Source organism: Oncorhynchus keta, chromosome 35 (assembly GCF_023373465.1).
Source record: "Oncorhynchus keta strain PuntledgeMale-10-30-2019 chromosome 35, Oket_V2, whole genome shotgun sequence".
NCBI classification, from domain to species: Eukaryota; Metazoa; Chordata; class Actinopteri; order Salmoniformes; family Salmonidae; genus Oncorhynchus; species Oncorhynchus keta.
This window is the reverse complement of record NC_068455.1, coordinates 47404039-47548217: the sequence shown is the minus strand read 5'-3', so window position 1 is coordinate 47548217 and position 144179 is coordinate 47404039. Positions and strand designations below refer to the sequence as shown.

At 42.1% G+C, this 144179-nt stretch overlaps 5 protein-coding genes and 1 long non-coding RNA gene across 13 annotated transcripts in view; 4 read left to right on the top strand and 2 right to left on the bottom strand.

The window, feature by feature from the left end:
* rbks (ribokinase) overlaps positions 1–704 on the top strand; it is a 76275-nt gene extending 75571 nt beyond the window's left edge. For all 5 annotated transcript variants that reach the window (XM_052497089.1, XM_035752762.2, XM_035752766.2 and 2 more), the window contains one exon: positions 425–704. In XM_052497089.1, the coding sequence (XP_052353049.1) occupies positions 425–598 (174 nt within the window). In that variant the 3' untranslated portion in view covers positions 599–704. The remainder of the gene's footprint in view (positions 1–424) is intronic.
* mrpl33 (mitochondrial ribosomal protein L33) lies at positions 697–3900 on the bottom strand. Its single transcript, XM_035752768.2, has 4 exons — positions 3777–3900; positions 3354–3372; positions 2943–3049; positions 697–2370 (listed from the first exon to the last, which is right to left on the bottom strand). The coding sequence occupies exons 1-4, from the start codon at positions 3796–3798 to the stop codon at positions 2321–2323; spliced, it is 198 nt and encodes a 65-aa protein (XP_035608661.1). The 5' UTR covers positions 3799–3900; the 3' UTR covers positions 697–2320.
* An 8720-nt stretch (positions 3901–12620) lies between these two features.
* Positions 12621–16959, top strand: LOC118369282 (uncharacterized). Its single transcript, XR_004822541.2, has 3 exons — positions 12621–13274; positions 14770–14862; positions 14940–16959. It is a non-coding gene; the product is annotated as an uncharacterized LOC118369282 (long non-coding RNA).
* A 13656-nt stretch (positions 16960–30615) lies between these two features.
* Positions 30616–101404, top strand: si:dkey-16j16.4 (uncharacterized). 2 transcript variants are annotated; one of them, XR_004822373.2, is made up of 6 exons: positions 30616–31353; positions 50007–50088; positions 50272–50780; positions 85340–85393; positions 96027–96115; positions 99031–101404. XR_004822373.2 is itself a non-coding variant. In XM_035752760.2 (5 exons), exons 1-5 carry the CDS (start codon positions 31285–31287, stop codon positions 99154–99156), a joined length of 840 nt encoding a protein of 279 aa, XP_035608653.1. In that variant the 5' UTR covers positions 30622–31284; the 3' UTR covers positions 99157–101404. The 2 variants fall into 2 exon arrangements, 1 of the variants encoding a protein (XP_035608653.1); XM_035752760.2 differs by lacking the exon at positions 96027–96115 and having other exon boundaries at positions 30622–31353.
* A 1843-nt stretch (positions 101405–103247) lies between these two features.
* slc4a1ap (solute carrier family 4 member 1 adaptor protein) lies at positions 103248–116930 on the bottom strand. The gene is made up of 14 exons (XM_035752756.2): positions 116103–116930; positions 115683–115881; positions 112138–112266; positions 111983–112043; positions 111591–111730; positions 110011–110171; positions 109617–109686; positions 109118–109307; positions 108773–108881; positions 108306–108540; positions 107747–107836; positions 107389–107474; positions 106918–106987; positions 103248–105867 (listed from the first exon to the last, which is right to left on the bottom strand). Exons 1-14 carry the CDS (start codon positions 116928–116930, stop codon positions 105818–105820), a joined length of 2418 nt encoding a protein of 805 aa, XP_035608649.1. The 3' UTR covers positions 103248–105817.
* A 148-nt stretch (positions 116931–117078) lies between these two features.
* Positions 117079–131707, top strand: supt7l (SPT7 like, STAGA complex subunit gamma). 3 transcript variants are annotated; one of them, XM_035752759.2, is made up of 5 exons: positions 117079–117214; positions 124080–124559; positions 124860–125184; positions 126328–126565; positions 127918–131707. In XM_035752759.2, the coding sequence occupies exons 2-5, from the start codon at positions 124123–124125 to the stop codon at positions 128196–128198; spliced, it is 1281 nt and encodes a 426-aa protein (XP_035608652.1). In that variant the 5' UTR covers positions 117079–117214; positions 124080–124122; the 3' UTR covers positions 128199–131707. The 3 variants fall into 3 exon arrangements, with proteins under 3 accessions (XP_035608652.1, XP_035608651.1, XP_035608650.1); XM_035752758.2 differs by having other exon boundaries at positions 117118–117253; XM_035752757.2 differs by lacking the exon at positions 117079–117214 and adding an exon at positions 123232–123653.
* The last annotated feature ends 12472 nt before the right edge of the window (positions 131708–144179 follow it).

Here is a 144179-nt window from a genome sequence, read left to right as displayed (position 1 = left end):
TAGAGCGTTGGGCCAGTAACCGAAAGGTTGCTGGATTGAATCCCCAAGCTGACAAGGTAAAAATCTGCCGTTCTGCCCTTGAGCAAGGCAGTTAACCCACTGTTCCCCAGGTGCTGAAGACGTGGATGTCGATTATGGGAGCCCCCCGCACCTCTTTGATTCAGAGGGGTTAGGTTAAATGCGGAAGACACATTTCAGTTGAATGCATTCAGTTGTACAACTAGGTATCCCCCCTTTCCACTTACATTCAATTCTAAATGAAGGAATTAATGAGTTTTCGCAGGAAGGTCATTGTTGTTCACAGAAAGTACTCTGTCCTTTTAAAAAAAAAACTCTTATTAGCCTACATTTCAATGTAATTGTTGACACATTCAGTGCATGTTTGTTTTGCTATGTGGAGTAACGACTGTTTGTCTCTACACAGGGAGCTGGAGACAGTTTCATTGGTGCCCTGGCCTTCTACATGGCTCACTTCCCTACAATGTCCCTGGAAGAGATGGCCAGGAGAGCCAATCAGGTGGCAGGAGTGAGTGTACAGACAATTGGGACACAGGCATCATATCCCTCTAAAAAGGACCTACCCACAGACCTTTTCTAGAGAAGACAGCAACTTGCACGCTAAATGGACACAGTTCAGGCTCACAGTCTAAAACACTGTGCCAAGTACTGTATCAAGTAATTAAACGACTATGTAAATAACTTAATGCAATGATGACCATTGTCCTTTATTAATCTGCCATACCAGTATTGTCATATACATTTTTTTTTAAATATTCCAATGTGTCCAATAATGAGATTTAAATACTTTTAATACATTTTGTTTCATACTAGTGTACCACAAACTCATCATTGAAACAATTTCACTCACTGTTTTTCATAAGCTTTGACAAAATCAACAAATGTCAAACACATTTAAGAGGGAAAATACAACTTGAATCATTTCAATTATTATTCTGACCTACAATGATGATACAAATAATTTACGTCTGAAAAACTAGTGAAAAAGTTAACACCAAACCCAGACTAGTTTGTCTAGACAAAAAAAAGTATTCTGTACTGAATTACCATGTTGTAAAAGCTTATGATCATCCAGCGTGAAACATAAGTGAACAGTTGTCCTTCTTTCATGTTTCCATTATTTCTTAATGGCAGATGATACTCTTGCAGAACAAAGATTATAAATGCAATGTGCCTACATTAGAGAAATAACATACAAGTGGCAAAAACATGAAACAAGCTACTTCTTACTTATTGAGGAATAATTGTCTCAATAGCTAGGTTTCCATCCAATTGGCAAGATATTCATGCAAGTATTCTAAAATCTGCATACGAACAATATGCACATTTTCCCACCAGAGATGTTTCCATCAAATTGACTTGTTGCGGATAAAAGGCTGTGCGTAATGACGTAGTGCACATGAAAATATATTTTGCAGTTAAATTCCCATGTACCAAATAAAAATACAAGTGAAATGTGTTTAAATCACATTTAAGTCTACTGAGGGTTTTGTCACAACAAATGTTGCGTTTATATAGCAAACGTGCCCACTCTGGTCTTTGCATGTGTGCTCTAGCCAACAGCTCGCAGACACTGTGTGGGTCAGCTACCTACAGGACATGATCTGATTGTTATGGATAAGATGGAGATTATTAGTCAAACGGCAGCCGATCATCATGTTAACAGAATAAGACCCTCAATATGTATTGGAAAGGAGCATTAAGCTCATTACTGTGCACTTTTTCCACCCTGTGAAGTTCACAACTTATTTAATCTGTAGCCAATTGCACGCTTTCCCAAGTCGTAGTGGGAGAACCACACAACATATCATGACTCCCAAGTTTACTATGATATGATGGTTATTATATCAATATTTGCGCATAAAGGGGTTTCCACTGCCACTTCTCACAATTTAAATATTGATATAATAACCATCATATCGAAGTAAACTTGGGAGTCATGATATGCTATGTGGTTCGCCCACTACGACATGTATTCTGTCATCGACCTTTGGAAAGTTTACTGACAAATTTGCTGGTTCCATCAGGCCTGTCTTGAAATTTCTATCCGACATGTACTGTACTCACAAAATGCTGGATGGAAACCTGGTTATTGATGTGAATGGCAACAGAACTACTTGAGGTTTTGACACCGCTTGGTTCATCCCAAATGTTTACAATGAGTTGATGTGGCCCATGAATAGTCCAATAGGAACTCCTTAGCTCTTCTCGCGAATGACGGTCGACACATTTTAGACAATGTCAGTGAAATCATCTGATTAGATGTTGGAGATTCAAAAGTCTCGTTCTTTGCCGTTCATGGTTAAATCGACCTGATCTTCTTCTTTTCGTGAAAGAGGACGTGTTTGTTTACTGCAAAGACAGAAATACAATTCTGAAGTGGGTGCACAATGAACAGCTATGTGCAAAGTGTAGGTTTATCAGGTAAGCATTGCGAACCAATTAAAATAATTGAGAGGGTATCATTTTCAAACAGGGGCAAATGACTAGGCCTACATAGTATATGATTTCAATGATCTCAAACACAACATGTTACCTGATATAAGCTGAATATTAAATCACTCATTATAGACAGTAGGACAGCAAAATGCCACTATTGGCTCTTTGTGTACGATGATGTCATTGTCTACATTAAAGCCACACTGGCTGTGTCTGAAATTTTCTGTAAAAAAACACTTGCGTCCCCTGTCCATGTTTCCTTAGGCTAATTCCTCTCAGCTCATTGGAGGAGGAGGTCCGAATGAGGACCAATGAGCTTTGAGAGAAACAAAGATGGCGAAAGCAAGGACTTGGCTGCAAGTAACGTTTACAGACACAGCCCTTGTGAGAGGCCAGTGTCCACTTGGCATCAGTGATAACTCCCTGAGAGCGAGTGTAATAGTTTGCTTCCATACAATGCTAATCAGAGAGGGTTTGTAGTTTACCAAAAGGGTCATTTTTTCGCAGCACCAGTTTATCGCGTAGTCGGTTCCTCTTGGTGTTGAAGCAGTAACCTGTCCCAGCAGCACTCACCATTTGCACTAGGACAGTCCTGTAACAAAGGCAATGGTTACTTTGTGATAACACATGTTATAGGCCACAATAATTATGAAAAAGATATACTACATACTCATTGCTATTCCTTGGGTCACTTTTATCAAAGAGCAGATTGAGGATAATATTACAGCAAACAGTTCAGAGAAAGACATCAAACCTAAATTCCAATTTCTACTGTATGAAGCTTTTACTAGGAAGTAGCTTAGCTGAGGGTATAATAAATGGTACATGGATTAGATATGGTAATAAAGTAGGACGTCTATACACAAATTAGGTGGAGAAGGAAATAATTTACTTACTTTGACTTGGCCTTGGCCACTTGTGTGTGTGTGTGTGTGGAAGAGATCAGATAATGAAATCAGATTGGCAAGATCATAACTCCCTGAGGTAGCTAGCTAGCTTTCGGTTTAACTAACTAGTTAATTAGTAAAACACTTGCCATGGCTAGCTAGCTTAGCTTCTGATTGTGCAAGCTAACGATAGTCAACACGACATCTCCATCTATAAAACATTGTTTCAGAATGGAGCTAACTACTTAATGTAGCTAACGTTAGTTAACAAATGACATGCTGACTTCAATGCTACTAGCCAGTGAATCATAGCTAGCTAGCTAGCTAAAAATCGGCTAACCAAAGACATGCATAGAGCCAGCCAATTCTATATTTCGCCATACAACTTAGTGAAAAACTACAATATACAGCAACGTATTCAATTATACTCACGATTTACAGCGGTGAGGAACATACTTAATAGAGTATTACAACAGCTAGCTAGTTTAGGGTAAGTCACATTGAAATACCAAAGCACAACTTCCGGGTTAATGCCGTTGTCATTCGGGTCATTAACCCTTTCATGCCCCTGAGCTATTTGTTTTTTCTGCCCCTATTAAATAATTGGAGTATCTAATATTAGAAGCATATATATATATATATATATATATATATATATATATATATATATATATATATATTATTATTATTATTATTATTGTTAAATGGAATAGATAAACCAGGTCTACTAGTTGTATTATTATGCGATTAAGAGCCACATATTGTTATCGTATTGCATCTAATTATTTGGCAACCAATTACATTCCAGCCAGCACCCTAAATAGCGCAGGAGCAAGGCTACAGTGATCAAAGAATGGCTCAATATGTACAGAACGTACTCAATGAATGAGTACCGTTTTTGTAACGTATTTTGATCATTTGTTTTAGGTACACTTTTCTCATATAGATAGTCAAGTAGTAAAAATAAAACGTAATAACTTTCCAGTTTCAGCGTAGTGCATGCACATCAATTCAACAGACACCACAACAGATGGGGAAAGATAAGTAAATCAACAAGGAAAACCTCAAAACACAAAAACAAATGAAAAGATTGAACCTAACAACTAGATAGACACCGGTTCAAGAGGCAAGACCGATACCACACCGGCAAGCTGAAAACACATTCTCTAACCATAGCCGTTCAGGAAATGAACAGGGACGTAACATTGTTGGATATAACCTATTGTCGTAAGCAGGCAGACGGGCAGGCAGGCAGGGAGCAGCTGTCAGGAAGTGTGTGGAGGAGAAACCTGCGTCACCAGAGGGATAATTCAGACCACCAGCCTCAGCATCACCACCAGCAGTAGCACCAGCACCTCCACCCACTCAACAATCAACACACTCCAGCAGCCCACAGCCTCTAAGGAGGTTAACTAAGCATCACTCTCCCCTCCCTGGCTGGAGAGATCAGACTACTGCCATGGTGGCCCAGTGACTGACTGGTAGTGATGGCAGACTTATAGACAGAAGAAGCAGGTCAGCTTGCTGCAGTCAAATGCCAACTACATCAGCTCCAGAATGGTCTAACACACACACACACACACACACAATCCACAAACCACATAATTAAATAGAACACTGAGATGTCTGCCCCCAAACGATCTCAGCTATCTCTTTATCAGCTATTTCACATCAGCTTGGCTGACCTAACAACCGTATCCGAGGAAGTGAGACGACTCATACGCACACAGACAGTTACAGACACCCCACACTGTGTGGCTGTCACTCCCCAGCTTGCATCAGCACTTTCCCCCTCTCCTTTACTGTACATACAATAGGGAATGCTACGAAAAGGTGAGCTCCTGGACCCTACAGAATCTCATTGAGTCCTTCCTTACTCAGACCAGCCAAATGCTGAATGCACTTGTCCTTTTTTAGTGTCACCGAGAGGCCTCAGATTAGATTGGAAAGGCCTCTTGCAAACCAATAGAATGTGATGATATAGTGAGTGTGAGGTGGTTTAAGCTTTTATCACTTCTGAACAAAGAGCCTGTCATTTCAAAAGGTCATTTTAGAGAGAGCGCTCCAAAGTGCAGCAATGACGGGCATTTCTACTATTAGATGATCAGAAATAGGTGTTGTAACAGCAGCAGGGGTTAGATGACAGCATAGGAACAACAGGTTGCCGCACAATATACATTACGACCAAAGCCGTGTCTCTCTGCTTAGTCGGTCATTAATTGAATGGGCCGTGATGTCACACACGGCTGTACATCCAGTCGCCATGGTTACACCAATTGAGCGAGCCCTGAGATGTTGAGTCTTATAATCGAATCCTCTGTACGCAACAGGTCAGTGGATTTGAGCTGAGAGGCTTATTTTAGGAGCCCTCTCGGTCTTGTTTTCCAGGAGAAGATACCTAACTGGTTTTATAATCATTTGAAAATAGCACTGGTGGACGAGCAAAGAACATTCAAGACAATTATCACAAATTGCAGTTTGCCATGTTGTTGGCCCATCCAGTTGAATGGACAGGGTGATGGTGGGTGATTCAGAGTGTTTGTTGCTGAATACAATTGTTGTACTTATAGTCTTATCACACAAGCATTTGAATATGTAACCTAGTTATTATAACAGTTATTGCAGAACCAAACATTTATGTACAGTATTAGGCTTTAGTCATAGTCATGCAAGGTCATGTACTGTACAGTTAGTTATAGGTTATATACAATGAACAAATATATAAATGCAACATGTTGGTCCCATGTTAAAGTGTTGGTCCCATGTTTCATGGGCTGAAATAAAAGATCCCAGAAATTTTCCATACGCACAGAAAGCTTATTTCTCTCAAATGTTGTGCACAAATGTATTTACATCCTTGTTAATGAGCATTTCTCCTTTGGCAAGATAATCCAATCACCTGACAGGTGTGGCATATCAAGAAGCTGATTAAAAAGCATGATCATTACACAGGTGTACCTTGTGCTGGGGGACAATAAAAGGCCACTCTTAAATGTGCAGTTTTGTCACACAACACAATGCCACAGATGTCTAAAGTTTTGAGGGAGCTTGCAATTGGCATACTGATTGCAGGAATGTCCACCAGAGCTGTTGCCAGATAATGTAATGTTAATTTCTCTACTGTAAACCGCCTCCAACATCATTTTAGAGAATTTGGCAGTAGGTCCAACCGGCCTCCCGGTTTGCTGATGTCAACGTTGTGAACAGAGTGCCCCCTGGTGGCGGTAGGGTTCTGGTATGGGCAGGTATAATCTACGGACAACGAACACAATTGCATTTTATCAATGGCAATTTTCATGCACAGAAATACCGTGACGAGACCATGAGGCCCATTGTGAGGCCCATTTCTTTTAAGGTATCTGTGACCAACAGATGCATAAATATATTCTCAGTCATGTGAAATCCATAGATTAAGCCCTAATGAATTGATGTCAATAGACTGATTTCCTCATATGACCAGAAACTCAGTAAAATCTTTGAAATTTGTTGCATGTTGCGTTTCCATTTTTGTTTAGTAAATAAGCATGGTCCTGCCACAGGGGGGGGAAGTGGAAGAATGACATTTTGAAAGAAAGCATAAATTGTTGAATAACTAAAGCAAGTGCATCTGTTCCATGTATAACTTTCCATCCCCACTCTATAATTCCTCCATCTCCAATCAGATTCAAGTCCAGATGTTACCCTCAAAACATTCAATCATCAATTGATGTTCCAGTTAACCACCCCACAGATGTGTGGGGTCTTCTTTTAAAATCAAACTCTGTCTTTCTCTTTGAGGTAAGGGGTATGGCCTTGCTTATGTATATAGTGGTCCTAATAAGTGGTTATGGATGCATCCCAAATGGTACCCTATTTCAGATATGGGGGATTCTACAGAAATGTTGAAAATTGCAGTCCCCCCTTGTGCCTTCAGCCACAACCCTACAAATATCACCAGGTGATGGGATTGCACCCCTCTCCAACTTGGTGAATAGTCTGTCTGCCAGCATTTTACAGAAATGTCAGCGAGTAAAGTAAAGTATTTTTTAGAAGTGTCACAACTGAACATATAATATATCAAGAAATATGTAAAGTAAGGTTTTGGGACTAGAAGATATGTTTGCTGGGATGTACAATACATCTGTCCAAATAAAAGATAGCCAGCCATATGGCTATGGGGTGGCAGGTAAGAGCGTTGGGCCAGTAACTGAAAGGTCACTGGTTCGAATATCCAAGCCCCAAGGTGAGAAAAAATGTGTCCATGTGCCAGGCACTTAACCCTAATTGCTCCTGTAATTTTTTTAAACTTTTATTTAACTAGGCAAGTCTGTTCAGAACACGTTCTTATTTACAATGACAGCCTATTTACAATGACAACCCAGGGAACAGTGGGTTAACTGCCTTGTTCAGGGGCAGAACAACAGATGTTTACCTTGTCAGCTCGGGATTCGATCCAGAAACCTTTCGGTTACTGGCCCAACGCTCTAACTACTGGGCTACCTGCCGCCCCAAAATGTGTCCACAATGGACTTTGTTTCCAAGGCACGGATGAGGAAGATGCTCTGGATAATAGTGTCTGCTAAATGATGTAAATGTAAATATGTTAGCTATAGCTAAGTCCAAAATTAGTCAAAATTGTCCAACCCGAAAACAACTGACACCATAGAGGTATTTTCTTTGTATTTTTGTATTTGTGCCATTAAGGCGTCTGTGACAGCATGGGTAGCTCCATTGAGGCTATCTCCATTTGAAAGTTGCATGCACCATGCTTTACCAACTGAGCTACAGAGGACCACCATGTGGATAGTGGACAAGTGCACACTTCAGGAAAAAGTGTAGAGTATTAATTAATATGCATAGCCAGCCGGGGGGCTCCAAGAACCCAAACATAGACCGCGATAATGTGCTCTACTGTACTCTACTGTACAGTGCTCTATTGTACTGTACCGTACTCTACTGTACAGTGCTCTATTGTACTGTGCTATTCTGTACTCTACTGTACTGTGCTCTACTCTACTGTATAATAATTTACTGTACTGTGCTCTACTGTACTCTACTATACTGTGCTCTACTGTACTGTGCTCTACTGTACTCTACTCTACTGTACTGTACCGTACTCTACTCTACTGTGCTCTACTCTACTCTACTGTACTGTGCTCTACTGTACTGTACTGTACTCTACTGTAATGTACTGTACTCTACTGTACTGTACTCTACTCTACTGTGCTCTACTGTACTGTGCTCTACTGTATTGTGCTCTACTGTACTGTACTGTACTCTACAAATTGTAATTGTTTTCCAACCCCCAATTTGCACCACTTCTGAAGAATGAGCCATATAGTGCAATACTTTTGACCAGAGCACAAAAGGCTCTGGTCAAAACTAGTGCACTATATGCGGGCCCAGTAGGGAGCCCAGTAGAGCTCTGGTGAAAGGTAGTGCACTAAATAGGGAATTGGGTGCCATTTAGGACATATCTGTGGTTAAATCAATGGAGAGACGGTGTGTTCTTCTTCCTCCATCTGTTCGGTGTCATCTCTGAGGGCTCTCTGTTCCATGACGCAGAGACCGAGTGGGAGTGGACGGCCTTCTGCTCCCTGAGAGGGCTGAGTGGGCCGTCGCAATCCGCTGCTGCCTACAGCCTACAAGCCAGGGAGGGATAAGGGGAGAGAGAGCGGGGAGGGTGGAGGCGGTGGGTGGCGGGGGGGGACAGAAGAGGGGGAGGGAGAGAAAGACAGAGAGCGATATGAAGTACAGTAGAGAGAGAGAGAGATACAAACTCAGCAGGGAAGAGGGAAAGAGAGAAGGAAGAAAGAGGGGGGTGATTCATGATGAAGGGGGAATTTAGGGTTGAGAGAAAAAGGGGAAGGTACACTATAAGTAGGTGGATGGGACTGAGATAATGAACAAAGGAAAAAAGAGTAGTAGGGCTTTAAAATATTTCTTGCTGAATAACCAAATCTTTCAAGCCCTTGCTGGCCTTTCATGGCCATGCTAGCCTTACAGTCATCTTACATAAACCTAAATGGACTAACAGGGTCTCCAAAGCAACTGGGCAAACCTTTATATTAAACTCAGCCTCCAGCATCCCTCCATCCTCTCTCCCCCTCCATCCCTCTGCACCTTGCTTCAGCGACTATCTTTAGTACCTCGGACCCTCCCCTGACAGTACGAGAGCTATTTTGCTATTTGCTAAATTCAGCGCTGATGTAACGAGTGACACCTTCTGTTTCCATGCGACTGGTCGCCTAGCAACCCGGCTATTATGCCAATGCCAATGTTGTGCAGGAAGTAGCACCCTGAGCCCCCTGCCTCCATTGATCTCGGCAGGCATTAGTCAGCCAGTCAGTGGGGTTCGTCTGCATGGGCTGAGGCGTCCTTCCGCTCAGTGAGGGCTGCACCACTCTTTTCACACTGTACACTGTATCGTATCCTCTCTCTCTCCTTACTTCCTTTGCTCTTTCCCTCTTCCCTCTTGCTTTTTAAAATCGTTATATCTCTACGGTGTATCCCATCTGTCTTTCTCCCTTCTGTCCTTCTCTGTCTCTCTCTGTCTCTCTCTGTCTCTCTCTGTCTCCCTTCTGTCCTTCTCTGTCTCTCTCTGTCTCTCTCTCGTGGAGAGAAAAGTAAAGATGTAAAAGGTTCTTTGGAATGTTTTTCTCTTTCTCATAATATAAAATGGTTTCAGTGGGACCTTATGTCCTATGAATGCCATGTACCCATTTATTGGACTTGTTCTAGGAGTTGAAACATTGTGGAGACATCTTTCAAAATCGTATAATAAGTTGTTAGGAAGAGTGAAAACCTGCATTGCTATCACAAATGCGGAGGGAATTTTAAAAAAGAAACACGTTTTTAGAACTCTTAATCAAAGCTTGAACACATTGACGTTTGCCCAATAACAATACTGAGAAACACAGTATTCAAAGTTATGTTAACGATAACATTTCATTCATTGTCTCATACCTCAAAACATTTATGCAGTTCTATGATTACACTTACATGCCAACATGGTGAACTTGTTTTAAAGGTCCAATGCAGCCGTTCTTATCTCAATATCAAATCCTTTCTGGATAAGAATTAAGTACCTTACTGTGATAGTTTTCCATGAAAAAAGTTGAAAAGAAACAAAAATAGCTTCATAACAAGAGCAATTTCTCAAGCAAGAATTTTGAAAATGAGCTGTTATTGGCAGAGAGGTTTGGAACTCTTCTTCTTATTGGTCTATTAACAAATGTACTGCATGGTGATGTCACCATTGAAAGCCAAACCTCCTTCCAATCAAACAACTCTTACACTAAAAGTACATTATCATAATGTTCACCGTTTCACAGTATTATTCCAACCTCATAGTGTGGAAATATATATAAAACACAAAGAAATCACGTTTTTTGACTGCTCTGGGCCTTTAATGCCGATTGGTGCAATACTTTGCTGCCATCTATTGATTCTGAAAGGAAATTGTCTACCCTCGTCTACCCTCATTTTGTTGAGATCTCTTTCCCAACAATGCGGTAATACTAATAATATAGAAAATAGAATAAAACGTTTCTAAAAACCACACAAGAACTACGATGTGAGTTAGAAACATGAGAATGCAAGTATATACAGGTCAGTGCCAGTACCTTACACATAAAAAGTGACTGGCATGAGGAATATATAAATACTTATGCTAATATAATAATGGTAATATATACATGTAAACAGGAGTAATACTGACCAGTAGCAGAACAAATAGATATATACGAATGGTAATGACAATCAATAATCAATGGACAGCAGCGTAATGGAGTAACACATATAATCAATAATAATTTTAGCAGCGGCGTAGGTTGTCTGAGTGGGTAGAGACATGTGGATGGGCCTAGAGTCAGTGGGGATAGTCTGTTAGAGAGGCAGAGCAGTAGTTGTAAGCAATTTAACAGTCTTACGGACAGGGGATAGAAGCTGTTTAGGAGTCTGTTGTCTGAGCCATGATGCACCGGAACCGCCTGCCAGATGGGAGCATGGAGAACAGTCCATGTCTCAGGTGGCTGGAGTCTTGGGAAATTTTTGGGGCCTTTCTCAATCACCGCCTGGCATGTATTGTCCTGGATAGCTGGGAGCTCGCTCCAAGTGATGTGCTGGGCCATAAGCATCACCTTCTGTAGGGCCTTCTGGTCGAAGGGTGGTGTAGTTGCCGTACCAGACTGTGATACAACCAGACAGGATGCTCTCAATGGTGCAGCTGTAAATGTTCCTGAGGATCTGAGGGGCTATTCCAAATAATTTCAGCCTCCTGAGAGAGAAGAGGCGTTGCCGTGCCTTCTTCATGACTGTTCTTGTGTGAGAGGACCATGTTAAGTCCTCAGTGATGTGGACACCAAGGATCTTGAAGCAATTGCACCCCCCCAAACTGACAGTTCTCTGACCTCCTCCTTGTAGGCTGTCTCATCGCCGTTGGTGATCAGGCCTTATACTATTGTGTCGTCAACAAACTTGATGATGGAGTTGGAGTTGTGGTTATACAGGAGGGTGCTAGGCACACACCCCTGGGGGGCGCCCGTGTTGAGGGTCAGCATGGCAGAGGTGTTGTTGCCCACTCTATCCACCTGAGGTCAGCCCGTCAGAAAGTCCAGGATCCAGTTGCAGAGGGAGGTGTTCAGTCCCAGGGTCCAAGCTTGGTGACGAATTTGGAGGGCACTATGGTGTTGAACGCTGAGCTGTAGTCGATGAACAGCATTCTCACAAAGGTATTCCTCTTGTCCAAGTGGGAAAGGGCAGTGTAGAGTGCGTTAGAGATGGCATCATCTGTAGATCTGTTGGAGTGGTATGCAAATTGGAGTGGGTCTAGGGTGTCTGGGATGATGGAGGTGATGTGTGCCATGACCATTCTTTCAAAGCACTTCATGATTAGAGATGTCAGTGCTACAGGGTGGTAGTCATTGTGGCAGGTAGCCTTTGAGTTCTTTGGAACTGGAATGATGGTGGTCAGTTTGAGACATGTGGAGATTACAGACTGGGACAACGAGAGGTTGAAAATGACCGCGAAGATGCCTGTCAGCTGTTTTTAAACAGGAAGCAGGAGTATAGAGAAATGATCTGATTTGCCAAAGTGGGGACGAGGGGAGGGCCTTGTATGCTTCCTTTGGGTTGAGTAACTGTGGTTTAGGACTTTATTGCCCCTAGTGGTGAAGGAGACGTGTTGATAGAAGTTGGGCTTCGTGTGTCTTAGTGACCCATAATTGAAATCAACGGCAACAAGAAATGCAGCCTTCCGGGTGCATGGTTTCCTTTTACAGTTCATTAAGTGCCATCTTGTTGTTGTTGTTGTCCTGATATGCAGCAGTCACGATAACTAATGAAAACTCTCCCGGGAAGTAAAAGGGTCGACCGTCAGTATTCCAAGACGGGTGAACAATAGGTTTAGATTTCCACTACGCTTGAGTCTACACACCATCTGTTGTTGATGAAGAGACATACCTCTCCTCCTCTGAATTTCCCTAAATCCAATTACCTGTCCATTCAGAGAATGAAGAATCGACCCTTTTACCTCCCGAGAGAGTTCTAATCTGTTATCGTGACTGCTGTATATGAGGACAACAACAACAAGCTGGCACTTAACGAACTGTACAAGGAAACCATGCACCCGGAGGCTGCATTTCTTGTTGCCGTTGATTTCAATGATGTGTCACTAAGACACGTGATGGATAGCCATATCGGGTATCTTGTCCAAAACCATGTTTCAGAAAAAATGATGATCTCAAAATGACAAGAGTCCCGGTCATCCATCTTATTATTGGCCAATAGAATGGAGGAAAGTGGTTCCCTTCGCCTTAGTCTCAACAGGATGCCCGATCTCTTGCCTCTTTTTTGCCGGCGTTTGCTCTTGGGTAGCCCGAAGATTGGATCGGAGGTACCTTAAGAGCCCAGGGCTGAAGAGTCTAAGTCAAAGTTGAAGCTGAAATTGAGGTGAGTAACTGCCGATCTGATGTTTAAACTTTTTTTGTTGATTATAAGAAATAATAGTGGATACATTTTGTGCAAAAAAAGTTTTTAAAAACTGCAAAATAATCCCAAAATAGCCAAGTTGGGTCGGCGCTCTCAAGACGGTAGCCATACAGTACGGTGCCATCTTAATTCACACACGTTTGTGTGTGTGTGTGCATGTACTGTACATGCATGTGTCCGTGTGTCTGTGTGCTGCAACTCCCAGAGGAGACCACTAACCTGTATTCCATCGTACCATCAAAGAGAAGGTCATACTGATCTGGTAAACACACACACATACAAACAGTACAAAGAAATAGTATTGGCCAATCACTCATCAGTTCCTGGGCCATGGGAAGGGATGGTGAAAGCATGCTTATACTTGATTTGTGAAGAATTCTGGGATGTGACTCAAGGTTCCATTCCCAAATGCCACTGGACATGACATGCACCACAACTTTCAAATTCCACTTATATGGAATAAAGTTTAAATACAGTTTAGAAGGTTAGAACAGGATAATGCTGATAATGAGGAAAATGGTGCCTCCTGAACAAAAACAGATACATCAAGTTACAGGTCATGTAGTAGTATATGTTGGAATGTTCTGATTCATAAGAATGTATTTGTGTGTCTAGGCTATAATCAGAATAATCTTTATTTACCAAGTATATTTACGACCACGAATTTGACCTGGTGAAATATTGCACAATAAACATAATATACAGACAGAATATATAGACAAAGATTTTACCCATAATCCATGTACATTTAAACATTTACACAAACACACAATTATATTTGATTCTCATACACAGAGTTGCAATCTTTATTCACAAATATAATAATAAAATATAATAAGGACTTTACTAAAGGGACTTTACTAGAATTACTTTACCGTGGTTGGAAAAGCAGTACTAGTATTTTTGAAGTTAGTTTCCCCTATGATTTCATGAGGTAAGGATGATCATCATCACCTGACCCACATACCCTCAGTCATACATATTATTTCTGTTATTTTGGGGGGAACAGTTAGTAGATCAGCCACGCACACCCTCAGGCCAAGATGAGTTCACTTCCTCTGATGTCAGATACTGTCATTACACACAGTGTCCTAAAAAATGCAAGGTCGAGTTTAGGCCAATATCAATAGGCATTGTGAGACTGGTATAGAGGGCATTTGGGTATCTGTTTGACAAAGTGGGTATCTAGCATTTGGAAGCTTTAAAAAGTGGATATGATATCTGGAAGTGTTAAGATACTTATTTTGGCATCTGATGGAAGGTAAAGTGGATATTTGATATCCTAGGACATTCAGCTTTACAAATACGTATATATTCCATTGTTGTAAGCCTACTCATTTGCTCAGTATTTCACCATGGGAAAATACTTAATCTTGATATGAAATGTAATACTTTTCAAGCCTGATGTTGAGGAGCGTATTCAAAATCTGTATTTGACTATTTTGCTTCCTGTAAGTCCACAGTCTCCACCACACTGCCTTTGGCCGAGTACACTATTGTGTAAACAATCATACTTCTCTGTGGAGAGAGAGCGTGAGAGCGGCATTGCGTAAGTCTGCCTGTTATTGAAATGTGAGTGAGTAAATAGCATCCAGGCTTTCTAAAAGCAGACTCTTTCCAACACAGATGGCCCACGCTTTCCGCCTGTGGGTCAGTGGGCAAGGATGGAGAGAAGTGGACGTGACAGAAATTACACCAAGGCGAGGTCAGGCCGAGTCTTTGTCATCAGCTATTTTAGCACTGTCAAAAAAAACTGATGAGAGCGAAGGAGGAAAGTGTTGACATCATCATTCCGTGTGTTCCTGCCATTTGCCCCGTAATTCTTCAGATTTGACAATGATCTGTGCAACATGCCTTTTGAATAACACTTGCTTGTTCTAAAAGAGATGTTTGTTGTGCTTGTACAGCCATACAGTTTAAGGTTATGTCAAGCATAGGGTACCTCTGGGAACACATTGGTTGAATCAACGATGTTTCCAAGTCATTTCAATGAAATTACGAATGAACATGTATGTACTCACTACCATAAGTCGCTCTGGACAAGAGTGTCTACATTGTGTACAGATAACTTGTTTGACCAGATCATGAACTGTAAAGGCATGATGTCTGCTAAAAATACTCGTTTTACTGTATGAGTAATGCTGTAAATGTATGATGATGACCACTAGATATTTTGAAATACACTACCGGTCAAAAGTTTTAGAACACCTACTCATTCAAGGGTTTTTCCTTATTTTTACAATTTTCTACATTGTAGAATAATAGTGAAGACATCAAAACTATGAAATAACACATTTGGAATCATGTAATAACCAAAGAAGTGTTAAACAAATCAAATTATATTTTATATTTGAGATTCTTCAAATATCCACCCTTTGTCTTGATGACAGCTTTGCACACTCTCAACCAGCTTCATGGAGTAGTTTCCTGGAATGCATTTCAATTAACAGTTTAAGACATTGTCTGCGTTCTACATTTAATACATTCCCCAGTAATATGATTTACAAAAACAAACTCTATACAGTGAACAAAATCATCATAACATTAACATGTATAATGGTTATATATATGATTTTACTGTAGTTGTATAGTTGTGTCAAGATATGGCATTTTACAGCTATTTTCCATCCACGTCAGGTTTATCCATTGATTTTGTAAGCTGATAATGTTGCTACAACATATTCGATATCTACATTACCATTCAATAGACCGCTACCGGGCAGGGGTGAGCAATTCCAGTCCTCTAGGGCCTGATTGGTGTCACAGTTTTGCCCCAGTCACAGCTAACACACCTGACTCCAATAATCACCTAATCATGATATTCAGTTTCGAATGCAACCTGATTAATCAGCTGTGTTTGCTAGGAAAGGAGAAAAAGTTGCCCACCCCTGTAGAGGCTCCTCATTTGTTGACCTCACATATTCTCACCCAAATAAGGGATTTAGTGCCCTCTCATGGCAAGATTTAAAAATACATTTGTAAATGAATAGATCTACTGGCACAGAATATTTCTTACGCTGATTAACCTTGGTGTTTTACCATAAAGACTCAGACTTTTCTGTTTCCATTTACGTGGACCGGCACCCGTGTCCCACTGGGCCATGGCTCCGGCGGACCTGCCGTGGGTACTTTTCATCTTTAATTTACATTGGCTCCTGAGTGGAGCAGCGGTCTAAGGCACTGCATTGCAGTGCTAGAGGCATTGCTACAGACCAGGGTTTGATCCTGGGCTGTATCACAACCGGCTGTGATTGGGAGTCCCAAAGGGCGGCGCATAATTAGCCCAGCGTCGTCCGGGTTACGGGAGGGTTTGGCCTCGTCAAAAAAGAATTTGTTCTTAACTGACTTGCCTAGTTAAATAAAGGTTAAATAAAGTTTTAATAAAAAACATAGCAATGGCTAACTGTGAACTTTAACACCTTCTCACTAGGGCTGGGCGATATATGGCCAAAATGTCACTGTATTTAAAAAATAAAATAAAAACTGACAGTATGAAGGTATTTGGCAGTATTTTATATTGTTTTATAATAAAAGTTCTAAATGTGCTTTATGAGTAGTGCATGACCTTAGGGTGGCAACACATACATTCTAAGTGATTTCAATGGGGCTTTCTCCATTCTGATTGTTTTATACTGTTCAATTCAACTTCAACCCCCCAAAAGTCATAATTTTAATAAATTTCTGCATGAGATCATTTCCACACTGCCACTTAGGGCTGCACAATATGGGCAAGTAATCTGGGCCTTATTTTTAACAAAATTTTGCAATTTGACTTGCGATTTAAAGCAACTGTTGGAATCATGGGAATAGAATGTATATTCTAATTATATAGTTAGAATATAATAGTGGCCACTTTTAATAGTGTTGGTGTCACGTAGAGTAGGCCAGAAGGCTAAACTGGATAACCTAACCTCTATCAAAATAAAAAGATGGCGGAACCGCAAAAGTTCTTCTGTGCAAAGGTGTTTATTTACAAGTGAATTCCGGAACAAAAAAACAACAGTACTGCCATCAACGTCTACCTTATGGGACAGCTTAAAAACAATGCTGCCCCATCCACAGCTCAATCCAAAATAACCTTTCACCATGACTGAAAGAGAGGCTCCTTTTGTAGGGCTAGCCCCTCCCCTCAGAACAATTAACCCTGGTTAATTAATCAATTAAAAATACAAACCTACATTTTCCATGAACTAAACATACTAAAGGATATACATTGCAACACGGTTTTAAACAATATCACAACATAACATTTACAACATTACATCACTACTGACAATATCTTTCAATACGCCCATATGCATTAATGAGCCATTTGGGACAGGCACTATAAAGCCAACCCAATTCCCTGAGCTCGGGTCCTTTTCCAGCATACCCGGAAGCTACAGAGATGGAGAGAGAAACAGAACAAACAAACAATGCGCTCATCCACAACATTGATAAGTATAAAATGCATGCACCAAGACAGAAGTTAATTTGTGTGTCGACCCACATTGTTAACTTATCTTATAATGGCGCAGGGAGGAGTGATGAATATGTGTGTGTTAAAGAACCAAATGCTGCCCGCGGCCAGTGACGGACTTCTACGTCACATTACCTTCCTCCTCTCCTGAAGCGACCATGTACGGGAGCCTTGATAGGTAGTCCGCAGTAACGTTCTCTTTTCCTGCCTTGTGACGGACACAGAACCTGAAGGGCTGGAGCTCCAGATACCACCTGGTCACACGAGAATTCCGGTCCTTCATGGTCTGGATCCAGGTCAGTGCTCTGTGGTCCGTGTACAGGTCAAATTCCCTCCCAAGAAGGTAGTAACGGAGGCTATCCAGGGCCCACTTTATAGCCAGGCACTCCTTTTCGATTGTAGAATACCTGGTTTCCCTGGGCAACAGCTTCCGACTGAGGTACAGCACAGGAAGCTCTTCTCTTGGCTCCCCTTGGGCCAGTACAGCTCCAATTCCTACAGCCGAAGCGTCCACCTGCACGAGAAATCTCTTCTGAAAATCAGGGGTCTGGAGAACAGGGAATGAGCACAGTCGTTTTTTCAGTGTCATGAAGGCTTCCTCACACTCCTCAGTCCACTTCACAGGGTTGCTGGCCCCCTTCGAAGTGAGGTTGGTCAGAGGGACAGCGATGGTCGAAAACTGTGGAATGAATCTCCGGTACCACCCTGCCAGACCTAGGAAGGACTTCACCTGTTTCTTGGTTCTGGGTTGAGGGCTATTCCTGATGGACTCCACTTTCTCCACCTGAGGCCGAACTTCACCCTTACCCAGCTGGTAACCCAGGTACTTTGTCTCCTGTTTCGCCCACTCACACTTCAGGAGGTTAAGCGTGAGGCCTGCTTCATGAATCTTCCCCAGGACTCTGCTAAGATGCTGTATGTGCTCCTCCCAGGAGTGGCTGTAGATCACCACGTCGTCCAAGTAAGCAGCACAGTAATCGTCACAGTCCTGGAGGACCTTGTCCATCAGCCTCTGGAAAGTCGCAGGGGCCCCATGAAGGCCAAACGGCATGACCTTGAACTGGAACAGGCCCATTGGCGTCCGGAATGCAGTGTAGGCCTTGGATTGTTCATCCAGGGGCACCTGCCAGTACCCTTTGCAGAGATCCAATGTGGTGATGTAATGAGCTCTACCTATTCTCTCCAGTAAGTCGTCAATGCGGGGCATGGGATAGGCATCAAACTGGGAGATGGCATTCACCTTACGGAAGTCCATGCAGACGCGCAAAGAGCCATCCTTCTTTGGGACAATGACAATAGGGCTGCTCCATTCACTTGAAGATGGCTCGACAACATCCATCTCTATCATGGTGTGGACCTCTTCCTTGAGGGCTACCACCAGCCTCTCAGGCACACGGTAAGGATGTTGGCGGACAGGGTTCTGGCCAGGTTTCAAACGAATGACGTGTTCTAGGACTTTGGTTCTTCCTGGTCTCTGACTGAAGAGGGCCGGATACTTGCCAAACAGCTGCTTCAGCTCATCTTGCTTGTCTTGTTCCAGGTGAGCCAGTATGACTTCTGCTCGTTCTTTCCATGCCTCTGTGACCCCATCCGACTCATCCTCTTCTACTCTGCGGACCAGAAAGGACTTTCCTTTGGAGAGTTCCTCTCTCTCCTCCCAGGCCTTGAGAAGGTTCACATGGTAGGTTTGCTTCTTCTTACCCTTGTCCGGGTGCAGCACCTCGTAGGTCACTGGGCCCATCTTCCTCCCGATTAGGTACGGTCCTTGCCATTGCGCAAGGAGCTTGCTGGTAGACGAGGGAAGGAGGAGCAGGACTTTCTGTCCTGGCTCAAACTCTCTGTGGCGAGCGTGCTGGTCATAGCCTCTCTTCTGGGCCTTCTGGGCTTGCTGAAGGTTTGCTCTAGCTTCCTCTCGGTACCGTTCCAACCTGTCTCGCATCTGGAGGACATACTGGACAATCCCCTGTCCTGAGGTAGCTACTGGGGAACCTTCCCAGCACTTCTTCAGCAGGTCCAATGGTCCTTGCACTGGCCATCCATAGAGGAGTTCGAATGGCGAGAAACCTGTCGATGCCTGAGGCACCTCCCTGTAAGCAAAAAGCAGAAAGGGTAACCACTTATCCCAGTCTTTACCAGTGTCAGCCACAAACTTCCTCAACATGTTCTTGAGCGTTTGATTGAATCTCTCTACGAGCCCATCCGTTTGGGGATGGTAGGGAGTAGTCCTCAAGCCTTTAATGCCCAGCTGTCGGTGGAGTTGAACCATCAGTCGCGAGGTGAAGTTTGTCCCTTGGTCCGTCAGGATTTCATCTGGGATTCCTACACGAGAGAAGAGCTGAACAAGAGCACTGATTATTTTTGGAGTGGTTATGGAACGGAGTGGGAAGGCTTCTGGGAACCGGGTGGCATAGTCACAGATCACCAATATATACTTGTAACCTGCACTACTCTTCTCCAAGGGTCCAACAATGTCCATTGCAATTCTCTTGAATGGGGTAGAGATAACAGGCAGTGAACATAGAGGAGCCCGTTCAGACCTACGGACAGCACTGGTTTTCTGGCACGTGGGGCATGATTTGCAGTATTTTTGTACATCAGTATACATGGAGGGCCAAAAGAAACGGGAGCCTAGCCTAAGATAGGTCTTATGTTGCCCTAGATGGCCTGCCCATGGAACTGTATGTGCAAGGTTGAGAACAAGTGGTCTACAGGTAGATGGCACCACCAACTTCCTGCTATCTGCCTCTGACCCAAGGTAGAGTATGTGGTTGTCTACTGTGTAAATCCCCCACATGAAGATTGACTGTCCCCAGCTAAGGCCTTGTCAAACAAACATTTCAAGGTTGCGTCAGACTTCTGCAGTGTAGCAAAATTTTGTGGAACATCCCATTGCACCTCTAACCCAGACACATCAGCAACAGGTACAGGGGTTCCCACATACTTCTCAAGACGCCGCTGGCGGCGTGACTTTCTGGGCCCTTTGGTTCCCCTCGCACAGACTATCACACAAGTCAGGCAGAGGTTGTAAACCAGCTTTGGCCTGGGCACGAGTGACAACTGAACATGCCATCTGAACATCAGACTGGCAAACTGACTGCTCATATAGCTGACCCCCACACTTCCCAACAGATCAGAGAGTACAGGCACATCCCTCCCCAAAATCATCTCAAAAGGTAGCTTCTCCATTACCCCAACTTTGAGGAGATATTTCTGACCCTGAATATCAACTGTGAGCTCAGCTGTGGGCTGCTGTGACTGGTCACCATGAACACATTGGATCAGTGTCTGATGACCATAATCAATGTCATTAACAGGTACATTACATTTTCTGATCAATGACAGGGAACTGCCGGTGTCAATCATTGCAGTAAGACTTTTACCATTCACTTTTACAGGTACCAAGCATGACCCTTCCAGAGTCTGTCTATTCTGAACACCATCCCCCTCTCTGGGTACATAACAGTAACCTGAGAGCTTGGATTTACGTAGCGGACACATTGAAGCTTTGTGCCCCTGCTGCCGGCAGTAAAAACAGGTCAGACCCCTCCCATCAGAGCGAACTGCATGATCCCTTACCTCCCTCCCAGACACATAACCCCCAGAGTTACCTCCACCATCTCTGGCGTTTCTGATGTCCCTTGTGTCTCTGAGACTCCTTGGAGCGGGTGCTGCAGGTTGTGGTGGGCCCCCTTTACGTGCATTAAGATACTGCAGGGCAAGCTTGGCCGCCATAAGCCCGTCCTTGGGCTCGTGCTCTCGGACCCAGGTTCGAATGTCGTGTGGTAGAACTTGTAGAAGTTGCTCGAGGATGATGACCTCCCCGATTTCGTCCTGTGTCTTCTCCCCCGGTCGAACCCATCGTCGGTAGAGACCCTTGAGGCGGTGGTACGTCTCTGTCGGCGACTCACCCGATGGCGTTGATGCAGCTCTGAAGCGTTGACGGTAGGTTTCCGGTGAGATGTCAAACTTCACCAGCAGCGCTTCCTTCAAGCCCTTGTAGACATTGGACAGCCCCTCATCCATTGCTGTGTAAGCCTCTAAGGCCTTGCCCGTGAGCAATGGGACAAGCCTGCAGGCCCACTCTACCTCAGGCCACTGCCACGTCTTAGCCATGCGCTCAAACCTCAGCAGGTAGTTTTCAATGTCCTCCCCTGCTTGTATGAGGGCATCTTTGGCTCCTTCCTCAGGAATGCTGGAAGATGGACGTTAACACTGCTGGACTGGTCTCCTGGTGCTGGCCTCATTACTGCTTGGGGTGCCTGCTGTGGAGTTGAAGTCCCGCTGCATCGAGCCTTTGTCGTCCTGGTGTTGGAAGACCCAATCTTGGGCTCACTGACGAGTTCCGCCTGGTGGGGAGCTGTGAGGATAGATTGGCGTAGGCCACTTAACTCCTGCTTGAGGTCTTCGTCCCTCCTCTCAAGGCAGGTGAAAAGTTGCTGAAAAAGGGTTACCATGGTTGGGTGTGGTTCTGGTCCCCCAACTGCTCCTTCAGTCAGCAGCTCACCCAGTTCTGGTTGTCTTTGGCCCCGCGGTCGGGCTCCTAGTTTCTCATACTTGACCTCTTCTTCACCAGACGATTCCATGGTATTCCACCCCGGTTCAACTTCAGGTACCTTTTCTGACAGTTGATGCTGTTGCTGAGAACGCAATCCTGTACGCATTCCTTTACCTCTCTTGTTGGAATTCACTGATTTGCGGTACGCCATCCCACCACTGCCACCATATGACACGTAGAGTAGGCCAGAAGGCTAAACTGGATAACCTAACCTCTATCAAAATAAAAAGATGGCGGAACCGCAAAAGTTCTTCTGTGCAAAGGTGTTTATTTACAAGTGAATTCCGGAACAAAAAAACAACAGTACTGCCATCAACGTCTACCTTATGGGACAGCTTAAAAACAATGCTGCCCCATCCACAGCTCAATCCAAAATAACCTTTCACCATGACTGAAAGAGAGGCTCCTTTTGTAGGGCTAGCCCCTCCCCTCAGAACAATTAAACCTGGTTAATTAATCAATTAAAAATACAAACCTACATTTTCCATGAACTAAACATACTAAAGGATATACATTGCAACACGGTTTTAAACAATATCACAACATAACATTTACAACATTACATCACTACTGACAATATCTTTCAATACGCCCATATGCATTAATGAGCCATTTGGGACAGGCACTATAAAGCCAACCCAATTCCCTGAGCTCGGGTCCTTTTCCAGCATACCCGGAAGCTACAGAGATGGAGAGAGAGAAACAGAACAAACAAACAATGCGCTCATCCACAACATTGATAAGTATAAAATGCATGCACCAAGACAGAAGTTAATTTGTGTGTCGACCCACATTGTTAACTTATCTTATAATGGCGCAGGGAGGAGTGATGAATATGTGTGTGTGTTAAAGAACCAAATGCTGCCCGCGGCCAGTGACGGACTTCTACGTCACAGTTGGCATGACAATTAATGAAAATGTCAGGGAGGAGTTATTGTGACAGGGTAGTAGTGATGGATGGGCATTCTGGCTCTTTTCAGTGAGCCGGCTCGTTCGGCTCAGCTCACGCACTTTTGGCACCCAAACGTCTCTTGAAAAAAATGTGTATTTTTTCAAGTCAAACAGTTTGCGATAGATTGACTATGTTAAAACCGTTCTAATTAAATTATTAAATGAAATTATACTCTACCTTAACCACAATGTACTTAAAAAAAGGCATTGGTTTGTTATGAAAAAGGATGCTATTAAACATTTGCATTTAAAGTAGAACTTTTTAATGTATATTATCACGACTTCCGCCGAAGTCGGCCCCTCTCCTTGATTGGGCGGCGTTCGGCGATTGACGTCACTGGCTTTCTAGCCATTGCCGCTCCATTTTTCATATGTCCATTTGTTTTGTCTTGTTCCATACACACCTGGTTTTCATTCCCTAATCACACTGAATGTATTTAGCCCTCTGTTCCCCTCCATGTCTTTGTGTGAAATTGTTTTATGTTATGTGGGTATTGTCACGCGCCAGACTTTTGTTCATGTTTCCGTGTTTTGGGCACGTTTCTGTACTTGTGTGCTTTCGTTTTTTCGAGTAAAAAGTGTGCCTGTTAATTAACTACACTCTGCTCTCTTGCACCTGACTTCGCCTCCAGTACACACCCGTAACATATATAAACAAAGTGCATGTAAATCTAACCATTCAAACGAATACAATCTGAACAGCATAATAGAATATTGCACCATATCAAAGAAAAATAAATAACAATTTGCAAAACTGCAGCATCCCACAACTTAACTTCTTTAATGTATATAAACAAAGTCCATAGAAATGTAACAATTCAAAACATATACAATCTGAACAACAACATAATAATAGAATATTGCACAATGTCAAAGAAAAATAAATAACCATGTGCAAAACTGCAGCTTCCCACTTAAAACATTAAACCGGTCCCTCTTTTCTCTCTCTTCTTTATTGCCATGTTATAACCAGCAACACACAGCAATGTTGACCATATTTAGCTTTTATGAGAGATTTGCATTCAGAAATGCAAGCTGCCTCACTTGAGGGGCTGATGCAGTTTCTTCTCTCAGTAATTATTTGTCCCATTTTCAACGGATGTGGCCACTATGCACTATGACATTAGTAAGCCGTGGGTAGACAGAGGCCTTGTTCTTCCACCAGCTCAGAGGATCTGCAGATATTTGGTGGAGGGGCTCCTCCAAATAGGTTCGGACCATTATGGCCATTATGGCATCTGATGAGGGATTCCTTCGTGCTGCATCCCCAGTTGCTCTCTCGTCAAACAGCATCCAAACAGCAGACGTTTGTGGCACTACTGCTGGTGCTTCTGCTCCATCTGATCCCTCTTCTTCCTGTTGCCCTGGTGCCTGAGCCAGCTGACTGCTGGGCCTGTCCCTCCCTGCTGCTGAGGTTCAATCACTCTGGCATCACTGAAGGCTAACTTCTTAAACCTTGGGGTCAAGTGCAGCGTTTTCTGATAGCAGGTGATTATATTCCATTCTGTGGAACTTTCTGTCCATTGATGAACATAGGGTGTCCATCAACTCTGTCACATGTCCTGTTGTTTTATTTGCTTCTCTCTGGCGGCTCGCTGCAGACCTTTACACAGGAGTATCATTTTTGAGCCTGTCACATAGCTGAAAAGAGAGAATAGTAACTTATTAGTTCAGGTTCATGTTTTGTCTACTGATACTACATTCTCATCTACTGCTCATATACATATACAGTGGGGCAAAAAAGTATTTAGTCAGGCACCAATTGTGCAAGTTCTCCCACTAAAAAGATGAGAGAGGCCTGTAATTGTCATCATAGGTACACCATAATTTGCAAATAAATTCATAAAAAATCTTACAATGTGATTTTCTGGATTTGTTTTCTTCTCATTTTGTCAGTCATAGTTGAAGTGTACCTATGATGAAAATTACAGGCCTCTCATCTTTTTAAGTGGGAGAACTTGCACAATTGGTGGCTGACTATAATAATAATAATAATAATATATGCCATTTAGCAGACGCTTTTATCCAAAGCGACTTAAATACTTTTTTGCCCCACTGTATAATACTGGATTAAATAATGATGTAGTAATAACTGCTTACTGTACCTTTGTCCACTGATCTCCACAGTGACCTGCTCAAGGGGTTCCAGAGCTCTTCACACCTCCTCCACCACCTCCCATTCCTCTTGGGTCAGAGCATCAACAGGTGCATTGACAATGGCCAGGGTAGAGATGATGGCATCCTTTGACTCAAGAAACCACTTCAACATATAAAATGTTGAATTCCACCTTGTAGTGCAGTCTTGTTTAGGCCTCAGCTCAGGCATCTCCATCTGGCGTTGTGTAGACTAGTTTTTCAGCAACTACTGTGTATTCCACAGCTGCTTTCACTTTGTCCACAGTGGGCTTCATCACCTTCAGAGCATCTCTTATAGTCCGGTTGATTGTGTGGGCAAGAAATAGATGATGGGTCCATTTGAACATTTTCATGGCTTTGGTTATGTTAGCTGCATCGTCGCTAACACAACAGACCACTTTTCCATCTACTTGCCATTCTCTGTCCACTCTCAACAGTTCCTCTGCCAAGTTCTCTGAGGTGTGTCTGTCGCTGAACTCAAAGCAGTCCAGAAGACAGCTAGACATAGACAAATCTTCAATGAAGTGACATGTAACTGACATGTAAGAAGTGGTTATCCTTGATGTCCAGCAGTCAGTGGTAAGACAAACTTCAGTAGCTTTTTGGACTCTTTCCCGCCCCGAAGCCTGTGTGCTCTTGTGGAATAAGTGATTTTGAAAGGGTTTTCCTGCTTGGAATTTTGTACATTGGATTTAAACTATTTCTTAAACCTGTCCTCCACGATCGAAAATGGCTGGAAATCGGTGGCAATCATTTTAGCCAATGCAATATCAATTTGGCCTTGTTTTGCTACAGACATAGACTTTGGCATTAACTGGTCCATAGAAGACGAAGAATATATAGATGCTGTGGGTCGCGGAGTAGGACTACTTGACTGAGTGGATACCTTTCCACGTGTGGAGGTGCTGGCTCCACCACTATCACTAGCAGGCCCGCTAGTTTCTCGAAGCTCCGCTACAGCTAGCTTCACAGTTGGGTGCACAGTTCGCATATGCCGGTGTAGGTTGTGCGTAGAACCGGCTTTATGTGAGATTTTGTTTTGGCAAAGTCTACACTGTGCTCTAACATTGTCCACATTATTAAAATGCATCCAAATGCTACTGTGCTTCCGACTCATTTCCAGCTGTTGTTTTCACAGCTGTCCTTACTCTCTCTCCTCGACTGCTAAGTGTGTGACTGTGAGTGAGTTGGCTCGGCCCTCCCACACGCATCTTTGGTTCGTTGGTTGACACTGCGTGTGTGAATGACAGGCACACCAGGTGAGGCTGTTCGTCTGAGCAGACAGTCAGAACAAATGTTATTGCGCTTGAGCATTTAGGCCTATATTATTTATTTTCTTTTTTTGTTATTTGAATTAGTTAATGCTATTCATTTAAATATTTGTATTATTCGTATCTTTATTTTTGTATATATATTTTTTATAAATAGATACGGCTCTTCTGATATATGCGAGCCGGCACCCAACGTGCCATTAGAATATACAAGGTCTGAGGTCATGTGCCTTTGGCCTAAAGAGCAGGATCCCAGACTTCATCAAATAAATTGGAAATACAGAAATTGTCATCCTTACAAGAAACATGGTATAGAAGAGACAGACCCACTGGTTGCCCTCTAGGTTACAGAGAGCTGGTAGTCCCATCCACCAAGCTACCAGGTGTGAAACAGGTAGGAGACTTGGGAGGTATACTAATTTGATATAGTGCAGACCTAACCCACTATTTTAAATGAGTCAAAACAGGAACATTTTACATCTGTCTAGAAATGAACAAGGAAATTATCTCAACAGAGACAAATGTCCTCATGTGTGCTACATATCCCCCCCCCCCCAATAAAATCCCTATACTATACTTCTATCCTAGAGGGGGAGATCAACCATTTCCAGGCCCAGGGACAGTCTGTGGTGACCTAAATGCCAGAACCGGACAAGAAACTGACACTCTCACTACACATGAGGACAAACACCTATCTGGAGGTGACAGTATTCCCTCCCCCATATGACCCCCTAGACACAACTATGACAAAACAACCAACAAAAATGGGTCACAACTCCTGCAGCTCTGTCGCACGCTGGGTCTGTACATAGTCAATGGTAGGCTTTGAGGAGACTCCTATGGTAGGTACACCTACAGCTCATCCCTTGGCAGTAGTACTGTAGATTACTTGTAGATTATCACTGACCTCAACTCAACCTCTTAGAGCATTCACTGTCAGCCCACTAACACCCTTATCAGGTCACAGCAAAATCACAGTTTACCTGAACAGAGCTATATTTAATCATGAGGCACTGCACAATATTACAATGCTATTGATGGAATGAAAGTAGTGTAGATACCTACCAAAAAACAATTAGGCAACAGCAAATTCAATCCCTTTTAGACAACTTCCGAGACAAAACATTTCACTTTAATAGTGGAGGTGTAGACTTGGCGGTATAAATCCTAAACAGTATATTTGACCTATCAAATAAAAAAATATCAAGCAGACAACCTAAGAAAATGAAAAACAATGACAAATGGTTTGATGAAGAATGCAAAAACCTAAGAAATAAATTGAGAAACCTATCCACCCAAAAACATATAGACCCTGAAAACCTGAGTATATGCCTTCCCTATGGTGAATCACTAAAACAATACAGAAATACACTACGGAAAAAGATGGAACAGCGCACAAGAAATCAGCTCAATGCAATTGGAGAATCCATAGAATCTAACCACTTCTGGTAACATTTGAACACACTGTACATTTCCTCAGTGAAAACGTCAAATGTCAAATTTGCTTTTTGCCAAGTTACAGTATGACAGACTACGTATTCACCCTGCACACCGTAACTGACAAACAAACCAAAACAAAGGCAGTCTTCTAATTCTTTCTTGATTTAAAAAAAGATTTTGCTTCAATTTGGCATGAGGGTCTGCAATACAAATTGATGGAAAGTGCTGTTGGGGGATTGTCAAAAACACATTTCTTTCCACAGGGCCTTGGGGTGAGATATGGATGCAGCTTAAGCCCCACCCTCTCAACATATATATCAACAAATTGTCAAGGGCACTAGAACAGTCTGTGGCACCCGGCCTCACCCTACTAGAATCAAATGTCTACTGTGTTCTGTCCCCAACCAAGGAGGGCCTACAGCAACACCTAGATCTTCTGCACAGATTCTGTCAGACCTGGGCCCTGACAGTAAATCTCAGTAAGACCAACATAATGGTGATCCAAAAATACAAATTCCATCTAGACACCATTGCTCTCAAACACACAAAAAACTATACATACAGAGCATTCAGAAAGTATTCAGACCCCTTGACCCCTCCACATTTTCTACATTACAGCCTTATTCTAAAATGGATTCAATCTACACACAATATCCCATAATGACAAAGTGAAAACAAGTTTTAAGAAATGTTTGCAAATGTATTAAAAATAATAAACAAATACTTTATTTACTTAAGTATTCAGACCCTTTGCTATGAGACTCGAAATTGACCTCAAGTGCATCCTATTTCCATTGATCATCCTTGAGATGTTTCTACAACCATTCAAACCTTTATGGTAGAGTGACCATACGGAAGCCACTCCTCAGTAAAAGGCACATGACAGGCCGCTTGGAGTTGCCAAAGGGCACCCAAAGGACTCTCAGACCATGAGAAACAAGATTCTCTTGTCTGATGAAACACAGATTGAACTCTTCGGCCTGAATGGCAAGCGTCAAATCTGGAGGAAACCTGCCACCATCCCTATGGTGAAGCATGGTGTTGGCAGCATCTTGCTGTGGGGATGTTTTTCAGTGGCAGGGACTGGCAGACTTGTCAGGATCGAGGAAAATATGAACAGAGAAAAGTACAGAGACATCCTTGATGAAAATCTGCTCCAGAGCACTCAGGACCTCAGACTGGGGTGAAGGTTCACCTTCTAACAGGACAAAACCCTCAGCAGACAACCAAAACAACGCAGGAGTGGCTTTGGGACAAGTCTGAATGTCCTTGAGTGGTCCAGCCAGAGCCCGGACTTGAACCCGATCGAACATCTCTGGAGAGATCAGTAAATAGCTGTGCAGCGACGCTCCCCATCCAACCTGACATAGCTTGTGAAGATCTGCAGAGAAGAATGGGAGAAACTCCCTAAATACAAGTGTACCAAGCTTGTAGAGTCAAACCCAAGAAAACTTCAGGTTGTAATTGCTGCCAAAGGTGATTCAACAAAGTACTGAGTAAAGGGTCTGAAAACATATGTAAATGTGATGTATCAGTTGTTTTATTTTAATATGCAAGAGTGTGCAAAGCTGTCATCAAGGCAAAGTGTGGTTATTTGAAGAATCTTAAATATAACATATTTTTGGATTTGTTTAACAATTTTTTGGTCACTACATGATTCCATATTTGTTATTTCATAGTTTTGATGTCTTCACTAGTATTCTACAATGTAGAAAATAGTACAAATAAAGAAAAACTCTTGAATGAGTGTGTCCATACTTTTGACTGGCAATGCATATATTATTATTATTATTATTTTTTAAATCTTCAAACGGAATATGAACCCATCACAGAGCCAGGAAATGTGAAGCATTTATTCTGCAAAGGTTATGAAAATAAAATACATAGGAAAACGATTCCAATGTCTTATTATTTTAGAGTCAAGAAATAAAACACATGGACTTCTCAGTAATGGCAAAAGGCTGCATTATTGTTAGTGTTTCCAGTTGAATTTTTTAAAATGAATAAACTTGTCATCATATCCACGATTTACACATAATACTTACATGCCAGCTTGCAATACAATATTTCAACCACTAGCAGACGTGCATGGTCTAAAGTTTGAGTGAAGCTGACCACATTCTCACATCAAGTTAAATTTGTATAAATGCAAACTTTTGCGTGAAAACTGGAGCAAGAACATTTTGGGGTATATTTTGTACATATGCATGGTTTATAAATGATGCCCCTGAACGGCATCATCCTGATGAGTTCCCAGATCTAAGTAACTCTATGATTCTCAAATAGACGAAAATTGGCAGAAATATATTACATTCTTAATCCTTATAAAGAACGTATATAGACATATACGGTTGATATCGGTCAAAGTAAACAAGATATTGCTTTAAGAAACAGGCAGCCACCCTCTCTCTCCTTGTTGAGAAAAAAAATGACATCACTCGGTGGAGTAGCCAATGAAAAATCCGGATCTATGAACGAGAGAACTGGAATATGTTCTGGTAGGAGAGCATGTAGATTCTCTCTGTGTGTGTGTGTGTGTGTGTGTGTGTGTACACGTGTACACGTACATATTCGGCTGTGTGTGTGTGTGTGTGTGTGTGTGTGCGCGCGCGTGTCTGAACGTGAGCAAGTTGAGGGAAAGTGGACGACATAGCTCGCGCGCTATTCCTACAATTATTTTTTTTACAAAGCCGAGGAGGAGAAAGTCGAAACTATTATGGTTTATTAATTTGGGACCTGGGAAACAAGCTACCAGGATTGGCTACGTCGCTAGCAAACTAAGTGAACGCACAATAACGAAGTTGGTTTTAGTTCAAATTAGTCTTAATCAAGCCTGTCACATAACGGATTTCGACCGCTATTATGTCAAGATATTTACCTGCACAAACTATGGTATTGGGGGCTGGTATTGGGGGCTGGTTATTCTCTTCAACAAAAGTTGAGTTTGTCATCATTGTGTGTGTGTGTGCGTGTGTGAGTGAGTGAGTGAGTGAGTGAGTGACTGTGTGTGTGTGAATGTGTGTTACTGTTTGCTTTAGTAAGTCTGTGCCTTTTAATGTGCAAACTGCTGTACATTTCAAAGTAGTTGTTGCATGGCTTCACACCAGCAACACAAATAGCTAAGTGGAGATAGATAAGCCATATCCGTAAAAGTTCAGGATGTTGAAGACTTTAACCAAGAAGCTAAGAAGACACTCGCTCAACGAGATTCATCCTTTTCAATTTAAGGTAAGCCTCATAGTATTGTCGAATCCCCCCCTCCCCAGTGACATCGTCCACCACTACATAATGTTATAAAGACACATTGTAACATTGTTATATGTTAATTAGTATTGCATTATGCAGAGCATGTAAATCTTGGTAGGGCAAAAAAGTTTTAGCTGCATACCAGCTAAGCCATTACACAATACAACACTAAACAATACATGAATTGCACTATAACAGTGACAAATGGTGCCCACAAACTGTTAGAGCCTACATAAAGCTGTCTCTACAGGAGAGCTTTCTTTTCAACAAATGGTTTTTTTACTGACAATTGAGATGTACAAATAACTAAATATACAGTAACAGAATTCAGAACATGGTTCTTTCTTACGGTATTAACCCTGTACACCGAGTCAGAACCGTAGGATAAATAAAGGGGGCATATAAGCAGACAATTAATATATTCGATGATGACATTTCTCTAAAACAGGCTGTAGGTTGCATGTGCCCCACCATTTCAGAACAGTAGGGTAAACGGGCTAAATTATTAGGGTGATGCACATGGGCTACTAACAGTTTACTACACAACATACACTTAGTAATACTTTCTTAGCTACATTATTCATATCTCCCTGGCATATTACAGAATTTATGGTGCAGCATACAATACATTTTTGGACTCAAACAAGGTTGAATCATGACATCAGTGATCTTCAGCTCGGATCTCTAGAAAGAGCCCAGAGTTCCCGACTTGGAATTCCGAGTTGGATGACCGTTCAAAACATATTTTCCCAGTCGGAACTTGTTTAAAAAAAAGTTCCCTGTTGTCTTGAACTCACTGAAGTCTGAGATGTCCCAGTTACAGGTTTCCAGTTGTTTTGAATGCAGCAGAAGTTGGCCAATATCTTCAACCTTTTCTGGCCCATGGTGTTGCATGTGAATGTTTATCCTTTTAAGCTTTGAAAAGAGACCCTTAAAACCAGACTTGGACCACACGCCCTCTCCACAGAATAGCAGGCAGGGGAAGCAAAATAGGAATTGCTTTGCAACGCTTGCAGTTAGACACTGATTCCTTCCAAACCCCTTATTGTTGAATTTGCAATTTCCAACTTGTTGTGTAATGTCTATATCCCAATGGCCGATGAGCACTGATACATTTTATCTATAATTTCTCTTCATATAACAAGGATTGAAAAGGATTTGCCAGTAGATTATTGACGTGATTCATGACGATGACTGCTTGTCCAGCTTGCTAGCTAATATTTTGAAAGTAAGATGTTGACATGATCAGTCCGATCAAAGCTACGGTAGATATAACGTGATTTGACGTAATTTTATCTGTGGCCAATGATTTTGAGCCTTCTTGGATGGGCACTTCTAATGTAAATATGTCAGCACCCAAGGGGGCTTGAACTTTCAAGCTCTCCCTGTAGATTTTGCAGTGACGCAGTCCCCCATGAGTGACTGAACACTGAGCCAGTCATGGCACAACTAGAGAACATTACCAACCCCTACGCTCTGTATTTTCCTCTGGCTGCCCCCCACCACATAAAGCTCTGAACTAGGCTGAAACACCTGCATTTTGGAGCTGCCTTACTCAATAAAGCAAAATATCGACCATGTTTGTATGCGGCTTTATTAACAATGCAAACTGATATGCAAACTGATATGTGACACGCATTAATTCCAAAATGACATGCAAGAGAGACAAAACTGCCCTGAATGACGGGTCACCACTGATGCAGAGCATTTTTGCTTGGGCCTGTGGCTTTAGGTGAATGACCTGGTTACTTTGAAAGAGACTACTGCAGCCACACACACATACACACTTGAAACAGCGTATCTCAACGCTATCTCAATGATCAACAAGCATGTGGGCTGTACAGTGTTTTTGTAACTAAACAGCCATGCAACCACCCGCAACTGTTGCACTCAAAATAACTCTTACGTGTTTTAACATTGAATGCAGTTCAGTTCTTTATAACATCACATTAGTATTACACAAACCCATTTCAATTTACTTCATCACACACACACGCACACACACGACACACACACACACACACACACACACACACACACACACACACACACACACACACACACACACACACACACACACACACACACACACACACACACACACACACACACACACACACACACACACACACACACATCCTACTTCAATTTATTACACATCTGGTTCTCCTCTGAAAACAGGAATCTGGCTTTTGTGTGTATGGACCATAGCTCAACAGTGTTTCCATCCTAAACTGCCTAGAATACTTTCACACAGCTTGTGTGTGACCTTGCGCATTTCAGGTAAAATAACAACCCAATGTTTATATCCGAGGATATAGCTAGCTAAATTGCCATAAATGTTTAATGCTTTTAATGCTGTCCCCAAATTAATATAATTGGTTCAGAGTTTGTTTTGATATTTCAACCTGCGTGTCCTGATCGTGTCTGGTGTGGGGGTACAAAATCAACATGCATATGCGGACACACGGGCGCGAGCGGTTTGGTCAGCATGATAGGTGGAGCACTGAGGATCCTGCAGCAATATACAGAGCTGCAGCCACCACGGTCTTCAATAAAAACACTGAGTGTTTGTTGGCAGGGGGCGGCATCACCAATTTTAATACATTTCATATAGTGATGGTGATAGATGATTGAAGTCGCTCTCCTTTACACTTGCTTCGCTTCAACCTTTAGTGGCACCCATTTCAATGTTACATGGCACCCATTTTGTGCAACAATGCTAACTTTTCATGTCGGGTATAGAGGCGCTCTATATTGTGACGCAACCAACTCCAAATTGAGCAGCCATTTTGTGCCACCATTGCACATTTTGAATGGCCTGGTGGAGATCTTGGAAAGCTCACCCCAAACTTTATTGATACCATTGTATCAGTAAGCCCTGGCTGCTAGCTCTTCTAATTATTGGAATTATTTCAAGGCACAACCCCTTTCAGACATTTTGGGAAGATATGTGTCACTGACCACGGTGGAGGCTGTGAAAGTGGTCATTCTTGAGAGCGAGGGCTTAGGACACCCAAAGATAATGATCCTCATTGGTGTGGATGGGCCCCGTTCCACTCCGGACTCTAGGAGGTCAGCCTAATGAAGACTATTACAGGGCCAGTTACATGGACGTGATCCCCATGTGAGCGTGCCTGGAACGGAAAGGCCAGTCAGACCCTGGGGTCTAGTTCACGAGAGAAAGAGAGAGATTGTGTCAGTTTTATAGGATTTGGGAGTTGAAGCAGCTGAAGTTTTTGTGTCTGGCATGGGTCTGTTTAGGTAGTTATGTTTGCATGTCTAATCTACATTCTTCTAGAAATCACAAGTATGTCTGTGTGCTATTCACACTGTTATTGCAAGGAACGCTAAAATGAGCTTGCAGACATGATGTTTCACCAACAGTCTGTCATACATGTGTCAGAGAGGATGTAGCGTGGGGCCTGAAGTTCAGGTGGGCAGTGTATTTCCTTGTCTGTGTTATATGCGGGTGGACTAGTCAGCGTGTGTGTCTGTGTGTTCCCAAGATTCCCATCGATCCATCTTAGAAAGCTGCTCAGTGACAGGGATTTATTTCAAGCATACTTGACATACTATTCACGCTTGCGTGAATATCAGTTGACCAGGAACATAGGCACACTGAAACACACACACACACACACACACACACACACACACACACACACACACACACACACACACACACACACACACACACACACACACACACACACACACACACACACACACACACACACACACACACACACACACACACACACACACACACACTGGAGGGGGTGTATTTTAGGTTGCCGCCTTATGTAGTGATTCAATGCACTGAAGTGTGTGTGTGTGTTTGTTTGCCCTCTTATTGACTCCAGATTAAGATCAGGCCATGGCACAACAGCACAGTTTCTGGGGTGATTGGTTTGTTGTAAATGGACATACGCCATTGAATAGCATACATCTCATTAATTCCACCAGTTAAAAAAAACATGCTACTTCCTTTTGATGTGGTAACTTGTTTGAAATCGGATTGGAATTAGGCTAGCTGGTAATAGTTACAGTTGAAGTCGGAAGTTTACATACACTTAGGTTGCAGTCATTAAAACTTGTTTTTCAACATCCATAAATGTATTGTTAACAAACTATAGTTTGGCAAGTCGGTTAGGACATCTACTTTGTGCATGACAATTTTTCCAACAATTGTTTACAGACAGATTATTTCACTTATAATTCACATTCCAGTGGGTCAGAAGTTTACATACAGTAAGTTGACTGTGCCTTTAAACAGCTTGGAAAATTCCAGAAAATTATGTCATGGCTTCAGAAGCTTCTGATAGTCTAATTGACATAATTTGAGTCAATTGGAGGTGTACCTGTGGATGTATTTCAAGGCCTACCTTCAAACTCAGTGCCTCTTTGCTTGACATCATGGGAAAATCAAAATAAATCAGCCAAGACCTCAGAAAACAAATTGTAGACCTCCACAAGTCTGGTTCATCCTTGGGAGCAATTTCCAAACGCCTGAGGGTATCACGTTCATCTGTACAAACAATAGTACGCAAGTATAAACACCATGGGACCACGCAGCCGTCATACCGCTCAGGTTAGAGACGCATTCTGTCTCCTAGAGATGAACGTACTTTGGTACAAAAAGTGCAAATCAATCCCATAACAACTGCAAAGGACCGTGTGAAGATGCTGGAGGAAACAGGTACAAAAGTATCTATATCCACAGTAAAACGAGTCCTATATCAACATAAACTGAAATGCCGCTCAGCAAGGAAAAGCCACTGCTCCAAAACCACCATAAAAAAGCCAGACTACGGTTTGAAACTGCACATGGGGACAAAGATCGTACTTTTTGGAGAAATGTCCTCTGGTCTGATGAAACACAAATAGAACTGTTTGGCCATAATGACCATTGTTATGTTTGTAAGAAAAAGGGGGAGGCTTGCAAGCCGAAGAACACCATCCCAACTGGGACGCACGGGGGTGACAGCATCATGTTGTGGGGGTGCTTTGCTGCAGGAGGGACTGGTGCACTTCACAAAATAGATGGCATCATGAGGCAGGAAAATTAGGTGGACATATTGAAGCAACATCTCAAGACATCAGTCAGGAAGTTAATGCTTGGTCGCAAATGGGTCTTCCAAATGGACAATGACCCCAAGCATACTTCCAAAGTTGTGGCAAAATGGCTTAAGGACAACAAAGTCAAGGTATTGAAGTGGCCATCACAAAGCACTGACCTCAATCCTATAGAAAATGTGTGGGCAGAACTGAAGAAGCGTGTGCGAGCAAGGAGGCCTACAAACCTGACTCAGTTACACCAGCTCTGTCAGGAGGAATGGGCCAAAATTCACCCAACTTATTGTGGGAAGCTTGTGGAAGGCTACCCGAAAGGTTTGACCCAAGTTAAACAATTTAAAGGCAATGCTACCAAATACTAATTGAGTATATGTAAACTTCTGACCCACTGGGAATGTGATGAAATAAATAAAAGCTGAAATAAATCATTCTCTCTACTATTATTCTGATATTTCACATTCTTAAATGTGATGATCCTAACTGACCTAAGACAATTTTTACTCGGATTAAATGTCAGGAATTGTGAAAAACGGAGTTTAAATGTATTTGGCTAAGGTGTATGTAAACTTCAGACTTCAACTCTATCTTCTGGTTCCGTAAACAAGCAGCCAAGTCTTTAGCCAATTGGGAACATTCGAAAGATGGAGGGTTGTACATTGTAAACAACAGAGGGGAAATGATGTCATTAGCAAGATTAGGCTAGCATTTGCTTGCTCAACATTTGGGAAACACTCCCAAAAATAACGAGGCAGAGCAAGGGCAGATAGAAATATAGCTCTCACAAATCTTGTTTTCTCACATGTTCAATTATGATCATGTTTGACTGTGTGTATTTGAGAGTTCAAGTCTATTTGAGTGTGGCTGTAATTATAGTAGCCCGCATGAGTGTACACATGGGTGTGATAGTGAGTTTTTTCTGTAACTAGTAGACACCTGTTGGCAGACCAAGTCGTTGTTTTACAAATTACAAGTAAGTCTCAAGTCTTGGCACTCAAGTCAAGTCCCAAGTCAAGACCGACAAGTCTCAACTCAAGTCTCAAGTCTTAAACTTTGAGTTTCGAGTCCTAAACAAGCCATAATGTGCTCTTCACCAAATGTAATACCATTTCATATTTTTATTCAAGAGTAATAGTTAGTATATTACATTTACGCAAATCATGAATGCTTTTAAAAATATATATATATTTCTTACGTTCCAAATAAACGTTATATTTATAACTTGCAGCCCACTACCAGGAAGTTGAAAATGGGAAGATGGTTCTCGTTTCAACATGACAATGACCCAAAGCAAACCGCCAAAAGCAACCGTACAGTGGCTGAAGGACATGGTGAATGTCCTTGAGTGACCTTGATAATTTATTGTTAAAGCGAGAGGCTGCCTGGATCTTTAATTTAAAGACCCTTGCGCCTTTCGGTCTCAACGTAGACTTTGATCTTAAGCCATTCTTGTGATTATTGTGACTTTGCCATTGTAATTGTTTGTAAACTTGTGTAGTCAAATTAATCTATGATTGTATGCTATCCATTTGTTGTTTTTATGCTGTTCTTTGTATGACATTTTAATATTTTATTATTAACCAATGATATTAGGCCACTCTTGGCTATGATTACAGACACCTGTGTCTTCTGACACTATATAAACAAGTCATCCCGCAGTGTTTGTGATTATACCCTGATGAAGACAGCTTGGTTGGTATTACATTTTTGCATCTGAGCTCCTAGAGTGTGCGGCTCTCTTTTATTTTCGAATGTCCTTGAGTGGCCAAGCCAGAACCCTGACCTAAATCCCATCGTGAATCTGTGGAATGACTTGGAAGAGTGCAGTCCATGAGCGGTCACCATGCAATTTGACTGAGCTTGAACAATTCTGCCAGGAAGAATGGGCAAATATTGCACAGTCTAGGGGTGTAAAGTTATTAGAGACATATTCAAAGAGACTCTTGGCTATAATTCAAGCAAAAGGTGGTTCCACTAAGTATTTACTCAGGGGGGTGTTCACTAATCCAAATAGGGTATTTTACTGTTTTACTTGTAATTCATTTTCAGAGTTACAGATTTTTTTATTTACTTGGATATTGTGTGTTTACTGTGTGTAAATATAGCCGGAAAAAGTCTGATTTGAATCCGTTTTTTATTTCGGGCAACAAGGTGAACATTTTGAAAGGGGGTGTTGACTATTTATTTATTTTTACATCATTTTCATTGTTGGACACAAAAGACTAAAAACACCATGGACCTTATTTTCTACTTTTAGTGTTGAAGCATCCTCCAGACAGTTGTTTTGGCCAACGTTCCATTCCTGAGATGTCTTTGGCTGGCTTAGTTGCTTGCATGACCCATATAGTGGTAGTGGCCAGACTCACCCAAAAACGTGCTTCAAAACGTCTCCACATAAAGTTCTAATGACGGTTATGTTTTTTTGGGGGCCTGTTCAAAGATATTGTTTTTTTCTCTCCAAACATCCGCAATTGTGCTTTTGAAAAAAACAGACTAGATACTTCAGCCAAAGTAAGTTGCCAGCGTTGTTCCGCTCAGGAGCAGGCGTGTCATCTCTCATTTGTCAACAAAGTGCGTGGCTACACATACGGAAATACAGATAAGGAAAACAAGCGGTTTACTGGCTCCGACAGGACTAAGGATACGGATAGATGTCAATAGCTAGGACAAGGATAAGGATATGTGTAGCCTAGATGTCGCAGTAGAAGCTACATAGGTTGTTGGACTGCTAAAGTAGCCGTGTAGAACATGTTTACATGTCCATTTACTTAGTCAAATGTATTTTTCTATTAGTTGTATGTGTGTTTACTTTTATAACCTTCATTACAAATTTGATTGTCTACAACACATACTTGCAGTGTTGTCTTTTATTTGGGAACATGTTTGTGTTGAAGAACAAGTAACTTTATTTTGTTTACATACTCATGGCTACTTAAACAGCTTGTATTTACATTGGTCATAGCCATAGACAGGTTGTGTAATAAAACTTTTCATTACGTGTTCAGTCTTTATACTGGACATTCTTGAGAACCAAGTGGTTCAGAGAAGCAGGTGCACGTGCTTAGAATCCTTGAATCCATTGTATCCTCCTGAAGGGGGAAGGATACTTTCTATGGATGGCCTCAACGACGCAGGATGGCATTACTTGTCTGTTACCTTTTTGTCTGCCTTGAGTACCCATTCCATCACAATGCGATACGCAACAAGATGATATTGACTATGGAACATGGGAATATATCATTATAGGAAACCGATAACATGTTCAAATTGATATGTATGCACTATTGATAACTTCAATTTGAAACGTTTACTTACTCTATGGACAGCTGCCCATTTGGTCCCACTGGATATGCTAACTTTTTTTCAGCTGATCTTATTGACATGGAAAAAAATGTTCAATTACTCCTGGGTTGATAAGTGCTGGGGAATCTGAATGATCTGTCACACAGACTTGTGCTGTGACCGGCATCCTCAGTGTCTTCGGCAAACAAATGTATTTCTTCAAGTGTTGGCATTATCAAGTTCCATCGGCACAGCCCAGACACTAAATTTCAGTCGGCATTGCCTTGCATTTTTCTCAGATTTTTCACATTTATACCCCTAGTTAACTGGGCCCTGTTGCTGGTCTGCCGGATCACCTGTTGCTATTTCCCCCGTGCTGTCTTTGCTTCTATCTGTCAAAACTCATCGTCAGTATATTCTGGCTCATAAATTATAAATATGGTTCTGTAAAGTATGCATCCTCTTCAGGCTCGTAGCTGTCCGGCTTAAAAGCCGCGTTTGCACTGCACTAGCCTCGAGAACCAGGCTCTGTGAAATTTGGAGTTGTGGCTATGCGAGACATGTGTTCCAAGACAAGGGAAATACAGGAAGTAAACACAGTTCGAGTTATACACTTTTATGCTTGCGAGTCTGACCAATACACTGTATGGCTCAAGCAAACAACTAAGACATCTCATGAATGGAACTTTGACTAAAACAACTGTCTGGAAGATGCTTCAACACTAAAAGTAAGTGAAAAATGAGGTCTAACATGCTAAAAAAAATGAAATATCCCTTGTGTTAAATGGATCATCCCTCTTTGGAATTATCCCAAGGGCACAAATAGTCTTCACACACTCATGATGGCACTGCCAATCCCTCTCACCTCACACGTGTTCCCATGCAGCACATGAACACGGGACATGTCAAATATGTCACAGCCAGGTGGATACCATCATGCCAAGCTGGTGACAGATGATCTAGCTCTTTTGGTTTTTACCTTCTGGACACGGGCGCACACACACATACGTGTGTGTACACACAAACTGCCACTATCCCTTTATCCATATGGCCTTTACCATGGAATCTCCACTCTTTCCTCTTTCTTTGCCACTCGGCGTAGCAGCTGTTTTTAACAACCCCCTTATCACTCATTAGACCTGCAATCACCTGCTTTAAGTACGGAAGATAACACCGGGGTCATGGCTTTAGCGGGCCTTACCAGACAGGTGTGGAGTGAAAGATAGGAGGTCAGGGCCTGTGAGCCTTCAGCCTGACATGGAACAAATTGTACGAAGCAGGAAGGAAAGAGGAACTGGGAAATTGGTGGACATGCTCTCACTGTAAAGCCCCTTACATAGAGTTGAGAAATCCATGTCACACTGGTACTGTTTATAAATTAAATCAAATTGCCTCGTACATACACCAAAACTTTTCAAATGTTCAAATCAAAAGGGTACTGCACAGATAAACGTGGACAGTCGGTTGCATTACAAATTCATAACCGCTGAATGCAAGGTGATTTTATGCCCAATCCCAAATGGACCCCTAGCGCTTACTTCCGAAATAATTAGATTCAGTGCATTCCGAAAGTATTCAGACCCCTTGACTTTTTCAACATTTTGTTCCGTTACAACCTAACATGGATTAAATAGTTTTTTTTACCTTATCAATTCCACACAATGAAACATTGAAAAGAGGTTTTTAGAAATATTTGCTCATTTATATTTAAACAAACCACGTAAACAGCATTTTTAACATAATTATTCAAACTCCCCAAACCCTATGCAGTACTTTGTTGAAGTACATTTGGCAGCAATTACAGCCTCAAGTCTTCTTGGGTATGACGCTACAAGCTTGGCACACCTGTATTTGGGGAGTTTCTCTTATTCCTCTCTGCAGATCCTCTCAAGCTCTGTCAGGTTGTATGGTGAGTGTTCCTGCACAGCTATTTTCAGATTTCTCCAGAGATGTTCGGTCAGGTTCAAGTCCGCGTTCTTGCTAGGCCACTCAAGGACATTCAGAGACTTGTCCCAAAGCCTCTCCTGCGCTGTCTTGGCTGTGTGCTTAGGGATCGTTTTCCTGTTGGAAGGTGAACCTTCACCCCAGTCTGAGGTCCTGAGCACTCTGGAGCAGGTTTTCATCATGGAACTCTCTGTACTTTTCTCAATTCATCTTTGCCTCGATCCTGACTAGTCTCCCAGTCCCTGCCGCTGAAAAACATCCTCATAGCATGATGCTGCATGATGCTGTTTCCTCCAGATGTGACGCTTGGCATTCATGTAAAAGAGTTCCATCTTGGTTTCGTCAGACCAGAGAATCTTGTTTCTCCTAGTCTTGAGAGTCTTTAGGTGCCTTTTGCGAAACTCCAAGCGGGCTGTCGTGTACCTTTTATTGAGGAGGGGCTTCCGTCTGGCCACTCTACCATAAAGGCCAGATTGGTGGAGTGCTGCAGAGATGGTTGTCCTTCTGGAGGTTTCTCCCATCTCCACAGAGGAACTCTAGAACTCTGTCTTAGTGACCATCATGTTCTTGTTCACCTACCTTACCAAGGCCCTTCTCCCCCAATTGCTCAGTTTGGCTGGGTGGCCAGCTCTAGGAGTTTTGGTGGTTCCAGACTTCTTCCATTTTATAATGATGTAGGCCACTGTGTTCTTGGGGACCTTCAATGCTTCAATGCATACATTTTTTGGTACCCCAGATCTGTGCCTCAACACAATCCTGTCTCAGAGCTTTACGGACAATCCCTTTGACTTCATGTCTTGGCTTTTGCTCTGACATGCACTGTCAACTGTGGGACCTTATATAAACAGGTGTGTGCCTTTCCAAATCATGTCCAATCAATTGAATTTACCACAGGTGGACTCCAATCCAGTTGTAGAAACATCTCAAAGATGATCAATGGAAACAGGATGCACCCAAGCTCAATTTCAGTTTAATAGCAAATACCTGAATACTTATGTAGATAAGGAATTTCTGTTTTTTTAAATGTTTAATACATTTGCAAACAACTCATCTAAAAACCTGTTTTTGCTTTGTCATTATTGGGTATTGTGTGTAGATTGCTAAGATTTCTTTCGTTTTAATCAATTTTATAATAAGGCTATAATGTACCAAAATGTGGAAAAAAGTGAAGGGGTCTGAATACTTTGGTAATATCTCAAATCAAAAGTTATTTTTCATATGTGCCGAATACAACAGTGAAATGCTGACTTTACAAGCCCTTAACCAACAACGCTTTAAGAAGTTGAGAAGAAAAACATGTTAAGTAAAAATAGAGAAGTAAAAATTATAATAATTTACTAATATTTAAACAGCAGCAGTAAAATAACAATAGCAATATACTATATACAGATGGTACCAGTACAGAGTCAATGTGCGGGGGCACCGGTTAGTTGAGGTAATTGAGGTAATATGTGGACTTAAAGTCACCATACATATACAATAAACAGAGAGTAGCAGCAGCGTAAAAGAAGGGTCTGGGTAGCCCTTTGATTAGCTGTTCAGGAGTCTTCTGGCTTGGGGGTAGAAACCTTTTAGAAGCCTCTTGGACCTAGACTTGGCAGTCCGGTACCGCTTGCCTTGCGATAGCAGAGAGAACAGTCTATGACTAGGGTGGCTGGAGTCTATTTTTAGGGCCTTCCTCTGACACCGCAAAGTATAGAGGTCCTGGATGGCGGGAAGCTTGGCGCCAGTGATGTACCCTCTGTAGTACCTTGCGGTCGGAGGCTGAGCAGTTGCCATACCAGGCAGTGATGCAACCAGTCAGGATGCTCTCGATGGTGCAGCTATAGAATCTGAGGACCCATGCCAAATATTTTCAGTCTCCTGGGGGGGAATAGGCTTTGTCATGCCCTCTTCACAACTGTCTTAGTGTGTTTGGACCATGATAGTTTGTTGGTTATGTGGACACCAAGGAACTTGAAGCTCTCAACCTGCTCCACTACATCTCCGTAGATGAGAATGGGGACTTGCTCGGTACTCCTTTTCCTGTAATCCTCAATCATCTCCTTTGTCTTGATCACATTGAGGGAGAGGTTGTTGTCCTGACACCACACGGCCAGGTCTCTGACCTCCTCCCTATAGGCTGTCTCATCGTAGTTGCTGATCTGTTATGTCATCGGAAAACTTGGTTATGGTGTTGGAGTCTTGCCTGGCCATGCAGTCATGAGTGAACAGGGAGTACAGGAGGGGACTGAGCACGCACCCCTGAAGGGCCCCCGTGTTGAGGATCAGTGTGGCGGATGTGTTGTTAACTACCCTTACCACCTGGGAGCGGCCGGTTAGGAAGTCCAGGATCCAGTTGCAGAGGTAAGTGTTTAGTCCTTAGTCCCAGGGTCCTTAGTTTAGTGATGAGCTTTGAGGGCATTATGGTATTGAATGCTGAGCTGTATTCAATGAATAGCATTCTCACATAGGTGTTCCTTTTGTCCAGGTGGGAAAGGGCAGTGTTGAGTGTAATAGAGATTGCGTCATCTGTGGATCTGTTGGGGCGGTATGCAAATGTTTTCTGGGATAATGGTGTTGTGAGCCATGACTAGCCTTTCAAAGCACTTTATGGCTACAGGCGTGAATCCTATAGGTCGGTAGTCATTTAGGCAGGTTACCTTCGTGTTCTTGGGCACAGGGACTATGATGTTCTGGTTGAAACATGTTGGTATTACAGACTCAGACAGGGAGAGGTTGAACATGTCAGTGAAGACACTTGCCAGTTGGTCAGCGCATGCTCGGAGAACACGTCCTGGTAATCCGTCTGGCCTTATGAATGTTGACCTGTTTTAAGGTCTTACTCACATCAGCTACAGAGAACGTGATCACACAGTCGTCCGGAACAGCTGATGCTCACAAGCATGCTTCAGTGTTACTTGCCTCGAAGCGAGGATAGAATGAATTTACCTCGTCTGGTGGGCTCGTGTCACTGGGCAGCTCGTGGCTGTGCTTCCCTTTGTAGTCTGTAATAGTTTGCAAGCCCTGCCACATCCGGCGAGGGTCTGAGCCAGTGTAGTACGATTCAATCTTAGTCCTGTATTGACGCTTTGCCTGTTTGATGGTTCGTCGGGGAGGGCATAGCGGGATTTCTTATAAGCTTCCGTGTTAGAGTCCTGCTCCTTGAATGTGGCAGCTCTAACCTTTAGCTCAGTGCAGATTTTTCCTGTAATTCATGGCTTCAGGTTGGGGTGTGTACGTTCAGTCACTGTGGGGACCATGTCATCGATGCACTTATTGATGTAGCCAATGACAGATGTGGTGTACTCCTCAATGCCATTGGAAGAGTCCCAGAACATATTCCAGTCTGTGCTAGCAAAACAGTCCTGTAGCTCAGCATCTGCTTGATCTGACCACTTTCTTATTGACCAAGTCACATTTGCTTCCTGCTTTTGTTTTTGTTTGTAATCAGGAATCAGGAGGATAGAATTATAGTCAGATTTTCCAAATGGAAGGCTAGGGAAGGCGAGGGAGCGCTTTGTACGCGTCTCTGTGTGTGGATTACATGTGATTACATGTCTAGGGTTTTTTCCCCCTCTGGTTGCACATTTAACATGCAACCTCAAGGGTAAAGGGTCCTCGGAAATCAGGATTGTTGGTGCATTTCTTATGCTCAACATAACATGCAAGCAAGAGCCATTTGTGTGGAATAATAGCAGTACTAGTTTATAGGCATATAAGGAGTAATGTTCACTACAGATTTGATCGCTAAGTACACTAAGGATATTTCTTTATTTTGACTATTTTCTTCATTGTAGAATAACAAAGATATCAAAACTATGAAATAACACATGGAATCATGTAGTAACCAAGAAATTGTTAAACAAATCCAAAAATATTTTATATTTGAGATTCTTCAAATAGCCACACTTTGCCTAGATGACAGCTTTGCACACTCTTGGCATTCTCTCAACCAGCTTCATAAATAAGCAAAGAGAAACGACAGTCCATGAAAGTTTCTTCAAGTGCAGGCACAAAAACAATCAAGCGCTATGATGAAACTGGCTCTCATGAGGACGCCACAGGAAAGGAAGACCCAGTGTTACCTCTGCAGAGGATCATTAGAGTTACCAGCCTCAGAAATTGTGGCCCAAATAAATGCTTCACAGAGTTAAAGTACAGACACATCTCAACATCAACTGTTCAGAGGAGACTGCGTGAATCAGGCCTTTATGGTCCAATAGCTTCAAAGAAACCACTACTAAAGGACACCGATAAGAAGAAGACACTTGCTTGGGCCAAGAAACACGAGCAATGGACATTAGGCCTGTGGAAATCTGTCCTTTGGTCTGATGATTCCAAATTGGAGATTTTTGGTTTCAACCACTGTGTCTTTGTCAACAGATGATCTCCGCATGTGTGGTTCCCACCGTGAAGCATGGAGGTGTGATGGTGTGGGTCTGCATTTCTGGTGATACTGTCTGTGATTTATTTAGAATTCAAGGCACACTTAACCAGCATGGCTACCACAGCATTCTTCCGCGATACACCCTCCCAGCTGGTTTGCACTCAGTGGGACTATCATTTGTTTTTCATCAGGACAATGACCCAACACACCTCCAGGCTGCTAATTGACCAAGAAGGAGAGTGATGGAGTGCTGCATCAGATGATCTGGCCTCCACAATCACCCGACCTCAACCCAATTGAGATGGTTTGGGATGAGTTGGACCGCAGAGTGAAGGAAAAGCAGCCAACAAGTGTTCATCATATGTGGGAACTCCTTGAAGACTTTTGAAAAGCATTCCATGTGAAGCTGGTTGAGAGAATGTCAAGAGTATGCAAAGCTGTCATCACTTCTACTATGTAAAAATAGTAAAAATAAAGAAAAACCCTTGAACGAGTTGGTGTCTCCAAACTTTTGACTGGTACTGTTTATAAATGAAATCAAATTGCCTAGTACATACACCAAAAGTTTTCAAATGTTCAAATCAAAAGGGTATTACACAGAAAAACGTGGACAGTCAGTTGCATCACAAATTCAGAACCGCTGGACAGCAACATAATAAACTAAAGCACTGATCATTGGGAATGAGATCAGAATGACTGCTAAGACTTGAACCATAAATTAAATAATAGGTAGCCTTGCCTACAAAACTTAAACAATCCATATGTTCCAGTCAATAGGCCTGATTAACCTGCCACCAATAACGCACCCACATCCTGAGTCTCTGGTGCCGACACATTTGGAAATCACAAGATGGTTTAGTATTTTGTTTAAAAGCTCTGACAATGGACTCTGTCGCAGCCGGCCGTGACCGTCAGACCCATGAGGCGTCACACAATTGGCCCAGCGTTGTCCGGGTTAGGGGAGGGTTTGGCCGGCAGGGATGTCCCGTCACGCTCTAGCGACTCCTGTGGTGGGCCGGGCGCAATGCATGCTGACACGGTCTCCAGTGTACAGTGTTTCCTCCAACACATTGGTGTGGCTGGCTTCTGGGTTAAGCGGGCATTGTGTCAAGAAGCAGTGCGACTTGGCTGGGTTGTGTTTCGGAGGACGCACGGTTCTCGACCTTCGCCTCTAGCGAGTTCGAATGGGAGTCGCAGCGATGAGACAAGACTGTAACTACCAATTGGATACCATGAAAAGGGGGTAAAAAATAAATAAATGCAAAAAAGCTCTGACGAGAACAATAAACATTTTTCAATAAGAAAACAGAAATCCAATTAGGGTAAAAACATTTTTTTAAAGACTTATGTTTTAAAGATGTAGCTTATGATGCAATACTCTTGATCATTCTAAGGAGAACAAAAACTACTTACCCTACATTTGAACGACACCGCAGAAGCTTCGCTATTCGGCATCTTCCCAATTCAGTAGCCTAGTTTTGTAGTTTGGCTACTTAAAGAGAATTAGGGCCTATCACTCGCAACCCACCTTTTCCAATGCGAATTCTACTAGATGAAGAGACGATATAAGTATAACATCCTGCCATTTAAACCATCCTTGATTATTGAAAATACACATAATATTAATTAAACATAGTATTTTCGCATACGGAGAATGCGTAATGCGCGATTGCGTTGTTTCCAACTATTCGTTGATTTCACTAGCCCATCCCCATTTCAGGTGTTGTCTAAGCTGAAATTAGTGTGACACCCGGGCAATTTAAGTATACTACATTTTCAAATTGTTGCATACTATTAAACAAAACATTTTCGGCCTACTATTTCAGATGCAAGTATGGGTATTCGGATACGGCCAACGTTCCCTAAACTGTTACACACTGTTCCCTCAACTGTTGCACGAACCCAAACCATAAAAGTAGTTAACAAGAAACTGTCATACTCAGACAAGCATCAACAGTTCACTGTGCACTGCACATAACATTGATGTCCTTTACAAGAGTACCTTCTGATACTACATGCTCAACACAGGTATCATGGGTCATGGTTTGAGAGAAAAACATCTATTCAAATCCATACAGTCACACCGTAGTCATGAAAACCCCATTTTAAATTAAACGTTTTCATGGTCCAGTTATTTGAACCCTGTTGTGGTTTGAGTTGCTCAGATAAAACAAATGCCCCGTTTATCCAGTGTGGGGAGGAAGTATGTAACATAGATAGGGAGACTAAGTTGGACTGCGAAGAGATAAGTAGCCTACCCCAGTCGTACATACACTGAAGCATTTTGTTGCTTGACAGTATGCGTGGTGCTTGTATCCCTTTTAAGTGCAATGTAAATGCATGTGTGCATGTGTGTTTGTGGACTATTGTGTTTGTGCCCTCTCTTTCACCTGCTGTCCTTATAAGTGATTAATACCAGCTTCCCTGAACTGCCCTGGGGGCAGAGCGAGGCCAAATAGTTAAGTCAACATGCAACGTCACTGTTATGTTGGTTCATCCTCTTGCCTCTGACAATAGTGTCTGACTTGCTCCAAGACTGACACACCCTTTACCTTTAACCTGGACTTGAGCCCTTAACCCTTTGCTTGAGGTAGAAGTTGCCCTTAAAATTGACCTAGGATCAGATTACCCTACCCCCGATCCTAAATGGGAAGAGAATAATACAATCAGCCTCCCACACAAAACAATGTGGTGCTAGTGGGTGATGTCATGGAGATAGAAAGGGCAATGGCAGTGAAGTTGGTGTGCTCTCTACTGTGGCTGTCCATGTAAAGAATTGATTGAGAACTATGCTGCTATATACTGTATACTGCTTCAAATGATAATAAAAGGCCATATTAATTATTATAACCGTATTTGCACCATTTGTACTTTGCTAAGGTAGTAGTGGAAATAGTTTGAATGATGGTGTGAACATTTGTAAAGATATTTGATCAGGATTAGGCTAAAGATATTTCATAGCTAGATACAGTATAGCCTGTATTTTGATGCTGATAGGGAAGTAAGAGTACTATGTAGTGTACAGTGTACCAGTCGCAAACATTCAGCAGTGTTCAACATTCAACGTTGTGTCCTACAATGTCATAGTAAACTCTGAATGCACCCCAGTTGTTTATAGTAGAAGTGTACGCTGCCTGCTGGAGTAGGACTTGAGGCCCTGGTTCCTTTCTCTTGCACTCTCTTTCTCCTTTGCTCTGTTTGAAGTGCTTCAGTAGGAAGGGGAGACATTGTGTGAGTGCATGTGTGTGTGAGCACAGATGGCAGCTGCTCTGCCTCAGTGTGGTAACTACTGTTTGTGTGGCGCATTACTTAACTCTTCGTGCTGCAGTCTGCTGGGTGTCTACTGTTGTTGTCGTAGACCCCTCAAAAGGGAACTGCTCTTAAAGGGGCAATCTGGGACTTGGAAATTGCCAAGAGCTGACAAGAGTTTACACTGAACTGAAGAGGCTAGATTGACCAGACCTAGATTTAAGCTTTTTGTAAATGTCATCCCTCTTCCAAATTCCAATTTGAGAGTAAGGAATTTTCCAGGACATAAAGCCATTTGGCCGAGTTTGGGTGTTAGCATGATGTGCACGTTATATGCGAAACAGAGTTGCCCTAATTTCGATCTTTTGCACAATTTCTCCAACACAATGTTTATTTGAATCATTAGATAAAAGGATGTTAGTTGAGAATCAGTGGGCCACCCTGTTGCTTAGTGATGCTGTTGCACTAGGTGTAGAGATGTGAGGGACGTGGAATGGTGATTTGTTAAAGATACTGCTTCCTAGTTGCTTCATAGTTGCAATGATATGAACCTGGGTATTTCGTCTAATAAATACGCTACTTGTCGACCTAACCTGGCAAAGCCCCAAAGAGTGTCTTGTACTGATGCTAACTGTATGCTATCTCATGTAGGAAGTTGAGGGACAAGCCATATGTTGCCCAATTAAATAGTTATCCTTTAACCCTTCCCTTCTAGATTTCCTACCATGGCAGTGGGGAGGGAGCGGAGAGCGACGATTCCGAGGGGGAGAACCAGGAGCTTGCACAGATTGACAGAGGTATGTGGCCCGCCTGCTCAAACCAACCCAAGTCTTCTATGGTCTTCATTTTTACATGGATGTGTACAAGATAGTCATTTAGCAGATAAAGCAACTTTCAGTTTACACAGAATAGAAATACACAAGCTTGTCGCTATCTCTGCCTCTTCACCTTTGACATGTGCTCTTGGTTACCCCCCTCAGAGAGGCGGCGGAACTGCGGCCTCACCCCTCTGGCCACCAGCCAGCAGCACAATCAGGGTCCCCTATCTCCAGCACGCCTCCATCACCTACGCCTCCTTCTAGACCCGACTCTGGACCATCACTCGTCTGAAGAAGAGCTGGAGCGAATCAGCCACGGCGTTGGAGACGGCAGGAAGTGGACGCTGCACCATCGCCACGGTGACCACCCCAGCAGTGCCTCCAGCGACGAGGAGGTGTGGGACCTGTGTGGCTGTGGCCCAGTTGCAGCATCCTTGGAGCCTGGGACTTGCCTGGCCGCTTCCACCAGCCCAGTGCTCTTTAGCTCAAGCCCACCTCGCAGCCTCAAGCCACCGCCTCCAATTAAGCTCCAGTTCCAGGGGGTGCAGCCTGCTGCCAAGCCTATCATCTTGACCCACTTCGACCAGTCGGCGGCCCCCTATAGGAAACACAGGCACAGCTATGGGGGAGATCTGGGGAGGCCAAGTCTGGACCTGGAGAAAATGCAACAGGTTAGTGCCATTACGTTGCGTCTACTGTTCTTGAATAGTGACCGTTAGCATAGCATTGTTCATCCTCTAATCAGCATACCATGTTGTGGTTTGAGTAGCATCTCACAAGTATTTGGCAATCATAGAATCACATAGCAGGGTCATTCTATGAATAGAGTGCCTTTTGGGAAGTGTAATTTTGTCCAAAATTACTAATTATTTTACCAAATGATTATATTCTGACATGTTCAGAAATGAAAATAAATAAAAAGTGACACGGTTTATCGTAACAGGGATGATGACATCTTAAATCAGCCATTAATGTTACTCCCCTTGTGACAGGGGGAATGGAAGCTTGTGTGCAATTGAATGTAAGCTTGACAGCAGTATTTTATCTTAAAACATTTCTAGCCTATCTGTCTATGGGTAACAGCCAGGGTTTTCCACCACAAATCTCAAGAAAATGAGTAGAACCAGCTCACCTACTTTTACACTATGATTTGAGTATTAGATGTTCAATGTTTCTTTCAAATGTATTTTTACCATATTAGTTTTACGATATTAAAACATGTTCAGTTCACGTTACAGGGTTGACATTAAACCTAAGGGGCAAATATAAATTAATCACCAATTACATTATATAAGTAAATATATTCAGTATTTACTTTCCCAAAGCAACAAAAATAACTAGGGCTTTACAAATTGTGAAAACTGGGAAAATCTTGGGGTTAAGTAGGTTAAAATGATGTGGGACATTCCAAAATGAGGATTTTCAGAGAAAACAAATAATGTATTTTATTTAAAAGCACTGTCAAGGCAGCAGCTACTCTTCCCGGGCTCCAGCAAAATTAAGACAGTTTTACAATTATGCTGTTTGATTATCTTTATATGCTAGTTTTCAATGCTAATTTGTCCCTAGGTCTCTAGAAATGAGCAATGCTAGCTATATCTCTTTTTGACTACCCATATGTAAGGAATTAAATCTATTTTGGATTGCCGTCTGCTCCCTGTAGCCTACATCCAATCTTATAGAACAAACTGGAAATGATCATATTTGGATGGATAAACCCTTTAAGCATCACCAAATGTTTTAAACAGTTAAGAGGAATTATTTATTTATGTTGGCAGATAATGCCATATTCCAACTCTTGTTTGGGTGTGGACAGAGCTCTGAAGTGCGACCAATTTGGTCACATATGCAATAAAATATTTAGCTGTGCGACCAGGAGTTTTATTTTGGGAGCACTGCGTGACTGTGAAAAAATCTCCCAGATAATAATTGTCATAATGAAAAGGCTTTGCTGTGCTGTTGTTTCCTAGTGCCCTACAGAAACAAGCGAGTGAGGATTCGTTAGCTTCATGGATGCACTATTTCTATAGCAAAAACGACTTGCTTGTAGCTCAACCAGGTCTAAAGATCTGACCATATTACCGGTGCAACATTTGTATCTTCCCAAAGTGGATCACCGGGACCACATTTTACATTCCTGAACCGTTTCATGGGCCATTCTAAAACGAATCAGTGTGTTTTCCTCTTTGGATAGCAAGCAACCTAACAACCTGGTTACTTTACCAGTATATTCAAACCTTTGGGGGAACAGAAAGATAGTAAAATGTTCATAGCAACGGAGATCAATGATCATAGCAATGAATGAATCGATTGCATGTCGTCATCACAAACAAACTTGACGTTTTTAAAGAGACAGTTTTCAGTGCATTTACAACATTAACAATATCTACACTGTATTTCTAATCAATTTGATGTTATTTTAATGGACAAAAAAAGTGATTTTCTTTCAAAAACAAGGACTTCTAAGTGACCCCAAATTTTTGAACGGTAGTGTATATTGCTCAGATTCTATGAAGTACACTGTGGAACTAGGCCATACTGTAGGGTAGCCTTGTACCACCTGCCAGTTAGACTATAATTCATTACATTGAGCTTGGGATTAGTTTAAGGGGCACAATAGCATTCCCCTTGTGCGCACACACACACGACATACACACACACACACTCACTCAAAGGCTGGGCGCTTGCCACAGCCTTGGTGGTCCGGAGAGATGGAGAGGGTGGCACGGACGGCAGATGTCTGCCCTCGTTTCTCACAAAAGCCAGTGAGTGAGGCAAAGATGGAGGGGTGGAGGCAGAAGGAGTGAATGAAATAAACGGAAAATGCAGACTAATGAGTCACAGAGAAGCTGGTCCAGTGGTGGTTAAAATCCAATAGCCACATTGGCCCAGGCTAGGATATTGGAAGTGTGTGTATGCGCCTGTGTGTAGGGTAGGGTTTGAGAGTTCCATATATCCATGGGTGTTTTTGGAAAAAGGGAACAGATGAGAGACAGCGGGCAGCAGTGAGAAGGACTTGGGTGTGTGCATATTTGTGTGTGTGTGTGTGTGTGTGTGTGTTTTTGCATTTTTATGTGTGTATGTGAGCTCAGACAAGTGGAATGGGAGGTATTGGAGGGAATACAATAGAGCTGCCAGACAATACTCTCCCATTAACCCTTTAGCTGGGCAACTCCAAGTCTGTGTCCCTGGCCAAAAGTCGTGCACTTTAGGCCTGGGAATAGGGTGCCATTTGGGATGCAGAGTTAGTCTCCAAATTAGCCATCTGAACAACTTTCTAGACTTCTTACCTCCTCCCTATCAAACGTTCTCAACCTGTTTTCTCTCTCATGTCACAACAGTCTTAAAGGTTATTTCCTGCCTCTCAACCTTTCTCTTTGTTTTCTTTCACATGAACAACTCCTTTTACAGTGGAACACACACTTAAATTAAACAGTTCTCATCATGCTTGGATAACCGTTGTTAACAGGCTGCATATAGCTGTAATAGGCACATTTTCGACTAACCTTTACATTGTGAAACTTTCTTTGTTCTCAACTTGGAAGACAGTGGTGTCTTCTAAACTTCCATCGCTAGTTGCAGGTAGAACGTAACATGGCTTTATTTATTTATTTAACCTTTATTTAACCAGGTAGGCAAGTTGAGAACAAGTTCTCATTTACAACTGCGACCTGGCCAAGATTGAGCAAAGCAGTGTGACAGAAACAACAACAGACACATAAACAAACGTACAGTCAATAACGCAATTGAAAAATCTATAAACATGGTGTGCAAATTAGAGGTCGACCGATTATTCGGAATGGCCGATTAATTAGGGCCAATTTTTTTCTCCACCTTTATTTAATCTTTATTTAACGAGGCAAGTCAGTTAAGAACACATTCCTATTTTCAATGACGGCCTAGGAACGGTGGGTTAACTGCCTCGTTCAGGGGCAGAAAGACAGATTTTCACATTGTCAGCTCAGCAATCTTGCAACCATTCAGTTAACTAGTCCAACACAATAACGACCTGCCTCTCTCTCGTTGCACTCCACAAGGAGACTGCCTGTTACGCAAATGCAGTAAGCCAAGGTAAGTTGCTACCTAGCATTAATGGTTGATGATATTACTAAATATTGTCTAGCGTGTCCTGTGTTGCATATAATCTGACTGAGCATACAAGTATCTAAGTATCTGACTGAGCGGTGGTAGGCAGAAGCAGGCGAGTAAACATTCATTCAAACAGCACTTTTGTGCGTTTTGCCAGCAGCTCTTCGTTGTGCGTCAAGCATTGCGCTGTTTATGACTTCAAACCTATCAACTCCCGAGATGAGGCTGGTGTGACCGAAGTGAAATGGCTGGCTAGTTAGCGCACGCTAATAGCGTTTCAAACTTCACTCGCTCTGAGCCTTGGGGTGGTTGTTTCCCTTGCTCTACATGGGTAACGATTTGATGTGGTGGCTGTTGTCGATGTGTTGCTGGTTCGAGCCCAGGGACGAACGAGGAGAGGGACGGAAGCTATACTGTTACACTGGGAATACTAAAGTGCCTATAAGAACATCCAATAGTCAAAGGTGAATGAAATACAAATGATATAGAGGGAAATAGTCCTATAATAACTACAAACTAAAACTTCTTACCTGGGAATATTGAAGACTCATGTTAAAAGGAACCACCAGCTTTCATATGTTCTCATGTTCTGAGCAAGGAACTGAAATGTTAGCTTTCTTACATAGCACATATTGCACTTTTACGTTCTTCTCCAACACTTTGTTTTTGCATTATTTAAACCAAATTGAACATGTTTCATTATTTACTTGAGGCTAAATTGATTTTATTGATGTATTATATTAAGTCAAAATAAGTGTTAATTCGGTATTGTTGTAATTGTCATTATTACAAATTCATTATATATTTTTTTAAATCGGCTGATTAATCGGTGTCAGCTTTTTTGGTCCTCCAATAATCGGTATTGGTATCGGCGTTGAAAAATCATAATCGGTCGACCTCTGGTGCAAATGTAGTAAGATTAGGGAGGTAAGGCAATAAATAGGCCATAGTGGTGAAATAATTACAATTTTGCATTATAACTGGAGTGATAGATGTGAAGATGATGATGTGCAAGTAGAGATACTGGAGTGCAAAAGAGCAAAAATAATTAAGAATATGGGGATGAGGTAGTTGAGTGGGCTATTTACAGATGGGCTGCTCTGACAGCTAAAGCTTAAAATTAATGAGGGAGATATGGAAGTCTGGAAGTCTCCAGCTTCAGTGATTTTTGTTCCAGTCATTTGCAGCAGAGAACTGGAAGGAAAGGTTGCGCAAGAGGGAGTTGGCTTTGACCAGTGAAATATATCTGCTTGAGCGCGTAGGTGTTGCTATGGTGACCAGTGACCTGAGAATTTAAAAAACATTTTATTTATTTAACTAGACAAGTCAGTTAAGAGCAAATTCTTATTTTCAATGACGACCTAGGAACAGTGGGTTAACTGCCTTGTTCAGGGGCAGAACAACAGATTTTTTTACTTTGTCAGCTCGGGGATTCAATCTTGCAAACTTTCGGTTACTAGTTCACCACTAGGCTACCTGCCGCTATGCACATGCTACGGGTGGGTGCTGCTATGGTGACCAGTGAGTTGAGATAAGGCGGGGATTTACCTAGCAAAACTTATAGATGACCTGGAGCCAGTGGGTTTGGCGACAAATATGAAGCGAGGGCCAGCCAGCCAACAAGAGCATACAAGTCGCAGTGGTGGGTAGTATATGGGGCTTTGGTGTCAAAGACTACATCCAATTTGCTGAGTAGAGTGTTGGAGGCTATTTTGTAAATGACATCGCCGAAGTCAAGAATCGGTAGGATAGTCAGTTTTACGAGGGTATGTTTAGCCGCATGAGTGAAGGAGGCTTTGTTGTGAAATAGATAGCCGATTCTAGATTTAATTTTGCATTGGAGATGCTTAATGTGAGTCTGGAAGGATAGTTTACAGTCTAACCAGACATCTTGGTATTTGTAGTTGTCCACATATTCTAAGTCAGAACGTCCAGATTAGAGGTCGACCGATTATGATTTTTTTAAACACTGATACCGATTATAAGCCGATACCGATTAATCGGTAGGCCATGGAAGGAGTGTTGTATGGCATTGAAGCTTGTCTGGAGGTTTGTTAACACAGTGTCCAAAGAAGGGCCAGATGTATACAGAATGGTGTCGTCTGCGTAGATGTGGATCAGAGAATCACCAGCAGCAAGGGCGACATAATTGATATATACAGAGAAAAGAGTCGGTCCGAGAATTGAACCCTGTGGCACCCCCATAGAGACTGCCAGAGGTCCGGACAACAGGCCCTCCGATTTGACACACTGAACTCTATCTGAGAAGTTGTTGGTGAACCAGGCGAGGCAGTCATTTGAGAAACCATGGCTGTTGAGTCTGCCGATAAGAATGATTTTGCAGCACTTTCAGAACATCAGCTATCTGGATTTGGGTGAAGGAGAAGCGAGGGCGCTTGGGCAAGTTGCTGCGGGGGTGCAGAGCTTTTTGCCGGGGTAGGGTTGCCAGGTGGAAAGCATGACCAGCCATAGAAAAATGCTTATTGAAATTCTCGATTATCATAGATTTATCGGTGATAGTGTTTCCTAGCCTCAGTGCAGTGGGCAGCTGGGAGGAAGTGCTCTTATTCTCCATGGACTTTACAGTGTCCCAAAACTTTTTGGAATTTGTGCTACAGGATGCAAATTTATGTTTGAAAAAGCTAGCCTTTGCTGTCCTAACTGACTGTGTATATTGGTTCCTAACTGCCCTGAAAAGTTGCATATCGCGGAGGCTATTTGACGCTAACACGGGATATTTTTGTGCTGGAGTCTGGATTGAACCAAGGGCTATATCTGTTCTTAGTAAAAAAAAAAATTGAATGCGGCATGCTTATTTGGTGAGGAAAGCACTTTTAAAGAATAACCAGGCATCCTCTACTGACGGGATGAGGTCAGTATCCTTCTTGGATACCCGGGCCAGGTCGATTAGAAAGGCCTGCTCGCTGAAGGGTTTTAGGGACCATTTAACAGTGATGAGGGGTGGTCGTTTGACCGCGGACCCATTATGGACGCAGGCAATGAGGCAGTGATCGCTGAGATCCTGTTTGAAGACAGCAGGGGTGTATTTAGAGGGCAGGTTGGTCAGGATGATATCTATGAGGGTGCCAGTGTATACGGATTTAGGGTTGCAACTGGTAGATTCCTTGATCATTTGTGTGAGATTGAGGGCATCTAGCTTAGATTGTAGGACGGCCGGGGCGTTAAGCATATCCCAGTTTAGGTCACCTAACAGTACGAACTCTGAAGATAAATGGGGGGAAATCAATTCACAGGGCACAGCTGGGGGCATTGGGGGGGGTCTATAACAAGCGGCAACAGTGAGAGACTTGTTTCTGGAAAGGTGGATTTTTATAAGTAGAAGCTTGAACTGTTTGGGCACAGACCTGAATAGCATGACAGAACTCTGCAGGCTATCTCTGCAGTAGATTGCAACTCCGCCCCCTTTGGCAATTCTATCTTGGTGGAAAATGTTGTAGTTGGGGATGGAAATTTCAGAATTTTTAGTGGCCTTCCTAAGCCAGGATTCAGACACGGCTAGGACATCGGGGTTGGCAGAGTGTGCTAAAGCAGTGAATGAAACAAACTTATGGAGGAGGCTTCTGATGTTAACATGCATGAAGCCAAGGCTTTTACGTTTACAGAAGTCAACAAATGAGAGCGACTGGGGGAATAGGTTTGGTACTGGGGGCTACAGGGCCTGGGTTAACCTCTACATCACCAGAGGAAGAGTAGGATAAGGGTACGGCTAAAGGCTACCAGAACTGGTCGTCTCGTGCTTTGGGAACAGAGAATAAAAGGAGCAGATTTCGGAGCGTGGTAGAATAGATTCAGGGCATAATGTACAGACAAGGGTATGGTTGGATGTGAGTACAGTGGAGGTAAACCTCGGCGTTGAGTGACGATTAGAGATTTTTAGTCTCTGGAAGCACCAGTTAAGCCAGGTAAGGTCTCCGCATTTGTGTGGGGTGGGACAAAAGAGCCTTCTAAGGCATGTTGAGCGGGACTGAGGGCTCTACAGTGAAATAAAATAAGAAGAACTAGCCGAGACAGCAGTAGACAAGGCATATTGACATGAAAGAGAGGCATAAAGCAATCACAGGTGTTGATCGGTAGAGCTAAGACAACGACGGGTAAATGCGGATGAATGGGCAGAGCGGGTCAGTTAGGTACATACAGTACCTGAGTTCAAAGCTGGGGCCGACAGATAAACAAAATTAGGTACCGTGTTATTGAAACAGTCCAGGAGGCATCAGCTGTGTAGCCGAGTGATCATAGAGCAGCAATAGGTGAGTCAGGGAGCCGTTCGGTAGTCACTACTACGCTAGTCGAGCCGGGGCTAACAGTTGAGTCTTCGGCGACATCGCAACGGAAAAGCCTATTGAGACCACATCGGACGATTACGTCGGCAGATCAGTCGTGATGGATCGGCGGGGCTCCGTGTCGACAGTAAAGGGTTCAGGCCAATTGGCTAATGAGGTATTGTAGCCCTAGAATTAGCTGGTATATTGGGCTAGCTCGAGGCTAGCTGGTGCTTGCTTCGGGACAGAGGCGTTTGCTAACAGTAGCCACTTGTTTGCAGCTAGCTAGCTACGAAGATCTGGTGTAATGATCCAGAGCGGCAGGAATCCCGTGATGTGGTAGAGAGAAGCAGTCCGATATGCAGGTATTGTCTGGTGTCTGAGCTAAAGGTGAAGACCGCTAGCTATGGCTAACAAAGGCTAATAGCTAGTAGCTGGTTAGCTGGCTAGCTCTTGATGGAGGTTCCAGTTATAAGGAATATGACATTCATTTTGCTCACTGTTCTTGTGATCATTTTGACCCCACGGAGTGAGATCTTGCGTGGAGCCCCAGATCGAGGGAGATTATCAGTGGTTTTGTATGTCTTCCATTTCCTAATAATTGCTCCCACAGTTGATTTCTTTAAACCAAGCTGCTTACCAATTGCAGATTCAGTCTTCCCAGCCTGGTGCAGGTCTAACATTTTGTTTCTGGTGTCCTTTGACAGCTCATTGGTCTTGGCCATAGTGGAGTTTGGAGTGTGACTGTTTGAGGTTGTGGACAGGTGTCTTTTATACTGATAACAAGTTCAAACAGGTGCTATTAATTCAGGTAACGAGTGGAGGACAGATGAGCCTCTTAAAGAAGAAGTTACAGGTCTGTGAGAGCCAGAAATCTTGCTTGTTTGTAGGTGACCAAATACTTATTTTCCACCATAATTTGCAAAAAATTCATTAAAAATCCTACAATGTGATTTTCTGGATTTATTTGTCTCATTTTGTCTGTCATAGTTGAAGTGTACCTATGATGAAAATTACAGGCCTCTCGCATCTTTTTAAGTGGGAGACCTTGCACAATTGGTGGCTGACTAAATACTTTTTTGCCCCACTGTATGTAAATTCCCGACTTCAACTGTATGTTTGAGTTTAACCATATTATTTGTTCTATTAGTTGTCCTATTTTTTCTGGGTGATTAAAATGAAATTGCGATCATATTTCTATTGCTTGTTTTAAAAATAGCGATATTTTGGACATTTTCAAATAACCGAAAGTGAGAGGTTGTAATCTGAATAAAGGGGAAAAGGCCATTCTTGAACATGGGGTAAGACATTCTTACTAATCTGCTAGATAACCAGTTTGGATTTAAGTATAGCTTTGGTATGACTGAATACTTTAGTGAGAGGTCTAATGTTTTAATAAGTTCTGCCCTCCGAATTCATAATCATTATATAAATAGGCCCGTTTAATTTTGTCTGTTTTACCATTCCAAATAAAATGTAATATGTTTTGCTCATAAATGTTAAAACACAAGTCGCTAGGCCATAAGCAAACTGGGATATGACTAAAGAGTTAATAATGGTGATTTTTCCGTTAAATGGTAGCAAGACCATATATTTTTTTGCTGATCATATATATCGTGGTGAGATCATTTCTTTCTTTTGGGATATGAATACTGAGTATGTCCACTTCACCGTCAGACCACTTTATTGCTAAACTACACGGTAATATAAAAGTTGTATTTTTTTGTGATCCAATATGTAATGGTTGTAATCCAGAGAGATTAGAAAAATTATCTAGATCCTTTATGAGGCTGTGGAGGGATCCAAATTGTGGATTTAAAAGAACATGAATCATTAGCGTACAATGACACCTTTGTTTTTAAGCCCTGGATTTCTAGCCCCTTGATATTATTGTTGAATCTGATTTGAATTTCAATGGCCATAATAAATAGATATGCCAATAGTGGACAACCTTGTTTTACTCCTCTGGACAGTTTAAAACTTCCTGATTAGTTGACATTATTTACTATTTTTCACCTAGACCTACTATACATAACTTTAGCCCATTGTATAAGAGATTCTCCAAAATTGAAATATTCCTGACATTTATATGTAAATTCCAGCCGTACTTTATCAAAAGCCTTTTCAAATGTAGCTATGAATACAAGGCCTGGTTTCCCAGATTTTTCATAGTGTTCTATTGTTTCCAGTACTTACATTATCTCAAAAAAAATTGTCCATGTAAAAAAACCTGTCTGATTAGGATTAATAATATCCAACAATACTTTATTAATTCTACGCGCTATGCATTTTGCAAAATAAATTGCAGCATAACACTGAAGTCTAAGGGGCCCTCCAATTTTTTAATGGACTGGATCTTTATATTTACCACTTGGGTCCTGTTTCAATAATAATGAAATCAGACCTTCTTGTTGAGTATAATCTACCATTTTTATAGGAGTGGTTTAGCATGCTACTAACGGGCCTCTGAGTACATCAAAAAAGGTTTGGTATGCCACCCAGCCCTGGAGTTTTCCCAGACTTAAAGGCTTTAATTGCATGTTCCTCCTCTATAATTTTGCCTTCACATGAGTCTTTCTGTATAGCTGTTAATGTTACATTATTAACAGAAAAAATATCATTACAGTTAACTTTGGTCAGTGGAGATGGAAGAGACTGAAACAAAAACATATGCTTAAAGTACTTTGCTTCCTCTTTCAAAATATTTTTTGGTGAACTGTTTGGTTTCAGTCAATTATTTTTGGTAGTATTTATATTTGGAAGATTTATAAAATGCATCAAATTATTTCCCCCATATTCCTTTACACTTGCTCTTTCTTGAATTAGTTCCTCCACGTCTTTTTGTATTCTGTGCCTCTATGCTACCGTTTTTATTACTATCTATCTGTACCGTTTGTCCCTCCATTTCCTTTTTTAATATGAACTCTTTTGACCTAAATTGTATTTGTTTTAAAGAAGAGTATTGAATTGCATGGCCTCTAAAGGCACATTTTGTCGCACCATGAGGTGTTTCACTTGTCTTTGTGCTTGTCTCCATCCCATTCCAGGTGTCGCCCATTATCCCCTGTGTATTTTTACCTGTGTTCTCTGTTTGTCTGTTGCCAGTTCGTCTTGTCAGGTCTTACCAGCATTCTCTCCCACCTTCCGGTTTTTCTAGTTCTGTTTCCTAGTTTTTCCCGATTCTGACCATTCTGCCTAGCCTGACCCCGTGCCTGCCTGCCGTCCTGTACCTGCCTGACTCTGACCTGACCACGATCCTCTGCCTGCCCTCGACCTGCCCTTTGCCTGCCCCGTGTTTCTAGTAAATCATCTGAGAACTGTACTATCCTTCTCCGGTGTCTGCATCTGGGTCATATCCTGAGTTGTGATACATTTAAAAGTGTCCCATACAATAAGGGGATCTTCTGTACCTATGATATGTTATAAAAAGTCTGTTATAAATTCTTCTGCCCTAGTTAAAAACAAGTTGTTCAATTTGATTACATTTCCAATATCCTTGCCCACGTGGAAGTTCTGTAAGAGTGATGTATAAGCCAATAATTTGATGGTGTGACACATTCCGACCCCTATCAACACTTTTTAAACGTTTGTTTATTTTGGAAAACAATTATTGTGATTCATCCTGTAATGTCCTTAACATCATTACCCAATAGCAACAGATTTGGGATACACACACAGTCACAGACACACGCACATACACTCATACACAGGGGTTGGTGACCGTTCCAGGGCAATAGGGCAATGAATTTATTTATTTTCAAATGTCTATGTCTATTTTTGGGGTCTTTACTTCTTATCCACTGGCTCATGCTTATCCGAATCAATTGCTCAGATGTGGCTCGGGCCATTGTCTGTCATATCCCATTCATACGAAAATGTTTTTCTGCCAACTTTAGCATGCCACCAACTTTTTGCTGAATTTTCTTTATATCAGAAAGGTATTGCTGGCAGGTATTGCTGGCAACCAACCTAATTATGGTCGTGCCTTTGTCACTTCACCCATCACGCAAAGTCACGCTGCTTTGAGAAAGCGTGGGGGATCCTCTGTATAAAATCAATGTCAGATTTTTGTTTTCACTGAATCTCAGTTTGGATAATGGTTAGGTTACAATTAGGCTGGGGAAATGTTAGCTAAGTTTTTATTATTAAAAAAAAAATGATTAAAGTTTTACAAAATGTACATCAATGTAAGTACAAAGATTTTACCATATCCAAATCACCCTCTCTCCTCACAACACATCAACCCCCCCAGTCCCTTTCCTACCTATCCTCCCTACCTCAGTTCACCCACCTCGATTCTCTCCCAACCACCCACCCCAATCACCCCATATACCCAACCCATCCCACACCCTCCCTCAGTTCAGTCCTAGAAAACAAAAATTCTACAGAGATATCACAACAAATAAACAAACAAGAATACAGGAAAAAAACAATTGTGTCACAAACAACTGAATACTGATTCAAGATACAAAACGTGGGGCAACAAAAACATAAATAAATAAATGATCAGTACACCTCAGACAAACTTGCTTGGACTGGATAACATTATATTGATGATTGTATCTATTATGTAATGACCACTGGGAATACCAACTGAGAAACCAACTACTTTGGGATCGGTGTCCCTTCCACGGGACTGTTGAGCGAACGTCGGTTAATGCGATTAGTATGAGGTTGTAAGTAACAAGAACATTTCCCATATACATATCTGATATTGACAGAAAGCTTAAATTCTTGTTAATCTAACTGCACTGTCCAATTTACAGTAGCTATTACAGTGAAATAATACCATGCTATTGTTTGAGGAAAGTGCACAATTTTGAACATAAAAAGTTATTAATAAAGAAATTAGGCATATTTGGGCAGTATTGATACAAAGTTTTGAACAGAAATTCAATGGTTCATTGGATCAGTCTAAAATTTTGCACATACGCTGCTACCATCTAGTGGCCAAAATGTATATTTCACCTGGGCAGGAATAATACATTATGGCATTTCTCTTGATTTTCAAAGATGATTGTACAAAAAAAATACAAAATAACGTTGTTTTTTTCTTTGTATTATCTTTTACCAGATCTATTATGTTATATTCTCCCACATTCCTTTCATATTTATAGAAACTTCAGTGTTTCCATTCAAATGGTACCAAGAATATGCATATGCTTGCTTCAGGGCCTGAGCTACAGGCAGTTAGATTTGAGTGTCATTTCAGGCGAAAATTGAAAAAAAGGGGCGGATCCTTAAGTCTCATCAGAGGGGAGCCTCGGCAAGCCATTGAAGTATGATATAAATGGTTGCCATTTTCTAAGAAATGTATAATTGGAACCCCTAAGAGAATACTTAATTTCCTCAAGCTTTAGGAAGAACATTACATCGTTGAGCCATTGAGTAGAGAGAGGGTGGCTGAGCAGACTTCCACTGGAAAATAATTCTATGTCGAGCTAATTAGGATGTAAAAGCAATAATATCGGCGGTCCAAGGAGAACAAGTCTTCTGGAATACCAAAACCAGCTATGATGGGTCTTGGTTGCAGGTTAATTTCAAGCACCTCAGATAATATTTTAAAATAAATAGATTCCCAGTAAGTTTGTCATTTAGAGCATTAAATGAACATGTGACTAAGGTCACAAGGTGAGACATGAGATTTGTCATACTCATCATTCACATTTGGATATAGTTCAGACAATCTGGATTTTGAAAAATGCACTCATGTAAAACCTTAAATCGTATGAGACCAAGACGAGCACAAGATGTAGTGGAGCGTACCCTATCAATCGTCTCATCCCATCACTCCTGTGTAAATTCAACACCCATTTCCCGTTCCAATGCAGATTTAGTTTTGTTGGTGGAGTATTTGTCCAAAGACATAATACACAGATAGATCTGAGAAATGACTGCTTTCTGCCGGAGGTAATAGAGTCAATATGCTATCCCAGGGTGGGCAAGGCAGTGGAGCAGTGAAGCCAGAAAATTGGGAGGAGACACAATGCCTCATTTGAAGATAACGGAAAAAGTGAGATGGAGGTAAAGATTATTTAGAGGCCAGGTTGGGAAAACTAGAAGAAAATGTCTTTACATATAAGTCTTGGAAGGACTTAATACCTTTCCTTGTCCAGTAAGAGAAAGCATTATCTATTAGGGAAGCGGGGAATAAGTGGTTCTTATCAATAGGACCCATAGCAGATGCAGAGGAGAATAGAAAATGCCTTCGAAACTGGTACCAAATCTTAAGTGTGGACAGCACTACAGGCTTGCCAGTATAGCGAGAGGGGAATGCTGGGAGAGAGGAGCAGAGTAAAGCAGGAAGAGAAGCAGAAATACAAGAATGTGCCTCTAGGTGGCACCATGGGGTATCTGGAGCAATGTAACCAGAATGGCAATTTCTGAAAGTTGGCTGCCCAGTAATATACGTATACAGGGAGGAATAGAAAGATTTGAAGGTGTCATTGATCCCCGTAGGGTCAGAAATGAAGCTATAAGAGGAGTCTTTAATTTGGGCAATCAGCGCTGCGTTTTAATTGGTGTGCGAGCAGATGACTTACCATGTTACCATGTTCATAGTAGGTACCATGTGAATGCAAAAGTAATTGTTCTGCATCTGTAGTGGACAAGAGATAGAATTCAGATTGTAAGTTCAGCGTTGCTTATATAGCTTATATAGGCATACTGGTGGTCTAAATCGAGGATGGCTTTTGAGAGTTCTTATAGTTTAGGTTTCCATGTTTTGTTCCTCTTAGATAGGCCTTAAGTGATTTCCATAAGAGAGAATGAGAGGTTGAGCTTGTCTGATTTGAAAAAAGAAAATGATTAAATAGAAGTGGAGATAACGTTACAGAAGTCTGCATCAGACAGGAGAAGAGAGTTGAATCTCCAACAGAGGAGTGCGAGTTTGTCTTGATAGTCCTATGTCGAGGGCTAAAGGTCCATGGTCAGAAATTACAATGGGTAAATATTCAGAAGAGGTGACATTTGGAAGTAACTCATGATCAATAAAGAAATAGTCAATATTAGATAAAGAATGGTGTATATATGAAAAGAAAGGATACTCTCTTGCCTGGGGATTCTGAAATATTCAGGGATCTGTACACCCATTCTGACCCATAAAATCAGAGAAGGACTTTGACATAGCAGAAGGAGACATAGTTCTGGGGTTGTAGTGGTCTAAAGCCGGGCAAATAACACAATTCAGATCACCGCCAAATATCAAAACCCATTGGCAAATGCAACATCATCAAAAATTGGGAGTATTTTATCTTAAATATCCCATTTACTGTCTGAAATAACATTAGTAGTAGAGAAATGTATATTTTACTAACCAAAATTGCAACCCCTCTGGATTTGGAGTTGAAGTCTGAATGGAAAACCTTACTGAACCTGGAGTTTTGTAGCCTTGAGTGATCTTTAATGTGTAAAATCCTTGACAGGATTATTCATTGTTTTCCAATATTACTATTATTAGTGTTGTTAGCTATGTAAAATATTGAAAGGAAAAATGTGTGAAAACAGACCAAGCATTTGCAAAGATAAGAGGTCATCTATTAGTTTTCTCATCTATTCCTGATCAGAAACATTTAGCATATAGCCTAAATTAAGTGTTGTGTCTTTGGCTATGCCAGATTAAGTGATATGACATGCTATTCTATAAAATAATTTCTCCGTAATTAATATTACCTGATTGAACTCATCATGTAAATGTAATTAACTAGAGAGTCGGGGCACCACAAAATAATATTTATAGAGCCATTATCTTCCCGAATAAACTCTTAAAGACCTAGTAATATTTTACATCAATAGCAGTCAATATTAATCATCACCTTAATTCAGTCTCATCTGAAAGTTGTAAATTCTTGGTTATCTTCACAAACCCGGGCTAACAAGTTGAATCAGCAATATAAAATTGGGTTTAATTATTTATTTACTAAATACCTAACTAATCACACAGAATTACATATACAAAGAATTAATTATATTTCGATTACAAATTACGTCATAAAGGAAAACGTCCCGAGCTGGCGGAACAGATATGACAGCTTGTTACACAAAGGAAAAGGGGCGGGGTTTGAGTGAAAGAGTGGGAAGACAGAGGAACAAAGGGCTATCGTAAATACAGTATGTTATGCATTCTTAATTACCACCCATTTGGAAAAGGAAAATGCAATAAATATTTACTCTGAGCTGTGCTTCGGTAGGTTGGTGGTAGATGGAAGGCCGTGATGCCCAACCGAGTCCTTTGTCCTTTGAAGAATGTCTCTGCTGGTTAATTGGATACGTTGTAGTAACGTCGTTGTGTGGTAGATGGGGTACTCTGTCTGTCTGTTCCTTCCTAACCTGCGTTTGCAGCTCCTGTTGCTAACTCAACAGCTAGAAGGTATCACTTCTGTAGTGAATAAGAGTTCAAAGTTCATACCATTTCCCCCCACCTTCTGATGTTCCCAGAATCTCTATGTTAACCAAGGGTTTTTGCAAATGTAACATTAGTAGGGCAGAGAGAGGAAAAAGGGGGGAAGAGGTATTTATGACTTTCATAAACCTACCTACAGGCCATGTATGAACACAAGACTCGCATTCGTTGTAAAATATAGTTTTCTATTATTTTCTATCGTTATCATGATGAAGATACTCTCAAAGTAAGACTACGGTAAGCCTGCTCTCTAACAATGCGGAGTGAATGTAGTGAAAAAGATGAAACCGAGGTGACACAAACATCTGGCCTGATTCCGGCATGCCAGATCTAAAACTGCTTGCCCGGGTCTGGCAGCCGGATCCGGCCTGTCTGAAATGAATGACGACGTTACAGACTAGGCCCAAGTTATTTGTTCCAGATCTGGCAGCCTGAACTGAGCCAAAGCTGCGATTTTAGGGCCAGAATCAGCCCACAATGGCCCAAATCCACCTGATTCTACCCCCCACAAAAATCAATATATTTTAAATGTAGGTAGTAATATTGCAGCTATCAACTATGAACAAGAAACATAAAATAGACATGACATTTTCTCATTTTAAAACTTGTATTTAAATAGATTAATTTGACTTTGTATGGGTCGCATCCCTCAACAGGCACTATATATGTCCACTATCATGGATTTATCCAAATAAATGACACTAGAAAACAGCTTAAACAAACGCAAATGCAGCTTAATGCCTCTGCTCTCTGCATTATCTGGAACTAAGAAACTCGGCAGTACCAAATTGTTCATTATTTCCAGATAATGTAATGTACAGTGCCTTGCGAAAGTATTCGCCCCCCTTGAACTTTGCGACCTTTTGCTACATTTCAGGCTTCAAACATAAAGATATATAACTGTATTTTTTTGTGAAGAATCAACAACAAGTGGGACACAATCATGAAGTGGAACGACATTTATTGGATATTTCAAACTTTTTTAACAAATCAAAAACTGAAAAATTGGGCGTGCAAAATGATTCTGTGTGCAAATTTATTACAAATAAAAAACGTAAATATCACATTTACATAAGTATTCAGACCCTTTACTCAGTACTTTGTTGAAGCACCTTTTGCAGCGATTACAGCCTCAAGTCTTCTTGGGTATTATGCTACAAGCTTGGCACACCTGTATTTGGGGAGTTTCTCCCATTCTTCTCTGCCGATCCTTTAATGCTCTGTCAGGGATGATGGGGAGGGTCGCTGCACAGCTATTTTCAGGTCTCTCCAGAGATGTTCAATCGGGTTCAAGACCGGACTCTGGCTGGGCCACTCAAGGACATTCAGAGACTTGTACCGAAGCCCCTCCTGCATTGTCTTGGCTGTGTTATTTGGGTCATTGTCCTGTTGGAAGGTGAACCTTCCCCCCAGTCTGAGGTCTTGAGCGCTCTGGAGCAGGTTTTCATCAAGGATCTCTCTGTACTTTGCTCCGTTCATCTTTCCCTCGATCCTGATTAGTCTCCCAGTTCCTGCCGCTGAAAAACATCCCCACCGCATGATGCTGCCACCACCATGCTTCACCATCGGGATGGTGCCAGATATCCTCCAGACGTGAAGCTTGACATTCAGGCCAAAGAGTTTAATCTTGGTTTCTTCAGACCAGAGAATCTTGTTTCTCATAGTCTGAGAGTCCTTTAGGTGCCATTTGGCAAACTCCAAGCGGGCTGTCGTGTGCCTTTTACTGAGGAGTGGCTTCCGTCTGGCCACTCTACCATAAAGGCCTGATTGCTGGAGTGCTGCAGAGATGGTTGTCCTTCTGGAAGGTTCTCCCATCTCCACAGAGGAACTCTAGAGCTCTGTCAGAGTGAACATTGGGTTCTTGGATACCTCCCTGACCAAGGCCATTCTCCCCTGATTTCTCAGTTTAGCCGGGCAGCCAGCTCTAGGAAGAGTTGGTTGTTCCAGACTTCTTCCATTTAAGAATTATGTAGGCCACTGTGTTCTTGGGGACCTTCAACGCTGCAGACATGTTTTGGTACTCTTCCCCAGATCGGTGCCTCGACACAATCCTGTCTTAGAGCTCTACGGGCAATTCCTTTGACTTCATGGCTTGGTGTTTGCTCTGAAATGCTATGTCAACTATGAGACCTTTTTATAGACAGGTGTGTTCCTTTCCAAATCACATCCAATCAATTGAATTTACCACCGGTGGACAATCAAGTTGTAGAAACATCTCAAGGATGATCAATGGAAACAGGATGCACCTGAGCTCAATTTCGAGTCTCATAGCAAAGGGTCTGAATATATACAGTACCAGTCAAGAGCTTGGATGCACCTACTCATTCAAGGGATTTTCTTTTCTACATTGTAGAATAATATTGGAGATATCAAACTATGAAATAACACATATGGAATCATGTAGTAACCAAAAAGTGTTAAAGTTCTTCAATGTAGCCACTCTTTGCCTTGATGACAGCTTTGCACACTTTTGGCATTCTCTCAACCTGCTTCATGATATGCATTTCAATTAACAGGTGTTCCTCATTAAACGCTAATTTGTGGAATTTCTTTCCTTCTTAATGCATTTGAGACAGTCAGATGTGTTGTGACACTGTATGGGTGGTATACATAAGATAGTTATTTGGTAAAAGTCCATATTATGGCAAGAACAGCACAAATAAGCGAAGAGAAACGACAGTCCATCATTACTTTTAAGACAAAGTTCAGTCAATGCGGAAATTTCAAGAACTTTGTGCAGTCGCAAAAACCATCTAGCGCTATGATGAAACTGGCTCTCATGAGGACCGCCACAGGAAAGGAAGACCCAGAGTTACCTCTGCTGCAGAGGATAAGTTCATTCGAGTTACCAGCCTCAGAAATTGCATCCCAAATAAATTCTTCACAGAGTTCAAGGAGCAAACACATCTCAACATCAACTGTTCAGAAGAGACTGCGTAAATCAGGCCTTCATGGTCGAATTGCTGCAAAGAAACCATTACTAAAGGACACCAATAATAATAAAGAGATTTGCTTGGGCCAAGAAACACAAGCAACAGACATTAGAGAGGTGTCCTTTGGTCTGATGAGATTTTTGGTTCCAACCACCGTGTCTTTGTGAGACGCAGAGTAGATGAACGGATGATCATGTGTGGTTCCCACCGTGAAGCATGGAGGAGGCGGTCTGATGGTGCTTTGCTGGTGACACTGTCTGTGATTTATTTAGAATTCAAGGCACACTTAACCAGCATGGCTACCACAGGCTCCTACTCCACCGCTACCACATATCTCCAGTACAAAATCCATGTGTACGTGTGTGTGTGTGTGCGTGCGTGCGTGCGTGTGTGCGTGCGTGCGTGTGTGTGTGTGTGCGTGTGTGTGTGTGTGTGTGTGTGTGTGTGTGTGTGTGTGTGTGTGTGTGTGTGTGTGTGTGTGTGTGTGTGAGCAGGTGTCTGTGTCTATGTTTGTGTTGCTTCACGGTCCCCTTTCTCCATAAGGTGTTTTTTATCAGTTTTTTAAATCTAATTTTACTGCTTGCATCAGTTACTTGATGTGGAATAGAGTTCCATGTAGTCATGGCTCTACAGTGCCTTGCGAAAGTATTCGGCCCCCTTGAACTTTGCGACCTTTTGCCACATTTCAGGCTTCAAACATAAAGATATAAAACTGTCTTTTTTTGTGAAGAATCAACAACAAGTGGGACACAATCATGAAGTGGAACGACATTTATTGGATATTTCAAACTTTTTTAACAAATCAAAAACTGAAGTCACTGTTATGTAGCACTGTTCGCCTCCCATAGTCTGTTCTGGACATGGGGACTGTGAAGAGACCTCTTGTGGTATGTATTGTGGGGTATGCATGGGTATCCGAGCTGTGTGCCAATAGTTCAAACAGATAGCTCGATGCATTCAACATCTCATAAATACTTAAGTAGTGATGAAGTCAATCTCTCCTCCATTTTGAGCCAGGAGAGATTGATATGCATATTATTAATATTAGCCCACTGTGTACATCCAAGGGCCGGCTGTGCTGCCCTGTTCTGAGCCAATTGCAATTTTTGTGGCACCTGACCACACGACTGAACAGTAGTCCAGGTGCGACAAAACTAGGGTCGGTTGGACCTGCCTTGTTGATAGTGATGTTAAGAACGGTAGAGCAGCACTTTATGAATATACTTCTCCCCGGGTCAGCTACTGTTGTACCAATATGTTTTGACCATGACAGTTTTACAATCCATGGTAACTTCAAACAGTTTAGTCACTTCAACTTGCTCAATTTCCACATTATTTATTACACTATTTAGTTGAGGTTTAGGGTTTAGTGAATGAGTTGTCCCAAATACAATGCTTTTAGTTTTAGAAATATTGAGGACTAACTTATTCCTTGCCACCCACTCAGAAACGAACTGCAATTATTTGTTAAGTGATGCAGTCATTTCAGTCGCTGTAGTAGCTGACATGTATAGTGTTGAGACATCTGCATACATAGACACTCTGGCTTTCCTCAAAGCCAGTGGCAATTCATTAGTAAATACTGAAAAAAGTTATGGGCCTACACAGCTGCCCTGGGGACTTCCTGATTCTACCTAGATTATGTTGGAGAGGCTTCAATTAACTTCTTATGGCTGAGATCCTGTTGACTTTTGTTGACTCCACAACATGGCGGGTATCTGTATTGCTTGTTTTTGTGTCTGAGAAGGAGAAGTAGATCTTTAATTCCATGCATAACAGTTGTATTTACATCAACATTTATTATGAGTATTTCTGTAAATTGACGTGGCTCTCTGCACTTTCACCGGATGTTTTGGAGGCAAAACATAACAACGCGCCAATGTAAACAGAGATTTTTGGATATAAATATGAACTTTATCGAACAAAACATACATGTATTGTGTAACATGAAGTCCTATGAGTGTCATCTGATGAAGATCATCAAAGGTTAGTGATTAATTTGATCTCTATTTCTGCTTTTTGTGACTCCTCTCTTTGGCTGGAAAAATGGCTGTGTTTTTCTGTGACTAGGTGCTGACCGAACATAATCACATGGTATGCTTTCGTTGTAAAGCCTTTTTGAAATCGGACACTGTGGTGGGATTAACAACAAGTTTATCTTTAAAATGGTGGATAATACGTTTGTTTGAGGAATTGTAATTGTGCGATTTCTGTTGTTTGCATTTGGCGCCCTGCACTTTCACTGGCTGTTGTCAAATCGATCCCGTTAACGGGATTTCAGACGTAAGAAGTTAACCAACTAAACCACTCTCACAATTACCATACCTGGAACAAAATGATGGTGCCGACAGAGAGGGCTGCTTCGCTTCTACTCCTTAGGAAACTTATTTCTTACATTGTTAGCCCAGAAAATCTTATGTGTTATTACATACAGCTGTGAAGAACTATTAGATATCAGAGTGACGTCAATTTACCAGTACTACGACCAGGAATATGACTTTCCCGAAGCGGTTCCTTTGTCCGAACCAACCAGGGCATTTGAAGTGATTCCAGAGGCTGACGCAAAACAACGCCACCGGAGAAGAGGTAGACGGAGCGGTCTTCTGGTCAGACTTCGGAGGCGCGCACACCATCCACTGCTTCCGAGTATATTACTGTATCTAGTATCTAGTCCAGTATCTAGATAACAAGGTAGACGAAATTAGGGAAATTGTTGCTTTCGAGAGAGATATCACTGAAACATGGCTCTCTCGGGATATGCTGTTGGAGTCGGTACAGCCACCTGGATGCTTTGTGCATTAAGCCGACAGGAATAAAGATCTCTCCGGGAAGATGTCATAAGGTGTATGCACCAATTTGTAAGTCGCTCTGGATAAGAGCGTCTGCTAAATGACTTAAATGTAAATGTAAATGATGTAAGAAGGGTGGGGGTGTATGTTTCATGATTAACGACTCATGGTGTAATTGTAACAACATACAGGAACCTTTTGTTCTCCTGACCTAGAATTCCTCACAATCAAATGCAAACAGTATCATCTCCCAAGGGAATTCTCCTCATTATTGTCTCAGCCGTGTATATCCCCCTCAAGCCGATACCACAACGGCCCTCAAGGAACTTCACTGGACTTTATGCAATGTGGAAACCATATATCCTGGGGCTGCATTTATTGTAGCTGGGGATTTTAACAAAGCAAATGTGAGAACAAGGCTACCTAAATTCTATCAGCATATGGACTGTAGCACTCGCACAGGTAAAACACTGGATTACTGCTACTCTAACTTCCATGATGCATACAAGGCCCTCCTCCCCCGGCCTCCTTTCGGCAAATCTGACCTCGACTCCATTTTGCTCCTCCCTTCCTATAGGCAGAAACTCAAACAGGGTGTACCCGTGCTAAGGACTATTTAACACTGGTCTGTCCAATTGGAATCCACATTTCAAGATTGTTTTGATCACACGGATTGGGACATGTTCCAGGTAGCCTCAGATAATAATATCGACGTATATGCTGATTCGGTGAGTGAGTTTACAAGGAAGTGTATAGGAGATGTTGTACCTACTATTAAAACCTACCCTAACCAGAAACCGTGGATAGATGGTGGCATTTGCCCAGTACTGAAAGCACAATCCACCGCATTTACTCATGGAAAGGTGACTGAGAATATGGCCGAATACAAACAGTGTAGTTGTTCCCTCCGCAAGGCAATCAAAAAAGCGAAGTGACAGTATAGAGACAGAGTGGAGTTGCAATTCAACGGCTCAGACACGGGACGTATGTAGAAGGGTCTACAGACAATCACGGACTACAAAAGGAAAACCAGCCACATCACGGACACGACGTCTAGCTTCCAGACAAACTAAATACCTTTGCCTGCTTTGAGGTTAATACAGTGCCACCGATGCGTCCCGCTACCAAGGACTGTGGGCTGTCCTTCTCCATGACCAACGTGAGTAAGACATTTAAACACGTTAACCCTCGGAAGGCTGCCGGGCCCAGACGGCATCCCGAGCCGCGTCCTCAGAGCATGCACAGACCAGCTGGCTGGTGTGTTTACGGACATATTCAATCTCTTCCTATCCCTGTCTGCTGTCCCCACATGCCTCAAGATGGCTACCATTGTTCCTGTACCCAAGAAGGCAAAGGCAACTGAACTAAATGACTATCGCCCCGTAGCACTCACTTCTGTCATTAATGAAGTGCTTTGAGAGTCTAGTCAAGGATCATATCATCTCCAACGTACCTGTCACCCTAGACCCACTTCAATTTGCTTACCTCCCGAATAGGTCCACGGTCGATGCAATCGCCATCACACTTTACACTTTACACTGCATTAACCCATCTGGACAAGAAGAATACCTATCTAAGAGTGCTATTCCTTGACTATAGCTCAGAATTTAACACCATAGTACCCTCCAAGCTCATCAAGCTTCAGGCCCTGGGTCTCAACCCCACCCTGTGCAATTGGGTCCTGGATTTACTGATGGGCATCCCCCAGGTGGTGAAGGAAGGAAACAACATCTCCACTTCGTTGACTCTCAACACTGGGGAAAGGTGACTGGGAATATGGCCGAATACAAACAGTGCACAAGGTTGCGTCCTCAGCCCCCTCCTGTACACCCTGTTCACCCATGACTGTGTGGCCATGCACACCTCTAACTCGATCATCAAGTTTGCAGATGACACACCAGTAGTAGGCTTGATTACCAACAACAATGAGACATCCTACAGGGAGGAGGTGAGGGCAGTCGGAGTGTGGTGTCAGGAAAACAACCTCTCACTCAACGTCAACAAAACAAAGGAGATGATCATGGACTTCAGGAAACAGCAGATTGAGCACCCTCCTATCCACATCGATGGGACAGCAGTGAAGAAGGTGGAAGGTTTTAAGTTCCTCGGCGTACACATCCCTGACAAACTGAAATGGTCAACCCACACAGACAGTGTTTTGAAGAAGGTGCAACAGTGCCTCTTCAACCTCAGGAGGCTGAAGAAATGTGGCTTGTCACCTACGACCCTCACAAACTTTTACAGATGCACAATTGAGAGCATCCTTTCGGGCTGTATCACCACCTGGTACCGGCAACTGCACCGCCCACAACCGCAAGGCTCTCCAGAGAGTGGTGCGGTCTGCACAACGCATCATGGGTGGCAAACTACCTGCCCTCCAGGACACCTACAGCACCCGATGTCACAGGAAGGCCATAAAGATCGTCAAGGACAACAACCACCCGAGCCACTGCCTGTTCACCCCGCTACCATCCAGAAGGCAAGGTGAGTATAGGTGCATCAAAGCTGGAACCGAGAGACTCAAGGTCATCAGACTGTTAAACAGCCATCACTAACACAGAAGAGGCTGCTGCCTACATACAGACTTGAAATCATTGGCCACTTTAATAAATGGACCTCTAGTCACTTTAATAATTTCACTGTAATAATGCTTACATATCTTGCATTACTCATCTCATATGTATATACTGAATTTATTCCATCTATTGCATCTTGCCTATGCCGCTCTGCCATTGCTCATCCATATATTTATATGTATATATTCAATTCCATTCCATTATTTAGATGTGTGTGTATTAGGTAGTTGTTGTGGAATTGTTAGATTACATGTTAGATATTGCCTCACTGTTGGAACTATAAGCACAAGCATTTCGCTACACTCGCAATAACATCGGCTAACCATGTGTATGTGACCAATAAAATTTGATTTGATTTGAACGTGATGGCGCCGAGTCCGGCTCGAGCAGCAAAGCAGACCGCTCGAACAGCAGAAGCCACCACTGCTGGATCGTGTGTTTTTGTTTTCTTTAGAGTTAATGCAAAAAAAATGTGTTGTCTATCAACAATGACATGCCACCGGGGTCTGACAACTTGGATGGAAAATTACTGAGGATAATAGCCGCTCCTATTTGCCACATCTTCAATTTAAGCCTACTAGAAAGGGTGTGCCCTCAGGCTTGGAGGGAAGCAAAAGTCATTCTGCTACCATATAAAGCCCCCATTACTGGCTCAAATAGCCTGTTATCAACAGCCAATCAGCCTGTTATCAACCCTTAGTAAACCCATAGTAAACAAAAAAAATTGTCTTTGACCAGATACTATGCTATTTTACAGTAAACAAATTGACAACAAACTTTCAGCATGCTTATAGAGAAGGACTTTCAACAAGCACAGCACTTACACAAATGATTGGCTGAGAGAAATTGATGATAAAAGTTGCGGGGGCTGTTTTGTTAGAATTCAGTGTGGCTTTTGACATTATCGATCATAGTCTGCGGCTGGCAAAACTTTTGTGTTATGGCTTTACACCCCCTTCTATATTGTGGATAAAGAGTTCCCTGTCTAACAGAACACAGAGGGTGTTCTTTAATGGAAGCCTCTCCAACATAATCCAGGCAGAATCAGGAATTCCCCAAGGAAGCTGTGCAGGCCCATAACCATTTTCAATCTTTACTAATGAATTGCCAATGGCTTTGAGGAAAGCCAGATTGTCTATGTATATGGATGACTCAACACTATACATGTCAGCTACTACAGCGACTGAAATGACTGCATCACTTCACAAAGAATTGCAGTTCGTTTCTGTTACAGGAATTCAATTCCTCTGTTTTAATACCCAATTCAAATCAAACACTCTGTCAATTCATAAGGATTTGTATGACCCTTATTTGTATAAAATGGACAGAGCCCAGGCTTAAAGTCAACCAGCAGCTTTTATTCACGAGAGTACTGCTCCTTACACATTTTACCACAGGTTATAAACTGAAAATGACGTCAGTAGTTTTAGTACCAGCCCGTGTCATCTCCGCTCTAGTACAATGGCTGTATGGTTCTCACATTGTCTCTCCCTATTAAGATGATATATTACCGAGCCTAGGCCAGCTGGTGTAGATAAGCCTTCTAGCCAGTCTGGCTATAAGTTCATTCATTTCAACCATGGTACAGACAGTCATTGTTCTAATTCTTGATTATATTTGCACACATTATATTCAGTACTAAGATTAAAAAGAAAATTCATACACATACAGTAACATAATAGTATTCTGATTAGTACATATACAGTAACATAATAGTATTCTGATTAGTCAGTCCTGATTGAAATGTATATATAATTAGTCATTATTGATAAAAATTCCCTTAACATATCCACCCTTTGATTAAATAGTATACATCCAATCACACATGTAGTTATATTGTAATATTAAAACGTTACACGTTTTATTGAGAGTAGACCACCCGGAAATGCTTAACTTTAATCCTGCTAGGATCTGATTTCTTGCTTTGAACTCATCTGCCACCCCCCGTGGAACCCCAATGTTAGCAATATATACTTTGTCATCAAAAGACCCAGATGGAGTAGCTCTTTTCTCCCGTTTGGCTAACTTCATGTCTTGGTGTTGAATGAGTGTGAAAGGCATTCCCAAATGTACAAGGGAGCATATGTTTTATCTGATTATATCTTTAACTTCTATGCCTATTTGTTAGCTACATTTAAAAAAATGTATTATTCGTTTATTATCCAATAGGCCACTAACTTACCCATCCCCCTTTTGATACCTGGCTCTGCCCAGGTAACAACCTTATCTACCCTAAATAATGACTTAGGTAGGATTTGTAAATTATCCTTATATTCTGACATTATCATGTATGTCCAATTCTCCCTTGGGCATCCATTCATATCAATCCTGTATCAATTCTCTGTCAAGTGTATTGTCTAGTTTAAGAAGTATCTGTGCTATTTATATATGTTCTTAAATATATATATTTACCGATTTAAACAGTAACCCCTTTATCTCCTATCTCTCAAATACCACTAAGCGTCTCACTGTTTGACTTTATCTGAAATCATTGATTTTAGAATAAACATGTCTATAAGTGGCAATCTCTAAAGTTCTTACATTTCCTTAATCAATCTATCTTAATCCTTACAAAAATCCTAAATCATCACAGATGTCATATATTCAAGTCAAATGTAATACTATTTAAATAAAAACCTCCTAATAGTCAAACAAAGCCAAAATTAATGCTAAATATATCAAATCCTTCCTACACTAATAAGCTTTTTCCTTCAGGGATCCACAGTATTTTATCTGACAATAACATGAATTAACCTGAAAATCAGTTTCATCAATAATTTAATATATGTTGCATAAGTGTGTGGAATACCTTATCTACAGTAATTTATCACCCCTAAGAACTGAAACGTATTTTTCTATGTAATTTCCTGCCCTATTGGCTTAATACGGTGTCCTGTCCAAACCTCAAAGGACCATGTTTTATCTCCCCCTATTTATTCTCAATGATAAATAGGATTATTTTCTGTTGTAATACCTAATCAATAATAGCCAATTCAAAAAACTTCACAGCTAATATTGTAAAACAGAATCCTGAAACACTTTCTCATCAGTGATTCAAACAATAATTCTAACCCCAAACTAAAACTCCATTATAATGAATTTACCTTAAAACTAGTAACCCAAATTACCACAAATTCATTATACAAATGGCTCTCCCCTGAGGCTGATCAGACCCCAAAAGATAGCCATGATAAGGTCAATAGGTCATACCACCCTTTTATAGTCATGTTCCATACTACATTAGACATATTAAAGTACCCTTTATCCTTAAAATAAATAAAAAATAACTTGTGTAATTAAAACTCATAAAACTCATAAAATAAAAACTCATAAAGTTCCATAAAATAAAAACTCATAAAATAAAAACTCATAAGTTCCATATGTGATCGTGCATCTTTAAAATACCTTTGCACTAAAACAAATAGTCCTAACAAATGTTTTATGTGTATATATTTGCAAACCTTAATGAATAAACAACACTTCCAGGTCTTTTTCAATTTGGTCGTTTATGGCCTCAATCTCACCCACTCTCCCCAATATTATAATCCCAGGAAACATCTAAAAGTGAGACACCTAAACATACATTTTCCCAGAAGAACTCAAAACGCCTAACTGGCATTCGCTATGCTACTTCGATTCAGAAACTCAAAAGTGAACTATAAACTAAACCTAATGATAATTCCCCTTTACCTCAAATCATTAATCATACATTTTAAACAAGGTCAATGTATATGTTTACTTAAATGAACATGCTACCCTTAGATACAATTAACCAGATAATATTATTATCAAATGTATTTTCTCTCAGCCGCAAATGTTGTACATTTCCCAGTGTAAGAAATGCGTAATTTAATCCCAGATATTTAATAAAAATGTAAACGCATTCTCACATGGCTCCTTCAATTTACATATTTTAGATAACTTCCATCCGTCCCGGAATAAGGAATCCTACTTAAACACACCAGAATACAATGTTTAATTAAGTTAAATCAAACCCTAAAATAGACCATAACCAGTAACCAAATAAACAAAACACTTTTATAAGCAAACAATTTTCTCCGTTACCCCCAGTCACAACATAATTTCCTTGGCGACAAAAGTGCCTTGCGAGTGATGTAATCAACAAGCGCTCAACATAGAGCCGATCCGCAACGACTTTCAATGAATAGTAAATCATTGTTGGCTGTCTGCAGAAACAGTAGTACGGGTTCGATAAACCAAACCTAATTTATCACATCTGTTGAATCCTGAATTAGAATTTACAACATAAATCAACATCTCTCATCTCTCAATTCGCTAAATTTATAAGAACATTTCGATGGGCATAAATCTATCGTAATTGTCTCTTCGTTATTATTTAGAATTAATTTGATTTAAGTAACTGTCTCGTCTTTGACTTAGCATTTTAATTACGACTCTATTCCCAATACATTATTCACTTGTCTAATTAAAACTCCTAATATTCCATTTGTGAGTGTACCCCTTTAAGATATCTTGTCTCTGGGAACAGAGAAATCCCCTTAACCCAAACATTTACTACAACAACGAAACCTAATAATTATGATAATCCCTTCACATCATTCGTTTTAAATCCCTCGATGTTTCATGTAACTCATTCAGTCTATCTCCAAATTGTCGCCCCAAAATATTTTATACACCGCCATACACTCAAACCACTGTGATAAACGTCTCATGTCCCTTTAAGATAAGACATTTACTTGTTCCCCGTAATGAAAACAGATAATGTTTTTAGAATACGTTAACTTCTTGTTCGAATCCACTGGCGTTACCTAACCAAAAATCAATACTCGGGAAAACAATCACAACCTTTCATGGTTCAACTATTCTTACCTATTTTATAGTCCAACATAGCCCAATGGAATGCCTAGCAATTCCATTGCTAGCTGTAGCATCTTTTCAGACTATCCTTACGATATTCAGCTCCTTTAAAAAAAAAATATTTGGAACTTTTAGCCACTTTTGAAAAGTAACTAAAAGCTATAATGCACACAATTTCCCTCTAAATGCCACAACCCATTTTCTCTGTTTAAATTTGAGGAACGGTGTTGTCAACGTAAAATGACGCCGCAAGTCAGCCTGCCTCTGTAAAATATATATTCCCTATTCAGATTGAGTTCTGCTTTAAATTCTATCAACAAAGTAAAACCAACCAAACTTCTCAACTTTCTATACCCTAACATTTAAACGTACCATGTTCTGTGCTAAATTTATCGTATGTCAGTCGATTCATAAAAAAATATATCATCCTGGTGGCACAAAACTGTATCATATCTCTCCGTTATTCCCTACATTTAACCAGGTTTAGGTGACTTTCTCTTCTATGATACATTTATTTAAATACGACTCCCATCTCAATACATTATTCTAGCAGATCATTTTGGGCAAAATAGCTTATTTCATCGAAATTGTCTCGCCATTATTTTTGAATGAATTCTTCTTTCAATTCAATCTAAAACAACATATTAAACGTTCAGTTCATATCTTATACAAACACTAGCGACCATATTTTTTCAGACAAAACATACAAATAGATGAATTACAATCTAAAATCAATTTTAGTCTATCGGTTTCAAAGCTGAAATACGAACCTTTAGTGTCCCGCTATTGAAATGATTGAGTTTCCCCGCCAAATAACTATATTATTATAATTATCTGTAGTCGCCAACTTCGACACCGAGAATTCTCAGAAAATCGTCCTAATTTAAAACCCTTCCTGACTATTTTAGTAATATCAGCTCTATTCAGGTTCTTTGTCTGAGTCAGATTTTGGACTCCTCCCTTCCATTCTCTTTGTTCTCCTATAATGGTAATCTCCCGTTAGTTCCGGGACCTCTTTGGATTTCTATTTGTGTTTTCTCCTTTATGGAAACCTTATCAATAGCTTTGACTGTTGAATCAGATATTAGGTCTTACCTATACAATTATAAGCCCAGGGGTCATAAATCCCTAGTTAATATCTTATTTTCCGGTTGTGTCAGAGGGATTTTAAAGAACGCTAATAATCGTTATCTCACGCCACTATTTCTTAGGCTTCCCTCTCGCATGGAACCTCTTGTCTATTGTCTCTTCTCTAGATTTTGGTTTTCCCTCTCCTCCTCATTTGGATATTTCAGTACTATTTGTTGAATCGGAACGATTATCAATACTCCCACAATTCAAATGACCATTCCAGTTATCTTGACCGCATAGCATTCCCTTCCTGCCTCCCCACGCCTAGTTAATATCTTATTTGTACAAGATCACCGTCCTATCCCCCAGCACCTATTTAATATCCCGTCTTAATCCCGGGCGAATATGCCTCTCATGATTGTCTGTGTATATATTTCTATGACCTATGTAAGTGTATTTTGCGTTACACAGTTATTTTAGTTGCTCTTCTGTCTGACTATGTGTGTGTCTCTTTAATGATAATCAATGTGTATGGGATTCTATATGTATTTCTCCTTTCTAGAAACTTCGTCAATAGATTTGACTTTTGATCAGACATTACATTTCACCCGTAGGATATTCTCATTGGGACTTTCAACGTTAATATCTCATATCTCACTACTCTAGACTACATTTCCCTCTCCTCCTCTTTAGATATTAATTTCTTTCAGCATTGTACAGGTTCAATTTTTTTTGTTCGCCTAGAATTACCCTGCCTTCTCACCAAGTCTAATTTATCCTCACCTGTTTTAATATATCTATCTGCTACTTCTTCATAGTCAGACTACTTCCCATATACAGATAGACTACGCAGGTTAAAACTTTATTTAGGTATGTCTTTTGAATTAATGGCTATCCTATTTGTACAGAACGACCGTCCTATCAAACAATACGTACTATATCTCTCCTTAATAACCTTCCGGCTTGCAAAACCAGGATTTATTAAGCTCTAGTTTATTTATGGTAGTGCACCTTACCACAGGTCAATTTCAGACCTGTTTCCTTCCTATCTATTTTGGTGAAAACACAAAGTAGAAACCCATTGTATTTGTTCAGAATATTCAAGCACCTATAATTGATTACATCCAAACTCCTTTAGAACATTAAATAAAAAATATTCCAAATAATTCCTCCCAAATTCGAGAATAAAGGCTACTGACCTTGCCGCCGACTGGGAAAAGCACTGTTCGTTGGATCTAGTCACCGTCCCTGTCGGTCTGGGGTGTACACCGGCCTGGACTTTTCACCCTCAATTTAGAGGCCAGGTCTTAAATAACGGGACCCGGCCTGCTCGTGCACGATTTTTCGGCGTACGACCTTCAGATGGCAGGGACGGATATTTAGATCCGGTTCGAAGGACCAATTGTTACAGGAATTAAATTCCTCTGTTTTAATGCCCAATTAAAATCAAACACTCTGTCAATTCATAAGGATTTGTATGACCCTTATTTGTATAAAATGGACAGAGCCCAGTCTTAAAGTCAACCAGCAGCATTTATTCACGAGAGTACTGCTCCTTACACATTTTACCACAGGTTATAAACTGAAAATGACGTCATTAGTTTTAGTACCAGCCCGTGTCATCTCCGCTCTAGTACAATGGCTGTATGGTTCTCACATCGTCTCTCCCTATTAAGATGATATATGACCGAGCCTAGGCCAGCTGGTGTAGATAAGCCTTCTCGCCAGTCTTGACCCCACTGTCAACAAGGCAGGTCCTACAGGCCCTAGTTTTGTACTGTATATATGTGGTAGTGGTGGACTAGGGGCCTGAGGGCACACAGTCTGTGAATGTATTGTAATGTTTTTAAAATGGTTTAAACTGCCTTAATTTTGCTGGACCCCATGAAGAGCATCAGCAGCTAATGGGGATCCATACTAAATTCAAATACAAATGCTAGCTCCCTATTAAGGATATTTCAGCAAGCATTGATGTTGGCAATTGACGATCATGTATGCTGCAATTTGCTCAGCAATTCATAAGGTACCCGGTTTAGATACGCTGTTTTATTTTCTTCTGTCTACTCAGAATGCTCAGGCAGCCCATTGCTACTGTCAAAAGTTCCATGCAGGATATTTTTCAATGTCACACAAATATGAGGTGTGCAAAAATAATAAATGTGACATTACGCAGACGCTTTTATCCAAAGCAACAGTATGCATGCATTCATTTTCCGTTCGTGGTCCCAGGAATCGAACCCACAAAAATTGTAGACTCCACCACTGCTTTACCCTAGGTAGCAGATTATCAAATAGCAGATTATGTGTGGATAAATGGATATAGGCCTATGTGTTCCTCTAGGCTGTACTCTGAGGTTGCTGGGCACGCTCCACTATTGATAGGTCTACGTTTTTAGAAAATACAATTAATTATACCTCCTAGGCTACAACACAGTGCAATAAGTAATTTATTGTTCGGACACAATTTTTGTAATTTATTGTTAGGACACAATTATTTTCTCGGCTGTAAACTGCAGTGATGAAAGGCTCATTTTAATAACCACTCAAATGTCCGTTTGTGTTTCATGACACAATAAAGCCCTGATTATATCCAACCATTTGGATCAGTTATGGGTTTATTTTTGACAGTTTACAAGGTCCAGAAAATTACATTAGGCCACTCATATGGCATATTTTGTCAGGATGTATTGGCGTTTACAGATAGGCCTACCATAGATAAATAGGCTGTAGCCTATGACACTGAGAAGTGAGACACTGAGAAGTGCTGTCTGTCGTGGATCATGTATCCCAAGTCATCCTATAATTAACGTGGCCACCAGCATACTGTATGACTAAAAATTGCAAATGCCATTATATTAAGCCAGGATTGGCCGAAGGGGCCAGATATGCTGAAGTAGACTCGGCCCAATTACCATTAGCCGGAAGCCAGAGTAATATGATTCTGCCTAACTCGGGAAGAGCTCGGCCCGTATGAAGCCCCCCCGAGTCCGAGTCGATGCCGAGTCCCCTGAGTCTCAAACGGAATAGGCCCGAACCCACCGTGTCGACTGGGAAGTGGATAAAAAAACATGGGCGTGGGCTCTGTTTCAAAATATTGCTGTTTTGTGTGTTTTTTTTATTTTATTCTGTTATATTCCATTATATTCTTACTATGAAATATGTGTGTCTTGTCTGTTTAATTAATAAAATAAGGAATTATTGATTTCATTTGCATGGCGCAGCCATGTATTATATAGGCTGCATAGACCAGTAATGTAATTAAACTCAAAACATACTATTCTATTCTTTTGCAAATGGATCTTAGGACCTGCGTAAACAAATGAATAATTGGGTTTATTTGTGATTGTGTATATTCAATGGATCTATTCAAATAGAAGCCTACCCACATTGTCCCATGTCTGCTCCTACTCCTGAACTTGCTGGCATGTGCATGGGAGGTAAAAAAAAGGCTTATCCTGGCAAGAATGTGGTAAAGTTGGACTGTATGAATTGGGTTCTTAAAAATGTTGCCTGATTTGTGAAAGAAGTATAGGAAACGATTGTCATTGCAAACCGTTTGTGTGCCACAAATGATCGGTCTGTCAGAAATGCACCTTGAAAAAAATCGGAATATTCTTTGTTGTCCTCAAATGACAGAAATGCATATAAGGTTTCAGGGGTGACACAGAGCACATTTTAAGGGCTATTTAATGATAGTCACCATACTTTCAACTACTAAGCGGACTGTACTCACATTGTTGTTAAGGGGGTCTCCAAACCAACTCTCCCTCATTCCACAACAGCAGGAGTCTTGCGTTTCCATTCTACTCCCCTCTTCCAAAGAGCCCCGTTCCTCTTCAAAAGCACCAGTCTCCTACCTCCCTCCAGACAATTCTGGGTGGACTGGGAAGGAGTCTTTGACAGGATGTAACATAAGCTTCATTGACTGGCTTGTTTGGTTTAGCAGCAGCTGCACTCCAGTCACTTTCCTGATTATAATTCTTAATTGACCCACAATGGTCTGTTGCTGTGACATCAACAAACATTAATTTACTTCTCACTCATGAAACACACTGGCTGCTCTTTGAGGACTAAACATCCCCCTAGTTGTGAAGTTTAAACTGCATTCTTTGTATGAAATGTGTTATACAAATAAATGCATTATTATTATTCAGTGGTGTTTTGAAATGAGTCAATGTTAGTATGCTGAGGGATGAAGTTGGTCCCTAGAGGTATCTTTGCTAAATCAGTCTTTCTCCTTGGTTCCCCTCAGAAAATGCTCCTGAAAAATAACTGTGGTGGGAAAACACGGACCATAAAGATCCGGGTAAGTTTACATTAATCTGCAATTTCACTTTATTGTACAGAAAAACACTCATATAATCCCAAATACACACTAAACCACTCACAAAATATATTTCCATACAATCATTTTCATGTGAGTAAAGTATATTTAGGTTAATAAAATACTCAAGACAGGCCTAATAGGAATCAGCATGATTGTCAATAAACTTTCCTATATGTCGACAAAACAAAATACGCTAGACGGGTGGATAATCATTTGCCAGTCAAATGGATCAAGCAAACAAATGGCTGTGTAAATGCTTTTTTTGCACGATTGTTGATAGAATACCCATAATGTCTCAGTAAACTACAGTCACGTGACACTGTGTTGCGTGGTCCTCCTACTAGGACTTGGAAAAGCATTCACAGTTTAGAGAAGGTGCACGATGATGAGCTTGATGCTCATTTCTCATGAAGATATTTATATATAAATATCTTAATTTGTATGATGTGGACATGATGATCAGTGCTAGGCTAATCTCATGTACCCTCTGCACTGTACCTGCGAGCCGTAGGATAGAGCACATGTGCCAGGACCAGAGTGGGCGAATGTGTTGTTATCACAAGACTTTCTGTGGCAAAAAAAAAAAAGAAAAGTTATACGACAAAGTGCTTTTTATGTGCACTACATCATTACGCACAGCTTTTTATCCACAACAAGCCAGTTTGATGGAAACACACCTTCGCGGGTAAAATGTATATAATTTGAATGCAAGTATTTGATAAATCGCTTGAAAATATTTCAACAGATGGATGGAAACCTAGCTACAGACATTGTCACACTCCTTTTGGGCCTTTAATGAATGGAAACTCAATTGCATGACTCAATTACTTACACACACACACACACACACACACACACACACACACACACACACACGCACGCACGCACGCACGCACGCACACACACACACACACACACACACACACACACACACACACACACACACACACACACACACACACACAAACAGGGTTGGGCTCAATTAGAATTGAATGCAGTCAATTCAGGAAGTGCTTTGAATTTAACATTCAGAAATGTAAAAACATTTGAAATACATAGATTTTTAAATTGTAATTTTTAAATTTCCAGGAAATTGACTGCCTTCAATTCTAATTGAGCCCAACCCTGACACACACACACACACACACACACACACACACACACACACACACACACACACACACACACACACACACACACACACACACACACACACACACACACACACACACACACACACACACACACACACAGTCCTTATCCTTTCAAGCTGAGCCACAATACCAAGACAAGATGGCCGTGTCCATTACAGTAGAGATAAGGCTGAAGGGTCATGCAGCCTTTTTGGGTAAGCCTCTAAGAGCTTTACACACTTGGATTGCACAATATTTGCCCATTATTTTTTTTAACTCTTCAAGCTCTCTCAAGTTGGTTGTTGATCATTGCTAGGAGCCATTTTCAAGTCTTGCCATAGATTTTCAAGGCGATTTAAGTTAAAACTGTAACTAGCCCGCCCAGGAACATTCGTTGTTGTCTTGGTAAGCAACTCCAGTGTATATTTGGCCTTATGTTTTAAGTTATTTTGCTGCTGAAAGGTTAATTTGTCTCCCAGTGTCGGTTGGAAAGCAGACTGAACCAGGTTTTTCTCTCGGATTTGTCTGTGCTTAGCTCTATTCTGTTTATTTTTATCTTGAAAAAAGAATTCCCTAGTCCTTGCCGATGAAGGGCATAACCATAACATGATGAAGCCACGACCATGCTTGAAAATATGAAGAGTGATGCTCAGTGACGTGATGTGTTAGATTTGCCCCAAACATATTGCTTGGTATTCATGACATAATGTTAATTTCTTTGCCACATTTTGTGCAGTATTACTTTAGTGCCTTATTGCAAACGGGATGGATGTTTTAGAATATTTTTATTCTCTACCAACATACTTCTTTTCACTCTGTCATTTAGGTCAGTATTGTGAAGTAACTACAATGTTGTTGATCCATCCTCAGTTTTCTCCTTATCACAGCCATTAAACACTAACTGTTTAAAAATCACCATTTCCTTCCTCTCCGGCAACTGTTGGGAAGGATGCCTGTATCTTTGTAGTGACTGGGGTCTATCCACCTGACAAGTGTGGCATATCAAGAAGCCGATTAAACAGCATGATTATTACACAGGTGCACCTTATTTATTGTCCACCTGCTGGGGACAATAAAAGGCCACTCTAATATGTGCAGTTTTGGAGCATGCAATTGGCATGCTGACTGCAAGAATGTCCACCAGAGCTGTTGCGAGAGAATTTCATGTTAATTGCTCTACCATAAGCAGACTTCAACGTTGTTTTAGAGAACTTGGCAGTACGTCCAACCGGCCTCACAACCGCAGACCCCGTGTAACCACACCAGCCCATTACCTCCACATCCGGCTTCTTCACCTGTGGTATCATCGGAGACCAGCTACCCAGACAGCTGATGAAACTGTGGGTTTGCACAACCAAATCATTTCTGCACAAACTGTCATCTGCATGCTCGTCGTCCTCACCAGGGTCTTGACCTGACTGCAGTTTGGTGTCGTAACCGATTTCAGTGGGCAAATGCTCACCTTCGATGGCCACTGGCACGCTGGAGTAATGTGCTCTTCATGGATTAATCCTGGTTTCAACTGTACCAGGCAGATTGCAGACAGCGTGTATGGCGTAACGTGTGCGAGTGGTTTGCTGATGTCAACGTTGTGAACAGAGTGCCCCACTCGTGGCGGTGGGGTTATGGTATGGGCTAGTAACGGACAAGGAACACAATTGCATTTTATCCATAGCAATTTGAATGCATAGAGATACCGTGATGAGATCCTGAGGCCCATTCATCCAGCGCCATCACCTCATGTTTCAGCATAATAATGCACAGCCCCGTATTGCAAGGATCTGTACACAATTCCTGGAAACTAAAAATTCTTCCATGGCCTGCATACTCACCAGGCATGTCATCCATTAAGCATGTTTGGGATGCTCTGGATTGACATGTACGACAGCGTGTTCCAATTCCTGCCAATGTCCAGCAACTTCGCACAGGCATTGAAGAGGAGTGGAACACCATTCCACAGGCCACAATCAACAGCCGTATCAACTCTATGTGAAGGAGATGTGTTGGGCTGCATGATGCAAATGGTGGTCACACTAGATACTGACTGGTTTTCTGATCTTACGCCCCTACCTTTTTCTAAGGTATCTGTAACCAACAATTGCATATTTGTATTCCCACTGATGTGAAATCCATAGATTAGATGCTCATTTATTTATTTCAATTGACAGATGACCTTACATGAACTGTAACTCAGTAAAATCTTTGAAGTTCGTTGCGTTTTATATTTTTGTTCAGTGTAATAACTTCACCATGCTCAAAGGGATATTCAGTGTCTGCTTTTTTCTTTCTTTCTACCCATCTAATAATAGATGTGTGCCAGGCATTGGAAAACCACTCTGGTCGTTGTGATTGAATCTGTGCTTGAAATTCACTACTTGACTGAGAGACCTTACAAATATCCGTATGTTTTTATTGATTTATTTCACCTTTATTTTACCAGGTCGGCAAGTTGAGAACAAGTTCTCATTTACAATTGCGACCTGATGTGTGTGGTACAGAGATGGGGTAATTCAAAATCATGTTATCCAATATTATTTCACACAGAGTGAGTCCATGTAACTTGACTTGTTAAGCACATTTGTTACTCCAGAATGTATTTAAGCTTGCCCAAAACAAAGTGGTTAAATACTTATTGACTCAAGACATTTCAGCTTTACATTTTTTATTAATTTGTAAAATTTTCTCAAAACAGAATTCCACTTAACACAACACGATGTGGAAAAAGTGTGAATACTTTCTGAAGGCACAGTACTTTATATCATCGCTGGGAGTTTACCATTCAGTTTATCTCTGAACCAAAGAAACCAAGGGTTTCTTTAAAGCAAGTGGCACTACACTTAAATGTTTTCCTTCAATGGGTCATCATTTTCTTACAATGGCTCAGGGAGATGCAAACTATATACGCTAGCTCTATGATCTCAAACCATTGAGGTACATTTTGGGAGAGCGACATGTGTGACTAGCAGGACAAGTGTGTGTGTGTGTGTGGTCCCTGGGTTGTGTAAAGGGTGGGTGGAGGCTGGTTGGGCAGCTCGAGTGGAGGTGAAGGCACCTGGTCATTTTGGCACAAATCAGGACAGTCCAGAAGGATGCACAGAGTGTGGCGGGAAAGTGACGCTACTGTCTGTGTGGGTTACTATAAGCTGTGGCCCACTGCATACACACACTTATGCGCACAGACACACCATTGTGGTTGGCAAGCACACACACACACACACACACACACACACACACACACACACACACACACACACACACACACACACACACACACACACACACACACACACACACACACACACACACACACACAGTTAATGCAGAATACAAATAATAATCACGTATAGGTATACACACACAGCTTCAGAATGGCTGCATGCATAAGCTACCCCTTTCCATATAGTTGAATACTACTTTCGTCGTCTTTAAGCGTTGACTGAAATATGTAACTGAGGCTCATCTTTCAAAGTGGTGGAAGAAGAGTTGAGATGGAGGAGGAGTGTGTGTGGTTGCCCTGTGGTTATCATCAGGGATGAAATGACTTTCCATTTTTTGCCAACCGGCTGCTCTCTGTTGTGTTCCTGTGCTACATACAGTGCCTTGCGAAAGTATTCGGCCCCCTTGAACTTTGCGACCTTTTGCCACATTTCAGGCTTCAAACATAAAGATATAAAACTGTATTTTTTTGTGAAGAATCAACAACAAGTGGGACACAATCATGAAGTGGAACGACATTTATTGGATATTTCAAACTTTTTTAACAAATCAAAAATGGAAAAATTGGGCGTGCAAAATGATTCAGCCCCTTTACTTTCAGTGCAGCAAACTATCTCCAGACGTTCAGTGAGGATCTCTGAATGATCCAATGTTGACCTAAATGACTAATGATTATAAATACAATCCACCTGTGTGTAATCAAGTCTCCGTATAAATGCACCTGCACTGTGATAGTCTCAGAGGTCCGTTAAAAGCGCAGAGAGGATCATGAAGAACAAGGAACACACCAGGCAGGTCCGAGATACTGTTGTGAAGAAGTTTAAAGCTGGATTTGGATACAAAAAGATTTCCCAAGCTTTAAACATCCCAAGGAGCACTGTGCAAGCGATAATATTGAAATGGAAGGAGTATCAGACCACTGCAAATCTACCAAGACCTGGCCGTCCCTCTAAACTTTCAGCTCATACAAGGAGAAGACTGATCAGAGATGCAGCCAAGAGGCCCATGATCACTCTGGATGAACTGCAGAGATCTACAGCTGAGGTGGGAGACTCTGTCCATAGGACAACAATCAGTCGTATATTGCACAAATCTGGCCTTTATGGAAGAGTGGCAAGAAGAAAGCCATTTCTTAAAGATATCCATAAAAAGTGTTGTTTAAAGTTTGCCACAAGCCACCTGGGAGACACACCAAACATGTGGAAGAAGGTGCTCTGGTCAGATGAAACCAAAATGGAACTTTTTGGCAACAATGCAAAACGTTATGTTTGGCGTAAAAGCAACACAGCTAATCACCCTGAACACACCATCCCCACTGTCAAACATGGTGGTGGCAGCATCATGGTTTGGGCCTGCTTTTCTTCAGCAGGGACAGGGAAGATGGTTAAAATTGATGGGAAGATGGATGGAGCCAAATACAGGACCATTCTGGAAGAAAACCTGATGGAGTCTGCAAAAGACCTGAGACTGGGACAGAGATTTGTCTTCCAACAAGACAATGATCCAAAACATAAAGCAAAATCTACAATGGAATGGTTCAAAAATAAACATATCCAGGTGTTAGAATGGCCAAGTCAAAGTCCAGACCTGAATCCAATCGAGAATCTGTGGAAAGAACTGAAAACTGCTGTTCACAAATACTCTCCATCCAACCTCACTGAGCTCAAGCTGTTTTGCCAGGAGGAATGGGAAAAAATGTCAGTCTCTCGATGTGCAAAACTGATCGAGACATACCCCAAGCGACTTACAGCTGTCATCGCAGCAAAAGGTGGCGCTACAAAGTATTAACTTAAGGGGGCTGAATAATTTTGCACGCCCAATTTTTCAGTTTTTGATTTGTTAAAAAAGTTTGAAATATCCAATAAATGTCGTTCCACTTCATGATTGTGTCCCACTTGTTGTTGATTCTTCACAAAAAAAATACAGTTTTATATGTTTATGTTTGAAGCCTGAAATGTGGCAAAAGGTCGCAAAGTTCAAGGGGGCCGAATACTTTCGCAAGGCACTGTATATGTTTATTATCTCCTCCTCTCGTAGTTAAACATTTTTTAAAAAATAATTACTTGTGGTCCTTGGGTATTTTCCAGGCACATCATTTTCTAGTACAGTAAGGAGATCTCTCTCTTGTTATCCCGTATTTCAATATTCTTTCTCTTCACAGCACTCTCTCGCCCTCCTCCCTCCCCAGCTTGCTCTCCTTGTTTACTCTCCCCTTCAACTTCCACTACATGTCTCCTTTTCCCCTTTCTCCTTGCCTCTGTATTTCTCTCTTGCTCTTTCACCCTTGTCTTTTTTCTCCCTCAACTTCATTATCCCCCTCTTTTTCCTGGCAAGGGTCCAGGAGAGACACTAGATATATATGCAGGGATGGTAGTTGTTAGAGGGAAATGATTTGTGGATGTAGTAAGGAGTAGGAAAACAAGAAAAAACCCTGCTCCTGTCTATTCCTGAAACTTCCTCTCTGGGGTGGGAGAGTGTAGGAGGTGGGAGGTGGAGGAGAGAGATCCTTCCCAGGGATGGAGCCGCCAAAGCGTCTGGTTTCAAATCAAATCAAAATGTACTGCCACATGCGCTAAATACAAGTGTAGACCTTAGTGTAGACTTACAAGCCCTTTACCAACAGTGCAGTTCAAGAAGAGTTAAGAACATATTTACCAAATAAACTGAAGTAAAAAATAATAAAAAGTAACACAAAATAACAACGGGGCTATATACAGGGGGTACCGGTCCTGAGTCAATGTTCAGGGGTACAGGTTAGTCAAGGTAATTTGTACATGTAGGTTGGGGTGAAGGGACTATGCAAAGATAATAAACAGCGCGTAGCAGCAGTGTACAAAACAAATGGGGGGTGGGGAGGGGGGTGTCAATGTAAATAGTCCGGTGGCCATTTGATTAATTGTTCAGCAGTCTTATGGCTTGGGGGTAGAAGCTGTTAAGGAGCCTTTTGGTCCTAGTCTTGGCGCTCTAATGCTGCTTGCCGTGCGGTAGCAGAGAAAACAGACTATGATTTGGGTGACTGTAGTCTCTGACACTTTTTTGGGCTTTTCTTCGTATATAGGTCCTGGATGGCAGGAAGCTTGGACCCAGTGATGTACTGGACCGTACACACTACCCTCTGTAGCGCCTTATGGTCAGGGTGCTCTTGATGTTGCAGGTGTAGAACTTTTTGAGGATTTGGGGACCCATGCCAAATCTTTGTCTCCTGAGGGGGAAAAGGTGTTGTCGTGCCCTCTTCACGACTGTCTTGGTGTGTTTGGACCATGATAGTTTGTTGGTAATGTGGACACCAAGGAACTTGAAACTCTCGACCCGCTCCACTACAGCCCCGTCAATGTGAATGGTGTCCTGTTCGGCCCGTCTTTTCCTGTAGTCCACAATCAGCTCCTTTGTCTTGCTCACATTGAGGGAGAGGTTGTTGTCCTGGCACCACACTGCCAGGTTTCTTACCTCCTCCCTATAGGCTGTCTCATCGTTGTCGGTGATTAGGCCTACCACTGTTGTGTCTTCCGTAAACTTAATGGTGTTGGAGTCATGTTTGACCACACCATCGTGGGTGAACAGGGAGTACAGGAGGGGACTAATTACACATCCCTGAGGGGCCCCAGTGTTGAGGATCAGCGTGGCAGATGTGTTGTTGCCTACCATTACCACCTGGGGTCGGTCCGTCAGGAAGTCCAGGATCCAGTTGCAAAGGGAGGTGTTTAGTTCCAGGGTCCTTAGCTTAGTGATGAGCTTCGAGGGCACTATGGTGTCAGTATTACAGACTCGGTCATGGAGAGTTTGAAAATGTCAGTGAAGACACTTGCCAGTTGGTCCACGCATGCTTTGAGTACACGTCCTGGTAATCCACCTGGCCCCTCTGTTGACCTGTTTAAAGTTCTTGCTCACATTGGCTACCAAGAGCGTTATCACACAGTCATCTAGAACAGCTGGTGCTCCCGTGCACGCTTCAGTGTTGCTTGCCTCGAAGCGAGCATAAAAAGGCATTTAACTCGTCTGGTAGGCTCCCGTCACTGGGCAGCTCGCGTCTGGTTTTCACTTTGTAGTCCCTAATAGTTTTCAAGCCCTCCCACATCTGACGAGTGTCAGAGCTGGTGTAGTAGGATTCAATCTTAATCCTGTATTGACGCTTTGCTTGTTTGATGGTTCGTCTGAGGGCATAGCGGGATTTCTGATAAGCATCTGGATTTGTGTCCCACTCCTTGAAAGCGGCAACTCTAGCCTTTAGCTCGATGCAGGTGTTGCCTGTAATCCATGGCTTCTGGTTGGGATATGTACGTATGGTCACTGTGGGGACAACGTCGTCGATGCACTTATTTATGCAGCCGATGACTGAGGTGGTATACTCCTCAATGCCATTGGATGAATCCCAGAACATATTCCAGTCTGTATTTGGAAAACAGTCCTGTAGCGTAGCATCCGTGTCATCTAACCACTTCCGTATTGAGTCACTGGTACTTCCTGCTTTTGTTTTAGCTTGTAAGCAGGAATCAGGAGGATAGAATTATGGTCCGATTAGCCAAATGGGGGGTGGTGGGGGGGGGGGTGGGGGGCTGTGTTTGCATCTCTGTGTGTGGAGTATAGGTGGCCTATTTTTTTTATCCTCTAGTTGCACATGTGACGTGACATGCTGCCAGAAATGAGGTGAAACGGATTTAAGTTTGCCTGCATTAAAGTCCCCGGCCACTAGGAGCGCCGCTTCTGGATGAGCATTTTCTTGTTTACTTATGACCTTTATAGAGTTGGTTGAGTGTGGTCTTAGTGCCAGCATCAGTCTGTGGTGGTAAATAGACAGCTACGAATAATATAGATGAGAGCTCTCTTGGTAGATAGTGTGGTCTACAGCTTATCATGAGGTACTCTACCTCAGATGAGCAATACCTCGAGACTTCTTTAACCTGTTAGTCCACTAGGGGCATTATTTCATTTTTGGATAAAAAGACGTGCCCATTTTAAGCGCAATATTTTGTCACGAAAAGATGCTCGACTATGCTTGGAATTGATAGTTTTGGAAAGAAGACACTCTGACGTTTCCAGAACTGCAAAGATTTTCTCTGTGAGTGCCGTTGAACAAAAGCTTCAGGCAAAACCAAGATGTTTGAGCGCCCAGGAAATGAACAGGATTTCTGAAGCTACGTTTTCCATGATCGCCTTATATGGCTGTGAATGCGGCAGGAATGAACGGACACTTTCTATCGTTTCCCCAAGGTGTCTGCAGCATTGTGACGTATTTGTAGGCATATCATTGGAAGATTGACCATAAGAGACTACAATTGCCAAGTGTCCCGCACGGTGTCTGCGTGGAAATTGGTGCGCAAAAGTCAGCTACCAGTATTTTTCCATCCGAATCAGAGAAGAATGCAGGCTTCCAGGGACGGCATTTCAATTAAGAGATATATGACAAAACACCTTGAGGATTGATTCAAACAACGTTTTCCATGTTTCAGTCGATATTATGGAGTTAATTCGGAAAAAAGTTTGACGTGTAGGTGACTGAATTTTCGGTTAGTTTCGGTAGCCAAATGCATAGTAACAAAACGGAACATTGTGTCCTACACAAGAATCTTTCAGGAAAAACTGGACATCTGCTATGTAACTGAGAGTCTCCTCATTGAAACATCTGAAGTTCTTCAAAGGTAAATTATTTTCTTTGATCCCTTTGCTGGTTTTTGTGAATATGTTGCGTGCTAAATGCTAACGCTAAATGCTAAGCAAGCTATCACCACTCTTACACAAATTATTGATTTTCTCTGGTTCTAAAGCATATTTTGAAAATCTGAGACGACAGGATTGTTAAGAAAAGGATAAGCTTGAGAGCAGGCATATTTATTTAATTTCATTTGCGATTTTTAGAAATCGCTAACGTTGCGTTATGGTAATGAGCTTGAGGCTGTAGTAACGCGACCGCATGCGGGATGGGGCGGACTATGAGGTTAATATTAGACATTGCGCACCAGCTGTTATTGACAAAAGACATACACCCCCACCCCTCGTCCTACCAGACGTAGCTTCTCTGTTCTGCCGGTGCATGGAAAATTCCGCCAGCTCTATATTATCTGTATTGTCGTTCAGCCACGACTCTGTGAAACATAAGATATTACAGTTTTTAATGTCCCGTTTGTAGGATAATCTTGATCGTCAGTTATTTTCCAATGATTGCACGTTAGATAAATAGAACAGATGGCAGTGGGAGTTAACTCGCTCGCCTACGAATTCTCAGAAGGCCCGACCTCCGCACTCTTTTTCTCCGTCTTTTCTTCAAGCAAATGGCGGGGATTTGGGCATGATCCCTGGAAAGCAGTATATCCTTCTCATCGGACTCGTTAAAGGAAAAAGCTTCTTCCAGTTTGAGGTGAGTAATCGCTGTTCTGATGTCCAGAAGTTATTTTCGGTCATAAGAGACAGTAACAGCAACATTATGTACAAAATAAATAAAAACATAAGTTACAAACAACGCAATAAAAAAATAAAAAAAATAGCACAGTTGGTTAGGAGCATGTAAAACGTCAGACATTCTCTCTGGCGGCATTTTTAGCCCCCGAAGGGGGTGGGGGAGAGGGAGGGAGTGGAAGAGTGAGTTGGAGACCAGGGCATTTGGAGACTTGAGACTTACGACAACTCCTTGTGTCCTTCTACATATAACGTTATCGTGCTAGCTAGCAATTTGTCTGATTTTGATCAAGGCTCAGGTCAGCATGTGTGAGTGAAGAGGAGACATAAATTACAGCGTTTTTAGAGCCGCTGATCAGAACAACTTACCTTGAGGTATTGTAGAGCAGACCATTGGTTCCCACTTTAGGTTGGGGCCCTCTGTTGTGAGTGGTGTCAAGAATATAGGCTGCATCAAGGGATGACAATTGATACAAATACTATTATCTTTATTTTGTCAATAAATCTAATTGGCCTAAGGAATCACATTATTAAGCTATTTAGTAAGTTCAATGTTTTAACATAAAGGTTTGTCTATGTTTAAACTTACTGTTCGGTAACTGCACAAGCCTTATGGTGGATATAGAGCAGTTGTCACCCACCTGGGGATCGACTGGTCGCTCGTCAAGGCATTCCTAGTCTATTACCAAACATTTCTGTATAAAAGCCAATGATAAAAGCTTGCGCTCCTTACATTTCTTTATTCGTGTTGCGCTGTTGGCAGTTGGTGCACTTAGATTCAGAAGCCCTTGCGCACTGTGTAGGCAATGTTCCCATCTGTGGCTAAATTGGATAGCTCAAATCACCTTGCCTACAGATTCCAGCAAAGTTTGATACTAGCCTGCATGAGATTAAATCACTTTTAAAAACCATGACCAGAGAGAGCCTGAAGAATACAGCAAAGACCTGCTGTTTTTATGAGTGTGTTCATATTTTGTTTTTTTACAAAACAAAAAACGCACTTCTCCATACTACCACTTGCGCTGCAGCTGCAATGAAGTAGTAACCAAGTGTATCGATAGCCCTGCGTTTTAATTATTATTAGCAGCTCGTCTTGTCTATTTTAATATCTCTGGTCATAGGAACAACATGAATTTGTGCATGAGGCACCATGATATATTTTGTCATGTTGCTTTCAACTGGGAACTCAAAAAAACACGAGATCCAACTGGAAAAAATCGATTTGAACAGTCAACCAACTCGAAATTCCAAGTCGGAAACTCTGACATCTTTCTAGAGCTCTGACTTTCCGACCTGAAGGTCACTAATGTCATAGTTTGACCTCATTTTTTTTGTTCCCAGATGTCTTGAAAGCACCATGACCTTCAGATGCAGTTACCATCAGTCTAGTAAAATAAAATAAAAAGTGAATTATTTAAATTCATGCTCAGCTGTGCCTTGGAAGTGCTACACCAAATTATATATTTTTTTATCAAAGCTCAAGTTTTGAAATAAAATATGGTCTGAGAAGAAAAATATTGTCAGGCCAGGCATATAGGCAATATTCTGTGATAATGTGTTAGGCCTATACTGCACAAAACCTCATTCTAACATACTTTTTTTTACATTAACCTAATAAAAACAGTTAAGTAATGTAAAAAAATAAAAAATAAAATCAGAGCGGTACATCTCGGCTTGTTTTTTGACAGCGAAAATAATCTTGACTCAGAAAAGGTTGGTGACCACTGGTCTAGAGCAAAAGACACCTCCCTTTGTGGACCAGGGTAATGTAATGAAAAGTTCAGGAACACCTCAAGTAGAGAATATTTACACATCAGACAGTTGTTTACCCCCAAAAAATATTTATCAATTTGTTTTCAACTACTGGTCCTGTAGCACTTATTCTTTTTTTTTTACTGTCTGCAGTAACCCCAGAACTCGACCATGGTTTAACCATTTTGGGCTATAATGTCTATCAGGCCCTAGACACTGGATGACTCTATATGATGCTGGGGAATGCTAACGTGCTACGCTAACATGTGCAGCAGACGCGGATCCGTCCCAAGGTGTAACGACTCGCGCACGCAATGGGCTGCCTTGCAGCTAGCCACATGGAGAACAATTTAACTTTACTGCATCTACGACTTTTGACCTGGAACCTGTCTCTCCCACACTGTAATTCCCGGTGAAAGCTTTTTTCTGTCATTGACAGAATGATTCTGCCTTGGTGTGGAGTGTGTTAACAAGCACTGTTGAGATTTGTTGCCAAGCTACCGTTGCGCAGTAGTCTCTGTCAGATCCCTAAAGACATGTAGTCATATCATATAGTGGTGATGTCATTAGGTGTTTTTCCAATGCATAAGGAAACTTTACACTGCTTTACAAGGCTGCTCATTACAGTAACAGCATGTATATTGAGGTGATGGGAAAGGCCGAGAAATATGGGACAGAAGGGATGTCGGGTGGGGTGGAGGTTGGAGAAACGGGTCCAGGTCAGAGGGAGGGATGAAAAGAGAGGAGGATGATGAAATTATAGAATGTAATGCACAAACCCCAGACACTGGAAACCAACAGCTTTACACACTAACTCAGTTTCTAAATAACATTCAGAAAGGGCTCCATCCCATAATTCGTTTTCGGTCTCTCTTCTGCCAACTGTGAATCTTGGCTCTGTAAGAGGGCACCAGCTAGTGTCACATTAGCCTCTGACTCTGACCTAGCTACAGTTGTGGTGGCTGACCGGTAAATGACCACCAGCTAATGCCCAGAAAAGCAGGGTAAGCCCTGCTACTTCCATCCACCCAGATCCATGGGAGGATAAAAGCCAGATTAGCCAAATCCCTAACTTTCTCTCAAACTTTTTCCTATTTTTTACATACTCTCTCTTTCTGTCCACAGAGCTTGACTGGGACTCGCCCTCTGCCCAGGTATGCCTACGATCCCTCAATATTTGCCTTCCGGTCCCTCAGCAGGGTCCCTCCTTGCAATCCCTTGACTCCGTCTGAAGACCCCCCATGTGTGTGAGGGAATAACACCAACAAAACCACCCCTTCCTCACTTATTGACTCTATAGAAGACTCCCAGACTTCATACTCTGAAGACGAGACTGAGCTAAATAATGAGTATGGTATGGTATGACCGTTAGGACAACTTGACAATGCCAATGTTTGAAGGTCAATATTGTACTCTCAGATAATCCTGCTCTGTCAAATTATGCTGTTGCTCGGACAACTGGTTCACTTGACAGAACCATCTAAGACACTAAGAATGGGGAGATCTTAACCCTGATATTGGATGATGATGTGAGACGAGGGCAGACGGTATGTGTGAACAACAAGGCTCCAATAGAAATTGCTTTGAAAATACACCTCTTCACTCAAGCTCTCCGTACCAAGGACACTTCAGGTATTTCATACATTAACGGCTGTCTTTTGGACACATTTTCAATGGATGGTTGTTCTAAAAATGAATTATCAAAAATATTTTTGAAGGACAAAACAAGCATTCGAAAGCATTCAAAGACCACTCCAATGCGCTCGATACAAGGGAAATGTATGTTGACGACAATCAAAGGTCAAATAAACGCATGACAGGTTTGTTGTCTAGACCAGGGTTTCCCTAACCCGGTCCTGGGCCCCCCATATTTTAGTTTTTGCCCTAGCACTACACAGCTGATTCAAATAATCAAAGCTTGATGATGAGTTGGTTATTTAAATCAGCCGTGTAGTGCTAGGGAAAAAAACAAAAAAGTGCACCCCAGGGCCCCCCCGCCGAGTTTGAGTAACCCTGGTCGAGACGGACAACAGCTCATTAGGACAACTCATGAACAGAGGCTTTCTTGACACATTGCAAGATGTACACTGCACGATATAAGTAAAGAGTCTATATTTCGTGATATCAACCAGCGCTAAGTGCGTCGATACTAGGGTCGAAATGGAGATCAGCTTTCTCCATTCAAATATTTCCATAACATTATAATTATTTCACAATACTGACGACGGATCAGCTCCTTGAGAGATATTTCCATCTATGGCTGCAAATATTGAGCGGCGTATTCTAATGCTTTTAATGCTTACCCAATAAAAATGCACAAAATCACTGATTTGGCACATCATTGCGCACATGTTAGGCTACACATCATTAAATATATTTAGAGACATTATATACAGTAGCCTACATGTAGCAAAATAGAACTCAATTGATTGAACATGAAATGTTTTTCAACATATTATTGAAAACACCTACAGCCTACTGTTTATATTTTAATGCAGTCATCTCGGTTTTCACTTTGAAGCATATTTTTATACGTCGCTCGTTTGTATCAACTGCAAAGACAATTGCAAATTCATCTTTGTCGTGAACTTTGTTCTGAAGTTATCGGCGGTCACAGAGAGATCAGTCAACCATGTGATTCTATGTTTAGCGGAGATCTTCTGTTCATTAAGTGATGCTAGAGGGCAAAAAAAGCATCTAAAGTTGCACTTGGCTATTTTACGAGTGATCTGAGTCAGGCGTTAGATTACGAGGGCTTTCAAGTGCAATGTTAATGATAGTTTTGGGAAACAGCTCAGATATTTAACGTTGCTCCTACAAAGGGTTTAACGATGAACTTAGCTTTAAGATGCTTTTGGGAAACCGGGCCCAGGTCATGAGATACTACGAAATGTATGACTAGTTCAAGAGGTAACAATGTAACCCTCAACCTGTTGACGAGTTTGTGAATATCACCTTAAGAAGAAAACAGGATAACATCAAATACTTTGTCCTCTTTTCCTGTATGCATTTCACTGTGCTGTGGTGCAGAAAATAAAGGTATATGAGCATGCAAGAAAGGGAGTATAAGAAATCTATGAGAATATGACATGATTTACTGCTTTAATTTCAGTGCTGTGTCATGAGCTTGTGTAGTACGCTATGCAACACCTTTCTAACTCTGTATGTACCTGTATGTACCTTTTCTTCGGTGGCACATCGCCACATGTATGAGACAACCAAAGGTCATCCCAAACGTCTCATCGTTGTGCCTCTGAATGACATTCCTGATGTATTGAACGTTAAACTGAGGCTAGTCTTGACTGTAGGGTCGATGTGCTAAAGTAATCAGTGACCAGACAACCTATTTATGCATATGAATGTATCCCTTGATGGACATGCTGCGATCAAAACAATGTCACCATAACCAAGCTCTGCTAGAGTGAATGTTGTGCAGCGCTATGACATTTCTGTGTCCCTCGCATAATTTCTGAACAAATAAATGCTCTGTGGCATCTTGGTTCTTAGGAGTGATACATTTTAGATCACATTACATAGACTAATTCTATGTGCATTGACACGATTACCATTTTGGATTTGCTGTGTACCAGGGTTGGCATCAATCCCATTTCAATCCAGTCAATGCACAATGTGAATCCAAAAACGAGTGTCATTTATTTTCAGTGAGGACATATTCTCCCTGTCACTCTGTGTGTCTCCTTCCTCATTGCCGTGGCCCACACAGCTTCTGATCCATGACCCTGGTCTACTGCATCTCTAGCTCCAGTACTGGTGGAGCTCTGAGAGTTGAATCTGGGATTACTCCATCCCTCAAGAGCCAATTGGGTCAGGAGGATATAGAGGGTCAGGCAGCATGGTCGGGAGTGGGCTGGGCCAGGAGCTTAGAGAGGAGGCTCTGGAGCGAGAGCCCAGGGCCAAAGCTGTCTGGAGGTCCTGCGGCACTGGGATTTGGAAAAGTGTGTTTATGGGAACTGAGATTTGAACGTGTGTGAGAGTACAGTACATGCTTGCATAAAGTATGTGTATTTGCAGAAGTGCGTGCAGCTTGTGCACCTGGTATGTGAGTTATGTGCTGCTAGGGCTTCTGCAGATAGATACCCACATATCAGAGTGTATGCGCAAATAATAGTGTGTCTATGCGGGTGCAAAGGCTGCGTGGTGGCGTAGAGTGAGGCAGGACTTGTGTATGTGTCACACCAAAGCCTGCCAAGACGGCAAGGTTCCCACCCCTCCTCACTGGATCACAGCAGAACATCTCACCAAATGGTGCAAGCTACTCATTGCCAGATCAGACTGTTTGTGTCAGTAGGCAGGTTTCCATTCTCAGGTTTATTCGACAAAGCGAAAACAATTGTTTGCGACGTGTAATGGAAACGGCAGATATACATATTTTCTAAACATCGGTAACATTTTTATCCGATTGACAGGGGTAGATTTTTTGGTTGAACTTCGTGACAAATGAAGTGGAACGTTATTTTTTTGATTTTCTTGAATCAATGTTTGGTGAATAAGTTCGCAAGCCATGTGATGTCGTCACACAACTCAAGCTCCACTCCACATTCAATTCTAAATGTCTACTGCTAGCAAAATACATTTTTTTAAACAAAAATGTTTTCTTTGCAGGACAAGGATTGTCCTGACTTTCAAGAATGCCTGAATTGCTTCATCTTGCTTTTCTGGTTGGCTGGATGCAAGTTTCACCATCCAATTATAACAGATCTACAGGAGTGCAAATCTCACCGTGGCACGGTCAAGTGGGGCACATGATCATTATTAGAATATGGCAAATATTAGTCAATTATTGCATTCTATCCATGCTGGCTTTTGCTGGCTACCAGAGACATGAAAATTATTGGTGGGAGGGCATACAGGCTGTCACTAATGTATTATTGCACAATTTTATTTGCCTAAATGGGTGATCGAAACACTTCACTTTTATTCAACACTGGTTTATTTTTTGTTGTTGGGGTGTGACATTAAGTCCAGCTGTTTTTAAAATCGATATAGGATGGTTAATTGGAAACAGGCAGGCAATTGTCGCATCTATTTTCTATGCAAACTTTCTAATGTCAACAAAATCACTGGACAAGTTAATGGAAACAGTGGATCTCACACACACACACGGTTGGCTGTGAGAAACATGCCTGTATACATTGAGATGGATGGGGAGGGTGGAGGCTTTGGGGATTGTGAAAATTGAGGGGTAGAGATTCAGTGGTTGAACTGGAGATGAGAAGACGTGCAGTTGTAGACAAACAAATGTCTAAAAACATGGAGCTATTTATTTGTGGGGAAATGAGTCTTCACTGCAAACCTTGAAAGATGGAATCTGAACAACCCTGTACCTTGTGGACAACTTTATTGTACAAATAAAAAGTAACAAAATACACAACTTCTGGAAGGGTATTACTTTTAACCTTCCAGGTTTAAGAGTCTCAGCTGGAAGGAATAACATAGTAGTGAGGTGGAGGGAGAAAATGAATACAAGAATAAAATGCCGTGTGGGATTTCTGAGGCAGTGTAATCCTGCTCTAGGTAGCTTGCCACAAACAGAAATTAAACCCTACTTCACAAACAGCCTCCTAAACACTAAGTCACAAGTAATGAAGATCTGGTTAAAAAGACACTTTGGAGAGGGAGGACACACACTACATTTGACTTGACTCATTATCAGCTTGCGTTTTATCCAGTAATGCCACACAAGTGCCCAGATGGTCTGCAAGCTGCTTATATGCGCTCCCTCACTCTCCGCCACTCTCACTCTCCTTTGAAAGAGGGTTACGCCAGCAATCGACAGTGAAACCCAGCAGCGAACCCATACTGTTCGGACGTCAGGTGGGCTTAGTTGCGAGAAAGCAGCCAAAGTAACAAAGCAGACCTCGGATGAGTGAATGTGGGCACTATAGCTAAATCCTTCACTATATGCTGTACACTCATCTGACATAGGATAGGGCCAATTCAAATTGGACTCCGTTTAAGTGTAGCCTATCTCTATTACATACAATGGGGTGAGTCAAGTGCTTTCAGGCAGGCCTACTACGGTAACTAGCCAGCAGATCCAACCCGCTTCCTTACAGCTACACGAAGGTCGGGCATAATTCCTGTTTTTATTAAGACACAGCGGAGTCTGTACAAGATATGCCTCAGAAAACGAACCTCAATCCAGGGATGTGAAATGCATTATACTCCGAATTGTTTCATTATTCCAACATTTCTCATCTCTGGATTGAGGTTCATTTTCCGAGTCATATCTTGCACCAGCTCAGCGGTGTCTCAATACACACAGGAATGCTTTCCGACCCTGGTGCAGCTGTAAAAGCAAGTGGCTCGGATCTGCTGGCTAGCCTACTAACCAGTATGTGAGGACTGATATCTTAACTGTAATGGGACTGGTCCTTTTTCACACTGTCCAAGGATATGTAATGCAAAAACATTCACCAAGTTGTCTCAATGACATGATCATCTTGGAGAAAGAAGGCAATGGTTACCATGAGGCAACTACAAACCAGCTACCAACCATCAAATTTAGTCATTTTCACAGAGGGCAACACTAAGCTTTCCCAGTGCCAGCCTCCACATTGTTGCCATTTTCCCAGAAGTGAATTAAAATTTGGTAAAGGTAAATTGGGGTCACTTAGAAATGTCACTTAGAAATGTCCTTGGTTTTGAAAGAAAATCAAATTTTCTGTCCATTAAAATAACATCAAATTGATCAGAAATACAGTATAGACATGGTTCATGTTGTGAATTACTATTGTAGCTGGAAAAAGCTGATTTTTAATGAAATATCTACATAGGCGTACAGAGGACCATTATGAGCAACCATCACTCCTGTGTTCCAATGGCACAGTGTTACCCAACTATTATTCTTTATTAAAATAAAGTGGTGATCCTAACTGACCTAAGACAGGGAATTTTCACTAGGATTAAATGTCAGGAATTGTGAAAAACTGAGATTAAATGCATTTGGCTAAGGTGTATGTAAACTTCCGACTTCAACTGTACATAGGCCCATTATCAGCAACCATCCCTTCTGTGCCGAGAACGCCAGCATCCCGGAGTCGCCTCTTCACTGTTGTTGTTGAGACTGGTGTTTTGTGGGTACTATTTAATGTAGCTGCCAGTTGAGGACTTCGAAAGAATCTGTTTCTCAAACTAAACACTAATGCACTTGTCCTCTTGCTCAGTTGTGCACCGGGGCCTCCCACTCTTTCTATTCTGGTTAAAGCCAGTTTGCGCTGTTCTGTGAAGGGAGTAGTACACAGCGTTGTACGAGATCAGTTTCTTGGCAATTTCTCGCATGGAATAGCCAACATTTCTCAGAACAAGAATAGACTGACAGGTTTCAGAAGAAAGTCTGTTTCTGTTAATTTTGAGCCTGTAATCAAACCCACAAATGCTGACGCTCTAGACTCAACTAGTCTAAAGAAGGCCAGTTTTATTGCTTCTTTAAACAGAACAGTTTTCAGCTGTGATAACATAATTGCAAAAGGGATTTTAATGATCAATTAGCCTTTTAAAATTATAAACTTGGATTAGCTAACACAATGTGCCATTGGAACACAGGAGTGATGGTTGCTGATAATGGGCCTCTGTAGATATTCCATTAAAAGCCAGTCATTTCCATCTGCAATAGTCATTTACAACATTAACAATGTCCACACTATTTTTGATCAATTTGATGTTATTTTAATGGACAAAAAAAAGTGCTTTTCTTTAAAAAACAAGGGCATTTCTAAGTGACCCTAAACTTTTGAATGGTAGTGTATGTTGCATGCAATATCCCTTACGCAGGAGTGTCATAGAACACAAATAGATCCCGAGTGGATGGAGGCCTGTGTGTCTGTTGCTGCTAAGTCCGCACGTGGGTGGAGTCGAGAAAAAAAAGGGTCAAAAAGTTTGAGACGTGTGTTCAGTAGCCATACTTTTCATTGAGGTGGGTGCGGCCATCCCCAGACTGACCTGTAGACATGGAGGACAACGTTTTAGGCATATTATTCAGAACATGAACATTGAAAAAGTAGTGACAGTGCAGTGACCAGAGTCTAAAGTGCCTGCTTTAAGACCGGCTCGCAAAACAAATTTAGTATGGGGGCCTGTTTTGTTGCTATATTAAGTCACTGGCTATCTGCTCCAAGAACAAAACCCTATCTAGTCACATGTGTGTAACAGCTATGTGGGAAATAAATGATTCCACTTAACCATGCCAACCTTCCTCACATGTCGCAGTGTCTGCCAATGACATACTTTTCTCTTTAGGTACTCGCACGCAATCTTATCTAAAAACCAAATTGTGTGTTTCTTGCTAGTTGCTAAATACAATGAGTTTTGTCAATGAATCCAAATGGCTCTTAGCAGTGTACTTACCCCCGCAAAACGTTAAAACCTTATCTTAACAGCGTGGCTTTGATCTGCATTCCTTGGCCACGGATGAAAATGCAGTCTAAACTCTCCCTTTTCACAAATTGGCCATAAAGCCTGTTTACTTCCCTTTTCTCTTTCTACCCTAGCACCCTTCATCCCAGAGGTCAGGGACAACCTTATTCCTCCTCTTACTTAGGAGTGGTAGAGAACACATATAGTCCTTCTCATAAAGAGCATTGTGCAGTGTGTTCAACAATAGGTTGACAATAATCTTGCTCTGTAATGTACATTTCCTCAGTCCTGAAACTGTTGCCATAACTCCAAATGTCACCTAGCTGCGAGGTTACAATCCTGTGAGATTATTCAGACAAAAAGGTCTTATTTCTTGATGAAGGTTCCTCGGCAAAAACATTAAACAGAAATTACATTACTGTTAAATGGTTGAACAACAGTTGACGAGGTTAAGGGCCTGGCTTATTAGTCAAAGACAAGCCAAATTTAGTTGTCTTTGACCTATGTGTTACCCCAGCGTTCACCTCAAGACATGGCCGCCCTATGTCAAGGGGCCAGGTGGTAGGTGATTAACATCACAAGATGACAGAACTCATAGCAATAAACAAGAGAATATTAACAAGAAGTTATTTATACCTGTGGGGGGCACCCAGACACAATAGTCTGGGTCATCCTCAGGGTACTGTCCTGATTGGGCGGCTGGAGGCTGGAGACAAAAGCATGACAATGTGACAGAGCATTTCTCTTATGAGCGAAGAAAAAAAATGCACCAACACTACAAAGTGGCTCTCTTTCCGCATAGTACAATTTAGGTAGTAAATGGAAAATAGACGGAATATAATAGAGATTAAGAGGGTGAATCATCGCATGGTACAAGAAAATTCACAGAGTAACCTAGTATTGTATCAGCCCAGTTTCTTTGTATAACTCAAGTTGGTCTAAAAGTACACTGGATTGAAATTTGGGGGATTGTGTAGAACGCCAGCATACTTCATTAACAGTATTCATTCATTCTCAATCAAGTTTTGGCTCATTATTGACTAGTGTGTGTGAGAGTGAGTGAGTGAGTGAATGTGTGTGAGGGCGCACTGAGCTCGAAGTGCTTACTCTGTTGGGGCCGGTGGTTCTTTTTTTCAAGAACGTCCTCGGACTGGGCTTGGCAGCTGCCGCCTCCTTGCCCCCTTCTTTAGGGTCTAAAGAAGATGGGAAGAGAAACACCAGAACTAAAGTTGGGAACTAAAGACCATCCACACAATGCGAGAATCTCAATTGCATTGCCCCTTCAAAACACATTGGATAAGAAGGTCAGAGGGGCAGGACCTCTGAACTTCTCATTTAATGGGTTTTGAGGAGGCGAGAGGACCAAGGAAATTAAACTGATTATCACGTGCACACATAGCCAGACGGAGAGAAAAACAGCGTACCAACAGAAGAGCAAAGAGACACAAACGTTGAGTTCCTGTACCTGATAAGGGCTTTAAACGGCCGAGAGGCGCATCTTCCATGGTTTCCTCAGGCTCCTCTACATCTATACTTCTCTGGGACAGCTTTTTCCCTATAAAAAAAGAAACAGACAAAGACACTGTTCAATGACCACAGCTGAATAGTGGTACGTTGTTATGGAAAACAATTTCACCATGATGATGCCACATCAGAGCCAAACATTGGAGATACATAGATATGTAGTATAATATGTATAGCTCTGTCCAAAGTAACACTGCCATCTACAGGCGATTGGGAGAACAACAGCTTCATATGGATATGACACAGGCTACATTCCAATGAACTACCCCAATTAACTATATTCCAATTAATTGTGCACGCCTACACCCCCTCATGGATTTAAAGGAACGGACTGCTGTAAGGAATATGGTGGAAACTCCCAGCAGTCATGCTTGCACCAAGCAAACGCTTTTACATGTATGAGGGGAAAGTAAAGGAGTACACACCTCTGGAGAAGGGTAGAGAATCGGAATGCAGCCACAGTGAGCAGCAAGACACAGTATCTAACTCTTATATCATACCTCTGGGGGATTGGGACAGAGGTGGGTCCTGCCTCTGGCATCCTGTACTGCAGCCCTCTGTGGAATCAGTGCTTTCATTGGACTGTTGGGGTTCCTCAGCCTGGATGTCAGCCTCAGTCAAGTCTTCACTCCCTTTGTTGTTGTTGTCATCCTCCTCCTCCTCTTCCTCCTCCTCTTCCTCTCCTTTCATGTTGAAGAGTTCTGCGGGCAGATTGGCTCGCTTTGGGGGCAACTTCTAAGAAAGAGGGAAAGAGCACAAAAAATTTAGTGGTTTTGAAGAGACAACAGTTGAGTAAGAGATGCAGAGAGAGGGAGAGCGCTATAAAGAAATAGGTAGACAGACTTAGAGACAGAAAGAAATCGCAGAAATAGGGATAGTGTAAACTGTAAAGCTTTTCCAGCATTTGCAAAAACCCTCGTATGAAAAGCTATTATGGATATTCTCCTCTGTTGCCAAGTGAACATACCCCTATGGTCCCAGTCTTCAGTTTGAACTTGGCGCCTCCCTTCATGGCACCAAACAGCGGTAGGGACCGCTTCTTAGGCTTGTCTACGTCGGACGACCCACTCATAGACCTATGAGGATTTTTTTTTGTCAGTGTGCAATACTGTACAACCATGTGTAGCGAACATGCAGTATTTCTAGGAGGGAACAGCAATAGGCACTACTAATATACAATCATCCTCAAGAGGCATTTGACAGAATAACGGATGAATGGATACATTGTGAGAGAGAGGCACCAAGATGCAACATTCAACTAGGTGATTCAGATATTAAAGGATAGCTGCATGCATATGCATATATATATCACCCCGTCTGCAGTGAAGGCATCTGGGCTGGTCGCGTGAGCTCCACCAGCCGGCGCAGTCTCTGGGCCTCCTTACGCAGGTCGGCGGTGTGCACGTGCAGCTTACGGCGCTCCACTCCGTCCAGCGCCGCCTCGCTGCGCACGGCGACCATGAAGGCATCCAGCGGGTCCTCAGAGGATGAGTGAGAGCCGTCTGATAGGAAGGAGAAATAGAAGTGAATTGAAACCTGACGATAAAGCACTCAGTCTCACACATACACAGACAAACTGACAGATACAACACCACTCACTTGGGTGAAACTACACATAGTTGACAGCAACGTAGGTGTACCAGTGTTGCTTAATCCTGGTCCTGAGGAACCAAAGGGGTGCACATTTTGTTTTTTTGCGCTAGCACTACACACCTGATTCCACTTTTTAAAGGAAACAGGATTCAGAAACACTAACCTAGACACACTGCGATGAAAGGTGGTTGAAAATACCTTTTCTGTGCACCACTTACCTCTCCCTGTAGCACTGAGCTTCTTCTCCGTCTCTGCCAGAGCCTTCTCAACCACCAACAGTTTGGCCACCTTAGCAAGATAACAAGCACCCTGTCACTCTAGTTCACACCATAAAAGCTATAGTACCCTTCCTCCCCTGACATATCACATACTGTGCACACAAAACATTTCAATAGACAGAAGAGGCTATTTGAAACAAAAACTTTGTTTTGTGGATTTGTAAAGTGTACTTCTGTTTCAGAGAATTGGCAACATCAGTGATAGTGCAATACATACAGCATTGTAATGTGATATCTTAGATGAGCACTTCATTTTGAGAGATACTTCGTATTTCCTTTTTTAATTCCTGAGGTTGAAATGTGAGAAAGCGTATTTAATGACATGGGTCTTTACCAGTGACTCGTAAGTGTCCGGGCGCTCCTGAATCTTTCCCGCCTTCTTCATGCGCTCCTGTCTCTTCTTCTCCACAGCACCGGTGCGGTCCAGAAAGTTATCATCGTCACTGTCATAGAAATCCTCGTCCTCCCAGTTCTTCTTCTTGCGCTTGCGGGAAACTGGAGGGAGTGGATTATGAACAAGTTAAAGTACAACAACAGTAGAAGTTACAGACAATGAGCACGATTACATGCACACTATAGTGATTATGGTGGATAGTCAGGTCAATACAATGATTTGTTTAAAACGTTTACATGCTTTGCAAAAAGAACGATTTCCATAATAATCCTGTTTACATGGACACGGAAATCAGGCTACTGATGGGCCTTTTGATAAATGCAGAAAATCAGTCATCAAAATCAACAGTGACCATGTTATTTTTGCTAATACTTTTTGATTCTCAGTTTGGACATATCAAGTTTGTATGTGAAAACTATTTACAAGACGCATACTTGCTTTTTCTGAACTCACTTCATTCGCGCACAAGAGCGAGGCTTGCGCTACTCGGTGCTAGAACATGCCCCCAGAAGCCGATTAAGTTTTTTTACATGTAGATTGCTCAGAAAAGCAGGTGTTTTAATCGGCGTATGCTTACTTCTATTATGATCTTACGCCGATTAAGATAAGCAGACTAAGGTGTTTACATGACTAATGCCATATTCTGTCTTCTGCCATAATGTTTAAAATTGAATTATTAGTGTGTATGTAAACATACTCAATGGTACAGAGTAAGGACTCAACGTCTGGCGGACCATGGGGTTAAGCCTACATAGGGAATAAACAAAGTTGTTTGACGCATCTTCCAAGTGCCTAAACAGGCTACAATATGTCCAGAACTATACTGCACGTGTCCTCAACCACACCTCCTCTTGCAAGCACATCACTCCAGTGCTGTTCAACCTCTACTGGCTCCCCATATGTTCACGCGTCGACTACAAAATCCTGGTTCAAACCGACCAAGCTATCTCTGGACTGAAGTATCTGTCTGACCTCATTCTACCCTCCTGTACCACACGCACCCGTCGCTTCTCCAGGTCCGTATCCCTTCAGCAGCCCCGCAGCAGACTATGGGTGACAAGACTGTCAGTTGCGTGGCGCTGCAGGACGCATTTTCAGACACAATTAGGCTGCAGTCTCTGTCCTCTACTAATTCTGTTCTCCGGATCTGGCGACACTTGTATATAGCTTTGATTGTTGTCTTGTGTTCTGGATTGTTTTTATTAAATGTTTTATTTTTGTGTCTGTGAAAATTACTTTACAAATTAAATGAATTATTATTATAATAAATATACATTGTAAATAAAAACTTGAATAACAACCAAAATAGCAAGCCATCACCTTCAATGTGAGCTATTCACTGTTTTGTAGGGTATTCACTGTGTATAACGTTACATTTCAATATAACTTTGGAATAAAGGAAAGAAATGACTAGGCGCTGCTGAACCACTCATACTGCTGATGTAGCAGGCTGCATTGACTACAGTAAATAGTAACAGTTCTGCTGTGGGCTGATGTAGCAGCTCTACTAGGACCCCCACCTGCCTCCTGCCTGAGCAGGCCCCGGGCCTCCAGGATTCGACACGCCTCCAGGGAAGACTGGATGGCCGCATCTTTCTTCTTCCCTGTGTGGGTCACCTCGGCGACCAGCTGCTTCCCCGAAGCGTCATCCACTGGGAGCCTGTGTGTGGAAAGGAGGTGACATGTTTTACATTCTATTCAGTATGTCAATTTTCTACCTGGTAGTTCGTTGAAAGATACATGTCACAAATTGGCTAGGTCTGAAATCAGTCCCTGATTAGTGGGGATGAATAAAAGACAGAGGGGTTGCAGACCTACAGGTCCAAATTTGAGAAGGACAGCAATATCATTTGCATGATATAAAACATGATTGCACACAATTACATACCCTCAGACAAAATAAAAAACTTACTTTACTCTGCAGAGCCAGGTACCGTGGCTTTTGTCTTCATACTCAAACTCAAGCTCTTCCCCTGAAATAAAAGACAGATAGCGAGACACTGTCAAACACACCAAAAGGAAACATGATTATGGTACTAGTGAATATCGTTCTCCAAAAGATCTGACCTTCTCGGTCAAAGAAGCCCTGCAGTGCTTTCTTAGGGTCCTTCAGGTAAGCAGCCTCTTGGTCCTCCTGGAACTCTGTGGAGAAGGGGTTCTCCTCGTTCTCATCCTCTTCGGGGGCTGCTTCATCAGCTACACATGTACAGTTGAAGTCGGAGGTTTACATACACCATAGCCAAATACATTTAAACTCAGTTTTTCACAATTCCTGACATTTAATACTATTAAAACTTCCCTGCCTTAAGCCAGTTAGGATCATCACTTTATTTTAAGAATGTGAAATGTCAGAATAATAGTAGAGAATTATTTATTTCAGATTTTATTTATATCATCACATTTCTCGTGGGTCAGAAGTTTACATACACTCAATTAGTATTTGGTAGCATTGCCTTCAAATTGTTTAACTTGGGTCAAACATTTCGGGTAGCGTTCCACAAGCTTCCCACAATAGGTTGGGTGAATTTTGGCCCATTCCTCCTGACAGAGCTGGTGTAACTGAGTCAGGTTTGTAAGCCTCCCCCTTTTCCTCCAAACATAACAATGGTCATTATGGCCAAACAGTTCTACTTTTGTTTCATCAGACCAGAGGACATTTCTCCAAAAAGTACAATCTTTGACCCTGTGCAGTTGCAAACCGTAGTTTGGCTTTTTTATGGCGGTTTTGGAGCAGTGGTCTCTTCCTTGCTGAGCAGCCTTTCAGGTTATGTCGATATAGGACTAGTTTTGCTGTGGATATAGATACCTTTGTACCTGTTTCCTCCAGCATCTTTACAAGATCCGCAGAGTAGCCTAAGTGGTTAGAGCGGTGGACTAGTAACCGAAAGGTTGCAAAATCGAATCTGTCATTCTGCCCCTGAACAGGCAGTTAACCCACTGTTCCTAGACCGTCATTGAAAATAAGAATTTGTTCTTAACTGACTTGCCTAGTTACATAAAATAAAAAAGGTCCTTTGCTGTTGTTCTGGGATTGATTTGCACTTTTCGCACCGAAGTACATTCATCTCTAGGAGACAGAATGCATATCTTTCCTGAGCGGTATGACAGCTGCGTGGTCCCATGGTGTTTATACTTGTGCACTATTGTTTGTACTGATGAACGTGGTACCTTCAGGCATTTGGAAATTGCTCCCAAGAATGAACCAGACTAGCTCCACAATGAGATTGCGTGCAGGCCAGGCAGCAGGGTGCGTGCAGGCAAGGCAGCAGGGTGCGTGCAGGCCAGCCTGCCAGCTTAGTGGAGTCTGCCACTAGCACAGTCAGTGTAGTCAGCTCAGCTATCCCCATTGAGACTGTGTCTGTGCCTCGACCTAGGTTGTGCAAAACTAAACATGTTTTCGCCTTAGAAATCTCACTGGAATTAAAGACCTCTTCCATTCCTGACATTATTGAAAGAGATTGTGATTACCGCACATATCAAAATAGGGCTACTTAATGTTAGATCCCTCATTTCAATTACAATTTACATCCACAATTAGTATTTGGTAGCATTGCCTTCAAATTGTTTAACTTGGGTCAAACATTTCGGGTAGCCTTCCACAAGCTTCCCAAATTACAAAAAAAAAAAAACAGTTCGTCTTTTGAGGATCTCGTCATGAAATCTATGCATTCTACTCAATCACTTTTTATAGCTACTGTTTACAGGCCTCCTGGGCCATATACAACATTCCTCACTGAGTTCCCTGAATTCCTATCAGACCTTGTAGTCATGGCAGATAATATTCTAATTTTTGTTGACTAATATTCACATGGAAAAGTCCACTGAACCACTCCAAAAGGCTTTCGGAGCCATCATCGAGTCAGTGGGTTTTGTCCAACACGTCTCTGGACCTACTCACTGCCACAGTCATACTCTGGACCTAGTTTTGTCCAGTGGAATAAATGTTGTGGATCTTAATGTTTATCCTCATGATCCTGGACTATTGGACAACGATTTTATTAAGTTTGCAATCGCAACAAATAACCTGCTCAGACCCCAACCAAGGATCATCAAAAGTCTATATATTCTCGGACAACCCAAAGATTCCTAGATGCCCTTCCAGACTCCCTCTACCTACCCAATGACATCAGAGTACAAAAATTCAGTTAACCACCTAACTGAGGAACTCAATTTAACCTTGAGCAATACCCTAGATGCAGTCGCAACCCTAAAAACAAAAAACATTTGTCATAAGAAACTAGCTCCCTGGTATACAGAAAATACCCAAGCTCTGAATCAAGCTTCCAAAAAATTGGAACGGAAATGGCGCTACACCAAACTGAAAGTCTTCCGACTAGCTTGGAAAGACAGTACCGAAGAGCCCTCACTGCTGCTCGATCATCCTATTTTTCCAACTTAATTGAGGATAAGAACAATCCAACATTTCTTCATGATACGGTCACAAAGCTAACTAAAAATCAGCATTCCCCAAGAGAGGATGGCTTTCACTTCAGCAGTGATAAATTCATGAATTTCTTTGAGGAAAAGATCATGATTATTAGAAAGCAAATTACGGACTCCTCTTTAAATCTGCGTATTCCTCCAAAGCTCAGTTGTCCTGAGTCTGCACAACTCTGCCAGGACCTAGGATCAAGGGAGACAGTCACCTTTTTTAAGACTATATCTCTTGAAGACAATTATGAAAATAATCATGGCCTCTAAACCTTCAAGCTGCATACTGGACCCTAATCCAACTAAACCACTGAAAGAGCTGCTTCCTGTGCTTGGCCCTACTATGTTGAACATAATAAACATCTCTATCCACCGGAAGTGTACCAAACTCACTAAAAGTGGCAGTAATAAAGCCTCTCTTGAAAAAGCCAAGCCTTAACCCAGAAAATATATATTTTTTTAACTATGGGCCTATAACAAATCTCCCATTCCTCTCAAAAAAAAATCAAAAGCTGTTGCGCAGCAACTAACTGCCTTCCTGAAGACAAACAATGTATACGAAACGCTTTAGTTTGGTTTTAGGCCCCATCATAGCACTGAGACTGCACTTGTGAAGGTGGTAAATTACCTTTTAACAGCGTCAAAACCGAGGATCTGCATCTGTCCTCGTGCTCCTAGACCTTAGTGCTGCTTTTGATACCATCAATCACCACATTCTTTTGGAGAGATTGGAAACCCAAATTGGTCTACACGGACAAGTTCTGGCCTGGTTTAGATCTTATCTGTCGGAAAGATATCATTTTTTTTCTCTGTGGATGGTTTGTCCTCTGACAAATCAACTGTAAATTTCAGTGTTCCTCAAGGCTCCGTTTTTAGGACCACTATTGTTTTCACTATATATTTTACCTCTTCCAAAACTATAAATTTAAATTTACTATAAATTTGTGGAGTGGTTGAAAAATGAGTTTTAATGACTCCAACTTAAGTGTATCTAGACTTCTGATTTCAACTGTATGTATTGGTAGATAGGAAGGCGAGAGAGAGAGATTAAAGTCAACATATTGAGGGCTTGAAGCTACAGAGCTGTGATATGGTAGCAGTGGTTAATTGCAATTAATGGAAGTAAACAATTCTGAGCCATGCATTACAGTCTCTCCTGGTGCTGAGCACTGAAAGCTTACCTATTCCCCAGGAACAGCCCGAATCATTGTTTAAACTCTTTCCCTGGATGCCACTGCTTTCTTTCCCCTCTTCCTTTTCCTCCTCATCCGAGCCTTCTCCCATCATCCTCCTCTCCAGGTCCTCCCGCTGCTTCCTGGCTCGCTCCCGCAGCTCTGTGACAGTCAGGTCTGACTCCGCCTCTTCGTCAAACTCTGGACCCTGCAAAGATATACAGTAGAGTAGGGCTATTCAGAACTACAATGGTAAAGGACTACATAAGTGATAGAGGTTTGAAGTCTAAGGATGTCTAATCTAGTACATCTATCCTACCTGTGGTAGTAAGTGCACTGTGTATAACATTTTACTTAGCCTATTTTTGAATGGTATGAACACTAAGTAATGTTTTCTGGCATGAAGGAACAATTCTTATTTTTTTTTACCTGCATGATGAAAAGTCTAGTGCTTCCCCCGAATTTGAGTACGTGCCCAACCCGTACTCTGATGTAGGTATTCGGTGGTATCTTGTTCTTGTTGACGAAGGTACCATGTGTGCTGCCCAGGTCATGGACATAGAACCCTCTTGCCTCTCCAACTGCCTCCTCCTCTCCTGCCAGCCCACGGTATTGAATGACAGCGTGATACCTGGAGATTGAGGGGTGTTCCAGGGATACGTCACACACAGGTAAACGTCCGACCACAAAATAACTCTGCTGGGTGAGTGGGACCGTATCAACTATAGTGCCATTCTTGAGGATTTCTAGGGAATATGGGACATCTGCCACTCCTGCCCAAGGAGGTTCGGCATATGGAACAGGAGGGTGGGGTTTAAATTTGCCAATAGGTGTTCCTTTGACAGGAAATCTTGGTGGGGGTTGGACGTCACTAGTCTGGTCTTTTTCGGAATAATTTTCGCCCTCTACACCTTTCCGTGACGTTGTGTTGTCATTATCCGACGTGAAAGGGGTGGTTTGCTCATCTGCAGATGCCGCACTACTATCAGAAGTAGATGGTTGTAGTTCTTTGTCGCCATTTTCTTCATGTGTAGGCTTTCTTGCTACTCTGCTCGCGACAAGACCTCGTTTACTCACGAGCGAAGGCGCGGCAAAGAGAGCAGGTTTTTTGAAAGGGTCCTCTGTTTGAGTGTTAGTCACGTCTTCTTCCTTGTTACATTCACCACCATTCTCATTACTCACACGTTCTTCCATTTGAGTGTCCATTTCTTTAACAGTAAACATTTCACACTCTTCTGTGCGCGAGGAGTCCGCCATGTTTATTTGGTTCGGCTCTCAACTCGGATCGTGCTGTAACACAATTCCATGCTAATTGTTACCGTCAGAGATCTGGGATGTTATGCAATTATTATGAATTGGCTTAAAATACAGAACCCGTAAAGCGGTACCATATTAACGAAATTAATTTGTTTTTATACATTAACGTTACTGTGTGAAGCCTAATTATTAGCAAGGAGGAACTATTCCAAACATTCAAATTATTTACACGGTGCCTTTTAATGACACGGACCAGAAGCAACGTCTGAAAGCTGTTTTGTTCTGTACGTAAACTATACTCTTGTTGCATATCTTCGAATACGGTGAGAAGCTAGCTATATATTTTGTACTTATCTATAAAATTGCTGTGTTAACTTGCTAAATTATAAAGCGCCGCCGCAAACCGTGGATTATCCATTGAGCGGGCGTAGCTTGTTAACAAGCTACATAGAACAACGTATGCACCTCATTTGTGTAATTGCAATTCGTATCGTATCTAGTGGCCAGCTAACACTACTATACTATGGGCAGAAATGGTAATGGCGGCAAATTCAAGATACAAGAACCATTCGAACAGTTTTCTACAAAAGTGGATGAGGTAGCAGAAATAAGAGTCGATTTTTTTTTGGAGTTGAGTATTGAGGAAGACTGGCGTCAAGTACTAAAATACGTGCTCAGAAATTAAACCTGACGATAGTGATATTGGAAGGGGAGTGGAAACGGTTCATACAGAACAATGAGACAGATATTTCACTGGATGTATAAATGTGAAGCATCCGCTTGGCGTTTCAACTCAATGTCAAATATGGTAGTGGAAGGAGATGGATTTTGGCAGACAACTTTTATCATGGATGACACATTTGATCTCAGTACAGTTTTCTGTTCCCGAAACTAGAAATATGTTATGAACAGAATGGACTGCGTTTTATAGACTAACTTTAGGCAAAGTTGTAAAAAATCGCGTTGTTTAGGAATGCAAAGTCGAATTGAGATATTGCACATGCGCACTTCAGAGTAGATTTCCCAAACGGAAATATTTGTGCCTGATGGTTCGGTACTCACGAAATGGTTAGGATAGGCTACTATTGTCCCATCTCTCATTTAATTGGACCCACTTCACAGTAGTAAATAGATGCGCTATTTCAAGTATTTTGCTCTATGCAATCCGATCCGTAGTGGAGTTTAATGGTGGAACAAACGGTTCACCTTTTCCATGTACCTTTTGTAGGCTATGTCTGAATAATGTAATGTTACATTTCTCGAGTAGACTATATTTAATTTATAAACATAATACATAGGCCTAATTATATTGCAAAGAAATTGGCACCATTGCAGAATAAATTCCTCACATTTTCTGGCCATGGTGAGTTATTATTCACGATGTAGCCAATTGGGCCTATTAGAAAGGCTATCATTTCAAGTTTTTGCTCTATGCATACGAAGGGGAGTGTGGTTTAAAAACTGTTTATAACATATAGGTGAACATGAAGTTGATCTTTTGCATTGACTTTTGTAGGCTACAGTCTGTTTACAGGTCCAGAACAATTTGCAATTGTTTTTGTCTTTCAGAAATGGTCAGATACAGCAAATGTCACTACAAAAGAACAAATCTCAAACACTTCCCTCCAAAGACATTTGATCAAGTTCACCATTGCTAATTCCTTTAGATACTGTCTTTGCCTAATTCATATACTTCCAAGGTACACAACAAATAAGGGCATTATTGTCACAATGTAAGGTGAATAATGGGTGTTTTTCAGGCAGAGTTATAATGCTGGTTCTCACTTGCACAGTTTTATGACTGGTCTGATTTATAATGGGAAACGTGTATGTCAGTGCCGTTTAAGATGAGGGAGGATTTTTTTTTTTTCTCCATGAGCATGGCCTTATTTCTATTACAGCATATTGGATGACTGTCATTCATATTCCATTCACTCATTTCAATGTCACAGCGCTAGGTTGAGATTTCATTTCCCAGCCTGAGTACAACTGAAGAAGTCTTGAACTCAAAATTATTTGCCACAAAATGTACTTAAGGATCAAACATAAAAGTACATTTGAAGGTTTTGTAAGCCTATCAAATGCTTAATCATTTTAATCAACTTATAAACCTCTTCATCAGACTCATCACTCTCTACCGCAATCACCCTCTGTACTCTCCATGAAGTCTGGACATTTTGGGCATCAGCAGATTGAATCTGAAATACATAAAGAACAAAGACATACAAATACAATGAATTGCTGTCCAAAAGAAACTATATTAGATATGACACATTTTATCAGTGCATAAAGCATTGAAACGTGTTACCAATTGTAACCGTGTTTGTTGTTATTTACTGGACATTACATATTGATGATGACTTTTGGAGTACTTAGCATAGCAATCTAGAGCCACTACCTATTCCAGGTGCTGGACAAGCCCCTGGTAACCTCGCAGGAAGTGGTCCAGTGCACGCAATAGCTGTCCAATTCTGGTGGGAACCAGTGGTTTGTGCCCAAGCGCCTGGAAGCTGTTTACCAGGTTTGCCATGTTTAGCGGACTGGTGTGGTAGGTGTAGAGCCCACTGAGGAGGTCTTCTACTTTCTGAAACATCACGTTGGACCGGATGGCATCAGATAAGGTCAGTTCAAGGCGGTGTGCCTTGAACTGGATGCCGATGCCGATGATGTAGGCTCTGGCCCCCTTCAGCCGGCTGACCACACCATTCTTGGCTCCAGTCATCACAGCAGCTCCATCTGTTCCCAGAGCGACCAACTTGCTTCCCCACTCATCACACGCTCCCTCCATGATGGCACTGATGGAGACACCCTGGACCCAAACTGTTACAGACCTATATCCATCCTGCCCTGCCTATCTAAGGTCTTCGAAAGCCAAGTCAACAAACAGGTCACTGACCATCTCGAATCCCACCGTACCTTCTCCGCTGTGCAATCTGGTTTCCGAGCCGGTCACGGGTGCACCTCAGCCACACTCAAGGTACTAAACGATATCATAACCGCCATCGATAAAAGACAGTACTGTGCAGCCGTCTTCATCGACCTTGCCAAGGCCTTCGACTCTGTCAATCACCATATTCTTATCGGCAGACTCAGTAGCCTCGGTTTTTCGGATGACTGCCTTGTCTGGTTCACCAATTACTTTGCAGACAGAGTTTAGTGTGTCAAATCGGAGGGCATGCTGTCCGGTCCTCTGGCAATCTCTATGGGGGTGCCACAGGGTTCAATTCTCGGGCCGACTCTTTTCTCTGTATATATCAATGATGTTGCTCTTGCTGCGGGCGATTCCCTGATCCACCTCTACGCAGACGACACCATTCTATATATTTTCGGCCCGTCATTGGACACTGTGCTATCTAACCTCCAAACGAGCTTCAATGCCATACAACACTCCTTCCGTGGCCTCCAACTGCTCTTAAACGCTAGTAAAACCAAATGCATGCTTTTCAACCGATCGCTGCCTGCACCCGCATGCCCGACTAGCGTCACCACCCTGGATGGTTCCGACCTTGAATATGTGGACATCTATAAGTACCTAGGTGTCTGGCTAGACTGCAAACTCTCCTTCCAGACTCATATCAAACATCTCCAATCGAAAATCAAATCAAGAGTCGGCTTTCTATTCCGCAACAAAGCCTCCTTCACTCACGCCGCCAAGCTTACCCTAGTAAAACTGACTATCCTACCGATCCTCGACTTCGGCGATGTCATTTACAAAATGGCTTCCAACACTCTACTCAGCAAACTGGATGCAGTCTATCACAGTGCCATCCGTTTTGTCACTAAAGCACCTTATACCACCCACCACTGCGACTTGTATGCTCTAGTCGGCTGGCCCTCGCTACATATTCATCGCCAGACCCACTGGCTCCAGGTCATCTACAAGTCCATACTAGGTAAAGCTCCGCCTTATCTCAGTTCACTGGTCACGATGGCAACACCCATCAGTAGCACGCGCTCCAGCAGGTGTATCTCACTGATCATCCCTAAAGCCAACACCTCATTTGGCCGCCTTTCGTTCCAGTACTCTGCTGCCTGTGACTGGAACGAACTGCAAAAATCGCTGAAGTTGGAGACTGATCTCCCTCACCAACTTCAAACATCAGCTATCTGAGCAGCTAACCGATCGCTGCAGTTGTACATAGTCTATTGGTAAATAGCCCACCCATTTTCACCTACCTCATTCCCATACTGTTTTTATACTGTTTTTATTTATTTACTTTTCTGCTCTTTTGCACACCAATATCTCTACCTGTACATGACCATCTGATCATTTATCACTCCAGTGCTAATCTGCAAAATTGTAATTATTCGCCTACCTCATGCCTTTTGCACACATTGTATATAGACTCACCATTTTTTCTACTGTGTTATTGACTTGTTAATTGTTTACTCCATGTGTAACTCTGTGTTGTCTGTTCACACTGCTATGCTTTATCTTGGCTAGGTCGCAGTTGCAAATGAGAACTTGTTCTCAACTAACCTACCTGGTTAAATAAAGGTGAAATAAAAAAAAATTGCTTATGTGTGCCGCGTCTGCGTTCTCCACCGACTTGATGCCGACAAACTTCGACTCGATCTTGCTCTTGTGACAGAATCAGACAAACTAACTCCTCCTCTTTCACAGAACTGTCTGTGGAGCCATCTGACATGATGGAGAGACATTTGGTGTTTTTCAGATTCTCTCTGATGTTGTTTCTCTCCACCTCTGCAATATGGTGCAAAAAATATTTGGCCTGCTTCTCATTTCTATATGTTGAGCCCACAGCAATTCCTTTTTTTTTCATCCAAACTGCAAAAATCAAACGCGGCATGGGAAATTGAAAAATATTTTTTAGAAATATTTAATTTTCACACATTAACAAGTCCAATACAGCAAATTAAAGATAAACATCTTGTTAATGTTAGATCACCACCAAATCCCAAAAACACACAGCCATTTTTCCCAGCCAAAGATAGTCACAAAAGCAGAATTAGAGATAAAATGAATCACTAAACGTTGATAATCTTCATCAGATGACACTCATATGACATCATGTTACACAATACATTTATGTTTTGTTCGATAATATGCATATTTATATCCACAAATCTCGGTTTACATTGGCGCCATGTTCAGAAATGCCTCCAAAATATCCGGAGTAATTAACAGAAATACTCATCATAAACTTTGACGAAAGATACATGTTTTACATATAATTAAAGATACACTGGTTCTTAATGCAACCGCTGTGTCAGATTTTAAGAAAACATTACGAAAAAATCATACCATGCAATAATCTGAGACGGCGCTCAGACGTAAATATATTTCTCCGCCATGTTGGAGTCAACAGAAATACGAAATTACATCATAAATATTCCCTTACCTTTGATGATCTTTCATCAGAATGCAGTGCAAGGAATACTAGTTCCGCAATAAATTGTTGTTTTGTTCCATAATGTCCATTACTAGTGTCCAATTAGCTACTTTTGCTAGCACGTTTAGTTCACATGTCCAAAAGCTGGCGCTGGTCCAGGCGAACTCGGACGAAAACATCAAAAAGTTGTGTTCCAGGTCGAATAAACTGGTCAAATTAAGTAGAGAATCAATCTTCAGGATGTTGTTATCATATATATCCAATAACGTTCCAACCGGAGCGTTCGCTTTTGTCTACAGAGTAATGGAACGCATGGAGATATCATGAGAAATGTGCCTCACCAGGAACTGGCATTCTGCCAGACCACTGACTCCGGCCCCACACCACACTAGAGACTTCATTCCACATTCTATTGACTGTTGACATCTAGTGGAAGGCGTAGGAAGTGCGAACAGATCCATATCTTACTGGGATGTGAATAGATAATGAGTTTAACATCAACCAGCCCCAGAATTTCCACTTCCTGTTTGTTTCCTTTTCTGTTATAATTCAGAGTGTTTTCTATCCAATAGTAAAAATAATATGCATATATTAGCATCTGGGACAGAGTAGGAGGCAGTTCACTATGGGCACGCAATTCATCCAAAGTGAAAATGCTGCCCCCTATCCCTAAAAGGTTAAGGGCTTGTAGGTAAGCATTTCACAGTAAGGTCTACACCTGTTGAATCGATTCTCAATTGCAACTTTACTTTCATATCACAAATAACTTCCAAAATGCGAATGTACACTTTATGTATTTACTGTGTTTTAACCGGCTTCATCATAATTGCAGCCGACAGTTGCAGCCTTCTTCCGTTACACACAGTTGTTCGTAAACATGCTTAGATGGCTAATTAGCACAGGTGGTCCCTCTGTCTTCTGTAAACGCGCTGTAACATGGGTATATGGCCGTGTGGGAAAACTAACCCTATAAAGGTGTGTATCAATTGAACCTTATTGTTTTTTTGTTTGTTTTAAAGATAAGGTCCTTATGCTGCCAAAACCGTACTGCAAGCGATACGTGTTAATGTTCTTATCAAAACTCCCCTGTATAGAAGACGCCTTCGTCCAATGACTCTTATCTGTAATGTAATGGAACTGAGAGTCATGATGAAGGGCTACGAGATTCCTAGATGTGAGAAGTGTGCAGGAGGGGCATGATTCAAAGGAATTGGGTACTAATGGTGCTGGCGCTTAGAAGTGTCCGGTGAGATAAATGCAGGTTGAGGTTGCCAGGATCGGAGGAGCACAGAAGGTGTCGTAAGCTAAGACAGTGAAGAGAGTAGAAGAGGAAGATGGGTCCAGGAGGAGGGACCCTAAGAGGCTTGCTGTGAGTAGGCAGAGGTCAATAGAGAGTGATGGGAATAACGTGCTTCAGTAAGGTTGGTTTCTTAGTGTTCCTACCCATTGTTATCAACTGTACTGCAGAACTGTAACTTATTTCACAGGGGAAAAAAACATTTTCTGGTAATTTCTGGTAACAATAGTGTCCCATCTTTCCAGGCTGCTGGCTTGGTGCAGGATCAGATATGGCCAAGTAGTGGAATAGTGGTTTTAATGGGTGTAGGGATAGTTGGTAGTGCCATTTTTGTTCCCTTATCCCCGTCCTTCCCTTTTTGTGTTACTAAGTTTAATCAATTCACACTCCAGAACAGTAGGCAGAAACACAGGTCTGGATAAGAGAAATAGATAAATTAGGTCCTTGTTCCTTTTAGTGTGTGCTGATTGCCATCTCCCCTGCTTTGTCACATACCAGAAACCTCATCACACGAGAGCCTGAAGCGGCTCACGAGGGAACGATGATGCGTTACTGGGGCGAGATCCCCGGGCCGGCAGGTGCCCCACCGAGCCGCAGCTCCTTCGACCTGCTCCAGCGCGAGTTCCGCTCGGTGGAGATGCAGGACCCCCCTCTGCACCAGCCCTCGGCCCAGCGGCCCCGGCCCACCACCATGCTGGACATTCCCTCTGAGCCCTGCAGTCTCACCATCCACACAGTGCAGCTATGCCAGCACACCCGACGCCTCCGCGGCCTCCTGGCTGCAGCCCAGGGGAAAGGTCTGGTCCCCTCAGAGGGCGGTGGTGCTGGAGGAAGTAGCAGGCTGGAGGAAGGGGAGGCTCTGCCCCCAAGGCCACCCACACCGCCGGCCGCCCCCGATGACCTGCTGCCCCTGGACAGCAAGGCACCCTGGCAGCCCTTCCAGCTCTGCCACAGCGACCCTGAGAGTGACTTTTACATGTAAGAGAGTAATGGCTGTGTCTTGATTTGTTGCAGTGGCATTCACAGTGTCACTTTGTACTGTGATCTATGTTTATTAATTGAACTTTACATTCATGTCACAATAAGCAAAACGGATTATGATCATGTTTTTTGTGTGGAAGAATGTGGTGAACAGTGCTCTGGAAACTATAAGGCAAGGAATTATCAGTTACGCTCCAAGTTTTCTCCTATGAGCTAGTTCTGTCTCATCCTTCCTTCAATCTTCAACTTTCTCTCCCTCTGTCTCTCACCCCCTCTTTCTCCCCTCTCCCCATTCAGGGGAAAAGGTGAGCCCGTCACGGAGCTGAGCTGGCCCTCGTGCCGACAGCTCCTGTACCAGTCAGTGGCCACAGTTCTGGCCCACGCCGGCTTCGAGTCGGCCCAGGAGAGCGTGCTGGAGACCCTGACTGACCTGGCCCACGAGCACTACCTGCGCCTCAGCCGACTGCTGCGCACGTCCGCGGACCGCGAGGCCCGCCTGGGCGCCACACCCTTCCCGGACGTGGTAGAGCAGGTGTTCCACGAGGTGGGCATCGGCAGCGTGCTGGCCCTGCAGCGCTTCTGGCAGGTGCGCATCAAGGACTACCACAGCCACATGCTCCAGGTGAGGAATTGCTGGTGTTGATTTGGGATGTGGTGACTGGGGAAAAAAAGTGTGTTGTGTTTAGTAGGACACAACGTTGTGAAAGGATCATATAGACATCCATTGTGTACAACAGACTGATAGTATTACTGATATTGACATGGCTAGGTGAGACCAGGCACCTGCACCCTGTGGAGTTTATTTGACCTTCTAGTCCTTTGTAGGTTAGATTATCCCACTGTTAACTCTCTATCCCCTGTGCCGTTCCTTGGTCAGCCAAGAGCTATTTGCCACCCCACTGTTAAAACTATCCCTTCGTTCGATTCAAGGTCAGCAATACCAGGCTCCACAGTGCAACCATTTTACTCGCATTTGTGCCCAAAAATGTATAATGTGAGAACAGAAAAAGTCAACTATGAGCACATGCAAGCTGTTTTATAGCGGGTAGCTAATCACACAAAGATCTACGGATCCCATATAGCTAGCCCACCTAGCGCAGAAATAGGGGGGGGGGGGCTGTGCGCACTGAGTGAAGTGCTGAAAGAGTCACTTTTAGAAGCGTACAGGCATAGAAGTCCAATTTACTCTAACGTCTACTGAAGTGTGATGTTGTCCTCGTGTTTCTTGGCTATTTACATTAATTTGTTCACACGCGAGGTCGTTTTTCAATGTTAGTTTAAGCTTGCTCAACTGCTTGAGAAGAGATGTCGGACAGACCGTGTCCTGTTACCACTGTAACCTCCGGCCCTCAAAAGGGCAGATGAACATTTGTCTCACCTATTTGAAAGTACATTGTGCTTGATTGAGCGTGGAACACTCCCAAAAACGTTTTATTCATGAACCTTTAGTCATTTATTATAAAAACAAGCATACTTTCATTGTGCTCCTAAATTTCTTTGTGTGCGCCAACATTTTTGCTCCTTTTAGAAAAACAATGTCAGTGTAAGGCCCTGCAAGGAGTTCACGGTTAACCCTCTATCTATCCCCTGGGTCTGTTCCCAGGTCAGCAAGGAGCTCACTGTTAACCCTCTGTCATTCCCCTGGGTCTGTTCCCAGGTCAGCAAGGAGCTCACTGTTAACCCTCTATCTATCCCCTGGGTCTGTTCCAAGGTCAGCAAGGAGCTCACTGTTAACCCTCTATCTATCCCCTGGGGCTGTTCCCAGGTCAGCAAGGAGCTGTCGGAGGAGTATGAGCGGCTGGTGAACCCTGAGAAGGCCCTGGAGGACTCCAAGCCCCCGCGGATCAAAGAGGAACCAATGAATGACATTGCCTTCCCCGTCAGCGAGGAGCCAGAGGCGGACCAGGCCTCTGGGGATCAGGCCCTCCCCATGGGGGTTCTGGGGGCCCCAAACGAGAGGCTGGCTGGGGGCCTGGAGGGGGAACACTCACCACACACCTCAGGTACTGTATATACCCCCGTAATACTAATACTATGTGCAGTCCTCACCATATGTATTTGGACAGTGAAATGACATTTTTTACTTTGGCTCTGTACTCTAGCATTTTGGAATTGAGATCAAATGATTAACATAATGTAGTTTAAAGTGTAGTATTTGGTGTCATCCCTTGTACGCAATGACTGAACTGTCTGAACATTCATTTGGATGCTACCGCGATTATGACAAATCATGAATGAATCGTGAATAATGACGAGTGATAAAGTTAGAGGTACAAAAATGATAATCTTCCCTGTTATTGGTAATGATGAGAGAGAGGTCAGCATCTGTTGTGTAACCTCTGTAACTTAGCCAAAACTAACTGCATATGCACCCAACAAGTTTTTAGAGACGCAAGTTTGATGTAGTCATTGGGTGCAAGCAATATGGGAACAAAAACCTTTAGACTATTTTAATACAAGTGAATTTGTCCAAATACTTCAAAATGGGGGGACTAGATCCATATGTTATGTCCAAATGGCCCTGCCGGAACAGGATCTGGCACCTCTCCGTTTTGGACTATTTCATTACGGAACCTATTTGGCTGGATCCGGTACCTGTCATGGCATGAAAAATAATTCACTTTTTGCAATCTAAAAAATATATAATAAGATCAAAGTTAATTCGAGTTGCCTCTTCATTAATTCTCCAAGCTGTGGATGTAGCCCAATAACAAGGCATCGCCTACAGTCGGGAACGCATGGCAAATCTGTCAGTGAACATGCAGCATGCAGTTTAAACAGGCCTTCCGCATGCAATATTTCAAATACAATTGAGGGAAAGACAGTTTGGAAAGCAAATGGTTCCTGCTGAAAAGAGAAGACTAATCTGTCTGCTGTAGGCTACCAACATATTTGATCAACTTCCAAATATGTTTTTACAAAGTAAAATGAGAGAGACTTTTGGCACGAGTGCATAGGCCATCACCAGTGAATGAGCTGAGCATCATTGTGTTAGTCAGTGAAACTGGAAAGCATTTTTAGGATTATCATTTCCTCCTCATATTGTAGCTGATGTCTCCACACGCCTCGGCCATTGATTCAAGACAAGTTCAGCTTTGTTGATCTCAGATTCTAAGTGTCAAAGTTGCCTATCATTTGACATAGATATATGCTTCATTAAGGCCTACATGATATAGGTACTTTTCTTAAGTCGGACAAACACTGGTATGATACCCTCAGGGACCAAGAGGGAATGATAATATTAACTGTATAACATAGCATTGTTTTCATGAGATAGATTTGATTACAAATAACTACTTAACTTTCAATATTTGTAACCCAGTTCTGTCCATCTTGGCCATTGTGTCCCTGACAGGCAGTGGAGTTGCCATCAGCTCCCCCTTGTGGCACCTGTCGCAGGTGAAGATGGAGCCCCAGGACAGCGAGGAGGGCCAGGTGTCAGGCCACGGGGTACTGGGAGGTGATGTGTTCGAGGAGGGAGGGCCCATGTCCACCATGAGCGAGGCAGACGGCATGGCGCCCTCGCCCGGAGGGGCGGCGTCCGACGGCAGCTACGCCTCGCACTCTCCCGACTCACTCATGAGCACGTCACCTGTCTTCAACCAGAAGCCCAGGAAACGCATGAAGAAGATATGAGGAGCCTCAGACTCGCGGAGGTAGCCATTTTGTGTCAAGGTAACATGGGCACATAGTGGCCATACGAAACATTGCAAGGTTGCAAACAAAATCCGATGCCGTTGTCCATTTTCCCCAAACAGATCTGAAAGTATTGGATAGGTCACAGCACGAGGGCCATGCGCGCTAGTTGGTGGCAGAACATGGGAGTTATTCTAGAATGCCAGCAAAAAAAGCCTCTATTTACATGTTGCTTATGAATGCATTTCACACTACTTTTGGATTATAATTGGATTTTAAGGCTCGTGTGAATGTCCTGCTTTATATAATATGTGTGTCATCATCGCAAATCAACTGCATTATACGTTTAAAAAAAACACTTAACCTTCAACCAGTAAAATGGCTCTATGACAATGAGCGTTAGCATTCTAGCGAACAACTGCTCCATGCAAAATAGTTATTTTGCAAAGATCACAAACAAATGTAATCTTAGCGACTGTTCAAGCATTGTAAAAGTTATTTTGTTTAGAAGTAATATAGTCTGTTGAATGAGCGCAGCCAAGAGTCACGCACATCTGTGGGTGACGTCAGTGTGTTGTGTACTGGAAAGGGGTCTATATGTCCTAGTGTTGCACGGTATACCGGTACCACGGTAATATCACAGTACCAAAATGTCATGATACTTATGATACCAACATTTACAAATACAAGTACTACCACATATTTCGCCCCCACCGATCTAAAGAACCCACTGGCGCCTGTTCTAAAATGTTTACAAAGTCAGTTTTGTTTATAAATACACTTAAATTTAAGCGAACTAGTCTTGTATGTGCCAGTCCAATAAAGTCCACTTCACTTTCATGCGCATATCACGTGTGGCAGCTGTAATCCACCAGCCACATCCCCTATCAGCCCTTACTCACCTGCTTTTCTCCTTCCGCTCTTCCTGCACATCTATTTCATCAGTTTTAAAATATAATTTAGCTGTGATGGCAAGCGGGGATGCAGACCCGGAGGGGTCTTCAGTTAAATGTTGAAGCAGAGCGAGAAAAGTTAATATATTGTCAAATTGTATTGGTCACATACACGTGTTGAGCAGATGTTATTGCGGGCGTAGCGAAATGCTTGTGCTTCTAGCTCTGACAGTGCAGTAATATCTAACAAGCAATATCTTATCAATTACACAACATATACCCACAAATCTAGTAAAGGAATGGGATTTAAGAATATAAAAAATATAATTTCATCCCTGGTATAACCAGGACCACAGTCCAATTTGAGTAGGCTTTGCAAGTTCGCTGTCATGCAGCCTCTTTAAATGCCAGAGAGGAAAAGCAGCTTGGCTAAAGACATGATTGCAGTATTACAGCTTGTCTAGCTCAAACAGTTTAAAAAAATGTATATATTCCTGCGCAATTTCATGCTTTTTTAATAATTTCACAAACCATGTTGCGGGCCGTTTGAATCCAGGCTCGCTAATTATTGGTTTGATAAGAAGAAAAAAACGTAGTTCAGTCATGTTACCTAGCAAACAATCTTGTAACTTGACAGTTCATGTAAGGAAATCAGTCAATTTTAAAGAAATTCATTAGGCCTCAATTTATAGATTTCAAATGCCTGGGCAGGGACGCAGCCATGGGAGGGCATAGGCCCATCCACTTGGGAGACTGTTCCACCCACTGGGGAGCAATGCCCAGCTAATTTTCCCCACAAAAGGGCTTTGTTATAGACCAAAATACTCCCCAGTTTCATCAGCTGTCCGGGCGGCTGGTCTCAGACGATCCCGCAGATGAAGAAGCATGATGTGAAGGTCTTGGGCTAGCATGGTTACACGTGGTCTGCAGTTGTGAGGCGGGTTGGATGTACTGCCAAATTCTCTAAAGCGACATTGGTAGAGAAATTCATTCAATTCTCTGGAAACAGCTCTGGAGGACATTCCTGCAGTCAGCATGCCAATGCCATACTCCCTCAAAGACAACTGTGGCACTGTGTTGTGTGACAAAACTGCACATTTGAGTGACTCAAATCAAATGAAATGTGTTTATAAAGCCCTTCTTACATCAGCTGATACCTCAAAATGCTGTACATAAACCCAGCCTAAAACCCCAAAGAGCAAGCAATGCAGGTGTAGAAGCACGGTGGCTAGGAACAACTCCCTAGAACGGCCAGAACCTAGGAATAAACCTAGAGGAACCAGGCTATGAGGGGTGGCCAGTACTCTTCTGGCTGTGCCGCGTGGAGTGACCTTTTATTGTCCCCAGCACAAGTTGCATCTGTGTAATGATCATGCTGTTTAATCAGTTTCTTGTTATGCCACACCTGTCAGGTGGATGGATTATCTTGGCAAAGGAGAAATGCTCACTAACAGGGATGTAAACAAATGTGGACACCAAATTGGAGAGAGATAAGATTTCTATGCATATGGAACATTTCTGGAATCTTTTATTTCAGCTAATGAAACATGGGACCAACACTTTCCATGTGTCATTTGTATTTTTGTTCAGTATATTAAAATAAAATCTCTCTTTCTGGTGCCCCTTAAATTATGCTTGGTGACTATCATTTTTAAAGTTGGGAGCAGTGTGTATGTGTTTGTGGGAGAGAGAGTGGTGTGTGTTTATGAGAGAGAGGGAGGCAGTGTGTGGGTCTCTTAACTGAAGAGTAAAGAAAATGTAATGTAGCGTTTTCCCCTTACTGCCACAATGTCATGCAGATCATTATGCATGTATATTCCTTCCTCCAACCAAATCACAAGTAGGTCTTTGGAAGTATGATAAAATCAGCCATTTCTATGCAGTATTCTATTATACAAGTGAACAGTGTGAAGTTATTCAATATGTGTTGTATTGAGTAGAAGTGTGAATATCAGTGAGTTTTTTTGTGTGTAGCATATGCACATAACGTTTAGAAACATGAACAAGCTTCAGTGGGGGATGGGGCGAAGATGACGCTAGGTCACTCATTTTTTTTCTTCCTGTGGTGTTGCAATACTACTCGGTATTGTGAGACTTGGGTTGATATCGTATCGTTAGTAAAATGTTGGTATTGTGACAACACTAATATGACCAAAACGTAACCCAGTGTCAGCCATTTTGCATACTTCTATCCAATCCTTTCAGATACTATGAGGGTATATGGGTGCTGGGTTGGCTTAGATTTGGGTGTGCGTCGGAAAGGCTGTTGAGTAGTAGAGGTGGCCATTCTATCTACTGAACTGGGTGGTCATACAAAGTTCTTCAGAAGGACCATTGAGAGACTGCAGAATGCAAATGGATGGCCATGAAAGGAAATAACAAGATGGCGCGGTTACACACATTCTGTGGATCGGGTAGTACTTATTTTCTCTATTTTCAAAATGATTTAATGGCTCTTAGTTTTGTTTTTTTCCACCAACTCCTCACTTGATGAACAGATGGTGAAGACATTGTAGTTTAGGTTCTTGCATGTAGGAAACATTAGTTGGATAAATGCTTTCTTTGAGATGGTGTTAATTTAATGTTAAAATGAATAAATGCCTTCTTTATGTCAAATGTGTAAGTGTGGATTGATGCTATTTACCAGCTGAATGAGGATTATGCTACTTCCTATGTCTCACAAGTCACCTACACCGTTAGTGTAACAGTTATTACCATCCATTACCGTTTGTGTAACAATCAACGGCCATTACCAGTCACCACACACTGTCAACAAACAGAATATATTATGCACCCAAGAACATGAAACCGCAGCAACTACAATATCTCACATTAAGGAACAATCCTCAATCGCTTCTCCACTCATGGTCATACTCTGCACACGGCAGGACAAATTCCCATGAAGTTGTACGCTCCTAATCAACACTTTCCTGTGCTGCAACTGTAAAAGATACTGCACAGCTAAATTAGCGTCTGTTTACCTTAATGGAACAGTGTTGCGAGTGCAACACGGGAAGTAATTATAGCCTGATGTCAGCTTCAAAAAGCAAAGGGACATCAATCAAGGCTTAATGGCAAATTAATTACAGCGTGCATAAATCTGCATGCTAAATGAGTAAGCCATTTGATTACCTGTTCAAGACCATTTTTTTCCCCTGCTGTTGTCACTTTAAAGCCCTTGTCTTCATGCCCCCTGTGAAATAGAAACAGTATGGGATTTGGTGCTCCCCTGTTATAAACCTAGGACCCTGTTCAATCAAACCATGAAACTGGTTCTCGGGGGGGTAAATAATCACACATAACATTCTTCTTACACTTCAACTCAGCAAACGATCACAATTAGACTCACAAACTTCAGAAAACTCATATTTCAAACTCAGATGTGCAATTGCTTTTCTTATTTTAAGTAAAGAGATGATGCAATAAATGAAGTAAAGACATGATGCAATAAATGAGGGGAAAACATACTTTAAAACGTTTTGATTCAAGAACGTTTTATTGATTGGGCTGATAAATTGAGTCTGACTCCTACCAATTATGAGTCACTGAAATATAACTTAAACATCTTCTTTCAGAGGAAAGAAAACAAATGTATCTCACAAAAGTTAGAGCCTCACTGGTCTGTGAACAGTTGTGTAGACACTGCAGTGAAAGCATCACTGATCTGGGAACAGTTGTGTAAACACTGCAGTGAAAGCATCACTGACATGGAGAGGCATTTTTATCTTCAATAGCATTCATGTGAATTCTGTGGGATATAGAAAAGTCTAAGAATCTCTCCTGTTTGTACTCTTAACTGAAAACAAATTATAAATACTTACTGGAGATTGTGCTATCAGCTGGAAGATGTTTAATTACCCATAGCCTGCAATATATCAACCCTATCCTATCCTTCTTGGTGATTTGGAGGTAGACTGGGTGCTGGCTAGGAAAAGGGTATTACTGTAAGTACAATGTTCAAGTGGGGTTAACCTAAAATTGTTTGCTTGACCATTAGGGGGATCCAACAGTTTGTTTTGGTCTCGTGCTGTCCTAAATGAGGATCTCTGTTTAAAAAGTAATTCCAACACAATGTTTTCAAAAAAGTGAGGGGTTGAAACGGTATCTTGTGTTTTCACCACATCAATTTCAAATTGCCGACAGACACAGATTTATGATCCGTTTACCATCCCTAATTATACAGGAAAACATACAGGTGACATTAAATCAGCAACTCTTTGCCGAATTACATTTTCTCCCCATGGCTTTCAGTGCACCTTATCTCCATCAGGTGGCAATATTGTGCCATGCGCCAATCATCATGATAGTTGAATCCTCCTCCGCAGACTGGGTGTTCCATACTCCTCTTAGTACTGCTGCTATTGAACAGTGATTCCTACTGAACTGGCAGCAGTTCTATTGGAGGGAGGCAAAGTAATCCATTCCAGATGTTTCCATTGGCATGTGTGATATCAACGGTGGCTCCTCTGCCCAAATTAAAACATGTTATGTACTCAGGGAGATAATTATCCCTGAGAGACTGTTTTTACACAACCATGTTTCGCCCTGAACCTGCGACAAGAAGACACTCCTGCTTAGAGGGGAACCAGACCTAGGTTGTCTTCCAGAGCAGATGGTAGTCTGAAGAATATAATTCCATGTGTGTGTGTGTGCACCTAAACTCCAGTGTTTATTTTCAGCAAACTTAACATGTGTAAATATTTATATGAACATAACAAGATTCAACAACTCAGACATTAACTGAACAAGTTCCACAGACATTACTAACAGAAATGGAGTAATGTGTCCCTGAACAAAGGGGGAGGTCAAAAGTAACAGTCTGGTGTGGCCACCAGCTGCATTAACTGCATTAGCTGCATTAACTACTGCAGTGCATCTCCTCCTCATAGACTGCACCACATTTGCCAGTTCTTGCTGTGAGATGTTACCCCACTCTTCCACCAAGGCACCTGCAAGTTCCCTGACATTTCTGTCCCTAGCCTTCACCCTCCGATCCAACTGGTCCCAGACGTGCTCACTGGGATTGCAATCCGGGCTCTTCGCTGGCCATGGCAGAACACTGACGTTCCTGTCTTGCAGGAAATCACGCACAGAACGAGCAGTATGGCTGGTGGCATTGTCATGTAGTTTTTGCCGTCGGCCATTTTGTGATCTGTAGTTCTGATCAAGGTGGCCATTTTACTGATAGGTCAGAGCCCGTTTATTAGTTCTGCTCTCACATATCTGCCATTCATCACTCAACCTCCTTCTTTGCCACAGTAGCCAATGTTAGCCAGTTAGCTTGGATGCTTGACTGCTGTTGTGAGGTCAGAACGCTCGGGTCAACCCTTCTCCTCGGTCAGAGCGTCCAGTGTGCACTTGAACGCTCCGAGAGCGAAACGCTCTGAAATTACGAACGGGCAATCTGACAACACAATTGCAGTGACCAACGCTCTGGATAACATAACAGCCTAATCAGCTCTGCTAAACGAGTAATGTTCAGTGAGCTGTTATCTCATTTGTGTATGGAAGTAGCTAGCAAGTTAGCTTGGGTCCATGACTACTTTTTTACATTTTAATTTAAAAAATGTTTTTATTATGAACAAAACAAATACAAAAACAGAAATATACAAACAAGTGTACATAAACATGACATTTGTATTACATATCGAGAATCATTGTATAATTTGTCATAGAGTTTTATGATACGTATTGCTTTTTTGTTTTTACACTTACTGATAATTTTCAAAATCATATTTCAATTCTATCTCAAACAATGTGAAGAGGGGTTTGTTTTCCACCCACTTCATTTTATGGATAAAGAATCTACCATGAAAAATAAGCAAATTCACAATGAAAGTTAAATCAGTGTCCATATAATTTGGATCAAAATAAAGTCTTTCAAATAAAACATTAAATCTTCTAACTCACTCAAATCTTCTAACATAAAAACAGTCCCAAAATAAATGGCCAAGAGTCTCTGGGTCACAACCACAAAATACACATTTGTTGTCAATAGCTAATTTGAATCTGTGTATAATAAATGTATCAGGAATCAAGGTAAGACCCAAGTGCAGACTGTGTGAAGTAAAATGTTTATTGTAACCACAGGGGCAGGCAAACGACAGGTCAAGGCAGGCAGGGGTCGATAATCCAGAGCAGAGGCCAAGGTACAGGACGGCAGTCAGGGTCAGGTCAGGCAGTGGTCAGGCGGGCGGGTACAGGTTCACGACAGGCAAGGGTCTAAAACCAGGAGGATGAGAAAAGAGAGACTAGGGATTAACAGGACCTGAGACAAACCACTGGTAGGCTTGAACAAATAATACGAACTGGCAACAGACAGACAGAAAACACAGGTATAAATATACAGGGGATAATGGGGAAGATGAGTGACACCTGGAGGAGGGTGGAGGCATTCACAAGGACAGGTGAAACAGATCAGGGTGTGACAAAAGGTCTTTACAGGGGTGCTTGACTGCTGTTGTTTAGTACAGAATGCACAGATCAACCCTTAAAGAGATGGGTGGGGCTAAAGCTTAAGAGGGTGTGAATGATGCTGAATTGGTGTAGATAAAGAAGGGCTCTCCAGTAGTAGTACCAAAACATCCAACGGCCATTTTCTCAAAAGTGAGTTTACAAGTTTATCAACTTTCAAAACAAAATTACTTTCCCATTGTTCCTCAAATGCAGTGTATGATACAACATTTTGTAGCTCTGAGTCTCTACTTTTATCCAACGTAAAAATACAAATAAAAACTATTTCAAATTTTGCGACATAAGACCGATTTGAGCCAGTCTGTCACATGCAGTGCCTTGCAAACGTATTCATCCCCCTTGGCGTTTTTCCTATTTTTTTGCATTAAAACCTGTAATTTAAATGGATTTTTATTTGGATTTAATGTAAATTACATACACAAAATAGACAGCAGAAACCTACCCACATCCTGGTTAACTCTCTCCACCTGCCCGTTACTCTCGGGGTGAAAACCTGAGGTGAGGCTGACCGAGACCCCCAGGCGTTCCATAAACGCCCTCCAGACCCTAGACGTGAACTGGGGACCCCGATCAGAAACTATATCCTCAGGCACCCCGTAGTGCAGGAAGACATGTGTAAACAAGGCCTCCACAGTCTGTAGGGCCGTAGGGAGACCGGGCAGAGGGAGGAGACGGCAGGACTTAGAAAAACGGTCCACAACGACCAGGATCGTGGTGTTACACTGTGAGGGAGGAAGATCAGTAAGGAAATCCACCGACAGGTGCAACCACGGCCGTTTTGGAACGGGTAAGGGGTGTTGCTTACCTCTGGGCAGGTACCCAGGAGCCTTACACTGGGTGCACACCGAGCAGGAGGAAACATAAACCCTCACGTCCTTAGCCAAAGTGGGCCATCAGTACTTCTCACTCAGACAGCGCACCGTCCGACTGGATGACCAGAGGAGGGTGACGTGTGGGCCCAATAGATCAGTCGGTCACGGACAGCAGACGGAACGTACAGACGCCCTGCGGGACACTGGAGGGGAGTGGGCTCTGCACGTAGCGCCTGCTCAATGTCCGTGTCTAGCTCCCACACTATCGGCGCCACCAGGCAGGAGGCCAGGAGTATGGAGGTGGGATCCATGGGCCACTCCTCTGTGTCATACAGCCGGGACAGTGCGTCTGCCTTGGCGATCTGGGAACCTGGTCTGTAAGAGGGTGAAAACAAAATGGGTGAAAAACATGTCCCACCTTCCCTGGCGAGGGTTCAGTCTCCTCACCGCCCAGATGTACTCCAGATTGCGGTGTTCAGTCAAGATGAGAAAAGGGTGTTTCGCTCCCTCAAGCCAATGTCTCCAAGCCTTCAGAGCCTTGACGACAGCCAACAACTCCCGGTCCCCCACGTCATAGTTTTGCTCCGCCGGGCTGAGCTTCCTTGAGAAGAAGGCACGGGGCGGAGCTTTGGTGGCATACCCGAGCGCTGAGAGAGCACGGCTCCGATCCCAGCCTCAGACGCGTCCACCTCCACTAGGAACGCCAAAGAAGGATCCTAGGCCTACCTGATGATATAAGTGCATATACCTGCTGTGTTAAAAAAAAAGGCTTTTTCTCAAATTCATTGTTGATCAGATACTTCAGTTGGTGCTGGTTGTGCAAAATGTTAATAGTGCATAGACAACTTTAGTACTGTTCCAAACTTAGACTATTCTATCAATTGGCTGTATAGAAATCAAAACCTTTCTGGTGCTGCAGCATGCACTCATTCATTGTCAAGCTCTGTTGTGGTAGTAACTTACACAAAGCTTGAAGGGGCACTTGTTTCATGGAATAAGATCTGACATATTAGTGTTGTTTGGCCCATGACGTTTCATCAAGTTCAGGGGGTCCACCCTTGAGTGTCAAATAAAAGAGTAGCCTCACATATTAGGACAACTCAAACAATACCTCAGTGACACTCTACAATTATTAACATAAGCATGAACCAACCTTGTGCAACGTTGAGAGTTTGGAGAGCTGAAAAGGGCCCTGAACATCTCCTAAAAGGAGTCACTTCTAATCACAGACTGATTCTGCAGCCAAGGGAAATTGACGGATTTTATGCTCAGTCAGTTCCAATGCGCACCCTGTGTCACTGTCCGTGGTGCTGAAATGACGGCATCATTATAGGGGAGAAGGCCTCATTTCCAGTCATGGGTTCAAAAGGCACCCTATTCCCACTACTTTTGATCAGGGGAATAGTCCACTAGCCCTGGTCAAAAGTAGTGGACTATTATAGGGAGTAGGGATCCATTTGAGATGCACCCCATGGTGCCTGGGCAGAACAGAGGCAATGGGACAAGCAGTGCTTATCATTGTCGACGTCTATTTATTGTGATGATTTCTTTGATTGCTCCCTAGGCCAAATTCAAAGACAACATCTTCCTGGACCAAATTCAAACGATAACCATCGTTAGACACATTAAAGCATCGGTGCCCAGGATGTCGATCGTTGTCGACCAGTAGACCGCATAAAAGTTTTCAAAATGTATGCACTAAAAATATATATTTTGTCAATTCACAGCATTGCCATCGAGTCTGCTTAAAAATAATGAGGTCCACAGTTCTGAAGCACCGTATGCTTTGCTTACAGGTTAGATTCTTTCTCGAATTTTACTGCGCAGCCAACATATATATATTTTTAAACTGCTTGATTGACATCAAATTGGACCAACCTGCGGCACTATAGTTGCTACATTTGTTTTCCAAACTGTTGCTACCATAGCAACCGTCGGCAATTAGTATGTTTACATTTCCACTCTTGCGAGACCTGTAACAGAATAATCTTCTTTGTTGTTCCAGTGGTAGTTGTTTTTTCTATGAAGTTGCGGTTACATTGTTAATATGAGTGTTGGACCAAGCAGCAAGAAACCTAAAAATCTACCACTTTCACAGTGAGTGGGAGGAAGTTATTTTTTAACCACAACAAATTCTAAATGTGTGTGTCTGATCTGCCAATCAAGCGTAGCTCTTGCTAAGAAGAGAAATGCAGAGAGACATTTCAGAACTGTTCACAAGAAATATGAAAGTGACTTTCCAGCTAAAAGTGAACTACGTAAGAGAAAAGTAAGAGTTGAGTCTCAACTAGCTGCCCAACAATCGATCTTTACAATGCCCAGCTCAAAATCAAAGGCAGCCATGAGTCGCATATACTAGCAAAGCACAGTAAACCTTTCCAGGATGGAGAAATGGTAAGAGAGGCATTTTTAGAGGTAGCAGAATCATTGTTTGATGATTAAAAAAATACATCAGAAATCGTTTCTGCTATTAAGGATGTTCAGCTATCCAGAAATAGTTACACGGCGCTGTGAAATGATGGATGAGGAATTGAGGGTGCATCTTAAAAAAAGATATGAGTGCGTGTTCTTTTCACTTCAATTTAACGAGTCGAAAGACACGATCGACACATCTCAGTTGTACATTTTCATCACAATGGTGTTTGAAAATATGACTGCCAAAGAGGAACTGCTCAATCATATCGTTGAAAGGAAAAAGTCGAGGGGAGGATATTTTTGTGGCAATCAAGGACTTTATTAATAGCACTCAGTTACTCATTTACAAACTTCAAATGGGTCATCAAGTCAAAATACAGGTCCACTCTAACAGATGATCACCTGGACACCTGCTTCAGGCTAGCAATCAGTAGCTACAACCCAGACTATGCAAAGCTTGATCAAATCAAATCAAATTTATTTATATAGCCCTTCGTACATCAGCTGATATCTCAAAGTGCTGTACAGAAACCCAGCCTAAAACCCCAAACAGCAAGCAATGCAGGTGTAGAAGCAGTGCAAATCATCCAATCAATAAGGAGAAATGTTATTTAATATTGGCGGCGGGAGGGGTAGAATGCATTAGGAAGAGGGTGGGAAAAGTAGATCCTATGTAACTAAAGTCTGGGCACCCCTGCATTAAAGGGAAGAACAAGTAGGGGTCAGGTCTGATACAATTATGGCCCTTGTGTCATTGATAACTTGACTAAACATAGAATCCTCAATGCGTAAAGTTAACGGTTGTGCAAAAATGGGCATTGTTTTTACCAACCTACATGTCACGTGAAGAATTATTTCATTGTAACTGCTTGCAATAGAACACTACAGTTTCGTAAAAAAAAAACAACATTCAGTCAATGAATGAAACCCTTGTTACCACATGGATGTATTCAAACTGTATCATAGTGGATTGGCAATATTTATTTCAAATGAAGTTTAGCTGCTATATTCTCACTATTAGTATCATAAAATGAGACAGGGTAAAGTGCATGAGAACTACTCTTAAACTAGAAGGCAATAATTGCCTCCAAACCAACATGCAGTATAAAAGCATCGCCAAAAAACTGTCCGTCATCTGTTTGAGCTTCAGAACCTTTGACCTTAAGAGCACAAGTAGACACCACCCACCTATACCCGAAGGAGATAAGTTAAGTTAATCTTCATTAAAATGAGAGACGGTTCTCTTTTCTTACATCGCTGTCTTTTTGTCTTCTCCAGTGTTTTATATATATTTTTTAATTGTCTTCTCTAGTGTGTGAATACATCCATTAAATTGGATTCCAGGGCTCAAGGGAGAAACAGGCAGGGAGGTATTTACTCCAGGAATGCAGTGGGATGGGCATTTTTGGAGGCAGGAAAACGGGCTCAGTTGTTATAACATGGATATGTGGTCGGCTTAAGTCCAATTTCCACAATCTGAGTCACTGATGTGTTTAACCACAGTCAATTGAGTTGTTACTACCAGTTAAATGTGTATTAGACCAGCCCAGTGTAGAGCGCAAAAATAAAACAGCTTGATTGTCTGTGGGGCCTCAATTCATGATAACAGGTGTCATTCTGGAGGTGACCATGCTGTAGCAAATTTGTGAATGAACTGGTTCTACACTACAACAGGGTATTTAACATTTGGGGTATTTAACAGTAAAATACACTGAAATGGTTTACTGCAGCATACTGTAAATGATGGTGCATTGTGGTAAAATGCTGTGGGCGGGGAAATAATTGCTGTATTTTCGAATGGTACTGTACTGAACACAAATATAAAGGCCACATGTGAAGTGTTGATCCCATGTTTATATACAGTACCAGTCAAACATTTGGACACACCAACTCATTCAAAGGTTTTTCTTTATGTTTCACTATTTTCTACATTGTAGAATAATAGTGAAGACATCAAAACAACACATATGGAATCATGTAGTAAGCAAAAAAGTCTTAAACAAATCTTTGAAGTAGCCACCCTTTGCCTTGTTGACAGCTTTGCACACTCTTGGCAAAATATATTTTGATTTGTTTCACACTTTTTTTGGTTACTAAATGATTCCATATGTGTTATTTCATAGTTTTGATCAAATCAAATGTATTTATAAAGCCCTTCTTACATCAGCCAGTGTCACAAAGTGATGTACAGAAACCCAGCCTAAAACCCCAAACTGCAAGCAATGCAGGTGTAGAAGCACGGTGGCCAGGAAAAACTCCTTAGAAAGGCCAGAACCTAGGAGAAACCTAGAGAGGAATCAGGCTATGAGGGGTGGCCAGTCCTCCTCTCTGGCGGTGCCAGGTGGGGATTATAACAGAACATGGCCAAAATGTTCAAATGTTCATAGATGACCAGCAGGGTCAAATAATAATAATCACAGTGGTTGTAGAGGGTGCAACAGGTCAGCACCTCAGGAGTAAATGTCAGTTGGGTTTGCATAGCCGATCATTCATAATATCTCTACCACTCCTGCTGTCTCTAGAGAGTTGAAAACAGCAGGTCTGGGACAGGTAGCATGTCCGGTGAACAGGTCAGGGTTCCATAGCCACAGGCTGAACAGTTGAAACTGGAGCAGCAGCACTGCCAGGTGGACTGGGGACAGCAAGGAGTCATCAGGCCAGGTAGTCCTGAGGCATGGTCCTAGGGCTCAGGTCCTCCAGAGAGCGAGAGAGAGCATAATTAAATTCACACAGGTCACCGGATAAGACAGGAGAAATACTTCACACATAACAGACTGACCCTTGCCCCCCAACACAAACGATTGCATCATAAATACTGGAGGCTGAGACAGGAGGGGTCAGAAAAAAATGGTAGACCCCTAGAAGTCTGGTTCATCCTTGGGAGCAATTTCCAAACGCCACTGCTCCAAAACCTCCATAAAAAAGCCAGACTACGGTTTGAAACAGCACATGGAGACAAATATCGTACTTTTTGGAGAAGTGTCCTCTGGTCTGATGAAATGAAAATACAACTGTTTGGCCATCATTATGTTTGGAGGAAAAGAGGGAGGCTAGCAAGCCAAAGACCACCATCCCAAACGTGAAGCACGGGGGTGGCAGCATCATGTTGTGGGGGTGCTTTGCTGCAGGAGGGACTGGTGCACTTCAAAAAATAGATGGCATCATTAAAAATGGAAAGTATGTGGATATATTGAAGCAACATCTCAAGACACCAAGTTAAATCTTGGTCGCAAATGAGTCTTCCAAATGGACAATGACCCCAAGCATACTTCCAAAGTTGTGGCAAAATGGCTTAAGGACAACAAAGTCATGGTATTGAAGTCGCCATCACAATGCCCTGACCTCAATCCTATAGAAAATGTGTGCGCAGAACTGAAAAAGTGTGTGAGAGCAAGGAGGCCTACAAACCTGACTCAGTTACACCAGCTCTGTCGGGAGGAATGGGCCAAAATCACCCAATTTATTGTGGGAAGCTTGTGGAAGGCTACCCGACATGTTTGACCCAAGATAAACAATTTATAGGCAATGCTACCAAATACTAATTGAGTGTATGTAAACTTCTGAACCAATGGGAATGTGATGAAAGAAATGAACGCTGAAATAAATTATTCTCTCTACTATTATTCTGACATTTCACATGTTTTAAATGAAGTGATGATCCTAACTGACCTAAGACAGGGAATTTTTACTTGGATTAAATGTCAGGAATTGTGAAAAACGTAAATGTATTTGGTTAAGGTGTATGTAAACTTCCGACTTCAACTGTATATATTTTTACCAAAAGAATATATGGGGGGATTGGAAATTATGCAGACACTTACATTGATGGAAGCAACAATCTATCCGCAATATTAAAGCTGATCCACCCCTTAAAAAAATAAAAATAATATAAAAAAAAGAGTAAGAGCAATAGGGGAATCCATGTCCAGCGGTAACTCCCAGTCTGCTAGCTCGTCTTTTATTTCCTCTGTAAGTCTGTGAAGGAAGGTACCAAATAGGGACCCCGGATTGCAGGCATTCTCGGCGGCCAACGTGTGAAAATCTACTGCATAGTCTGCCACACTACGGGAGTCTTGACGTAATTCAAGTAATTTTCCGGCCGCCTCTCTCCCGGATACTGAAGAATCGAGCACCTTCCTCACCTCTACCATGAAATTCTCCAGATGACGACAAATGACGGAGTGTTGCTCCCCAACTCCCATAGCACAGGAGAACACCCTTCCCGACATTAGCTTAATAATATACGCCATCTTTGATCGGTCTAAAGGGAATGAAGATGGCTGTAGCTCAAAAATAAGGGAGCACGCGAGAAAGAACCCCGGCAGGTTCCAGGATCCCCAGAATATCGCTCCGGAGGAGGTAATTGGGGTTCTTGGGGAACCGGGATAGGCTGTACAAACCCACCACTAATAGTAGACAGGTTACTTGGTGGTTGGGAGGTCTCAGAGGTGACGGGCTGTCTATGAGCCAACTCATTGATTTGCTCCAAAATAGCCTTTAACCCTTGGTCGTGGCATTCCGTCAGGGAACGAAGCCCCTCCAAAAGGTACTGTAGTAGCTCATGGTGAGACAGCGTTGCCGAGCTGGTCCAAGTCTGCTTGGTCTGTCGGGGCCTCCAGCAGCCAGTCCACCTCCAGCAGCCAGTCTCTCCAGACCCTCTTTGAATCTATAAAGTAAAAAAGGTCACATAATGAATTTGCCCTGAAGGATTTTACTCAGCCCCTCGAGATTCCTTAGATATATGGAAACTCACTGCTCAAGAGCATCCTGTAGCCTACTTTCTAAGTAGAACTTTGTGGCTGACTCCACCAGGGCATCCCTATTCTCCAATGTGCGAATGTATCGTACTAAATCCAACATGACCAGTTGTTTGGAGGCCTCCATGACCGCTTCCTGTACCTCGTCAACAGTTTGTTCGAACTGGATCTTAGATAGTTCAATAACATTGTTTTGGGACAAATTAGCAAAACAGTAAACTGATTATCACTACTCTTAAAAAGATTGACTGCCTGGCCTCCCGAGTGGCACAGTGGTCTTAGGCACTGCATCACAGTATTAGCTGTGCCACTAGAGATTCTGGGTTCGAGTCCAGGCTCTCTTGCAGTCTGTCGCAACCGGGAGACCCATGGGGCCGCACACAATTGCCCCAGCGTCGTCCGGGTAAGTGCCTTGTCCCATCGCACACTCACGACTACTGTGGCGGGCCGGGCGCAGTGCACGCTGTGCACGGTTGCCAGGTGTACAGTGTTTTATCCGACACTGGTGCGGCTGGCTTCTGGGTTAAGTGGGCATTATGTCAAGAAGCCGTGCAGCTTGGTTGGGTTGTGTTTCGGAGGGCGCATGGCTCTCGACCTTCACCTCGCCCGAGTCCGTACGGGAGTTGCAGC

Bases quoted from the DNA above. Each gene is read 5' to 3' on its own strand.
- mrpl33 (XM_035752768.2), bottom strand. From the start codon at position 3,798: ATGTTCCTCACCGCTGTAAATC. The intron at 2,371-2,942 runs GTAAACTACAAA...CTGTCTTTGCAG, and splicing joins GCGAAAAAATGACCCTTTTG to TAAACAAACACGTCCTCTTT.
- si:dkey-16j16.4 (XM_035752760.2), top strand. From the start codon at position 31,285: ATGTTGAAGACTTTAACCAAGAAGCTAAGAAGACACTCGCTCAACGAG. The intron at 50,781-85,339 runs GTTAGTGCCATT...GGTTCCCCTCAG, and splicing joins ACCTGGAGAAAATGCAACAG to AAAATGCTCCTGAAAAATAA. The intron at 85,394-99,030 runs GTAAGTTTACAT...TTCTGTCCACAG, and splicing joins CACGGACCATAAAGATCCGG to AGCTTGACTGGGACTCGCCC.
- slc4a1ap (XM_035752756.2), bottom strand. From the start codon at position 116,930: ATGGCGGACTCCTCGCGCACAGAAGAGTGTGAAATGTTTACTGTTAAA. The intron at 115,882-116,102 runs GTAAAAAAAAAT...ATATCTTTGCAG, and splicing joins CTAGACTTTTCATCATGCAG to GGTCCAGAGTTTGACGAAGA. The intron at 108,541-108,772 runs GTATGTTCACTT...CCTCTTTCTTAG, and splicing joins TGAAGACTGGGACCATAGGG to AAGTTGCCCCCAAAGCGAGC.
- supt7l (XM_035752757.2), top strand. From the start codon at position 123,619: ATGGGTCCAGGAGGAGGGACCCTAAGAGGCTTGCT. The intron at 123,654-124,079 runs GTGAGTAGGCAG...GTCACATACCAG, and splicing joins GGGACCCTAAGAGGCTTGCT to AAACCTCATCACACGAGAGC. The intron at 126,566-127,917 runs GTACTGTATATA...TGTCCCTGACAG, and splicing joins ACACTCACCACACACCTCAG to GCAGTGGAGTTGCCATCAGC.